At 33.9% G+C, this 105,658-nt stretch overlaps 6 protein-coding genes, 1 long non-coding RNA gene and 3 pseudogenes across 10 annotated transcripts in view; 8 read left to right on the forward strand and 2 right to left on the reverse strand.

Annotated features, from left to right (window-relative positions):
• Positions 1-11,697: 11,697 nt before the first annotated feature.
• Positions 11,698-14,199, forward strand: LOC145639420 (uncharacterized). Its single transcript, XR_014114881.1, has 2 exons — positions 11,698-11,988; positions 13,646-14,199. It is a non-coding gene; the product is annotated as an uncharacterized LOC145639420 (long non-coding RNA).
• Positions 14,200-17,571: 3,372 nt separating this feature from the next.
• On the forward strand, positions 17,572-22,550 carry LOC145638372 (ent-kaurenoic acid oxidase 2-like). The gene is made up of 8 exons (XM_081689339.1): positions 17,572-18,068; positions 20,251-20,728; positions 20,889-21,155; positions 21,274-21,363; positions 21,443-21,521; positions 21,690-21,796; positions 21,903-22,024; positions 22,108-22,550. The coding sequence occupies exons 1-8, from the start codon at positions 17,833-17,835 to the stop codon at positions 22,196-22,198; spliced, it is 1,470 nt and encodes a 489-aa protein (XP_081545465.1). The 5' UTR covers positions 17,572-17,832; the 3' UTR covers positions 22,199-22,550.
• A 1,271-nt stretch (positions 22,551-23,821) lies between these two features.
• Positions 23,822-27,296, forward strand: LOC145638373 (ent-kaurenoic acid oxidase 1-like). Its single transcript, XM_081689341.1, has 8 exons — positions 23,822-24,054; positions 25,400-25,877; positions 25,971-26,237; positions 26,352-26,441; positions 26,519-26,597; positions 26,680-26,786; positions 26,960-27,081; positions 27,172-27,296. Exons 1-8 carry the CDS (start codon positions 23,822-23,824, stop codon positions 27,260-27,262), a joined length of 1,467 nt encoding a protein of 488 aa, XP_081545467.1. The 3' UTR covers positions 27,263-27,296.
• A 6,937-nt stretch (positions 27,297-34,233) lies between these two features.
• LOC145640625 (ent-kaurenoic acid oxidase 1-like) lies at positions 34,234-43,577 on the forward strand (annotated as a pseudogene).
• On the reverse strand, positions 43,092-50,584 carry LOC145639421 (tRNA-specific adenosine deaminase TAD3-like). The gene is made up of 10 exons (XM_081690660.1): positions 50,502-50,584; positions 49,595-49,703; positions 49,315-49,366; positions 49,046-49,116; positions 47,616-47,737; positions 46,307-46,389; positions 46,078-46,177; positions 45,040-45,480; positions 44,757-44,863; positions 43,092-44,373 (listed from the first exon to the last, which is right to left on the reverse strand). Exons 2-10 carry the CDS (start codon positions 49,665-49,667, stop codon positions 44,187-44,189), a joined length of 1,236 nt encoding a protein of 411 aa, XP_081546786.1. The 5' UTR covers positions 49,668-49,703; positions 50,502-50,584; the 3' UTR covers positions 43,092-44,186.
• Positions 50,585-51,224: 640 nt separating this feature from the next.
• LOC145639422 (uric acid degradation bifunctional protein TTL-like) lies at positions 51,225-55,684 on the forward strand. 2 transcript variants are annotated; one of them, XM_081690662.1, is made up of 6 exons: positions 51,225-51,621; positions 51,698-51,789; positions 52,445-52,502; positions 52,800-52,901; positions 54,005-54,161; positions 54,980-55,684. In XM_081690662.1, exons 1-6 carry the CDS (start codon positions 51,472-51,474, stop codon positions 55,435-55,437), a joined length of 1,017 nt encoding a protein of 338 aa, XP_081546788.1. In that variant the 5' UTR covers positions 51,225-51,471; the 3' UTR covers positions 55,438-55,684. The 2 variants fall into 2 exon arrangements, with proteins under 2 accessions (XP_081546788.1, XP_081546789.1); XM_081690663.1 differs by having other exon boundaries at positions 51,226-51,621; positions 54,983-55,684.
• Positions 55,685-64,314: 8,630 nt separating this feature from the next.
• On the forward strand, positions 64,315-67,978 carry LOC145638374 (protein NRT1/ PTR FAMILY 7.3-like; annotated as a pseudogene). Its single transcript, XR_014114649.1, has 5 exons — positions 64,315-64,538; positions 65,467-65,587; positions 65,697-65,914; positions 66,010-66,572; positions 66,691-67,978. The product of XR_014114649.1 is annotated as a protein NRT1/ PTR FAMILY 7.3-like (transcript).
• Positions 67,979-76,987: 9,009 nt separating this feature from the next.
• LOC145640626 (protein NRT1/ PTR FAMILY 7.3 pseudogene) lies at positions 76,988-79,145 on the forward strand (annotated as a pseudogene). The gene is made up of 3 exons (XR_014114959.1): positions 76,988-77,332; positions 77,498-78,060; positions 78,182-79,145. The product of XR_014114959.1 is annotated as a protein NRT1/ PTR FAMILY 7.3 pseudogene (transcript).
• An 8,073-nt stretch (positions 79,146-87,218) lies between these two features.
• Positions 87,219-103,200, reverse strand: LOC145639423 (exocyst complex component SEC8-like). The gene is made up of 27 exons (XM_081690664.1): positions 102,987-103,200; positions 102,579-102,648; positions 102,018-102,221; positions 100,393-100,566; positions 99,722-99,826; positions 99,487-99,596; positions 99,062-99,196; positions 98,650-98,806; positions 98,458-98,564; positions 96,776-97,077; positions 96,456-96,607; positions 96,189-96,304; positions 95,262-95,332; positions 94,446-94,561; positions 94,317-94,366; positions 93,142-93,242; positions 91,910-92,022; positions 90,958-91,065; positions 90,626-90,808; positions 90,286-90,371; positions 89,572-89,770; positions 89,363-89,440; positions 88,579-88,680; positions 88,404-88,478; positions 88,005-88,100; positions 87,738-87,787; positions 87,219-87,646 (listed from the first exon to the last, which is right to left on the reverse strand). Exons 2-27 carry the CDS (start codon positions 102,618-102,620, stop codon positions 87,562-87,564), a joined length of 3,117 nt encoding a protein of 1,038 aa, XP_081546790.1. The 5' UTR covers positions 102,621-102,648; positions 102,987-103,200; the 3' UTR covers positions 87,219-87,561.
• Positions 103,201-105,377: 2,177 nt separating this feature from the next.
• The window catches only part of LOC145638375 (aspartate--tRNA ligase, chloroplastic/mitochondrial-like), a 12,120-nt gene continuing 11,839 nt past the window's right edge, over positions 105,378-105,658 (forward strand). Inside the window, exon 1 of the mRNA XM_081689342.1 lies at positions 105,378-105,658. This exon is cut by the window's right edge and continues 184 nt beyond it. Within this exon, the coding sequence (XP_081545468.1) occupies positions 105,453-105,658 (206 nt within the window). The 5' untranslated portion in view covers positions 105,378-105,452.

The raw sequence follows: 105,658 nt of genomic DNA on the forward strand, positions 1-105,658 counted from the left end.
AAATCATCATCCATCTGCATACAGTTGTTGGTATTTTTTTATTCCCCATAACCTGGTTTCTCACAAAACCTCGCGGTATTCTTCGTGTGTCTTTTACTATTTCATCTTCTAGTTAGCTTACTTACTCAGTTCTGTTTTGTTGTTATTGTCCTTGTTGATAATTGTGGGCAATCACAGAGCATTACCATGGCCTTTGATGTTTCTGACCGTATGTCAGGAGCTTTTTATTTCTATTTTTATTTTATTTCCCAAAACGTTGCTATTTGTTGTTGTAAATTGCTGAAACATGGAGTTTTTGTTGTATAGTTGTATCCTCTTGGCACAAAGACAAGTTGCTCAATCCTTCACCAGATGAGGATTGTTGAGAATCCTCTTCCTCTTGAGGTTCCTCTACATTACCCAACATCAAAGAGGACTACTCCAAATCAGCAAAAACCATATACAAGATCCTCTTTGATATTTGTGCTCTTAGCTATAACATGCAATTACTAATGATCCACTTTGTCAAATATACTCTAGTAGTGCAAGGTACAAGTATTTTATATTTTTGAGACATATTTAAGGCCCCTTTAGTTTTTGGGTCCCTTGTAGGCACAGAGGTTGTGCTTACCAATGAGTCACATTGTCAAATGTACTCAACTAGTTCAAGGTGCAAGTGCAACATATATACAAGTACTTTATATTCTTGAGACATATTTGAGGCCCTTTAGTTTTTAGGCCCCTTGTAGGCGCAGAGGTTGCACTTACCAATGAGTCACATTGTCAAATGTACTCAACTAGTTCAAGGTGCAAGTGCAACATATATACAAGTAGAGCTGTCAAAAGTTAACTAGACCCGAAATACCGACTCAGACCCGATTATTAACCAACCCATCTGAACCCGAAAAAATGGTGACCCAAACCCGACCTGACCCGACCTTGAACCAACCCTAGACTCAAGCTGACCCGAGTATGTGAGACCCGAAACTCAACATGAACTGACCTGGAGATGACCTGACCCGAATGTAACCCGTAAATTATTGACCTAAACAGAACCCGACTTGAACCGAAATTGACCCAAACCCGTTTTAACCCGTCAAAACCCGAATTTAACCCGACTTGTTACTAACCTGACCCGAATTCAACCCGACTCATTCCTAACCCGACCCGAATTTAACCCAACCTGTTACAAACCCGACCCAAAATCAACTCGACTTGTTATTGACCTGACCTAAATTCAACCCGACTTGTTATTGACTCGACCCGAAGTTTACCAGACCTATTACTAACCCGACCCAAAAATTCAACCCGATTTGTACTAACCCGACTCGAAATCAACGCGACTTGTTATTGACCCGACCTAAATTGTTCCTGACCCGATTTCAAATCATCTTAAATGCAATTTAGACCACCTTATTATTGTTGATCAAAGCATTTTGTCTAGGGAGACCAAGTCGGTCCAGGCCAACAAAAGAAAGGAGCATCATCGTCAAATTTAAGAGTTAAATATAGTATACATTTGTTGTATGGTCAAAGGAAATCATTCTCTTCCTAAATTATAAGTATAGCTCCCTAGTATATTACCATATATATTATAGTCAAAGGAAATAATTAGCTTGATAAAAATGATAATTAACTAATTATAGTTAGTTAAACCCGAATATGACCTAACTTGGAAATGACCCGACCTGAGTGTAGCCTGCAAATTATTGACTTGAACATAACCCGACTTGACTCCGAGTATGACCCGACTTGGAAATGACCCAACCTAATTATAACCCGCAAATTATTGACTTGAACCGAACCCGACTTGAAACCAAGAATGACCCGACCTGATTATAACCCGAAAATTATTGACTTGAACCGAACCCGACTCAACCCTGAGAATGACCCGACCTGATTCTAACCCGCAAATTATTGACATGAACCGAACTCGACTCAAACCCGAGAATCACCCTAACCCTTTTTAACCCGTGAAAACCAGAATTAAACCTGACCTATTGTTCACCCGACCCAAATGTAACCCAACCTGTTATTAACCCGACATAAACCCGACCCAAACCTGATAAGAAGTATAACCCGACGTGACCCGACTCAAGCATGACCCAACCAAAACCCGACCTGCATAGGTTATGGAATTAATCCAAAATGACCTAACCCGAGTTGACCCGACCTACTCTTACCGACCCAAACCCGACCCGTTTACCCGAATTGACAAACATACCCAATACCTCCAAAATTTCTCAAAAAGCGTGGATATTTGCCTTCAATTTTGGAATTTTTTTCTCCCGGAAATAAAAATTGCCAAAATGTTTACCATGGTACCTAATACCCTCCGGAATCCAATTGGCTGGGTGGAACCATCCAATTTGCCTTTAAACGACCAATTTACCAGTTTACAACTTGCACCGATTTCATCAACTCAAGCTTACCACGAACATTTATGACGACATATAATAATCATATATGGATCCAAACGGCATTATTTGACCCCGAGATGTATCCCCTAAAATCTCAATGCTTTTCGACTCCAGGCCCCGAAACATTCGAAATTTCCTAAAAAGCGTGGATATTAGCCTTCAATTTTGGAATTTTTTGACTTTTTTTTCGCCCGGATATAAAAATTGTCGAAATGTTTACCATGGTCCCAAATACCCTCCGGGAGTCCAATTCGGTGGGTGGAACCATCCAATTTGCCTTTAAACGACCAATTTACCAGTTTACAACTTAAACCGATTTCATTAATTCAAGCCTACCACGAACATTTATGACAATAAATAATGATCATATATGGTTCCAAACGACATTATGTGACCCCGAGATGTATTCCCTAGAATTTCAAGACTTTTCGACACCTAGTCCCGAATCCTTCAAAATTTCGCAAAATGTGTGTATTAGTCTTCAATTTTGGAATTTTTTGCCTTTTTCACTCAAAAATTAAAATTTTCAAAATGTTTACCATGGTCCCTAATATCCTCCGGGGGTCGAATTGGCCGGATGGAACCATCTAATTCGCCTTTAAACGACCAATTTACCGGTTTACAAGTTGCAAATTTCATTAACCCAAACCTACCACGAACATTTCTGACAACATATAATGATCATATATGGTCCCAAACAACATTATATGACCCCGAGATGTATCTCCTAAAATCTCAAGGATTTTTGAAACCGGGCCTCAAAACCTTCAAATTTTCTCAAAAAGCGTTGATATTAGCCTTAAATTTTGGAATTTTTGACTTTTTTTCGCCTGTAAATAAAAATTTCCAAAATGTTTACCATGGTCCCTAATAAAATACGGGAGTCCAATTTGGTGGGTGGAACCATCCAATTTGCCTTTAAATGGCGAATTTACCGGTTTACAACTTGCACCAATTTCATTAACTCAAGCCTACCACGAACATTTATGACAACATATAATGCTCATATATGGTTCCAAACGGCATTATATGACCTCGAGATGTATCCCCTAAAATCTCAAAGTCTTTCGACACCGGGCCCCGTAACCTCAAAAATTTCACCAAAAGCGTGGATATTAGCCTTCAATTTTGGATTTTTTAGACTTTTTTTCGCGTGAAAATAAAAATTGCCGAAATGTTTACCATGATTCATAATACCCTCCGATAGTCCAATTAGGTGGGTGGAACCATTCAATTTGCATTTAAACGGTCAATTTATAGGTTTACTACTTACACTTTTTTTTTATTAACTCAAGCTTAACACGAACATTTAGACAACATATAATGGTCATTTATGGTTTAAAACGTCATTATATGACCCCGAGATGTATCTAATAAAATCTCATTTCTTTTCGACACCTGGCCCCGCAACCTTCAAAATTTCTCAAAAAGCGTGGATAATTAGCCTTCAATTTAGGAATTTTTTGATTTTTTTTTCGCCCGAAAATAAAAATTGCCGAAATGTTTACCATGGTCCCTAATACCCTCTAGGGGTCAAATTGGGTGGGTGGAACCATCTAATTTGTCTTCAAATAACCAATTTACCGGTTTACAACTTGCACCGATTTTATTAACTCAAGCCTACCACGAACATTCTGTCACAAAAAAAAAAAGCCTGCCACGAACATTTAGGACAACAGTACATATAATGATCATATACGGTTCCAAAAAACATTATATGACCCCGAGATGTATCCCCTAATTCTTAAGGCTTCGACACCGGGCCCCAAAACCTCCCAAATTTCTCAAAAAGTGTGGATATTAGCCTTGAATTTTGGAATTTATAGACCTTTTTTCGCCCAAAAATAATAATTTCTGAAATGTTTACCATGATTCCTAATACCCTTCAAGAGTCCAATTGGATGGGTGGAACCATGCATCCAATTTGCCTTTAAACGGCCAATTTAATTACTGGTTTACAACTTGCACGAATTTCATTAACTCAAGCCTACTACTACAAACATTTATGACAACATATAATGATCATGTATGGATCCAAACGGCATTATATGACACCAAGATGTATCCCCTAAAATATTAATACTTTTCTACACCGGGCTCCGAAACCTCCAAAATTTCTAAAAAAGCGTGAAGCCTTTAATTTTGAAATTTTTTTTTTATTTTTTTTCGCCCGGAAATAAAAATTGTCAAAATGTTTACCATGGTCCCTAATACCTTCAGGGAGTCTAATAGGGTGGGGGGAACCATCCAATTTGCCTTTTAACTACTAATTTACCGGTTTACAACTTGCACCGATTTCATTAATTCAAGCCTACCACGATTATTTATGACAACAAAATAATGATCATATATGGTTCCAAACGGCATTATATGACTCCGAGATGTATCCCATAGAATTTCAAGACTTTTCGACACCGGGTCCCGAAACCTCCAAAATTTCTCAAAAAGCGTGGATATTAGCCTTTAATTTTGGAATTTTTTGACTTTTTTTCGCCCGGAAATAAAAATTGCAGAAATGTTTACCATGGTCACTAATACCCTCTGGGAGTCCAATTGGGTGTGTGGAATCATTCAATTTGCTTTTAAACGGCCAATTTATTGGTTTACAACTTGCATCGATTTACCAGTTTGCAACGGCTAATTTAATTAACTTGCATCTAACCCGACTTGAATCAAAATTGACCAAAACCCATTTTAACCCGTCAAAACCCAAATTTAACCCGACTTGTTACTAACTTGACCTAAATTCAACCCGACCCGTTCCTAATCCGACCCGAAATTAACCCAACCTTTTACAAACCCGACCCGAAATCAACTTGACTTGTTATTGACTTGACCCAAATTCAACCTGACTTGTTATTGACTTGAATAGAATTTTACCATACCTATTATTTACCCAACCCAAAAATTCAACCCGATCTGTTACTAACCCGACTCGAAATTAACACAACTTGTTATTGACCCGACTTAAATTCAACCGAAATTGTTCCTGACTCGATTTCAAATCACCTTAAATGCAATTTAGACCACCTTATTATTGTTGATCAAAGCATTTTGTCTAGGGAGACCAAGTCGGTCCAGGCCAGTAAAAGAAAGGAGCATCATCCTCAAATTTAAGAGTTAAATATAGTATATATTTGTTGTATGGTCAAAGGAGATAGATAATTATCTTCCTAAATTATAGACTATAATTCCCTAGTATATTGCCATATATATTATAGTCAAAGGAAATAATTAGCTTGATAAAAATGATAATTATCTATTTATAGTTAGTTGAACCCGAATATGACCTGGCTTGGAAATGATCCGATCTGATTGTAACCTGCAAATTATTGACTTGAATATATCCCGACTTGAATCTGAGAATGATCCGACTTGAAAATGACCCAACCTGATTATAACCCGCAAATTATTGACTTGAATCGAACTCGACTTGAACCCGAGAATGACCCGACCTGATTATAATCCGCAAATTATTGACTTGAACCGAACCCGACTCAAACCCGAGAATGACCCGACCTGATTCTAACCCACAAATTATTGACTCGAACCTAACCCGACTCGAACCCGAGAAGTACCTTAACCCGTTTTAAACCGACCTATTGTTCAACCAACCAAAATGTAACCCGACCTATTATTAACCCGACCCAAACCCGATAAGAATTATGACCCGACTCAAGCATGACTCAACCCAATTATGGAATTAATATGAATTGACCCGACCTAATTTGACTCGACCCACTTTTACCCGACTCAAACGACCCGTTTACTCGAATTGACAGCTTTATATACAAGTATTTTATATTCTTGAGACATATTTGAGGCCCCTTTAGTTTTTGGGCCCCTTATAGGTGCAGAGGTTGCACTGATTGTGGATCACGCCTTTTTATAGTACTTCCTCCATCCCTAAACTAAAAGCCTTTTTCTCTTTATTATTTTCTTTTTATTATGTAAGCAATAAGTGCTAGAAATTAAAGAGGTTTTGTATTTAGGGACGAAGGGAGTAGTTACGAAGCATTATATTCTAATTCTCACTAATATGTATTGCTCATTGTTCAATGTAGATTTTCCTAGCAATCTCCTTGATTAACAAATAAATCTTGCACATCAATTGACATGTTTTTGATTAAATTAAAACACAATTTACATAATTGAATAAACAATCTACTTATCTTATAATTCCTTCTATTTTTTTTACAGAAAAAAGTAGATTGTATATTAGAATAGATCAACCAAAAGTTATCTCCAAAATTTCAATATAGTAACGACAAAGACTAGAAATCAAAATGTAAAATATTTCAACATTTCACCTATCAAATACAAAATTCAAAATCATTATATATCTATACCATATTATTGTTTATGACAAAGTTTTTGGTGTACTTAATTATCATGACTAAGTATACACGTGGGATAATATTAATGGTGTTGTTCATGTTGGTTAGTTATATGCTTAGACATCTCCTTTTCAGCTAATTCATCTGCCTTGGCAACATGCAAATCCATGGCTGCTTCAGCTTCTTTTGCCTTCCTCACCTCTTTTGCAATATCCTTTCTTGTTTGTGCTATCTCTATCTCATCCTGCATTATCAAATCGATCTCTAAAGTTTAAATAAAAACGACGAATAATGATACTAAAATCTAATTAGGGTTCCAAATTAAAGCCATTTAACAATCTTAGACCATTTATGTCCGATATTTTTATGCCTATTGCACACGTACCATTATTTTAATTTATCAGAGGGAATCATCACATAAGCTTACTATGTCATCATGCACATACACATCAAACTTTTTTGAGAGAAAAGGTTAATTTGTCAATTTCCATACATATAATTGTAACAATACATTGCAATTTTTTTTCTATTTTACGGGAAACAAGGAGAGTATATGTTAAGTTGTTAACATCTCGTAATTTATTAAAGGTTTCGTCAACTATGATTTGTAAATTGCAACTATATATAATACCATACTAGCAATGTTATGAGAATTTAAAACTCTTATATACTATTGTACTTTGTATTATTAATTAAAATATAGCGAAAATTTGCATACCTTTTCCTCTTCCTTGGCTTCGGCTTTTGCTTTGCGCATGGAACTTATATCTTGAATTTTCTCTTTTACGGCTTGCATTTTGTGCTTATTTTTTAAAGTAGCTTGATTCCTCAATTATAATTTATGAACAAAGTAATGTATTTTAATTTAAAATCAAATTTTGTGTTAATAGGGAAGGTAACCACGCTTTCTTATATATAGGAGCTTTTAAATTAAAAAGTTATAATTATAACTGTTAACATGCTAATAATGCACTGGTTATTAAACTTGCAATTCTAATTGAATGCATGTAATACGGAACTTTAATGGATAACATTAAATTATGCATTTCATCTAATTTATAATCAATAAATCAATTATACGGAGTTCCTATGATCATTTTATTTACAATTTACAACACATATAACTACGTACCCTCTCCTCACTCATCTGATTTGAGATTTCGTATAATCAAACACCGCTAACCTAATTTGAGATTTTGTATATTTTTCTTTCAACTACTTAAGAATATTGGTTATAGAGAGTAAGGTAAAAGAGTGAGAGTTGGAGTCAAAAATACAATTCAATCATTAAGAGGAAATTACAAGAAATAATTTTATTACGACATATAACATTGCATTACCATGTTGAAAAAAATAGGTAATGTATATATAATAAAAAATACGAGTATAACAAGGACATCGAAGTAAGAATATAAGAAACTATCACACATAATATTATGAATAACACACACTCAAACGAAATAACTACAATATTATAATAATAAAATGCAATATTTATTTTATTGATAGATTGAAAAATTACGTAATACAAAATACTAAAATCATAACTTTTAAAAAATATCCTAACGAAATTTAATTTGCCGCCCTACCCTTAAACGTAACCATAATAATAGATAGTAACTCAACCAATCTTTGCCTACATTGTTGTTAAAATTGTTAACAAACATCTCATTAATCATTACGATGTAAAGAAAACGAAACCCAGCATCCCGCCGACGAAAATCAGTGCAATAATGAACAGCATAAACGGACCGGGAGCCGGGAACGGCGGCAATGCTATACGCATAAATACCCAAAACGCAATCACAACGACCAACATGATGAAAAACTCACTTTCTGCCATTTTACAATTAAATGTAAGATTTCTTGGTATTATTTTTTTTTTTTTCTACTAGTGTGATGAAATTGTAGGACAAAATGTGTAAGAAACTAAGAATAGATGAAGATGAAAAATTAATTGATATGTTATTCCTATTTATAAGAGATTGTTACAACCCTAATTGCCTAAAATGTACATATTATCGACCGACTTAAAATGTAAGGAAACTTAAACTTTCCTAAATTTATTTACTTAATTACTAAATTGTCTTATTTATACAAGGAAATAAATACGGTCAAATTAGGAAATTCGGATTACTTAACATAAGAAGATTAGCAGAATCTCGTCGTATATCTTCAAAATTGCATATTATAAGCCATAGTGTAATAATTATTTACGGAGTACTAATTAGTGGTAACTTTATAGTTGTTCAAAAAAAAAAAAAAAAATGATACTGTATAATTAAGGAAACCGTATTCATATTTTGGCAAGTAAATGTTCTAATCGTGGTTTTAAAAATAAAGCAATATAAACTTCTACGTTATATTTTAAGTTTTAAAGTAATTTTCTATTACCTTGATGTTTTCTATAATCTTTATACAAATTATTACTCCCTCCGTTTCAATTTGTTAGTCTCATATACTATTTTGGGCGTTTCAAAAAAATCTATCCATATTGAATATATTTCACTTTTAACTTAGTTTTTATTTCCTATTTTATACACATTAAATTCTGATTAGTTAAATTAATTGATTGTGAATTGATGACAAGACTCTAAATAAAGAAATTATTCCCTTGAATTATGCAATTATGTTTGACAGTTTCCTAAAAAAAAAAAAAGCAAAACTATTTATTAATTGTTTTTTACTTTAATGTTAGATTCCAAATATTCTTCTTTTCTTATTTTATTTGATTGATTCCATATGGAACTATCATATTAAAACGGAGGGAGTAATTTAAATAAGGAAAAGTTAATTTCTCTGATAAATAATTGTGACTGTCCTACCCGGTAAAAATTTTAAAAAAATATGGAGTAATTTACAAAAATATTATCATTGATCATTTACGGATACTTTTTAACTATACTTAGGGAATAGGGACTAATGTCCCATTCACTTCACCTCATTTTTGCTAAACTGAAATTATTCTTACTGAACTGAAATTATTTTTGTTGAACTTAAATTATTTTTACTGAACTAAAATTATATTTGCTAAAATGAAATTATTTTTATTGAACTGAAATTAATTTTACTGAATTGAAATCATTTTTGTTGAAATGAAATTATTTTTATTGATTTTCTATTATATTTTTTCTTTTAAGATATTAAATGTTACTAAACTGAACTTATTTTTAATGAACTAAGATTATTTTTACTGAACTGAACTATTTTTACTTAATATATTTTTTTGTAAGGTGATGTAAACAGGGCCTAAAAGTTAGAATTCTTGTTGTAAATAAAATAAAGATACTCTGTATTAGTTATGTAATATACTGAATACGGAGTTTATATTGTCATAGTGTGGGTTAAAATCGCTTTCCTACTATGCAAATTCAAGCTACCTTCTGAAACTGTGGAGTGTAGAAAGACTATTAACACATCAAATTTTGTTAGGCTTAGCACAACTTCATGATTTGTGCACATTATAAACAAGAAAATAGACAATATAAGAGAAGATGAGTTTGTACTAATGTACTTACACTTTGGGATGGTTTATACTACCTCTGGTCTAAATTACTCGCAACTTTGGGGTATTATTTGTGAGATATAAAATATTCCAAAGTTGCGAGTAATTTGGACCGGAGGTAGTATGATTCTTTGGCCCCGTTCACTTCACTTTATTTTACTGAACTGGAATTATATTAGAGAGCTACAAGGACGAGTGATGAGAATCAATCTCAAGATCACTTGAAATCAAAACATGAGCTCTAACCACTTGAGTTATCCCACGGGTCCACAACCCAACCTAAACAATGATCTTGTTAAAAAAATAAAATAAAAAAATTAAATCTAAATTTTTGAACCAAAAAAATAAAATCTAAATATTAACACATTCATGTGGTCTTTTATTGAAATCTTGGACCAGCCCATTTTATACCATTGGCTTGTTAGGATAACCCACGGCCCATATTCAAATACGGCCTACATTCAAGTACGGCCCAATCAATTAACCCAACACGTGCCTTAGCTTAATTACAAACTTTATTTATTTTATTCCTAAAAATTGCCCAATTACTGGGTCCCACTCCTATCACAATCTCCCATAAAATAACAAAGGATCCTTGTTGGAATCTACGTGGAAAGTAGAATTATTTATCCAGAGCTCAACTGTCCAAAGCCGTACCAAATTTTAAAATAGAAAGTCTAATTACACTTTTGTCCTTTCTTATACCTTTGCATGTTGCAACTTGCATTTTGTCATTTTTTAAAATCCAATTAGGCTTGACCTAATAGTAAAATTAGTATGATTAACTCCGTTTCAGAATAATTGATACACTATTTATTTTTAGTTATTGTAGAATAATTAAAACTATAAATATATATATATATATATATATATATATTTTCTAATTATTTTATTCCTTTCCCTAAATAATGTTGAGAAATTATCTAATTCCCAAATTACAGCTACTCTTTTTTTAATTCCCATTATACTGTCCACGTCAGCTAAGGAAAACAAACCGATTTTTTTTTTCTCGGTCCAACAACAAACCGCTACTTCAAGTAGCGGTTTATGGGTTTGTTTTGTAAGTTTTTCTTTAAAAACAAAATATCTATAAATCAGTAATTAGTAAATACAAACCGCTACTTCAAGTAGCGGTTTTCTAATAAACCCGTTTTTTTAAAAAATTCCCATTGAACCGGTGACGTGGACGGTATGGTGGGAATTAAAAAAAGAGTAGCTGTAATTTGGGAATTAAATAATTTCCCAACATTATTTAGGGAAAGGGCTCGATCAATATAGCGTGTCAATTATTTTTAAAATAAAAAGAGTAACTTATTATGTCAATTTTTTTTTTTTAATAAAATCCTATTATAATTTTAACGAGGCACTTTAAAAATCAAGATATTTTCCTTAACTCTCCTTCAAAATTCCAAAATAGAAAATACCCAATTTCGCTAAGCTGGTCCAAGATGACTATTTGACTAGTACGACATTTTGTTTAGCTACGATACTTTTCCTTCCCTTATTAAAATTAATACAAGTAGAATATTAGCAAGAATTAGCTGTTTAAATGGGTAAACTATTCATTCAAGTTGATTAAAATTTGCCTATATTTGACCAAAAAATCAATTTATCTAAATTGAAAAATTAGAAGAAAATCACGTGTGCCACGCTACAAATAACCAATCCCCTCAAAATCCTTCCCATATTCCCCTCTTTTCTTCTTCTTTCTCTCTTTCTCTGTTCTTCTCATTGACCTTTATTACAGGTATGTTTACCCTTCTTTCTTTCTCTTTAATAGGGTTGCAAAAAGATTGATTTTTCTTCTAAATTCATGGGGTTTTATTGTTTTTTTACTTTTGATTTTTGGTTCTATTTTTTTCTCTGTTTTGTTGGTGCATATTATGCTAAAATGTATAAATTGTTAGTGAAATATGTGCAATGTGTAAAGTTTCCTCTGTTAATGATATATGAACAAATATTGAAATTGTTGCTTTATTGATTAAAAGAAAAGAACAAATTACAACTTTTTCTCATTGAGTTAGTTTGCAAATAGGAAATCAAGATTTATAATAAATAATTGAAAAAATGTAGGATTTTTAATGAATTAACTTATTTGGGTTTTTTATGGCTGCATTTTTTTTAAATGTGTTATTTGTTGAATGAATATTGCTGTTTAATATGTTGATGTGCTAATATTGTTGATTTTTTTTATCTCCTTTTTTTTTATTTTTTATGTTAGGTCTTGGGTATAAACTTGTGTATTATTGGAGTTTATGAATTCTGTTTCTAAGAGGTGATGGATGATATTATGGTGTTTTTATCACATTTAGCTAATGGGTATTTTCCATTTAAGTAAAAGTATTTGGTAAGGAAGGAGACACAACCACACCAAGAATATTGAAGGGTTTGGTGGGTTTTGAATGAGTCAAATTCAAGAAATTGGTATATGATCAACAAGACTTATGATTCAATTAGTATATAATGTGCATAATAAATTAATAATCTTGTCTAAGAGTTTATGGTCGATATTTGATCACATTTACAATCGATTCTTCTTAATGAACGGATATTAGAAAAAGAAAATTTCCCTTCCAATGTACTTCTGAATTATTGCCAATTGTTGGCTACTTCTGTGAAGTGATTGGTTGCACTGTCGTAGTAAAGCTTATGATACCGAGTTTATTTTTGGCAATACATGAGCTGGAATGTTAGTAAGATTACCTCAAAGGTTGTCTTAGATGTTGTCAATTGTCATTCTCAACTGCACTTTTCAACTAGTATCTGCAAGTTGTTTCTTAAAGTTCTTTGTTGTTTACACTAGTGTGTAAAATCTATACAACTTGTAACTAATGGGTGGTTTTAGTGGCTGTATGCCTGCAACTTATCTTTATGCCTATCTTAGGCCGGAATATAATCGTTCACTATTAACATCGATTATGTTCCATCGGATTTCTTAAGCCATTTAAGGGTTGTAGGCTCCAACTGTTCTTATTCTATATTCCCAATAAACTAGCATTTGATTTAGGCTGCTATTTAAGTGACCTAAAGTAAGCAAAATTGTGAAGATTCTATACTGATTGGATTTAATGTTGCACTAACAAGAAAACAATGACTGAAACAACTGTAATAACAAGCATTGTTTTTCAAGCTTGATGAAGATTTGGAACATGTAGCTCAGTTGTAATCAAAGTTTCGTTCTTTTCACCTATAGAACCCTGTATCTGAACTGATTAGCCCTTGATTGAGCTTATTTTTTCCTTTGCTGAATTTATTTTAGTTGAAGATTAAACTTAGGTGGCCCGGCCCTATGAAAGCTTATCTTAAATAATTGGCTCTTATCCAACCTAAGCTGAACTGATTTTATTAATCCTTGTTCTGAACTCTAGTCTTGACTTTTCTTTCTTGAAACTTGTTTTTGTAAGGTTAATCATCGCCGTTAATTGACCAAGGGTTGAGCTTGGACTGATCTGTTCTATTGAAATGTCTGCAGCACAAGCACTACTGTATCAAAACTTGATGGCTGAGAAGATGCCTACTAAGGATAGTATTGCAGATTCAACTCGGGAATCACTCATCGCTTTATCAAACTCTCTACCTGATAAGCTTTCTAATTCACCTGATAAGTTCCCTAATTCACCTCATTCTTCAGAGAAGGTGACCTATGTTGGTAATACAGTAAATGAAAAGGATGCAACCGTGGACTATTGGTCTGAACTAATTTCATTGTCCTACCCATCACCTGATGCTGATTCGGTACCTCAAGTTAAAAGTTAGCTGCAAGATGGTGTATTATATAGGTCTATAATAACTGACCGAAAACAGAATACTAATCTCACATGTTGATGTGTTGGATATTGTAAGTTACCTGCTAATTGGCTATACATAAAAGGCAGGGTTTTCCTGCTTTGTTCTGGTAATCACAAGTGATTCGATTGTCTTCTGTGCTTCAAATAATCAAATGTAATGTTAGTATATATCTCCACTTGAAATTATGTATTCATGATCAATGCTCAGGTGATCTCTTGTAAATCAAGGAAATGCACTGCCAAGTTCTGAACAGAAACTGCAGTCACAATTCCGAATCCACAAATACTGTCTGAAACCTTTAATCTTGCAAACAAGATTTCTTGGCTCTACAACTCAGGTTCAATGGATTTGGTGAGCAATTCACTACTCAATATGCAAAAATTCTGTTTATAAAAGGCGACTGCATGCTTTTAAGCAACTTTGTTATTAGTATTGTTAAGCTTGCTATAAGACCAAGTAAGAAGTGCTTAATGCTCGCTTTAATGAGGTTTTCTAAAACATTGAGCTCAACTCGTACTCGTAACACATCAACCAGTAAACGATGTACAAGATTACCTTGGTAGTAACTAGTAAACCAGTAAACTTAACAACTCCATATAAACCAGCAGGAAATGAGGACAGATTCTATGTACTTGTCAAACTAAGGAGCTAAACTAGAGTTGATCATGAGTCGTGTTTGGGCCTTGTTCTGATCTGGCTGGGATTTTTGTGTCGAGATCTGATTGGGCTACGCGATCAGGCCCAAAACAGATAGATCCAAATTTATACTTAATTTTTATTTTTTATTTTTTATTTTTTGTGGAGTTGGTAAAAAGAGAAAATCTGGTAGCTAGGAAAGTTGAAAATATTCTGATTGTATAAAGTGGAGAAATAAAGGCATATTTGTGGAATGGTGTATCAAGTTAGAGTGATTCTCAATCCCTACCAAAGTAGGTTCATGGACCTGTGATGGGCATTGAGTACTAGGCCTTGTTCCACCTTCAGTAATGAAGTGGAGAAAATAAAGTGCCATGGAGAGGATTAAAGTGTTTGACAGTAAGTCTGTGATTGGATTTGGTTTAAGATAAGTATGGTCGTTGGCCATTCTGGGCCTGCCTATGTGTCATGCTAGCATGCCACACATATTTCCGATGATAGTTGTATTGTGCAAAATTGCGGTAACTACATTAAATAGACAACTATCAATACACGTCTACTGGTCTACAACATGACACGACACGACTCACATGTCACCTTAAATGTGACTCAAAATCTCAAATCATTTGACTTCCTATGGGCTGCTTGCTAAGGCTATGTTGATCTTGATAAAATTATGGCCCATATATGACTTTTGCATTTGAGAAGACTATATAAATGGAAAGGAGTACATCACTTCTTTTTTTTTTTTTAATTAACAACTTAATACTTAATCCCTATATACCTTTTAAAAAGTTTAAGTTAACTCTTATAAATAATATTTGGACAATTATACCCTCTAAAATGTTTATTTACCCTCATTATGTTAATTGACTTTTTTTTTTGAAGTTTTTAGAATAATGTGTACTCTCTCCGTCCCATAATTACAGGCAAATAACTCTAAAAAGTACGGTTTTTAAGGAGGATGGAAAAAGTAGAGGAATATTGTATGGAAAAGCTAAAAAGTTAAAAATGTTGATAAAAAGTAGAGAATATTGTATGAAAAAGTTAAAAAGTAGGTAATGATTTTTTAGGTATATGTGTATTTTGTATGAAAAAGTGAAAAAGTAACTAATGATTTTTTTGATATGTGTGTAATTTGTATGGAAAAGGTAAAAAGTAAGTAATGATTGGGTGTTATTTTTAGTAATAGGAGGAACATTTTGAGACACCCAAAATAGTATATTTGCCTGTAATTATGGGACGGAAGGAGTACTATATAGACATTTATATCCCTAAAAATATTTGTTTATGTAATACCCTTATGAATCCAACCAACTACTAAAGTTGTGACTTAAGGTTAAATCAAAATAACTACTCAGATATGGTAGTTATGACGAGCGCATTGTGCAAATTAGCCATTTTAGTAATAATAAAAATTACTGCTATTGTTAAGTATTAGTTGCAACTTTAAAATATTTTATGTCTCACAAATAAAACCTCAAAGTTGCAATAATACTTAACGGAGGTAATACATATAATTTTGGTAAAATTATTTATGATGCTCCAAGCTCCAACTATGGGTATTAATGAGCCAATTGACACCGATCCTCTTTAGGCTTGGCTCGAGCACAAAACTCGGCTCGAGCTCAAAGTTTGTCGAGGTTAGCTTGAGCTCAAAACCCCAAACATGAGCTTGGCTCGAGGCTCGATCTTCAATTATCAATGACTAATTTTAGGTTACAAATTATCTTCTATAAAAAAATATTTGAGCTTGTGCACGATCTTTCCAGCTGAGCCAAAGATAGTGCAAGCTTGGCTTGGTATGATCTCAAGCCGAGCCAAGCATCGAGTAGTTTGTGAGTACGCTTAGGAGCTCAACTCATCAACACTCCTAGCTGCAACCTAAAGGAAATTTTCTTAAAGGAGTTAAATAAGCAAGTCTGGTAAAGATGGCAGGGAAATCACCTTGTAATCACAATTTGAGCTTCAACATCTACCATTGTTTGAGAATAGGGGTATTCCCTTACCTTTCCCCCTTATTGTAACTAAAAATAATAGTACAACTTTTATAAGATACCTTCGTATATTGATTCATAGGAAAAAGTTATATATGCTATGTAATATTTTTTTTTTATTTATTTTTTCCGAATTTTGATAGTAGGAATTGGAAAGAAAATGAAAGAAGGGAAAAGAAGGGGAGAAAATCCCTTTGCTTAGATAAAGAGTTGTAGGAAGGAAAGGGGGAGGGAGAGATACATTTTCTTCCCTCTTCAACTTACACTTTTCCCTCTAAAATTGTAGAGATTTGGAAGAAAATGGAGCTCCATCTCCTTGCTCCCTTTCCTTTCCACCCCCTTCCTCTCTTTTAGGATGCTATTAAAACATGTGCACCTACGTTATAATTATAGATTACTATGTGTATTTCAATGCTTTCCGTTTCAAATTTTTTCCCCTTTAGCATCTTCCTTAGTTTTCGTTCCTTTTCCTTGACCTCCTAATTTCATCTTTTCCTTACCTTTATCATCAATCCTACAATTTATCCACATATATACGGAGTACTTACTTTCACTTTGTCCACATTTTCTTATTTTTCACGATACTCAATTGATCGAATTAATTGAATCTACACTTAATGAATATAACATATTTTAATATAAAGTTATGTAAGTTGACATTATATACTTATTAAAATCATAATTCTTAGTATATGTCAAAGTTTTTCTAAATTCAAAACAAACAATATTATAAGGGGAATGCATAAAGACAATATGCTCCAACATCAAACTAAAAAGGCCAAACAAATGGAAAAGAAAAAACATTGAACACAATCCAACAAAAATTAACAAAATTACTTTTCATCAACTGACTATACATGAAATGAATTTAGCCTTTTTTAAAAAAAAAGAAAATCTTTACTCTTTTTTTACTAAAAACCCCTTCTTCTCCCCCCCTTAAATTATTTCCTTTTTTAGTACATTTTCAGATTTTCTTACACTACACCAACATATTCTAGCAACCTCTCCTTTTTTTTCAATCAAACCCACTTCAAAATTTCAACTTATTTATTATTACCCACAATTTTCCTTCCTAATATAATTTGTTTCTTTCACACATATATATATATATTTTTTTTTTATGTTTTTATTTTTGAAGACATAAAACCAATAAATTATAAAAAAAAAAAATGGAGTTGGGTATGATTTCAATGGTATCAATTTCAATATTAGTTGGGTTAATTTGGTTACTAAATTTCTTGTTGAGAAGAGTAAATTATTGGGTGTATGAATCAAAACTTGGAAATATGAAGCATGAATTGCCACCAGGTGATCTAGGTTTGCCATTTATTGGAAATATGTGGTCTTTTCTCAGAGCTTTCAAGTCTGCTAATCCTGATTCTTTCCTCAACTCTTACTTTACCAGGTTCTTTTTATCACTTCCTCTGTTTTTTTTACATGTTTTTGTTTTGTGATATTGATATATGAAATGTATCATGTTTTGGGTTAGACTAGTTTGATCGTTTTTTTGATGGGTGAGACGCGTAATAAGTCACTCCGATGATGACTATTGATGAATGTAATAGCTGTAAATATTCCGAGTATGAATATTGTCGGTTCAGTATGGTTCTTCATCTGAAAAAAAATAATAATAATCTAAGACGAGTTTACAGTGTTGAGGTTTTGTTAATTTTATTTCTTAAGCATTATTATTGTTACTCATTATTTTTGTACATTACTCATTATCAATGACATAGGTACATGTACATTACTAGCTATGAACCATAAGAATAAAATTCATGTGGTACTAGGAACAATTTTTATGGTTAAAGTTGATTAAGGGTGTTATGAATTATGACTCATGTCTTATCTAGTAAAAATGCGCAACTTTTAAGAAGAGGTTTGAGTGACTTTTTGGTTTTTATTTTGATTAAGGTTGCTTTAATTTAGTGGGTATATTTTAGATTGACAATGTCATATTCCCGAGCTAAGTGTATCCAAGGAAATTTATTTATTGATCGGTTTTGGTTATTTGTAATGAACAAACAAATATACCTAACTTTAGAAGTACTTGGAATTTGGAAGCAACTAAGAATTTGTAGAAAAAAAATAGGGTTTAAGTTACGTGTAACCTTGTTTAAGAATGTTTGTAAACATATATTATATATATAAAACAAAGTTAATCGATTAAACAATGAAACACCGGAAGTTAAGAAGATAACCTGATTTAGGGCTTATTCTCTTCAATTTAATTTCATTTCAGTTCAGTTTAACTCAGTTCAGTTCCGTTCCTAACTTCCTTCTCTCATAAACAATTCATTTCAGCTCTACTTAGTTCAGTTCAGCTCCAATCAGTTCATTTCAGTTCAATTGTTTTCCATAAATCACAACAGGCCCATAGTAGAGATTACAATATAAAGTATATCTCTAATTTTATCCCTAATTTAGTTGTTAGAATATTTTGAAGTAATTCACTAAAAATAAGTAAACAAAAACTTGAGGGATGTGGACAAGTATGGATCACATTAAGTGAAGGGTAAAGTGTATATATCTGCACGTTTGTGTGTGTTTGGCAATTGCAATTTCAGCCAAATACTCAAATACCAAGACAGAAATAAGAAAAGATTTATAGCATTGATTTTCACCCTTTTTGGGTAAAGGACAAAATAGGTCCAAATCTTTTTATAAATCAAGAAAATAATACAAATTTGTTCCTACAAAATTTGTCATTTTGCTTTGTACTTTGTGTGTGGACTGGATGTGGTGTGACGAGGAGTGATAAGGCGTAGTCTTTAGTGAGAAAGCCACAAGGGACGACAAATGATGTAAACGACATTCAATCTTAAGATGCCTTCTCAAACTCTCAATACCTTAACCTCAAAATGTCGTAAACAAAAGTTTTATGTCGGGTTGTGTACTTGTGCAGTGCAGCTATAATTTATGTTGGGTTTCAATCAATTTGTTAAATTGGAAAGTATCCTAAAAGTTGCAATTTCATACTGGACGACAACCTTTGATGGGTCCTCGAATCAAACTCATAACTTTGGCTACTTTGGGCCTCTCTACTTTTCTGACCACTCTAAAGTTGTATTGTGCAAAATGCCAACACCTATATAGGGAACCAATAAAATCTTTGAGGTCAGATTTAGATTTTAAAGTTGGATGTATTGATCTATATGATCTATACTATTATATTAGAAAGCGTTTGTCTCATCTATTGCTTCGTAACTTGACATTCTTAAACCAGAATTACTCGAATCCATGACTTGGTGTTGTGTAAGAACAGTTTACGACAACCAATCCAATATGAGGATTGATGTTAACTAGGGAAAAAGATTATTTGACATGAATGTAGTTAGGATCCCTCAGAACTAATGCTAATTAACTTATTATATTTACGTATATCAAAATGGACTATACATTGAAACAGATCGAGGGGGAGACATCTTTCTTAATCAATGATTTATATTTAAATGGTGTGATTGAACTTTATGATACTTGTGAGCTGTGACCTTTAAACTATAGAAATATTTTCTATATTATACATGATTATAGTTTATAGAAGCTTAATTATGATGAATGTAAGCTGATACATTAAGTTTGAGCAGATTTGGTAAGACAGGAATTTACAAAGCGTTCATGTTTGGCAACCCAAGTGTTATAGTTACCACAGCTGAAACATGTAGAAAAGTGCTGAATGATGATGAACATTTCAAGCCTGGTTGGCCTGTTTCAACTTTGAAGTTGATCGGTGCTAAATCCTTTGTTTCCATTTCCTATGAAGAGCATAAACGTCTAAGGAGGTTGACTTCTGCTCCCATCAATGGACACGAAGCTCTATCAGAATACATTGAATATATAGAAGACATTGTGAAATCTGCTTTAGAAAATTGGTGCATGATGGGAGAAATCGAGTTTCTTACACAGCTTCGGAAGTTGACTTTCAGAATAATTATGTACATCTTTCTGAGCTCAGAGAGTGAACCTGTAATAGAGGCATTAGAAAGAGAGTACACAAGACTTAACTACGGTGTTAGAGCTATGGCGATCAATATCCCTGGTTTTGCTTACCATGAAGCACTCAAGGTATGATTGACATAGATTTTGTTCCTGACGTATCATACATGCTCACTTAGAACTTGTTCGGAAAAATTAGTTGACCTTAACAACTACACTTCATTAAACACCATATTTCACTTTAGTTGCATTTTGACTTGGTAGTAAAAAAATGTTGGGATTTTACTAGGCTCGAAAGAGACTTGTGGCCGTGTTTCAATCTATAATAGATGAACGAAGGGCACTAAAAAGGGATGGAGTTGCTATCAAGGCCAAGAAAGATATGATGGATGCTTTGCTTGAGGTTGAAGATGAGAATGGAAGAAAATTGACAGATGAAGAGATCATTGATCTATTAGTGATGTACTTGAACGCTGGACACGAGTCATCAGGTCATACCTTGATGTGGGCTACTGTCTTGTTGCAGAAACACCCTGAATTTATGCAGAAAGCCAAGGTATAACAACTCTTCTCTGCTTGCACTTCACTTAAGAATTGCACTTCACTTCAGAAACATGATAATATTGAAGGTGCTGAAAATCAAATTTTATGTGTTCAAAAACTGAACTTTCCAGGCTGAGCAAGAAGAGATTGTGAAAAATATGCCAGCAGGACAGAAAAGATTGACTCTGAAAGAATTCAGACAGATGACTTATCTTTCACAGGTATGTATATTGTGCTTGTGTCTCCTTTTCCCGCTATCTTTGTGTTTCTAATATATTGTGTATACTCTGTGAAATCAAGGTAGTAGATGAAACACTTCGGTGGTTAACATTCTCACTTGTAGTCTTCCGAGAAGCATTGTCAGATGTCAAGATGAATGGTCTGTACCATATCAAAGCTTTAACCTTTGTTTTTCTCTTCAAAACTTTTTGAATATAAATACTGTCCTCAAAATTTACTCATTACATAATCATTCTGGTTTTGATTTGTTTTGGTTTAGTTTGTTTTTGGCATCGAAGTTAACACATGAAATTTTGGATGATTTTAGGCTATACAATTCCTAAAGGATGGAAAGTATTGGTTTGGTTTAGAACTTGTCACTTGGATCCTGAAACCTGGCCAGAACCTATGAAGTTCAATCCTTCGAGATGGGATGTAAGTTACAAACTCAAACTCGTTCTTTTTTTTTTTTTTTTTTTTTTTTTTACCAAATATGTGCAACAAAATTTGTTGATCAACACTGAATTTGTATATTCTATAGGGACTTATTCCTAGACCTGGAACTTTTCTTCCTTTTGGTGCTGGGAGCAGGCTGTGTCCTGGAAATGATCTCGCCAAGTTAGAGATATCGATTTTTCTTCACTATTTTCTGCTCAATTACAGGTATCAGATTATGATGATTGTTAACATTTTGAATAATTGTCATGCACAATGTTTGATTTTTACAGTAAGTCCATGTTCTGCAGGCTGGACGTAGTAAATCCTGACTGCGCCGTGCAGTACTTACCACATAAAAGACCGAAAGATAACTGCTTGGCGAAAGTCAGAAGGATCTAAGCAGGGATCAGTAGCACAAACATGACAGATTAAGACCCCTACTTACATTAATCACATAAGGCTCAGATTTTAACAAACAATTAAGTGAATTTGTGAGAACAAATATATTCTGGTAGATCTTGTGTTCTGTAATCTGATTATGAAGCAAGGTCTACTCCAACTAAAAATAGTCAGAGTACTATTTTAGTCAGAGTATTACATTCTTTGCTTGTGTACTTTTGCTCAGGCTGATAATATGGCTTATATGGTGTACTGTATACTATATGAGGCTAAGATTTAGGAATGTCAATGCGTCGGTCCATTTCTTATTCAATAATGCAGTCACTAACTTACTATGCGTGAAAAAGTTGAATGGAATAAAGTACTCTCTTTGTTTGTGTATAATTAAGGATATGACGTGATTTTACAAAAAGGACCTGAAAAAGCTTGAATACTCCGTAGCAGTTAAGCTATGATACTCTATTAGCGTAAATAGTTCTATACATACTAATTTACTCAACGACTATAATACTAATTGGAACTAAACAATCGTTGCTACTATAGAGTATAGGGCCTATAGGCAGACATGAGTGACAACGGAGGCTACAGCTAGGCAGCTAGCCACCCGTACAGGCTACATCCTCACCAGTCCGAGCCCCCTATAGTCGAGTATCCACCCACCCACATCGTGTCGGACACGGACTTGGGTACGTGTCAAAGGCAGTAGACTAACAAAAACAATTGTTGTTCACTTAAATTACACATTAAGGTAAACACTCAATATTAAGGTTATGTTCAGTTTGGCCTATCTAAACAAGTACGATGTATATGCTTGATCCAAAAATTATTAGATTAGATCATATTTTTTTATTTGCGTAAATTTATCATTAAATATCTTTAGTTTCTTAGTCTTAAAAAAAACTGTAAATTATTTGTTTGAAACACATTAATATGAATTTAATGACATCTTTTGGGGGTGATACAACATGTGATTGAATCTATCGAAAAAATACAGTAGGAATGTCCTGGTTCTAGATATCCAAAAACAGTAATAAGACAGTTGGATGTATGACTTGATATCTCTTTCATTTGTTTCCTTAAAATATTAAATTGAAATCTTCCCACTAATTAAAATTTTCAGTAATTAAGGAAAGAAATAACAGATAGGATCAAGCTAATCCTTAGAAAATAAATCAAACAAAATGGGAAACAAATCAAGCAAATAAATCATAAAACCAAGCAACCAATGAGGAAGCAACAAATAAACAAAAAGAGGATAAAAAAAAAAAACAAAAAAAAACAAAAAAAACAAAAAACAAAATACAAAATCATCATGCCACCTAATCCTTGCTTCACCATCAATATAAACCCCTTCATTATTTTCATTTACATTCACAAAAACTATATTCATTTCATCATTTCTCAAAGGTATATTTGTTTTAGTATTGTAACCATCATTATTTTTCATATGATAACTTGTTATATAGACGCCTATACTTTTTGTTCGAAATTAATTGTCATGTATTAGATTTATCATTTTGTGACAATCGGAATCGGATGGAGGGATCGGATTATACATTAAGCTTAACTATTAATTATATTTTTTTTTGGGTTTGTGTAGGTATTGAAAAAGGTTATAGAAAGATGGACTTTAACTTTGTTTCCAAGGTGGCAATCTTCATTATGGGGTTATTATGGGTACTAAATTTGGTGCTAAGAAAAGTTCATGGTTGGGTGCATGAATCAAAACTTGGGAATAAGAGATATAGTTTGCCACCAGGTGACTTTGGCTTGCCTATCATAGGCAACATGTGGTCTTTCCTGGCCGCTTTTAAGTCTTCTAATCCAGACTCCTTTCTCAACTCCTTTTTTACCAGGTTATCTCTTTATTTATTCTCTTGTTACTTTATTAAAACAATTCATTACTTGCTTTTATTAGAATGATATCAATACTGTCATATTAAATAAATATAAAAAAAAATCATATCAACCTAATAATTTTGCGTTTAATTCCACTCTTCATAATTTTGTGTTAAAAAATAAAATAAAATTGAAGACAAACACATAAAATTAATTTATTAAGTCTAGAGCCGCCAATGTTTGTAGACTTTAGGGGAAAGAGTTTGTACAAATAAATCCATCACTGGAACCCGTATCCCATCTAGCCACTAAATGAGCTACAATATTTTCCGCTTGTCATATATGAAGACAATGAAAAAAATAGTTGCACATGGTATATTTAATTTTAATACACAACCTATTTTTTTTAATTATTATTGTTGTTGTTGTTGTTGTTGTTAGGGGTGTTCATAAATTGGCCCGGACCTAAAAAATGGACTGGCCCGGATTAGATCAAACCGAATTAATCGGTTCGGTCTTTGGGTCTAGAAATTTTTTTGGTAGGTCTTCGGTTCGATTCGGTCCAAAACCCTATAAAAACTAGTCTACGATCGAATCAATTTTTTCCTTAAAATTATGCATGAAACCTTAAATAATGGTTAATTTAAGATTATCCTTAATAAGCTTAGAAAGCTTTAATTTTATGAGCTTTTTTGTTATACACCTACAAAAAAAAAGTTAAAGTATAGTTTTTCTTTACTTTTTTCAACTTTTCCAAAAAATTACTAAACATTTAGAATTGTTTTTTAAAAAAATTCTTTAAACGGTCCAAACCGGTTTGGTCCGGGGTTAGGACCAATTATTTCGGTTCAATTCGGGTTCGATCCCAACTTGATCGGTCCGGTCTTCATTTCTTAAAATTCTAATTTTCGTCCTTCGATCCAGTCCGAATTGGTCAAGTCCGGTTCGATCTTGGACCAATGTGTAGCCCTAGTTGTTGTTGTTGTTCCAAAAAAAAAAAAAAAAAACTTTGCAAATTATACTCTATTCCAAAAAAAAAAAAAAAAAAAAAAAAAAAAAAAAAAAAAAAAAAAAAAGTACATGTACTAGTATGCCTGTTTAATAGCCCAATCAAGACTTAATGATGGCTGGTGGACTGGCCCATTTATGACTTTGATTTCGTATACATAGGCTTAAACCCACCTACAGTCCTAGACTGAATTTCCTGATTGATTTATTTATATTTTTAAAAAAGAAAAATACGTCAAAATTAAGGGATTGTTCTCCTCTCGATTGAAATTTGAATTGATATTGTATGAACATTTAACTTTACTTTTGTTTACTTGTATATTTAACATTAGATTATAACATTTGATTGTGCAGATTTGGCAAAACAGGAATTTACAAAGCCTTCATGTTTGGTAGTCCAAGCATAATTGTTACAACACCTGAGATATGCAGGAAAGTCTTGAATGATGATGAGCATTTCAAGCCTGGCTGGCCACTTTCAACGACCGAGTTGATCGGTAGGAAGTCCTTTATTGCTATCCCCTTCGAAGAGCACAAGCGTCTAAGAAAATTAACCGCGGCTCCTATCAATGGACATGAAGCACTATCAAACTACATAGAGTACATAGAAGATATCTCAATAGCTACTTTGGATAAGTTGAGTAAAATGGGAGAAATCGAGTTTCTCACTCAACTTCGTAAGCTAACTTTTCGTATCATCATGTACATCTTTTTGAGTTCCGAAAGTGAGCCTATCTTGGAGGCTTTAGAAAAGGAGTACACAAGGCTTAATCATGGTGTAAGAGCAATGGCCATTAATATCCCTGGATTTGCATACCATAAGGCACTTAAGGTACAAGATAATTTCTTTGTGTTTCAAATATGCTTGCTTTATTTAATTCCTCTCAATCTAGTGTATTTGATTATGGATGAAAATTTTGATTAGGCGCGGAAGAACCTTGTGGCAGTGTTTCAAGCTACAATAGATGAACGAAGAGCGCTTAAGAGAGATGGTGTTGCTACCAAAGCCAAGAGAGATATGATGGATGATTTACTCGAAGTTGAAGATGAAAATGGGAGAAAGTTGACTAATGAAGAGATTACAGATCTATTAATCATGTATTTAAATGCAGGACATGAATCATCTGCTCATACCATTATGTGGGCTACTGTTTTATTACAGCAAAACCCTGAATACTTACAGAAAGCCAAGGTATGTACTATAACACTTCAAATCTTACATTTTACTTTTGAGTAATCGGATATGAGTCAGTGTTGTCACGTCTATTCTTAACTACTTACATTTTACCAAATCGTCGAATTTCAGGCAGAGCAAGAAGAGATTATAAAGAATAGACCTGCAGGACAGAAAGGACTGACTCTGAAAGAAACTAGAAAAATGACTTATTTGTCTCAGGTAAGTAATCATTCCTCCTATCTTTGAGCTTGCATTGTATTCTTAGCTAAACTAACCATTTATTTTACGAAATCAAGGTCGTAGATGAAACGCTTAGGTGGGTGACGTTCTCATTCGTAGTTTTTCGTGAGGCGATATCAGACTTCAAGATAAATGGTAAGTAAGAGATTCAAAACACATTTTTCTTGTACACTGTAAAATCATTTAAATCCTAACAAAAGAAAGTTTGATTTTACAGGCTATACTATTCCTAAAGGATGGAAAGTGTTGACATGGTTTAGGACTTGCCATTTAGATCCCGAAGTTTGGCCCGAGCCTATGAGGTTCAATCCCTCGAGATGGGATGTAAGTTAAATTAATTCTCCGCTCATAATAAAGACATACTCCCTTTGTCCCTTACTTAAATTTCTACTTCTCTCTATTATGTGAGGAATAAATGCTAGAAATAAGAATATAATAAACAGATGGAGAAAGTACTCCATATCACACAAAGACTAAATACTACATATATGTTGTAGGACCTTGCTCCAAAAGCAGGGACTTTCCTTCCCTTTGGTGCTGGGAGTAGGCTGTGTCCTGGAAACGATCTCGCCAAACTCGAAATTTCAATTTTTCTCCATCATTTTCTCCTTAATTACAGGTAATTAGAATAGATTTATAGTTTTTTTTTTTTTCACCTAGAATCATGCATTGGGCTTAATTAATTTTGTGGTAAAAAAATGTTGTGTAGGTTGAAAAGGACTAATCCAGAGTGCCCGGTGCAGTTCTTGCCTCATAGAAGACCAAAGGATGCCTGCTTAGCTAGAGTAAAAAAGATATGAGCTGCTTTCATTTAAGTTATGTAGAAAATAAAGCAAGGAGTTGTAACATTTATTTAAGAATTAAGACTGATGTTTAAGCTACAACCTATTAAGTACTGTTTTATTATTCGGATTTAGTAATGAATTCATGTTTTGAACAATTTGGTTGGAGTAATATTATGCATTTATGGGCTACCTCCTTGAGAAAAAATTATTGGGTCGCAATTAAAATTTTAATTTGTTGTATTAAATTACGATGTATATGCTTATTCTAGAAATAATTAGGAGGATGTCCCGGTTTTTCTCACATGACATTTTTGTAAATAAAGCAATAACTTTATTCAATTGTAAAACCCACAATAATGAAAAAAGTTGTTGGTTTATTCACAAAAATACCCCTATGAGAAACAAATTTTGTTACTCAATATGAGAAACGGGGAATTTCCCAATGATTAGACATCAAATCAAATACTACTTTCGTTACTTTTTAGATGTAGCAAAGGGGTAATTTTTTGTAAGACAGAAAAAACTCCTTTATTGCATGTAAACATTGATGGAGGTAGTATTTTTATTTGCGTTTATTTAACATAAAACATCTTTAATTTCGTAGTGAAGAGAAATTTGTATAAACTTTGGCTTGTCTTTCTCATTAGCTCATCAAAGAATATATAGATCGAGTTACAATATTCCTAACCCTAGAATAAATGATATACTAGGTAACTAAGATAATCACCAAAATACATAATAATATCACGAATCTATATCCTAACAAATATACCATAAGATATTCTCAAAATACATTATACGATATTATTTCAATACCCCCTCAAGTTGGAGCATGTAGTTAAAAAATGCCCAACTTGAAAAGTCAAAAGTCAAACTGGGTTCTGCCAAGAGCTTTTGCGAAAATGTTCGCAAGTTGAGAAGTCAAAACCAAGCCTTCATTAAACTCCTCTCGAACATAGTGACAATCAACCTCAATGTGCTTTGTTCATTCACGAAAAAAAGGATTTTTTGCAATGTGTACCGCTGTAGACGCTAAAAATGTCTCCCCGACCAAAACCCGATGATGAGTAAAACCTTTCATCACCATTTGGTTCGAGTAGAGTATTGAAAGAAAGAAACACTTGATTCTTGCTTAGAAATCCATTCCATTTCTATTTTCTATCATTTCACAAGCCATTCTAGCCCTTTTAATAGCCCAAACAATTTTCATAGCCCAAAATCTACATATCTTAGCCCAGTTTTCTAATTTCATAACTACAGTCCCGAAACCGAACAACACTACTAAAAATAGGCTAAATTACGACGGAATACTTACGACGGACATTTTTTTCCGTCGTTAAGGTGGATATTTACGACGGAAAACATTTCGTCGCAATTTAGCGACGGAAAATTTCAATTACGAGGCATTTTCCCTCGTAAATTTTACGACGGAAATAAATTCCGTCGTAAATATAAACTTCCGACGGAATATTCCGTCGTAAAGTAATTTGCGACGGAATATTCCGTCGTAAGTTTATATTTACAACGGAATTTATTTCCGTCGTAAAAGTCATTGTCATTTTTGAAAATTAAAATTGTATCCTTGACCTAAAAAAAAGGGGGAAAGAAACGCAGAGAGAGAAAGAGAAGCAGCGGCAGGAGAGAGAGAAAGAGAAGGAGAGAGAAGAAAGAACGAGGCGACCCTGGTTTTTCCGGCGACGCCCTGGTGAACGAAAGAGAAGGAGAGAGAAAAAGAGAGGGAATTTTTGGAGTCGTTGCACAAAAGAAAGAGAAGGAGAGAGAAAGAGAGAGGGAAAGAGAAGTCGCCGCCGTCGGTGACCCAAACCTCAGCCCTCCGTCACGCAACTGCCGCCGTCGGTGACCCAAACGGAGCCGACATTGTAAGAGAGAAAGAGGACGAGTAGGAGAAAGAAAAAGAGGTCGAGAAGGAGAAAGAGGGCGGCTGAAGGGGCGGCTTGTGTCCGTCGTCGAGCCTCCGGCGCCACCTTACCAGGTCAGTGTACACCTTTTTTTTTTGGTTTTTTTTTTTTTTCATTCGAATCTGACTTTTTTTGCTTTGACCACCACAACCGCAGCCTCCGACCTCCGGCCTCCTCCCTTCCCTCGCCGTGGATGGTTGTTGTTGCCGGCGCCGCGCCAAGGTCAGTTTTCCCCACTTTTTTTTAAATTTTTTTTTTGTTAAATAATAAACCCTTATTTATTTAATTTATTTTTTAAAATATTTTGTAGGATTTGTACAATTAGATTGTTTGATTGTCAAAAAGAAGTGCAGATCTAAAGGTTAGTCACATTACAAACTCTAATATTTTGTATGTATGTTACTTTGGTTTGGTTTTGTTTAACATAACTTAGTTAAGTTAAGTTTTTTCTAATATAATGTGTTTTAGTTTAGTTTAGTTTACTTTTTTTTTTTTGTAAGTATGTTAGTTTAGTTTAGTTTACTTTTTTGTAAGTATGTTAGTTTAGTTAAGTTTTTTTTTTTAATATAATGTGGTTTAATTTAGTTTAGTTTTACTAAAGTATATTAGATTAGTTTAATATTATGAAACTTTAGTTTAGTTTATTTTAATATAATGTGGTTTAATTTAGTTTAGTTTTACTAAAGTATATTAGATTAGTTTAATATTATGAAACTTTAGGTACATTTTGTTTGTTTTGTTTAATATGATGTATGTTAGATTACTTTAGTTCATTATAATCTAGTTTAGTTTTGTTTAGTTTAATATAATGTTTCTTACTTAAGTTTAATTTTTTATAATGCATGTTACTATATTTAATATTATGATATGTTAGTTTAGTTTGGTTTTGTTTGGTTTGATTTGTTTATATTAATGTTATGGTTTTATGATATGTTTGTTTATGTTAAGTTTAATTATGATATATTTGTATAATATTTTGTATGTTAGTTTAGTTTTAATATCTTTAAAAAAATCATTTGCATAATCATATGCCTAGATACCCGTTCAAGGCATACACATTAGGAGTATGTCTTGAATAGTCCCCGGTTGGGACTGTCCTTGTACGTTTATTCTCACTTAGGTGGTGAATGTATTCCTTTGTTTTAATTCTAAGGAAGATCCTTGCTTGTCATTTCTCTACAGTGTTCTCTAGGTACATATATAGGTGTTTCTAATCACCTATATTGTGTACTTGGGGAACTGTAGGGAGATGCTGCCGGATTTTCCATAGAATTGAAATTCTGGCATACATTCACTAGTGAGATTGAACGTACAAGGATGGGTTAGGTTGGAGTGATAAGGACCCTTGGAAATCATTTCTCTTCTCATTTGTATTTCCATAACAGTTTGATCTATAATGAATATATATTGTGCTTTATGACTAATATGATTAATGGAATATGTGTTAGTTGTGTAGAACTTGTAATCATGAAACGAAAAGAACGTAGCTGGATGTACGAAAGGAAGGTTGGGAATTCTATTAATCCTGAGTTCTTGAAGGGGGTAGATGAATTCCTTAAATATGTGGAAGATCATCCCGAGAGTAGCAACCCGAATGAAGTTAGGTGTCCATGTTTTAAATGCAAAAACAAACGTCTTTGGGATCCAGATACGGTCAAACTTCATTTGTATCGCAGCGGTTTTTTACCTAATTACTATGAGTGGATGTGTCATGGAGAAGGGTTTCCAGGAACTCGTAGAAGGCAGTCAAATGAATATCGTGAAATGGTTTTGGATGCCTTTGGTCAGTCTCAAGATCAAGGCCATTCCGAAGAGCCACCTGTTTCATTAGAGGAGGAGCCTAATGCACAAGCCAAGCCATTTTTTGATTTGTTAAGGGCTTCTGAACAACCGTTATACGAAGGGAGTTCATTGTCTGTGTTAGAGATGGCTTCTAGAATCACTAGCCTAAAATGTGAGTATAATTTGCCGCACAGATGTGTTGATGGATTTGCTTCTTTGGTTAATGAAGCGATTCCTAACAACAACCACATGGCCGAGACATTCTATGAGGTTAAGAAAATTGTTAAGGGGTTAGAGCTGCCCCATGAAAAGATTCATGCATGCCCGAAAGGATGTATGTTGTTTTGGAAAGATGATGCTCAATTATCTACATGTAGGGTGTGTGGCAGCGACCGATACAAGAAGACTTCTAAAGGTAGCTTAGTGCCTTTGAATGTTCTATTTTATTTCCCTATCACACCTAGGTTGCAAAGGCTTTTTGCAACTAAAAACATTTCTGAGGAAATGACATGGCATGCTAAAAATCCTCGAGTTCAAGGCACAATGGCACACCGTAGCGATAGTGAAGCGTGGAAACACCTAGATAGTTGCTTTCCTGAGTTTGCCTCTGAACCTCGTAATGTTCGACTTGGCCTATGTACGGATGGATTTGCTCCACATGGTCAGTTTGGGGGACAGTATTCATGTTGGCCTGTCATTTTGACCCCTTATAACTTGCCTCCGTCAATGTGTATGAAAAGACAGTTCATGTTTCTTTCGTTACTCGTTCCTGGTCCTAAAAACCCTAAGGGCAACTTGGATGTTTACATGCAACCGCTCATACACGAGTTGAAACAGTTGTGGGAAGTTGGGGCAAATACTTACGATATTTCGAGAAAACAAAATTTCAATCTTCGAGCAGCCATCCTATGGACCGTTAGTGACTTCCTGGCTTAAGGTATGTTATCTGGTTGGACCACAGCCGGTAAGAAGGCTTGTCCATATTGCATGGAGAAAAACAAAGCATTTTGGCTCGAAAATGGTGGTAAGGTTTCTTGGTTTGATTGCCATCGTCAATTCCTTCCGACAAATCATCCTTTTCGAAATAGTAAAAATGCATTTTGTAAAAACAAAGTCGAAAAAGGTTCACCACCTCACATCATGTCAGGAGAGGAACTTTGGGAATGTGTGAAAAACCTCCCGAAAGCAACAGATGGCCCCGAGGCACTGAAACGTCTCAAGAATGCAAAAAAAGGGTGGTTCAAGCAAAGCACTCTATGGGACCTTCCATATTGGAAACATCTGCTTGTTCGTCACAACTTAGATGTCATGCACGTTGAAAAAAACTTTTTTTATAAGTTGATTCACACTATAATGGACGTGAAAAAGCTATCTTGTGACACGCCATCAGCTCGGAATGACATTGCTAAATACTGTAAATGGCCCCAGCTACATCTTCAAGAGGATGATAGAGGAAAAGAATTCATGCCAAAGGCTCCATTTGCTCTTGACAAGGCTCAGAGAAAGGTTTTGTGTGAGTGGGTCAAACAGCTGCGGTTTCCTGATGGTTACGCTTCCAATTTGAGCCGATGCGTTGATTTGCAATCAGGTAAGTTACATGGAATGAAAAGTCATGATTGTCACGTGTTCGTGGAGAGGTTGTTGCCACTGCTTTGAGAGAATTGCTCCCTACCCATATATGGAATGCAATTACAGAGATAAGCCAATTCTTTCGCGATTTATGTTGCTACACAATTACAGTTAGCGACATGGAGCGATTGGAAAAAAACATAGCTGAGATCCTGTGCAAGCTTGAGAAGGTTTTCCCCCCATCTTTCTTCAACTCCATGGAGCATTTACCAATTCATTTTCCATATGAGGGCAAGTTATGTGGACCTGTTCAATATCGGTGGATGTATCCTTTCGAAAGGTAAATCAAAGGTCCTTTCTCAACTCTTACTTTCATCTCTTTCATTGATTTTCGTTACTTATACTTCTACGGCTACATAAACATAATTACAGGTTCCTCAATCACCTGAAACGAAAAATTGGTAATAAGGCTCATGTTGAAGGTTCCATATGCAACGCTTATCTCACTGAAGAGATATCAAACTTCTGCTCCAATTACTTTCAGCCCTTAGTTGACACAAAAACACGAGATCTAGGTCGAAATGTGAATGCTGATGTGGAATCCCCGGCTGACAACGATGAAATCCCAGAGTTGTTCACGGTGGATAAGGGTCGTGTGTCAAATTTGGGTAAAACTCGGTATTTAGATGACAAGGAACTCGAACGTGCTCATTTGTTCGTTTTAAGAAATACCGGCATTCTTGGTGAATACGAAAGGTATATTTTTTTAGGATAAACTTTTGAAAATCCCTTAAATTTAATATAATTGCTGCAATGATTAACCATGTGTCATTAATCTATTAGGCAGTTTGAGGACTACATTCTTAGTACTCGAACTTATTTGCGTCGAGAAGATGTCATGGAGAAATGTGAAAGTGAATTCCCTGATTGGTTTCATCACAAGGTGATAATACTTTTCGAACATTGCATATCGATTAATTTGTGATAATATAATATAATATATTTCATTTCAATTAGTGTGACGCTTGTATTCGTAACGGTTATAGGTGAGAGAACAAAAACCAAGTTCCGATGTGTTGCGAGCATTGTCTATGAGGCCTTTCAAGCGTGTTCGAACTTGGAACCAGATATTTGTCGGTGGCTTTAATTTCCACACAGAGTCCTATGGCAAACACAAATCTACGATGAATTACGGGGTGTGTGTCTTAAGTGAGGACGGTGGAGAGTACTTTGGCATTTTAAACGACATAATTGAACTTGTCTACACCGGTCCCGAAAAAGAGTACAAGACTATTTTGTTTAGTTGTAGTTGGATGGATTGTGGTAAAGGAATGAACATTCATGAACAATACAAGCTTGTCGAAGTAAATCATACTAAGAAGTATCCCAAGTATGATCCATTTGTCTTATCTTACCAAGTGTCTCAAGTGTATTATGCATCTTACCCTAGCCTTAAACGTGATCGGGTTCAATGGTGGGCTGTATTTAGAACTCAAGCAAGGTCGGTGATTGATGCTCCGGTGGATTTAGAGTTTTTGCAGGGTCCTTCACCACAAGTACATGCAACGCTTTGTCCACCAAATGACATTCCAGACTATGAACTTGATAGTGATGATGATGATGACGATGGCTTTATTATCTCAAGCGATGAAGAAGAAGAAGAAAGCATTGGCTCCAGTGACAGTGACGAAGAAGAGGACATCGATGTATTTTTAGATGACACTAGTGATAGTAATAATGATAGTGATAATGATAGTGGTAGTAGTGATAAGAGTAATGAAGAGGAGAATATGTAGTTACTCCTTTAACTATTGTCTTCGAATGTTTAGTTTTTAATGACTACTCGGACTTGTAATATTGCATTACATTTTTGGTCTCATTTTATTATTTTAATGTCTTATGGATCTAATTTATGAATTTACAATGTGCAATCATGGTACTAACAACTTTTTCAGGTGGTCATCATGGGAGGAGGAAATAAAGGAGAAACGTCCAAGAGGAGAAAGACTAAGGGGAAATCTCAGGTTGTACGTGTTGACGAGGATGAGTCAATGGAGGAAGAGGAGGCACATGATTTGGGGGCCTCTCAAGAAATCGTTAATCGGAGACAGATTCCTAGGCATGTACAAGGGAAACAGGAGCAACAGGAACAGGAGCTACAGGACCCGCATCCTAATGACTTGCTAGAGTTGGACCCTTCCACACTTTGGTGCGTATGTATTTGTATAATGAAATATCCTTAAATTCGTATTTACTTTGATAAAGTGAATTTGTATTACTTTAACCATGTTTTGTTCACTTTTTGTTGATTATCTACTTACATGAATGTCTATCCTTTATTATAGGTTTGATGATATCCCAGTGAAGAATGTGCTCTCCGACTCGCTAACCGGCTACTATGTTGAGCCTTGGAGGAATTATGGAGAGGTTGATGGAGATTCGAGAGAGCACTTTTGGAACTTGTTCAACGTATGATAACTTTAACCTAACATAATACATGTTTTATAAATTATATTGATGGAGTTGAATTTTGTAATAAAGACATTTTCTTGATTTGCAGAAAAAATTCAAGTGGGCACCTGAGTTAAACAACCAAATGAAGGACACTTTCGAAGAAAAGTTTGCAAATCGCCTACGTGACACGTTCTACAACATCACACACAGGCTGAATGGTCGCAGACCAAGATGGCTTAATAAGGATGTCCACGAAGCCATGATGCGAATTGTTGCCACCGATCCAGAATATAAGAAGCGGTCGGAACAAAACAAGAAGAACCGAAGAGGCAGATCCATGGAAAATGTCGTTGAACCGACCCACTTTCAAGGTTCAATGTCATCTGTACAACATGCTAAAAGGATGGTAAGGTTCCTACAATATGTCCAGTAACAATTAATTCATTTGTCTATTAATGAATTTTGGTGGGCTAATATGTTTTCATTGATTTTCTGCATGTATATATAAAGGCTGCAAAAAACCAAGGCCAATTACCAAATGCCCATGATCTTTTCTTGAAGAGACACTTCAAGGAAGTGCCTGGAAAAGGCCAAGTGGCTGCCAACAACAAAGCAAAAAGGATTGCGGTAAACACTTATTATATGAGTTGATATATGGCAAATTAGCAAAGTAGAACTCATTATATGCTTATTTGGATGATTTTGGATGAGTTAGGGTCGAAAATTGACATATGTGCTTATTTCTCTTAATTTCTATCCTTATGCACCTAAAAGTATGTGATATTGGAATGTTAGAAGAAAGAAACCTTACATTTGGTTGAAAACATAGAAAACAGGCATGGTTTTAGCCATATAGCCCAAATTTGGATGATTTTGGATGAGTTAGGGTCGAAAATTGACATATGTGCTTATTTCTCTTAATTTCTATCCTTAGGCACCTAAAAGCAATTGATATTGGAATGTTAGAAGAAAGAAACCTTACATTTGGTTGAAAACATAGAAAATAGGCATGGTTTTAGCCATATAGGCCAAATTTGGATGATTTTGGATGAGTTAGGGTCGAAAATTGACATATATGCTTATTTATCTTAATTTCTATCCTTAGGCACTTAAAAGTATGTGATATTGGAATGTTAGAAGAAAGAACGAGTCCATTTGCTTGAAAACATAGAAAATAGGCATGGTTTTAGCCATATTGCCCAAATTTGGATGATTTTGGATGAGTTAGGGTCGAAAATTGACATATGTGCTTATTTCTCTTAATTTCTATCCTTAGGCACCTAAAAGTATGTAATATTGGAATTTTAGAAGAAAGAACGAGTCCATTTTCTTGAAAACATAGAAAATAGGCATGGTTTTAGCCATATTGCTCAAATTTGGATGATTTTGGATGAGTTAGGGTCGAAAATTGACATATGTGCTTATTTCTCTTAATTTCTATCCTTAGGAACTTAAAAGTATGTGATATTGGAATGTTAGAAGAAAGAACGAGTCCATTTGCTTGAAAACATAGAAAATAGGCATGGTTTTAGCCATATAGGCCAAATTTGGATGATTTTGGATGAGTTAGGGTCGATATTTGACATATGTGCTTATTTCTCTTAATTTCTATCCTTAGGCACCTAAAAGCAATTGATATTGGAATGTTAGAAGAAAGAAACCTTACATTTGCTTGAAAACATAGAAAATAGGCATGGTTTTAGCCATATTGCCCAAATTTGGATGATTTTGGATTATTTTGGATGAGTTAGGGTCGAAAATTGACATATGTGCTTATTTCTCTTAATTTCTATCCTTAGGCACCTAAAAGTATGTGATATTGGAATGTTAGAAGAAAGAACGAGTCCATTTGCTTGAAAACATAGAAAATAGGCATGGTTTTAGCCATATAGGCCAAATTTGGATGATTTTGGATGAGTTAGGGTCGAAAATTGACATATGTGCTTATTTCTCTTTATTTCTATCCTTAGGCACCTAAAAGTATGTGATATTGGAATATTAGAAGAAAGAACGAGTCCATTTGCTTGAAAACATAGAAAATAGGCATGGTTTTAGCCATATAGGCCAAATTTGGATGATTTTGGATGAGTTAGGGTCGATATTTGACATATGTGCTTATTTCTCTTAATTTCTATCCTTAGGCACCTAAAAGAAATTGATATTGGAATGTTAGAAGAAAGAAACCTTACATTTGCTTGAAAACATAGAAAATAGGCATGGTTTTAGCCATATAGGCCAAATTTGGATGATTTTGGATGAGTTAGGGTCGAAAATTGACATATGTGCTTATTTCTCTTAATTTCTATCCTTACGCACCTATAAGTATGTGATATTGGAATGTTAGAAGAAAGAACGAGCCCATTTTCTTGAAAACTTAGAAAATAGGCATGGTTTTAGCCATATAGGCCAAATTTGGATGATTTTGGATGAGTTAGGGTCGAAAATTGACTTATGTGCTTATTTCTCTTTATTTCTATCCTTAGGCACCTAAAAGTATGTGATATTGGAATGTTAGAAGAAAGAAACCTTACCTTATATTGTTGGTTGTTTTTTTAACAATATTTTTTATTATCTTCAATATTTTGTAGGAGACCTACCAGAAGAAACTTGAAGAAACAAGGAGTCGGGGGATTCAGAAGAGTCCCAATGAGTTGTACTGGGAGTCGGTGGGTGGGCGCAATAAGAAGGGGCGTGTGAAGGGACTTGGCCAAAGTGCAGAGCTCTACTATGGCAAACAGATGGGTCGAGGTTCCCGTTCTTCACAGCAATACACGTCGTCTGTCATTTCTCAAATGCAAGACCAGATGGAACACAGGGTGCAAGCTCTCCAAACTCAAATGGAAGCCCGAATGGCTGAAATGGAGAGGAGATACAAGGAGAGTATGGATGAGATGATGAGTCGTCTCACCAACAACGACTCATGTTCCACCATTCATCCTCAGCATCGAGACCCTAGGGACGACCCGGGTAGTGGTGGAGCAGGCCAGGGTTTCCAGGCGATTGCGTAGCTTAGCTTTAGTCTAGCATAGAATCACTCTAACCTAGCTTTTGTTTGGTATAGATACCAAAATGTGGACTATCTTTTGTACTAGGACATAATTATTATATATATATGTACATAAATATAATTTCGTAGGTCGGTAATTAATTTTTTTAAAACAAAAATTTCAGGACTCAATATTTAGTTTTTTTTTTTTGTCGATTTATCATTAAAAAAATTCAGGTTTGAAAATGCAGAAAATTACAGAAATTTGTTTTGGGCTATTTTTCTAATTTACGACGGAAAATCTGTCGCAAACTATATATTTACGATGGAATTTTCTGTCGTAATTTATAATTTGCGACGGAAAATTCTGTCGGCAATATATGGTTTGCGACGGAATTTTCTGTCGCAAAATATAATTTACGACGGAAAATTCCGTCGCAAAATATACATTTCGTAAATATATAGTTTGCGACGGATTTTCCGTCGTAAATTATATTTTGCGAGGCTTTTTTCCGTCGTAAATTATAAATTACGACAGAAAATTCCGTCGTAAATTATAAATTACGACAGAAAATTCCGTCGTAAATTAAAAGTTGCGACGGAAATGTTTCCGTCGGAAGCTTGCGACGGATCTTCAATAAAGGCCAATTTCAAGTCCGACGATATTATTTCCGTCGTAAAGTAGGTTTACGACAGAAATTCCGTCGCAATATGGCCATTTTCCTACGAAGGGTTTTTCGACGACCATTTACGACGAAATTCCGTCGTAACCCTACTTTACGACGGAATTGACATATGTTACGACGAACTTTTTCCGTCGCAATTTTGCTGTTTTCTTGTAGTGCAAATCTGATTTTTGTGCCTCATAATTGTTATCCAAATCTTACATGGTTACAACCCTTAAATATTTTTTTTTTTAAATTGAGATATATCATAAGCACAATTCTGAGATATAAAGAAAAAGATATGATCGAAATACCAAACTCTATCCAAAACCAACATCCTTACACTATTTTGGCCATATTTTTTTATCCAGAAAAGATATTGACATGATTTTTCCAACGATATATTATTTGCCTTAATTCAAGTTTAGAATCAAAAGTTGTGATAAAAATAAAAACCGCAAAACAAGAATTTTGCCGCGGCTCGCTAAAAAGTTGCGACGTGACAAACTTTGTCGCTTAGCAACAGAAATGTCATGACACAATAGTGGCTAATGTGGCGCGGTGGTTTGGTGGTTTTGGAAATACAATTTCTATCTTTTCCCCGTTTTATTCCTGTAAATACCGTAGTCTTTCAAAGTTTACGGACATTGTTTTTTGCTCACCTTCACTCTAATACTGTTATTTGCTTAATCTTCCATAAATCCTTCTAAACCTTTTAAAATTCCTCGTTGAAGTGTTCCTAGACATCAATGCTTCACACGAAGCTCTATTGGCGGTCCACGGCGTGAAAGGTTGATAAAAAAACTCTAAGGGGTTTCAATCTAAATTCAATTCGATATGTTTTATTTAATTTAATAGGAACCTAAACCGGTTGTCCAAATTATCTTATAGGCGTGTTTTTTAATTGCATATTCCCAATTAAACATGCAATATAGGTGACCAAAGCAATAGAATAAATTAAATAAATTTAATAAGAGTGCATAATGAAATTGGAAGCTAACCAATGCTAATGCTATAGTAATTAGAGAACGAATTAAAAACATCATAAACATGATACTAAATAATTATTAACAAAATCCTAAGCATGGTACTAACAAGATTAATACAACACCTAAATATGATACTAATAATAATTATTAGTTCCCTAAACATGATGCTAGGCAAGAACATAACTCGTAGAATAAATTAAATGAAACAATAATTAAATCTAGTTACTTCGATTGTGAAACCTTACAATGCAACTATATCATGAATAAACGATTTTTAAAATTTAATAAAATATATAAATCAAAATTTACTAAAACAAATTAAATTGAGTTTAGATTGAAACGAACCCTCAGAGTTTATCATCAACCTTTTCACGCCGTAGACCGTCGATAGAGGTTTGGGTAAAGTATTGATGTCTAGGAACACTTGAAGGAGGAATTGTGAAAGATTTGTGAGATAAGAGTTTAAGAGAAGAAGAATATGATAGAGAATGTGAGGAGAAAACGGTGCCCGTAACCCTAAAAAAGCTACCGTATATATAAAAATAAAACAGGGAAAAGATAAAAATCTTATGGATTTCTAAGCAAGAATCAAGTGTTCCTTTAATTTCTTTCAATACGTACTTACTCGAACCAAATGGCGATGAAAGGTTTTACTTATCATCAGGTTTCATGGTTGGGTGCATGAATCAAAACTTGGGGATAAGAGGTATAGTTTGCCACCGGGTGACTTTGGCTTGCCTTTTATAGGTAATATGTGCTCTTTTCTGGCAGCTTTTAAGTCCTCTAATCCAGACTCTTTTGTCAACACCTTTTTCGTCAGGTTACTATTTATCTATTCTCTTGTCAGTTTACTTATTTAAGCAATTTATTACTTATTCTTATTTGATTGAAATTAATCATGCCATATTAGAGAAAAAAAATTCATATCAAACTAGGCTAGATTATCTTGTTTGTGTACGCTCAACTCTCTATAATTTTGTGTTAATAAAGAAAATTTGTAAAATTGTAGTACTGTATTTGTGTTAATGCACATGGTACATTTAATTTTAGAAGACAACCTATTTACTCAACAAATTTTAGTAATTGTTTAATAATCAATGTTTTTTTTTTGAAAGCTAATGATCAATGTTTAGTTGGTCGGTTTTTTTTTTTTTTTGTTTCTTTTTTCTTTTTAAATATTTTTGTTAATACAAATCTTTGCAAATTGGAAAAAAAAAAATTGATTGTTAAAAAAAAAAAGTTTATATAAGAGGTAGAAGTCAAGAAGGTGGGTGGACCAGCCCAGTGGCCCACTTATGACTTTGATTTTCGTTTTTATGGGCTCACAGGAACCTAGACCGGCCATTGGTGACTCTATTTAGACGTAGCAACGGGTTATTTGGGTCGGATACGGTCAAGTCAATTTCAAGTTAGGTAACATTCGGGCTGTGCTTGGGTTGGTTCGGGTCTGGTCAATTCAAGTTTCGGCCAGCTTGGGTTGGATTACTTTTGGGTCAAGTGTGTTCATGTTAAAATCGGATCGTTCATTTTGTGTTGTTAATGTGGATTAAGCTCAAATCAATAATTCAATTTGGTTTGTGAGTTCAATTAATTGAGGATTTTAGTCATTTTTGGCACCAGACATTTTTAATTCGGGTATTTGTTAATTTAGTTTAGAATATTTCGGATATCAGGTTTGTTCAGGTACAACAATTCAGGTTAAAATCATATCGGGTCAATTTTAGGCCGAGTCAACTTCGAGTTGTGCACAATCGTGTCGGGTCATTTTGGGTATAGGGTCAACTCCACTTTTGGGTCGGGTCAGGTATATTTCGGGTTTTGGATCAATTTTCGAGTCACGTGATGGGTCAGGGTTGCCAGCTCTAACTCTATGGATGCAAAAGGAATTACTCGAATTTGCTGACTTAATTTATTTATTTTTCAAAGAAAAATATACAAAGGTTAAGGGAGTCTTCCCTCATGATTGAAATTTGCTCATACAGTGGTTAAGTTTTTTTTTTTTTTTGAAAGAATACTGTGGTTAAGTTGATAATTTATTGTGTCAAAAAAAAAAGTTGATAATTTAAGATCATTTTAATTTATTTTACTTATACATTTAACATTTAATTGTATGTTTGGATGTGCAGATTTGGCAAAACAGGAATTTACAAAGCCTTCATGTTTGGGAGTCCAAGCATAATTGTGACTACACCTGATATATGCAGAAAAGTCTTGATTGATGATGAACATTTCAAGCCTGGCTGGCCAATGTCAACTGAGGAGTTGATCGGTCGGAATTCCTTCATTGTTATCCCCTCCGAAGATCACAAGCGTCTTAGGAAATTAACTGCTGCTCCTTTAAATGGACATGCAGCACTATCAAACTACATAGAGTACATAGAAGAAATCTCAAAAACTACTTTGGATAAGTTGAGCAAAATGGGAGAAATCGAGTTTCTTAATCAACTTCGAAAGTTAACTTTTCGTATCATCACGTACATCTTTCTGAGTTCAGAGAGCGAGTCTATCTTGGAGGCTTTAGAAAAGGAGTACACAACACTTAACCATGGCCTTCGCGCCATGGCAATTAATATCCCTGGATTTGCATACCATAGTGCACTTAAGGTATTATTGGAAAATTTGTTTGTGTTTGCAACATTTCAATATGCTTGCTTTAGTCATCAATTTCTTTCTATCTAATGTATATATGATCATGGATGAAAATTTTCACTAGGCTCGGAAGAATCTCATGGCAGTGTTACAAGCAATAATAGATGAACGAAGGGCAGTGAAGAGAGACGGTGTTGCTGTCAAAGCCAAGAGAGATATGATGGATGAATTATTTGAAGTTAGAGATGAAAATGGGAGAAAATTGAGTGATGAATAAGAGATTATAGATCTTTTGATCATGTATTTAAATGCAGGACATGAATCATCTGCTCATACCATTATGTGGGCTACTGTCTTATTACAGCAGAATCCTGAAATTTTTCAGAAAGCCAAGGTACTAAAACACTTCAAATCGTGCACTTCATCCTATGATTAATCAAATATGAGTCAGTTTTTCCACGTCTAAACTTAACTACTTAGATAACACTCACAATTCTATGCATCACCAAATCGTCGGATTTCAGGCAGAGCAGGAAGATATTATAAAGAACAGACCAGCAGGACAGAAAGGACTGACTCTGAAAGAAACCTGAAAAATTCCTTATTTGTCTCAGGTAAGTACTAAGTACTCTTGTAAAAAAAAAATAAGAAAAGTACTAAGTACTAGCTTTCTCCTCACATCCCACCTTATCTTTGAGTTTGCATTCTTCGCTGACCTAACCATTTCTTCTATGAAATTAAGGTTGTAGATGAAACACTCAGGTGGTTGACATTCACATTCGTAGTCTTTCGTGAGGCAATATCAGACTGCATGATAAATGGTTAGATACATATTCAAACACATTTAACTTGTATATAGTAAAAAAAAAAAAAAGTAAGCTAACAAAAAGAAAGTTCTACAGGTTATACTATCCCTAAAGGATGGAAAGTGTTGATATGGTTTAGGACTTGCCATTTAGATCCCAAAGTTTGGCCCGAGCCTATGAAGTTCAATCCCTCCAGATGGGATGTAAGTTAAACTAAATCTCTTCTCATAACAAAGACTTAACGTACAAAAACTAAATACTACGTTTATGTTGTAGGACGTTGTTCCAAAAGTAGGGACTTTCCTTCCTTTTGGTGCTGGGAGCAGACTGTGTCCTGGGAACGATCTCGCCAAACTCGAAATTTCAATTTTTCTCCACCATTTTCTCCTTGCTTACAGGTAATTTAAAATAGTTTTGAAGTTTTTTTTCACTTGGAATCATGCACTGGGCTTAAAATTTTGTGGCAAAATTGTGATGCAGGTTGGAGAGGAGCAATCCCGAGTGCCAGGTGCAGTTCTTGCCCCATAGAAGACCAAAAGATGCCTGCTTAGCTAGAGTAAAAAAAATATGAGCTTCTTTCATTTAAGTTCTGCCAAAATAAAGCAAGGAGTTGTAACGTTTATTTGAGACTGATGTGTAGGCTTCAACATGTTTACTGTTTTATTTTCGGATTTGAACATTTTGGTAATAGTAATATCATGCTATCTCTCCTTAAGGGGGAAAAAAAAAAAAAAAAAAAAAAAAAGTAGGTCACAATTAAAATTTTGTTGTCTAATCTTAACAACTACCACCATTTCTACCTTTACAGTATAAAAATGATAATCATATAAAGATCTTAGAAATGGTGTTTCTCCCCAATAAAATCTCTGTATAGATTAAACTCTAACCATCCCAAGTGAGGGAGCTGACACAAATCAAATTACTAAGAGCCAATTCTATAATCCATATAAAAAAAACAGTTCCCGAAAAGTCTAAAATACAACAATCTGTTAAATGATAACCGAACAGAAGTATTATATATGTATGATCACCATTTTCCTCATCCCTCCCTATGAGAAAGAGCTGTTAGATGATGGCATTGAATGGAGCATACCTAAGGACGTTAAGCTGGATGACAATGTCTATTTGTCTAATGATCAATCTCAGATGCAGGTATTTCCTTTTTTTTCTCAGCATCTCTCTACTGTTGTTGATCCTCCAAAACTGGCAGATCTTTATCATGCAGTATAACTCGGAAAACTGCATAGTGATGATTCAAACTTTTCTCACCCTGTAGTCTGTATACAGTGCCCAAAGCACCCGCATTTGGATTTGGAAAAGCATAGAATATACGCCTTATTCTTTGATGAACAAGAGCCATGGCACACCTGAAATTCAATGGTTCAGTCCATGTCATAACTAAATATGCATGTACCCTTTTCCTAAATCCTAATTCCCTACCTTATTTCTTTTCTGCCAACACATTATTCAATCAAGGAAATTATGGTTTGAAAATCTTTCCTCACATAGGCTTATATAACAGGATCAATAAATTTTTCAAGATCAAAACAGATGCATCAAAAGGTCTAATGCGACAAAATCATGTAATTATATAAAATTGCCAGACTTAAATAAATCACACATCAAACCAAAAGTTCTCGTGGATATGATGATAAAAATTTTGATTACTTTACATATAAACAATCCCCTACCCCTTCTACATTCTCTTCTCAAAAAAGGTTATTTAAGAAGATAGTTTTGTAGGACTTACATTGCACATGGCTCCCAAGCAAGATATATATCATAACCTGTACACAGGTAAGGTCTTTCTGATTTGGAAAGAAAACCATCAGCTGGAACATCAACACCACTCTTCACCTGATATACAGAATGTTTCAGATTAAAGAAAGACAGCAATTCTCTCATAACTGATTCGTAAATAGAACAATCACATAACATGCAATCAAATTCATGTCAGGCAAGTCTACTGAGCACTGCACCGAAAAATATTGTTTGAGATTAACTCGATAGTAAACAAAAATATAATAACTCACATTTGCTAAATTAGTCTTCTGTCGCTTGACTGGCAATCCTACAGCCGAAGTCACATTAGGACTCAACTGAACAGATTCCTCATTAGCTTCTCCTATAGTTGGGAACAAACGTCTATCCCTTGCTGCAGAATATTCAATGGCTACCATAGCAGCATGTCGCAAGGGGTGCCAAAAGCAAGACCTTGATGACGACAGATTTTGCTGTGTCCACTGCCATGGGTTCAAACAAGAAATGCTGCTGCATGATGTTTTGGAAACATTAAAAGATCCATTCAATGATGATGATCCATTAGCATAAGTATGAGATGTTGAGGCTTCATCCACATCTAGGGACTGTGCTTCATGGCCATCAAGACGCATGTTCCATGAAGAGATTTCATCACAAGCACTAGTAATTACTTGATTTGAGGATGGATCCACAATAACCGCAGCATTGACAAACTGCCTTGTACAAAAATAATGGTTCATAGTTACAAAACAACATTATACAGCATCTGCAGCCTTCAGACACAAACAATCCAACCCTTGGAGATATAATGATATATTTTACCTTCCTGCCACAAGATTGCACCATCATGATAACCTTACAATTTCTTGAGCTAATATCTAATAATCATTTAATATTAATCTGAATCCATTTATTTAGTTGAAACTGTAGAAATTGAAACTAGGAGTGATAAGGTATGCATATGTTTTCTCATTACATAGCACTTCACTGCTAAAGTATATTGCAAGATGGTTTTTCACACAGAAGGGTATCAATCTGGGAAAAGGATGACAAAACTGAGCTAGTCACCTAAAAGCTAGAAGTTGCTGATTGGACAGGTAATGTTAACGTACGAATATTTTTCTGATTTTTAAGTACTAACTCAAGAAAATGCAAACAACAAATTGGCATACGTCAATATGCCTAGGTTTATGTAAGAAAGGTTAACAAATTTCAATTAAGAGTGCTGAAGTTTCAGCAGTTTCAGCCACTAAAACCAACGTTCTTCAAGAAATAAGAGCTCAGTTGATTTATCTGGGAAGTAACCGTACCTGATTGCCAGCAGATTTTGCCAACTTAAGTGCAAAATTCATGTAGTTAAATATTCTAGTTGAGTTTTCTTCACTAAAGTCAGTGATGCCCTCAATGTTGCTGTATTGTGGATGACAAAAGCAAGTAAGTGAATTACAAAGGGACTGGATAACAGAAATTAAACTTATAAAGTACAAGCTTTTTTAAAAAAAAAATTCAGGCACTTGATAAGGATGTCTGGCATCTTACTATGTTGGAGGATGAAATGATGTGGGCCATAATTTGCATTGTTCTTCCCACTCTTCTTTAGTTGTCGCAGCATATTTGCAAACCTACAAATTCAAGGAAAAAAAAATGAAACTGCAAAACTCTCCCAACTTAGATTGCAACATGGTAGCAATACCAGAGCAAAGAAAATTTCAATGCTTGCATACACACCCCAAGGTCACCACCCCTACTCCACTCCCCCAGCCAGCCCAACAAAAGGATAACCAGATAGGAGGAGGGAACAATGGTCTTCATGCACCTTTAACGTGGTAGACGTGAACCAGATAGCTAGGACGGAGAATATCTAAGTGTTGAAGGATGACACAGAGTAACCAGTAACCTAAAATTATCTGCATTCTCAGGACATATATGTTAGGTAATCAACTAATGGTTGATTCAGTTGGTTTGGCTGACCAGCTGGTATAGTAAGTTTGTATTCCCTACTCCATTTGTTCCTTAATGAAGACCCCATTCCTCCTAAAAGTCTTGTCCCATTAACTAGTCCATTTCTCATTTAGCGAAGAGTCCATCATCCATTAGTTCTTAGTCAATTCACTTTTAATTATCAAAAACCCCTATCTCACTACCTTCTTTTTCTTAAACAATGCTCCACTAAAATTCCTCACCTAAAAACCTGTGCCCAAGAGATTTGGGGTCTTTAATGAGGGACATAGGGGGCATTAATGAAGAGGCTTGGTGAAATTAATTGGTGTTATACTCTAAGCTATTTATGAGCAAATTAATCAACTTTTAGGCAAATTCCCAAAGCCAGTGAGAAAAAATTGCTCCAATATTTTTTTATTAGGGCTTTTTCACTACTTAAAGTTTTCTTTAACTATCATAACTTTCACGCGTAACACTTAAGCAATTACTCCGTAATAAAGTTATAGCAAAGCATTAGAGAAATCTTTATAATAATAATAATAATAATAATTTATTTTTTTTAAAAAAAAAAAAAAAAAAAAAAAAAAAACTCAACATTCCTGGTATTTTGATAAATAAGCTAACCATGTGGAATAAGAGGGCATCCTCCTAGATTGGCTGAAGCAATATGTACCATTGACTAAATAGATATAATAAGCTGGCTTGATGCATAATTTCTGACAATTTTTATTATTTTTCAAACTTCATCTCCTACTTCGGCTAAATTGATGTTAACAAACCATTTTTCTTCTAAGATCGTCACCAAAGATTATACCACCAAAGTAAACAGTAATTTTGTTAATAATTAATAAGCTTATTCTTCAAACTAACTACTATGGAGAAATGGAGTGATAATTTTATTACCCACTTGAGTAACAAAGGGACTCAACTGGTAACAATTGGTCAGCTCTCGCAAGTCCATGGGCATGCAACCCAGCTCGGTTCCATCCTCACCAGTTAGACATAAAATCACGGACAATTGAGTTTCCCCTGTCGTAACATAAAAAAGACCAAATAAGCATAATGCCTAGATAATGGCAATTGGAGGAGATTGGGTTCTTTATTCAAACAGTGCTTAAGAGTATATATTATGACTACACTAGTACTTAAGTAAATTAATGTAAAAAGAATTGACTCCAATCTGTTGCTAACCCCTAACCCCGTTGCTAACTGCTAAGAATTAACTAAGCTTAGACACCATTGATGGCAGAAAAAAAAGAAAAAAAGAAAAGAAGGTAATTATGATTTACAAAGCTGGACAGCTGGAGATTAAAAAACATAAAGTATATTGAAGCATCTGAGAAGCTTAATATTCTCCCATTTAGCTCTAAGCTAACTAAAAGTCTGCATAATATTCAACACAATCTTCTCTTTTTTTTTTGAAACACACGATCTTCTCTATTTAATATGCTCTATAAAAAGAATTAGAGAGCTTTTCCTTTAACAAACTACCTATCTTATAACTAGTTGATTATAATTCCTCCAACTAAAGTACCTCTCCTCCCCCTTTGTATTGATGCTTCACACCTGACCTTGCCAGCCCAACCTAACCCAATCAATACCTATTGTTGGGCCCGGGTCACCCACCTTGACGGGTTGCACACACACTCTACTCCATATTAGTACGATATTGTCTGCTTTGGGCCTAGCCCGCATGGATTTGTTTTAGGGCACCTTCCCAAAAGGCCTCATACTAATGGAGTGTGCACTCACTTATAAGGAGCTATTCACCTCCTTACTCCTTTCATGTGGGACTTGGGATGAACAACCCCATCACTTATGATGGAGGAAGCTATTTTCTTTCTTTTTTCCTTTCTCTCTACACAATAGATCTTTCAGCAATAATGCTTCCACAAAAATCAACATCATTAAGAAGGCAAACTGGAAAAGTATGAGTTATTTTCCACTAAGTTCATATACTACGTAATTAGGTTAACCTATGAGTGCATCTTTTAGCTGACACATAACAAGAGAGCATAAATTTATGATTCATAATAAAAAATTTGTTCATCCGAAGTCTCACAACAGAAATTTGAAGATAAACCAGAACATAGGAATGAGCTACAGTTGGTATGATAACAGCTAGATGTTATGCTGATATCCCCTTCCATCATACGATTACAAGTAAAATAGTATTTTTTTTTTCTCACATACCCTATATTTCAAAAGCCACATGGTTAAAATACAGTCCACAAAATAATGGAAAACCTCGTCAAAGATTCACAGAACTCTGGTTTGAAGAAACAAACACCCAAATGTAAAAAGCAAGCAAGAGTGGAAAACAACAAGAAAACCTACCATCTTTACAACTCTTACGCACTCGTTTCACATGTCGAAGATTCTCCAATGGGGCAATTTTATTCAATTTCCTACACATTGAAATAGTAGCATGGAATTTGAGAGGAAATATATAGGAATGGAAATTCACTCAGATTGATTTTGAGATAGAACTGTACAAGTCACAGGAAGTACCAACTATAAATTATGAAAATTTGGTGTCCACACATAAGATTGGATAAAAATTCTCCTCGTTATAATAATAAGAAAGACGAAGAATCATAGTATACCTGACTAAAGTGTTGGCAAGTTTTGGATCTATATCTGATGCAAAGACATCAACTGGGTAACAAAATAGTACAAAAATGCACAATCAATAGACTAAGAAAAAAATAGAAACTGCAGGAGAAGCAACAACAAAATAAAACTAAGTATAAATTCCACAATCTATGAGACATTAAGTTCTCAAACTCAAAGCGAACCAAGCATAGGACTCTTGACCATTATTACTCCTTCCTTAATCCTTATTAAATATCAAAAGAAGGCGGGTAATCAAGAGGGAAAACAAACCTGTAGATTGTTGGGTGGGTAAGAAAGGTGACTTTGCCGGGATATGGATGATATCCCAATTACTATTGACCATCCTATCAAACAAAATCGACTCTTCGAGCTTTAAATCCTGTCAGAGTCACAGATTGGATACAGCAGGAATTTGTCACAGAAATTCAGGGTTGAACAAGAATTGAATGAAACAATGCAAATATGCAATGCACTAATTAAAGCAGCTTATTTGAGCAGGGTTACTTGATCCATCTACAACAATTTTTCTATTCCAATGGTAAACTACATGGTTGCAATTTTAATTAATTTGCAAGCAACTCCCTTTTGTAAACCATTGGAGATGCTAATGCTCCAAATTTTTTTAAAAAATTCATCTTCTATTCTTCTCCATATGCATTTCAAGGACAAGAATTAAATTGCAGAGTCACTCTCAAATAAAAATTCCCCAAAATATTCGTTTATTACCCTCCTCCCTACTCTTAAACATTGACTCATTGAGTACAAAGCTAATCCTCCAAAAAGGAGTCCATTGTTAATAAGGTAAGTGATACTCGAATTTCATCAATCGCAATTTTTGTCATTTTGTATTAAAAACTTGAATCTTTACTGTAAGTTTTGGTTTTTATCTTTATTTTCATACATAATTTGCAGCAATTGAAGAAAGGAGAAAAGATTGTTATTTACCCAAATTTTCAATTTTCAATGCACTAATTAAACAATAAACAAGTTCCCAAAACAATTATTCATACCAAATCATAAAAATAAAAAAAAAATTAAAAAAAAAAAAAAAACAGCCAAAACCCTAAATTTCAACACCAAAAATTTGCAACAAATGTGTAAAATTTGAAGGTGTCATTGGCACAACTGAAGCGGGCCTAATAGGAGAATGGGATGAAGAACTAAGAAGGAGAAATACCTTCAACAATGGCGGAAGAACAAGAATGGATTTAGAAGAGCAAAAAAAAAAATGGAGGGAGAGACTGAGGTAGGAAAAAACCGTGGAAATGGAAGCGAGGTGAATACTGACTAAACCAGAAATGACTATTATGCCCATGTGCATAGATCTATAATCTGTCCTGAATCCTGATTGGGTCGGGTCTATTTCAAATACTCGTAAATTATTATGCGATTTTATTTTTTATTTTTTTTATTTTTTTTTTGTAAATTACCGCTCCAAAATGTTTTTTTTTTTTTTGGTGTTTAGAGAGCCACAAAGGGTGGGGGTAAGAATCAATCCCAGAATCTCTTAGAATCGGGAGGGAAGCTTTAACCACTTGAGCTATACCTCACTCTCACCGCTCCAAAATGTACATGTATTGAAATAACTATTTTTTTTTTTGAAATTAAAAATAACCGGGATTAACCACTTATATTTTACAAAACATGTAGGTTTTACCACCTGACATATACTCCGACCAATTTTCCGAGCATGGGCCCTACATAACGGCTGTTTTTTGTTTTTATAAAAGTTGTTTTATATTATGACTACACTTAGAAATTTAATGATGTAATCGTTCTTTGATTCATTCAATTTGAGTTGAATCGGAAATTAGAGTTTTTCATAATGAAATTGTGAAGCACATGCTCGGGAAATGGACGGAGTATAGGTCGAGGTGGTAAAACCTACAGTTTTGTAAAATATAAATGGTTATTTTTAATTTCAACAAAAATGAGTGTTTATTTAAACCTAGTACAAAAATTTCTTACGGAGTATTATGCATTTATGCCTATGCGAATTAAAATCTGAATCGATTTTTTTTAATTAATTTCGGATCGTGACAGACTTTGACACCGTGCCGGGTGTAACCAGCTTTTTGCAACAAATAGAAAAAAAAAAATTAAAACAAGTGAAGAGAGAGTGAGAGAAATAGTATAGTATAACAAAAATGGAGTCATCAGCAAAATGGGTAGTGAATGAAGATGAACTATTGGCATGTTGTGGTAGTACTAAGTTCGCCAAACATATGGCGGCTTTATCCCCTTTTTCCAATCTTCATCATGCTGTTGAATCTGCTACTAACATCTGGTTTAATCAGGTCTCAAATTTTCTCAATTTCTTCTAATTTTAACCAATTTTGCTTGATTTTTTGGTTAATTTTAAATTATTTGCAGGTTGATGTTTATGGGTGGCTTGAAGCTTTCTTAGCTCATCCTCAGATTGGCCAATCTCCTTCTTCTTCACATGTTGGTGAGACTTTTGCCCAGTTGAGTCTTTTTTCTCTCTCTCTTTGATTATTCAGATTAGCTTTTTTCTGGGTTCTTGCTGATTTGTTTATTTTTAGATGATTATGATGTTGTAATCAAATATATTGTTTGATCAGTAGACTTGTTAATTAGGATTGATGAGGATTGAAGGAATGAGGATGAACTTTTATGCAAATCAAGTGACAATTTTGTGATGAAATTGATAAATTAGTAGAAAGGATTGATTATATGGTCTATATAGTTGTATTTATACTATTATTCAGAAAAATTGATAAATGTCAATTTATTTAAAAACATAATCTTTATGCTATGTGTTTGGAATGCTTATCTGGTAGATGAGCCGGAAATTTTTCACATGGATTGCAGGATCAAATCATTCATAAGTTAGTTTTATATCTGAAAGGTTTGATTGCGGGATCAAATCATTCATAAGTTAGTTGTTGTTTTCTTGTGTGTTTGAGATAGGCCTTCAAAGTGAAGGGCTTGATGGGGTTTATATTGCTTATATCCTAACTCATTGAGCAAGATTATGAATGGTTGGCATGATTACAAGATCAATTTGGCATGATCTTTTTACACTTTCGTTTCCACTTTGTTTTATTTAATGTATTATAATTCCGCTAGTAATTTTACTTTGAAAATCTTACTCTGTAGGTGGAGCAAGGGAGAGCAATCAACTGCTATGAAATCAGCTACTTCCACTACATTACTGGTTCGTATGTATTAATTTGTACGGAGTATATTATTGACAGTGTTTTGCATTGACAAAACATAGTGAATTAGTGATCTTAGCTTATGACTCATACTTGCATACTGGGATTTAGTAGGGCAGTTTAGCATGAAAATTGACTATATAATTGGTCATATGTACTACATATCTATATTCAGTCAAATTTCTACTTTCCAAATTATGGTCCTTGTCTTTACTGAAGCTGTGAACATGTCAAATACATAGACTACATGAGTGAAGCATAGGTTTAATCATTGTTTCCGTACCTGTGTTGTGCAGGAACTGACTGAGTGGAATGCCCGGTATAAGCAAAAATTTGGATTTGTCTTTCTTATTTGTGCATCCGGGAGAAGTACTGCAGAAATTCTAGCTGAATTGAAGGTGAGGTGTTAAATATTTTAAACTTGTTAACATCTTGCTGAAACAATTTTACTTCATATTTCCCCAAGCTTCATACCTCATATTTTTGCATAGCAATGGCACATCACGTAACGAATTCTACAGATCTGCATGTCTATGAATACTTTAATAAGAATAAGGAACAACAACACCTTTGAATCTTTGATGATATGGATATAGCCATATTGGTGAATAAATAGAAATGTTCTTTGTGGGGTTGGGGGGGAAATGTTCTTTGTGGGGTTGCTTGCCAAATTCACCATAAGTATGGAAGTTTTCTTGTCCTTGAAGTGAGGTTTACTTTTGCTACAACACCTAGGCTGTAAATATGTTATATGGTATATCTTTTAGAGTTGGGATTACCGGACTATCAATGTTCAATTCAGACGTGAATTGTATCATTTGTATGGAAATTAGAAATTAATTTTTGAACACTATATTACTTGGTCATGGGTATGGCCATACAAGAGACGGATCTACGTACATAATCAAAAAGACATGCTGAGGTCCTAAACCTTGGATACTGGGACCTTGTCCTGGAATTGGACACGTGCAGGGACATGGCATTCTCAAATATAGTCCTTATTATAAAAGATTTTTTGTACGTAGTATATTACGTATACAGATATACATTCTAGATTTACTTGTTTGCCGGTTCCAGTCAATCTTTTGTCTCAAACTTCCTAAAGAATGGATAATCAAAGAGTATGGTAGAGAAGAGAAACTAGCTGGCAAGAGCAAATTCATAGTTTTTCTCTACAATGTGGATCTAGCTAATTGTGGTTTCTGGGTGAATTACAAACTGTTGGCTAAGAATTCATATCCTTGTTAGAGATAAGTGTCTGACAGGGTTATGGCTGATGTTTTTAATGAGCATTTATTTTTCTGGAAGTTGTGTCTACATGAAGTACAAGAAATGTAGTTTCATCTGCAAAATAAAACATTGGTTGTTCTGAAAGTGGGGCAAAGTTTCTGAATAAATGTTAAGCTTGTTTAAGTCTACTGTGGCAGCATTCTTCCTTCTTTTAGAGTGGCAAATGTTAGTCATTAATTTGGTGTTGATGACTCTTGTTTACTGATTGCAGAGACGCTACTCAAACAGGCCTGTAGTGGAGCTTGAAATAGCAGCTCAGGAACAAATGAAAATTACAGAACTGCGTCTTGCCAAACTCTTCTCGGCAAAATCAAGCACTGATCCAGCCACTGAATATCAACCTGCGTCTGTCACCACAAAAGCTAATGGTAATGTTTTATTAGAAATGCTTTGATAGTCAACTTGTAGCTGTTTTATGGTAGGCTTAAGCCCATGTGGCAGAAGTCTCTGAGGAGCCTTCAAACAAATACACCAACACGTCTTGACACAACTAAGATTAATTAAGGAAGTAATCTAAATACCAAAGACTTGAGATAAATAAGAAATACTGTGTCAAGCTAAATTTTGAGCTGCTTTGAGCATTTAAGACTAAGTGGCTTGAAGAAAAAATCCAAAACTACTTTGCAGGTTAGAAGTTCATGACTTCCAGTAATGGTTAATCTAACCATTTATTAATTATAATTTCAATATACCCTCATATGCCTGTATTTTCAAGGGTATGCCTGTATTTTCAAGGGAATCACTTTTTAGTGCTGATTTGTTGTGGGATAAGATGACCTGTTTAGCTTCTTTGTGAGTTAAGAGCAGGAATAATTAAAAGTCGCTTGTGTACATGCTGCTACTTGCTCAATTACAAAAAAAATTGGAGTAAATTTATTTTCGCAACCTATGAATATATGAATATTTGTGTATTGATCCTACATTGTTCTTTAATTTATAATATCCTTCGCAACACTTATTAATCCAACAATGTACTTTTTAATCCAAACTGTCTTTCTTCTGCAAGTGTCAAACTTCACTACATTTTCCTGGGCATGGCCCAAGTTATATCATTCATGCTGTGTAGAGTACTCTTGTCCTGATTTTTAGTCGTATACAAGTTGCTCTCTGCTTAGGCAATAAGCTGTTAATAGTACAAAACTACAAATCCTTGATGCTTATTTGTGTGCCATTATTGAACATGTAGAAGATCGCCTGAGTATGATCAATTCTCATCTCATCTCTGCATCTGATTCTTCCGGAGAGAAAAAATCTCAAGCTCCTAAGAGGAACCGGCCACCCATCACAACCCATGTCCTCGATATGGCAGGTGGTCATCCCGGGGCAGGGATTGAAGTACAGTTAGAGGCATGGAGGGGTCCAGAGCCTCGCCCTTCATTTCCCGGGTCAGATCCAAGTGGCTGGACTCTAGTGGGATCTGGTAAGACAGATAATGATGGTAGAAGTAACCCGTTAATGAACATTGTTGATGCAGTAAATCCTGGTACATACAGGATTAGCTTCAACACAGGCAAGTACAACCCCTCAGGGTTTTTCCCTTTTGTCTCTATAGTGTTTCAGATCACAGAGTCACAAAAGTTTGAGCATTTTCACGTGCCACTGCTGTTAGCTCCTTTCGGGTTCTCAACTTATCGTGGAAGCTAGGAAATTAAACTTATGAAAACTGTAATTGCTGAGGATTGGAGAGGAAATTGTTTGTTTTCGTTTTGCTAATAATGTATCCCACTCCGTAAAACCTCAGCACCTCATTCAGAAAGCAATTAGCTAGGTCTGATGTATACACTATATGTATGGGATTTTGAAGCGTTTGTTGCATTTAAGACTGTAAATTGATAAGGACGAGACAAACGCGATCACGCAATAAATGACTATCTAGTCAAAGATTATACAAGTAGAAGCTATTATCAATCTTTTTTATGCAGATTTCATAATATGCTGACCATGACTAAACAAAACACGGGAAATCTGATTATTTTGTTTACTTTTTTTTTTTTTTTTACAAAATTTTATATCAAAGAACATTGATTTTAAGAAAAATCTCCATTCAAAGATATTGCTATGCAATATACACCTACCCTCCTTACAACATATGTACGATTTGTCACGGGATCAAATCTTTCCATCCCTATTTGTAATTGATATGTACGAAGTATTGTTGTGTGCTCATAAACATTGAAAAAGAAAAATATGATTCAAAAATTTCTGTCAAAGTCAATATAGATCTATAATTTGACCAAGTCTTTAGAAGTAAAATAGGTTTGAGTCTTCTCTTGAATTTTTACTGTTACGGAACTTATATTGTTTAATTGGTGATAGCTTAGTTGAAGATAACCAGTTGCTCTTATAATATAAAGATGTGATAACTACTCTGATAAGTATGTGATAAAATACACATTCAATAGTTGACTGATGAAACTGAGGAGTCTTCCCCTCAAATTACTTATTAGCTGATTATCAAGTCTAAAATATTGTGCAATTGGTGCTATAATGCTAAAAACACTAACCTACCCCCATTTGAATATTATAGCCCTAAGGGCTACATATAAGCATTTAATTTACTCTTGAAAATTGTTTAAATTAAGAAAATCATGACAAAAACACACTAATTACACCGATTTGCGCGTGTTTTTGTCATGAATTCCTAACTTTATACATTTTCCAAGAGTAAATTCAATGCTTATATATAGCCCTAAGGGTTATGTATAGCATTACCCATATTATAATCACAACATTAAAACATTAACAAGGAAAATGTTATTTGTAACCCTTAGTGCTACATATAAGCATTAAATGTACACTAGAAATCCGTATAAATTTAGGATTTTATAAAAATATAAACACTAATTACACTGATTTACGTGTGTTTTTGTCTAAAAATGAAAATTTCACAATACATATTATAATTAGAATGTTACGGAGTAATTTTTTTAGTTAAATGTTGTATTGTACTATAATCCTTATTTTAATCTCATGGCTCACTAAAATTTTCTCCTTATAACTCGATCTCACCCCCTATTTAAATGTATTAAATTATATACTATCTCCGTTACATATTGTTTGCAACGATTTGACATAATAAGTAGAGAGGAAAAATATTTAATCGTTACAAATAATATGTAACGGATGTAATACAACCTACTTTTTAATCGTAATAAAGATAAGTTATGCAAAAGTGTGCCTCAAGCCCCTCAACTCCTCAAGCTGATAAGATTTTGTACTACTTCGTATTATTGTACTCGGTACTAGTGTTACATCTCTCAGAAGTGACGCTAATAAGTTTCACCTAATATAAGAATATTACTGATAATATTCCTTAAGGAAGGTTAAATTAAATTTCAATTTTTGTTTCATCTAGATATAATAATGGAAAATAACGACAAACAATAAAAATATAAATTTACAGTTATTTATGGTGTAAGTGGTACCGTAACATATTTGCAACTACTAGTATATTACTAGTAGCTACTCGTACTAGCTAAAAACATGAGTTGTGATTTCATTACCTCATCAATAACATACGCATTAATACGGCTATGACTAAGTACTGTATTTTTGCAACATAAAAAAACTAAGTACTGTATTTTATTTTATTTTAATTTTTGGACTTTGTGATTTATTAATTAACCCCGTAATTATTTTTAAATAAAAAAAAAAAAAAAAAAAAAAAAAAAAAAAAAAGACCTCATTTATATGTTTTCTGTCTCGCAGCTTTGCTTCAAAAAAAAAAAATATATATATATATATATATATATATATATATATATATATATATATATATATATATATATATTTTCTGTCAAAAAATTAAAAAAATTAAAATAAAATAAAATAAAATAAAAAAATAAATAAAATAAAATAAAAAAATATGTTTTCTGTCAAGACCAATAAAAAAAAATTGATTTAGAAGTTTAATTTGTGATAGCTTAGTTGGAGATAACCAATTGCTCTTATAATAATATTTGGGATAAGATAAACACGTTCGATAATTGACTGACTAATTAAACTGATTAAATACACCTTCCTTCCTTCCTTCCTCAAAGCTTGGGTTTTCTGATTACAATAATTTACAAAGTCTAATTAATGTGCAATTTGAAGCTATAATGCCAAGAATGTACTAACCTAACCATTTGGAAGCAATGTGTATATGGTGTTTTGTGTTACTATTTAAATACTTAAGTTGGGATTGGAAGATGTTATAGGGTTGAATGGTTAATGTGCAGTGGTTGGCCAATTTAGAAAATATCTATGAATCAACTTTTTTTTTTTTTTTTTTTTTTTAAAAAAAAAGACCTGTAATCAATCAAATTTCCCCCCCTTTATTGTTAAAGAAACAACTCGATCAAAAATTTAAGAGCCTATGAATGATTTTTATACTCTATCAAAAAAAAATTTTTACAAACAAAGTATATCAAAATAAGAGACTATCTAATAAATAAGACTAGGTCGCACTCATCACAAGTGTCCAATTCATACGACAAAGGAGGTTTCATATCAAAATCATATGACAATGAGAAGAGTAGCCCCTTAACCTTATAAAGTGGACAAAAAAAAATTTTCTGTTCTCTAATTTACAATACAACATCCGAATATTTCTCTTTATTTTACACTTTTTAAATATGAGATAATATTTTCATTCACATGTGCGTTTGGTTATCATGGGCTCAACATGTGAGGTATGTGACATTAAAATGATAGAGGAATCTACGACAAACTTTATTAAAGGTGTGAAAGGATACTTAAAGTAAAAATACGGGGTACATTTTATTAGGAGGAAAGGACAACTTTGCTCTAGTAAAGAAAAGTTAGCTAACGTAAAGGATTGTGTCATTTCTATGTTTGTCAAAAATTGAGTAAAAGATAGCCAGATTCTCTTATACAAATCGGTGATAAGTGATATGGAAAAGAAATTTGTTGACGTCCTCAAATTGACTACTTATCATTATTCCAGCTGTTGTTTTCATAAACTACTTAAAAGTCACTTGAAAATAAAATATCATTGAAGCTGGAACGCAAGAACTAATTGGACTAACTAGTTGTGAAATTGCACCAATTATAATCATGCATGTATTTACTTTAAATGTTTAATCTTAAGAAAAAAAATAAATATGTTCAGGAGTAAGGAAAGATAAATTCACTTTTCTCAAGCGATAATTTTTATAGGACTGAATTTGTGAGAATTACTGATTCAATAAAGTCCCTATACATTTTTCTTTGAATTTAATCAGTAACTTAAGCTAGATTGATACGGAAGTATATGAAAAGTAGTGTGGATTGATCGATAGATTCACATCTTTATCATAACCTACCTTAAAAATGTACGACTATATTGAGACATATTTATGAATTAGTATTACTTATGGAAAAAATATATTGTTAGTATTTTGTTGCATTACTACTCTTTTCACTATGAATATTGAATAGTGAGTAGGATTTGAAAAAAAAAATATGAGGATAAGACTGCTAAATGCTAATGACTAGCAACAGCTATATTTAGTAAAATCCAAAAAAATTCATGGACTATAATATTTACTCGAACAAATTGAAAGTCTGATTGTCTGTAAACTAAACGTCAACTTTCAAAATGCTTACTCATTAGCGCATGGACAATTGTATGGTTGATGAGTTGATGAAATCTCGCAATAAAATTATATTGGTTTGAAACTTTGAATTGATTACAAGTTGCATATATGGTGACGAATACTATACTTGTACAATTTCGGATATTCACTTCATTTTAATTAAAATTAGATAAGATCAAGACCTTAATTATTTAGTGGTAGGATTATTTTAGTGATGGTTAGTGTTTTTGACTAGGTTAAAATATTAGTTGGAAAAAATAAGTGTTTGAGAATAATATGTAGACATGGAAAGTGGGTTGGTCTGGACGGGCACGATAACCAGTTAGGCACGACATGAGCCCGTCATAAGTCCGGCACGACAACATATACAAAGAAGCATGCTGGTGGGCCATTATTTTAGTAATGGTTAGTGTTTTTGACTAGGTTAAAATATTAATTGGAATACATAGGAGTGTTTAACAATGATATATATATATATAGATATGGATTTGAGATGGGATGACACAAAAACCGGTTAGGCACAACATGATAATGGTCCGACTCGGCATGAGCCTATCATAAGTCTGATACGACAAGACATGCAAAGAAGCACGTTAATGGATCATGACTATGTATGAACATCATTTTCAACATTTGGCATGAACCTAGACACAAGCACATTAAGTTGGACGTCGGCTTGTTTATTTTTAACCAATTTTACAAATATATATGTATATTACTGTATATAATTATTAAGGGACTCGCTTACATGGCATGTGAGTCAGGTCGTGCATGAGCTCTTATTTTGAAAGATAAGCACGAGTCCGACACGATACGACTAGTTCTTAGCACGTCTAGGTATGACCATTGAGCACGAGACACATTGACACGACAGAGCCCATACTCCGCCACCTTTAACAATAAATATACTCGTAATACATACCTGTTAGTCTAATAGAGGTAGCGTTTCTCAAACATGAAATATATTATCATGCCAAATCCATTGCTACTTTATGCAGAGGTGAAGAATTGTTGTTGGTGAGTGCATGTGTGGTTGTAAGCCGGCATGTAGCTTCTAAATCGACGGCTACCAAGGGGGATGTTTTAAGATCGTAAATAGGAAAGCCTGAAAAGGTGAACGTTGTGCTTTCTAACAAGGTGCTAATTTTGGCCCCATGTTAATTTGCCAGTTTGCCACTGATGTGAAAATTGATTTAAACTGTTGTCGTCTAGTCGATGATCAGATACATAAGCAACCTACCTATGAAATAAAGTTTACATATGAATAAGAAAACACTTCTATACACTACTTTAAGGTTACTAAAAGGTTATAAGGGTCTCTTCACTTAAGCTTAATTTTAGTTCAGTTCAGTTCATTTTAATTCACTTTAACTCTTAATTTGCTTCTCTCATAAAATATTCATTACAATTCTACTTCGTATTCAGTTTAGTTCAGTTCAGCTCCAATCAGTTCAATTCAGTTCAGTAATTGTAAATGGGCCCTAAAACGAAGTTAATTATTAAGAACAATCTTAGTAATACGGATTACTTCTTTTGTTAAGATGGAGAGTAATTGATTTCCGAAAAAAAAAAAAAAAAAAAAAAAAAAAAGAGAGAGAGAGAAAGAGAGAGTAATTGATAGCAGTATATCGTATATGAGTACAACTTGAGTTTGTCGAAGTATTCTTCCTAATAATTACCATCATATTCTTTCTTTTTTATTTTTAACAAGAATTATAATCATATCCTTTCTTCATTTGCTAACATAAGTTACATAAGAAACATGGAGTAAAAACTAAAAAGTAACGATTAAAATTGATAAAATTAATAAATTTTGAATATGTAAAATTGGATGATCTTAATTTTTATAAAACTTAAAACATTCTATTAATGGAAGACGTCACAATAACACATTAAAGAATTAAAAAGAAAAATACTCGTCTCAGATTTGCAACCTATTGTCCATCATATGAATACATTAATATATTTATGCGACTCAATAATTTAAAATTTATTATGGTCGTAAAAATAGCTTTACAATTTTAGATCTTGAATAATCTCAATCCTATATCTAAATGAAGGATACGGTTCAGGTTTTCCTCACCAGGCATGCACCAGCAATGCAAGTCAGCAACACATCACTTTCTTAGCACGAGTGCACGACCACCACTCTTAGCTACCGTCTAAATTTATATCGTCACTTAATTTGTCCCAAGACTTATAATCCCATTTAGCCAAGTTTAGCCTTCTATTTCATAGAAAATGATGATTTTTTAATTTATGGATTATATGTAACCATTTATTCCGATCTATGGTACAAATTAAAGGTCAGACCAAACTAAGGCCAAGTGTTTCTAGGTATCACGCGACACTTTAAGCCCTTATTAGTGGTTTTTAGCATAAAGGTGGGCACGGATCGGACCATGTAGGCCCATATATGTCGTATCAGGGTGCCTTATGCTTAAGTGGGCAGTGTCTAAACAAGCTAACATATAGTTGTGCTACATAAACTGAGTTGATCGTGTCTCTCATACCATGTTAAAGTTGGATCATTTTCATGTCGTGCCTAATCGACCTTCATGTTGGCCTGACCCATATATGTCTAATTTCAACATCTAAATCACTTTTAAACAACCTTCTCATTTCCTCATGTTCATAATTTCCAATCATATTATAGAAGTACAAACAAATTAAAGAGGATGGCTATTGCATCAAAGTAACAAAAAGTTAAACCGACATAATTATTTAAGCAATGAAAATGACAATAACACATACACTTGACCATTATTTTTGTAGAGACTTTGCTTAATTACTTTTGACAAAATCCACCTAATTTTTTTTAAAGTTTATTACTTTCTCTAGTTTAATTTTTCATTACCAATTTATAACAGGTTATATTTAATTATGTATTTGTAAAAATTAGAATTATAATATACGGAGTATTAGATATTAAAACGAATTTAACAAGATCTTATACGACTATATGCTTTTCTTTTGCATAAATTACAAAAGTGTAATTAATGTTAAATGTGAATAATGCACACAACTAAAATGTGGAAGTGAATAAAAACGGATAGTGTACTTACTAAAGATAAACACATCCTCTTATAGTAAAATAGTCCAACTATAACAAATGTTACAAAGTAATGTTAATACGTTAATAAAAAGACGTCTTAGAATTGACTAGTGATGATTATAACCATGATTTAATTATAATCCCCAGCTGTAATTATCATAATTTTTTTTTAATAAAGCTTAAAAATTAATTAGTAAAAAGGAAAGAAGCTGGAATGCAGGAAGTGTAATGAAATACCAACCAAATTGGGAGTTTATATGCTACTTGAGGAGACAAGATGTGACCCCCAAGTCCCAATTCTTTGTTCTAACTTTTATGGGTTGGCTATAGTTGTGTTAGATGAAGACCTATTTATGTACCAATTAATTTATTAAGGTTTTGATGCTCCAATTAATATTTGTGCTTTATTTATGAGCGAGAATTTAATTGAATATATATGTGTTACAAGTATATTTAACATTGTACTAAATGTCTAAATAATAGAAGTAGTTGATAGGTTTTAAATTATTGAATGTATGGTATTTAGTTCATCACGAGTGATATACTTCGTATTACCCCAAATTAGTCAAAATAATTAAGTTGAGCATGTATCTAAGCTAACCTAAGGCCATGATCCGCTCATTTCACCTTTTAACTATAAGAAATTAAGAATTGATATCCCTACCTTGTAAAAAGTAGAAACATACTCTTATGAATAGTGTAATGCCAATTATACCCTTCAAAATGTGTATTTACATACATACCCTCATTAATATGTAGATGCTATTTTAATGAATAGTGTTTAGACAACTATACCCTCTAAAATATTTATGTACTTTTATGCTTTCATAAATGTTAGTTGTCTTGAACATTTATACCACCTAAATATAGTTGATTACATATTTTCTCTTATTGTTTTTTTTTTTTAGGAGAAATTTCTCTTATTGTTAACTTAACTAATTTTGTGATTTAAAAGCTAAACCAAAAAAACCTTCAAGATATGGCTAGCTATGACGCGCGCATCGCGCGCGTTAGCTGCCCTAGTTTTATAAAAATAATTAGTTTTACTCGACCAATTAAATAAAATTTGGATTGATTAAGTATATATAAGGCGAACTTATACACGGACTAATTGATTATACTTAGCTTGTCTAAATAGTGTTAAGTTATCAACTAGTTGTAGTTTAAGAATAATATGTTAGAGTCGAGGCACTTCATATAAATAAAAACTTATATGAAGTATGAAATTATCGCAATTCTTTCATTTATAAAATAATTCGAATAACTTTTTAAAGTAAAAAAAAGAACAAAACCTAACTGTATATGACACGTGCCAAATAGATAACCCATACTAAAGCCCATCATTACTTTATCAATTTAGGCTCCCTAATTATTATATATGGGATCATATACTTGTACCACCTTCCAACATTAAACCATACATATAAATACATGATACATCTAAGTATCTAACTATCGACATGAACTAAATAAGTAATTACTTAAAGTTATTAAAACTCATAATCAAGCCAACCAAATGCTTAATGTGGCAAATAGTTTGTTAAAAATGTCATAATCAATACAGCCTAAACACACCTACTTTTAATTTAGCCAAAGTTGACAAAAAGAGAAATGAACAAGTTGTAAATAAAATGGATCCCAGGTAATCAAATCCAATAAAAACACGTCTCTTTTATTTTTTTTGTGCTTCATTTAAGCATGCACAACAAATTTCCTGCTTTTTCCTCCTATCTTCCCGTGAAACTATTTGTTTCCACTAAAAGTAACTTTTTTTGTGTGTTACATTTTTTACGTCATCTACTTTAGTAGTGTCCATTAATCCTCTTTTTTTTTCCTCTATATATACCAAACTTTGCTCACTCTTTTAAGTGCACTCTTACAAGCAAACTTGGAAAGCTATTACTTTAATTCATTCAACTTCAATCTTTTATTCATCTTCTTCCTCTTCTTCAACAATACACTCAATCCCTAAATTTTGCTTACAATCTATCATATATCTTTGTTCGTTTTGCACATATAACTTCTCAGACGACACCATCACAACCACCACCACCACCACCAACAGCAACAACAACGTAATAACTATGGCGTGTTTGAACGTTTGTCAAAAGGTGTGTACATGAAGTTCTTAATTTCTTGATCTTTGATGCATTATTATAACACATGAATAATTACTGTATGGTTCGTTTAATAAAAATAATTTCAATTTCATATTGACTATACATAGAATCGAAGTTGATTAGGTTGGCGACGTCGTCTACTACACTAAGGCTTGTGCATGCATTTGGCCAAGGTTGCGTCGTCGTCACTCGTCAACAAATATAGTATTCCAAGCCTAATTCACATTTCCATGCATGATGATGCCTTGATCAAATGGACAACCATAAAAACAAACCAAACTTTTGATTTAAATTTGAGTTGTATTACTTGGTGACAAATTATGTATGTATTGTATAACCAAAAATAAATAAATAAAAAATTATATCTTTATATAAAAGAGGGAAATAACTAATTTGCACACGCAAATAAATATCTTCACCAACGAACAGCCAGCAATGCTACCTCTTGATCCTTACACTTCACCGTTAAATTCAACTTGGAAATTTCCTGTACACAATCAATTCCATCGTAAACTTTTTTGATCTAAATCAATTTCATCCATTATTATCGTGATTTTTTTAATTTTCTATCAATTATCATGAATTATCCGTGAATATTTTTTCAATCTTCAAATTTTAATGTGATGTAATGCTTTGATTATACTTTTAAATAATCTCACATAATAATTTCCCCTATATTAATTTTATGAGATAGATTCTTAATTTTTTGTTTCTAATCTTTGTTCTTCAATTTTTTTAAAGAAAAAAAAAATTGGTTTCTATCTTACTTCATAACAATTTTCAATTTTTAAAGTTGTAACTTTTATATGTACATAATTTTATATTTCATCCGTCTACAAATAAATGTCGTCGTATAAGTCATTGCTAGATATAATACGATGAAGTAGATAATTAACCTTTTTTTAATTATGATTTTCAGGAAAAAATAATAGACGAAAGTGAAGAAATAGAATATACTCTTGATCGAACGGTTGATCGATATGGTAAACCAGCCATACGTAACAAAACTGGAAGATGGGGGCCTGCTACTTTAATCCTAGGTATATAATTATATATCCCTTCATATTTTTAATTCATCATTTATATTTAGATAAATAATTAGTGATTAATATTTTTACTAATTAAGGCTTGATTTTGTTAATTACACAGTTAATCAAGGATTGGCTACGTTAGCATTTTTCGGCGTAGGAGTAAACCTTGTGTTGTTCTTGACAAGAGTGGTAGGACAAAGCAACGCTGATGCTGCTAATAATGTTAGCAAATGGACAGGAACGGTGTATCTTTTCTCGCTTTTTGGTGCATTTCTTAGTGATTCGTACTGGGGTCGTTACAAAACTTGTACTATTTTTCAAGCAATTTTTGTTGTGGTAAGTTTCTAACATAACGTTACACTGTAACACTTTTTAAAAAATCGGCCTTTATTTAAATTTATTACTTAACACGTATAAATTTGATGTTGTAGGGCTTGGCATTGTTATCACTATCATCATATTTGTTCTTACTAAAGCCTAAAGGTTGTGGAGATGAGCTAACTCCGTGCACCTCTCACTCCGGCTTCCACGTCCCGTTGTTTTACATCTCGTTATACATGGTGGCTCTAGGCAACGGCGGGTACCAGCCAAACATCGCGACATTTGGGGCAGATCAATTTGATGTAGAACATCCTAAGGAAAGAGGGTCTAAAATCTCCTTCTTTAGTTTTTTCTACTTGGCATTCAACTTAGGATCATTATTTTCCAACACTTTATTGGCCTACTATGAAAATGATGGAAAGTGGGCAATTGGGTTCTTTGCATCAGCTATTACTGCCCTTTTGGCTTTGGCACTTTTCCTTGGTGGTACTCCTCATTATAGGCACTTCAAGTCCTTAGGAAACCCGATTTCGAGGGTTGGAAAAGTACTTGTTGTAACCTTAAAGAAATGGAACGTTCGTGTTCCGGAACAAGGGGATGTTTTGTATGAATTGGATGCTAAGACTTACGCTAAAAATGGAAGGAAAAAAATCTTACGTACCCAAGGACTAACGTAAGTTTTAACACCAAATAGCTTCATAAAATTAAATGGACCGACCTATATAAATAACAAGCACATAATTTGTTGAATTAGCTAGCTAATTTTAATTTATTACATGTTTATGTTACAGGATCTTGGAAAAGGCTGCGGTTATCACCTCAACGTCTTCAAACTACGACGAAAAGAGATTATGTACCGTTACACAAGTTGAGGAAGTTAAATGTATATTAAGGCTTCTTCCGATATGGGTTTGTACAATCATGTACTCTGTAGTGTTCACTCAAATGGCTTCACTCTTTGTGGAGCAAGGTGCCGCGATGAAAGTAACCATTGGAAAGCATGGCTTCCGCATTCCACCAGCTAGCATGTCTGTATTCGACATCCTTAGTGTTGCATCCTTCATCTTCATCTATCGTCGTGTTTTAAACCCTATAGTTATTCAAATAAGGAAGAGAGGTCTTACTGAGTTGGAGAGGATGGGTATTGGCCTTATCCTCGCGTTTTTAGCCATGGTAACAGCGGGTGTTGTAGAGGTTTACAGGCTAAAATACGCGAAAATGGACTGTAATAATGATTGTGACGAGGCTAGTTCGCTAAGCATTTTTTTGGCAAATACCTCAGTTCATGTTTATTGGTGCATCCGAAGTTTTTATGTATGTTGGTCAGCTCGAGTTCTTCAATGGACAGGCTCCTAAAGGATTAAAGAGCTTTGGGAGTGCACTATGCATGCTGTCGATGTCGTTTGGGAATTACATGAGTAGCATCATAGTTACCATATTAATGAAGATAACTGCTCGAGGTAGCAATCCAGGGTGGATACCGGAAGACCTAAACAAGGGTCATCTAGAGAGGTTTTACTTCTTGTTGGCAATTCTTACCACAATAGATTTCATGGTGTACTTGTACTTTGCTTCAACATACAAATATGTTCAATGTGAAGATCCACAAGGAGAAAATGAAGATGATGAAGAAAGTGGTAAAATTGAAGTCTAGGGGATCTTTTGATATGGAGTATATTATACTATCTAATGAAATGATTTTCTCCATCAAGATATTTATTTTTCAAAAAAAGGGTCTAATGGCTAACATTTAGCGAACTAACAGGGTATGAAATTACCGTCTTGTTCTTACTAACCAAAAAAGTTGTAAGGCTCGTTGTTAATATTGACAACAGTCAACAAGTCAGGTTATGGTTTCATTCTCTATTAGTTGGCTACTTTTTAGCCATTAGGGTCCACTGCCATTGAGCCACTCTAGATTGAGAAATGATCCTGAAGGTGTATTTGTTTGTCATTTTAAATATTATTGTACAACTATCGTACATGTAGAGTTGTTTTTCTCAAGTAACCCGAGTATGAGATTTTGTAAAAGGGGCTTAGATTAACTTCTGTAACATACTTATTATGAAATAAAATTGGCATCCATCCTTAATTCTTTTGTTATCCCTTTACAATAATTCCTCCAATTTATTACGGAGTAATAGTGCATCATTTTTTGCATTTGGTTAATTAGATTAAATGTCCTTTAGCAATCAGCACCAATTTACAATAAGATAAGATAAAGACAAAAGAGCTTGACCAAAAAACATGCATTTTCTTCTTTGGATAATGGCATTGATATTTCAATTTGGCTATCAAGCTCCACGACTCGATTAGTCGTGTTTACTCTTTTAGCCTTTTAAGATTCATACATAAGTGGATCAAAAATTTCGCATCATCTTTTTTTGGTGTTTAGAGAGCCAAAAAAGAAATTTCGCACCACCTAAAATAGTGAAGATTGACAAGTTATTTCAATACCATAGACAAATTACGTTAATTACACTGCAAGCTAAGTAAAAAACAGAAAATACTTCCTAATTAAATTGTGCGACTAAATTTAGATAAGCATGATGGAGTGTATAAACCATTAGTCCATTACCTTAACATTTTGGTTGAAATTCATACAATATGAAAACAAGAGCAAGGCTAATATGACAAGAAGGTCATGTTCAAGTAGAATATATCGCACTGGATGAGAGGTATATGATGCCTCCACAGTGTAGTCTTTTACATCGTACTCGTATCTTTTACATTTGTTTCAGAGTAATTGTAATAATTTACTATATTTTCTGTCTTTTAAATTTCCTACTCCTTAAAATTTATATCCCCTCCGTTTCATATTATTTGCAACGATTTTACATAAAATAAAGAAAAAAAATATCTAATTATTGTAAATAATATCAAACCGAGGTAATATAAGGTCTACTATGACGACTATTATGAAATGGAAGACGTAATTAAATACGGAGTATGAGTAGTCCAATAAATTTCAATCATGTATATCAGGTTTTGGGTAGATGATGGACTCATGATAAAATGAAATCTTGAATACTTTGTGCTTTTTAATGGTCATGACTCATGAGCAACCATCAGTTGTCAATTCTAATTTGGATTTCTTTAATTATTGTAAATTTGTAATTATGGATCTTATTATTTGCTTACCGCTTTACGACTGACATCTGATTTTTCGTACTCCATACATAATTACATACATATGAAGTATATGACATTTTTTGGGTCCCTTTAATTTTGTGGTTACTTTCACAAAGGCCAAGGAACCAAAGATACATACATAGTAAAGTGTAAACAAGTAAGGTATCCAACTCAATCCAAAATCAATCCCAAAAATTTTCGAGGTGTAAAAATGATAATTTAGTACCTCGTATAACTCAATTTATACATTTATAGGATACATCTCAAGATGATATGTACGTCTAGTCGTTGATTGAAACTTTCTCTTGTATCTTTAGACTACCACGTGTAAAGGATTTGTCAAATCATATTAATTGATATTGTTTATAGTTAGCAATCCCTTGATTTACTCTTTAGATTGATAGTCAAAGATATCTCTTATTTTTAGCTAATGTTCCTAGACAAGTACTCCAATGTATCTAGTCGTATTATATTGCTTACTCATGTACTATATATACTCATGAAATCACATCAATATAATTAAGCTTTCCAACATTCTCTTTCTCATAGGGTTGGCTGTTACCTGGAATGGTGGGCATCGAAGGGTCCAAGTGAGAGTTGATTCCGAAGCTGTGGTTCGAATGTTGGTGGAGGATACTCCAGCCAACTCACCTTACATTCACCTCATCAGGAAGTGTAAGGCTTTGATATCAAGAGAAGGTTGGGAAGTAACTATTGGTCATTGCTATAGGGAGTCGAATAGGGTGGCAGATTGGCTAGCCAATTTCGGTGTTTCTCTTGACCAAAAGTTGATGATTTTTGAGGCGGTCCCGGTGGACCTTCGGGCTGTTTTATTGGAGGATTTGGGGGGAAAGGCGATTCCGAGAAGCATCCCTCGTCGTGATGAAGCTTAGTCTCGCTTACTATTGTTTTTTAGCTTTCGTTTTGTTTTTTGTTTTTTGCTTTCTGCCTTTTTTTACTTTTCTTTCTAGCTTTTAGTTTCTCTTTGTTTTGGGGCTTGCCCCTCGTCTTCACCAAAAAAAAAAAAAAAAAAAAAAAAACATTCTCTTTCTCATAACTCTATCACCACGATAGTATAACATGTATGAAAATATGAAATTGCCATGTAATTAATTGTATCAAACTCATTATGCAGACTTTACAAATTTATTGGTAGGCTAGTTATAATTCCAAATTATGACATCTACTTTAATTTTGGAACATACTATTTTGCTTTAAAGCTAGATTATACCCTTCAATTTAGGACAATTTTTTTTAATAATTCAGGCCTAAGAAGAAATGAGGTCGATGTATGTCTTCCTACGGATCCCATGAGAATCTAAAGGCTAATTTAATTTGGTGGCCTGGTTGCAACAAGCCAACAGTCCATTTTGCTTTTTAACTATCAATTTAGCTAGTTATGTACACTGCACGTCTCATGCGGCCCTTCACTAGCTCATAAATTACCACTACAAGCCTTCATGTCACTTATAAATTGATGTCATATGTGATTCCAATTAAGACCACATAACGATTGTGATATTAATACACCTTTTATTATTACTTAGGGCATGTTCTGATTTACTGAGGTGAGTTGAATTAAACTGAAGTTATTGGAGCTGAATTGAACTGAACTAAATTGTTTATGAGAATAGGAAATTAGAATTTGAATTGAAATTAAATTGAAGAGAACAAACCCTAATTTTCAATACCCAGTCTCGATCAAAATCTTTAAAAATGTTCCGAGTTTGTGTATAAGCCTCCAAATTAGTCATCCCGTTAACATTTTCAAACTTGACAAAGCTAGGCATCAAAGTCGTGCTAGCTTTCAGAAGTTCACAAAGGAGTGTTACGTTATACTATACCCCTCATTTTAATTATGATGATTTTGATTGTCTATAGTTGTTTACAGTAAATCATCCTCTGTGAACCAAAAAATAATAGGCCCGAATCCCAAAACATGTCTTATTTAGTTATTTACGTGTACATAAAATAATCAAGGTAGTCCTACCTAGTTTTGACAAGAATGACAACTGATGTATGATGACCTTAAAAAAAACAATTGGTTATTGGTGTAGTGGTGATTGAGACTACATCTAGTAGGGAAGATTCATGTTCGTTCTGCCGTAACAACAATCGGAAAAGGACTGGAACCTAACTACCTATAATTGATTCCCGAATCCGAATTAGCCTAAAGGGTGACTGGGTGGAACACGAAAAAAAATAACCTCAAAAAAAAAAAAAAAAAAAAAAAAAAAAGAGTAGCGCAAAAAATTATCATACGAGCAAAGTTTACTCAAAATTGCAGTGTAAAAGTATTTATAATATTAAGGATTAAAGACAAAATCAGTTGTAAAGTTGAGGTAATGTACCAATATTTGGCCTTTGGGATTATCAAGAGTTACGATTCGCTATAAATAACATCCTTCAATTCTCAATTGATTTTGAGCCGACGAGCTGTTATACTGCGTATCACCTTTATAACTTTGACTACTTCTATTATTTCAGTAAAATAAGGAGTAGTAATTATCAGAAAGCCTCTAAAATATCTCCCCTCTCTTATGATAGTAATACTAGTATTTTGCCCGAGCGACGCTCGGATATTCACAGGAAGAAAAATAATATTTACATATTATTATAAATTTGTATTTGTTTATAGATTGTGTATCTTTTTAATATTTTATTTATTTAAATTTGTTGTTATTGTTCTATTATTTAGGCTATATAATATATATATATATATATATATATATATATATATATATATATATATATATATATATATATATATATATATATATATATATATATATATATATATATATTGAAATAAGGCTGTATATTTTTTTCATCAATTATCTTTTTATTTTCTAAGGAAAATAAAAATATAAAAAAAAAGAAAAAAAATTTGGCGGGAAAATTTTTAATATAAACGTGACACGTGTAATTCTAGAATATTCCTGGTGATTACTTTAGTATATAGTATTGATTACCTATCTTTTTTTTTTTTTTAAAAAAAATAGTAATATTCTATCTTAATAACGGTAATATTCGTAATAGTGGTTTTTATAAAAAAAAAATTTTTTGCTTATGGCTATAACATGTTTTTTTTTTTTGGTGTTCCACTCGGTTCACCCTTTGGGCTAATCCGGATTCGGGGATCAGTTCTGGGTGGTTAGGTTCCAGTCCCCTCCCGATTGTTGTTGCGGGGGATCGAACACGAGTCCTCCCTACCAAGTGTAGTCCCAATCATCACTACACCAACAACCAATTGGTAGAATTATTGTACATGTGCATGGATGACAAAACACACATTGATCATTATGAATAATGTCTTAGTTCACTTATTATTCCACTTTTAATTTGGTTGTACTATGTATCAGATCATTTTCCAAAATTTAATACGAAGTACATTGCCTAGTACGAGTGTTGTTAATTTAGGCTAGAATACCACGTTGATATTAATGCTTATTTCATGTGTGCTCATCATCGCTTTCAAATATCTTACTCTGTAGCTTATACATACCCTATTACCCTATTACCCTATTACCCTATTAAGTAACATACACACATTAACGTATACAATCATCCTTCACTAGAATTATTATTTGGCTTGGCTTGTTGATCTCAGTTAAAGTATGTTTCTAATAATGTCGAAGTTTAAACTGCTTGGAAAGGTGGCAAAAATGTCATTTACTTTATGCTTTTTAAAGGCCATATTTTCGTGTAGTGAGTCATGTGACTTAGTTTTAACTACTTCATACATCTCCGTTCAAAAAATAAATAATAAAAAATTTTACTTCGTACATCTTTTATTAAAGAAAAAAATACCTACAACATTTGCAATTTACTATCTAGTTAGTTTTGATAATTAATACGGAGTAATAGTTTAAGATACCTACTCAACTCGATTTGACCTAACCGAACCTGACCTAGACACTCGAATTGACACCTTTAAAATTAGTGGACAAGTTAAATATTTAATTTACTGGTCGAAATTTAGCTCACATGAATCTTGCAAAAATTGGTGAATAGTTAGTTTTAACTTCTTAATATGTCATCATCAAAACAACCTATAGACATCTACTTTAATTATTGCCAAATTTGACCTAATAATGAACAACATCTTATAAAAAAAGTTGGTTCAAATTTCTAGGTATTCAAACCAAAGAGATCCACGTTTCTTTATCACTGCACAATGTCTGCTCCTATTAAGCATGCATCACAACAAACTTCGACTATTTTTCTCCTATTATCTAGTGAAAATTAATTTTATTTATAATTTTTTTAATTAATTTTTTTACCCACGTCATATAAGTAGCGGTGCATTTAATAATTAATTAACAAATTCTACAAAACTAAAATTAAAAAAAATTAATTAATTAACAACTTTTCTCTATATATATGGGACGTTTTGTTCACTCTTTCAACTACACTCTCACATAATAACAGCGCAAATTAAATTACAAAATTTGTTTTAAAATCTTCCTTCTTTCTCTAAGACCTTCTTTGTAATTTTATCATCAAATTACTTGCCTTAAATATTCGCAAGTATATATAAATTTGTTTATATATTTTCTTAGACGACGACAACAACATCGTAGCGTAAGTCGTAACAATGACTTGGTTCAAGATTTTTCAAAAGGTACGATACATGAATTTCTTGATTTTGATGTATGATAAAGTTTTTTGTTTGATTTTAAAGCATGCATGTTTATTAATTAAATTTGTATGGATAAAGTAATTACCTTTCTTGTTTGTTTAATGATCATTCGGAGTTTAAAGTGTTCTTTAATTGTTTTTTTTTTAAAAGTGTTCTTTAATTTGTTTTAACTAGCTAACTTTTGGCCCGATTTTATAAAGGAAACTCGTGGAGTTTTAAAAAAGGGAGAACATGGGGTTACATTAATTTATAATGATAAAAGGAATTTATAAGTTGCGAGGATGATAAAAGTTATTTTGGTTTAGAGTACGTTTTATGAAGACAATTTCCGTCTAATCAGAAATTAAATTTAAAGATGGAAGGAATAAAACCCTTAGAAAAGGAGATCATATGACACTAATGCTTATTAAAAAAATAAAAATAAAATAAAATAAAAAAATAAAAATAAAAAAACCTCTCGGAAAAGGAAAGATAAAAGGAATTGTGACACGTGACGCCAGTGATTCAATTAAGCATTTGGATATGGATATGATTTGTTGTTGTTTTCTTCAAACATCGGAAATTTCATAGGTTTGTAGAAGGTTATAGACCTTCCACGGAGATAGGACCCCGGAACACAATATAATTCATGGATACCTTTTTTTCTCCATAAATTTCTCTAATTTTATTATGGATTATCAAATATCAAGTATTTTACTCTTTTAGCATATACTACTTCCATTTCATATTGTTTGCAACATTTAATATAAAATAGAGAAGAAAAATATCTAACCGTTATAAATAATATATAACGGAGGTAGTACTTCGGCATATTAACATACAAACATCAACAAATTTTGCTAAACGGAACAATTTCTTGTTGTCTATCACTAGCTAGGTTGTACTTTATGAGTAATGTATCAAATGTTTAGCTAACCTTGTACTTGATTTATGTACGTCAATCAAATTTCAAGACCGATTGTTACTTGATGGACATATATAGAAAAAATTGAACCTAATTGATAGTGATCTAGATTTGCCAGCCAGACGTAGCCCATTGGTCCGGTGAAGTCGGATCAGGCCAGGTTTGGTCTGTTTTAAAATAGACTCATGTCAAATTATTGTGTTCAAACAAGTCAAATTTAAATTTGATTTTTTTTTTTTTTTTTTTCAAATCAGGTCGATTTTTAACACGGCCTATTGGTCTCGAATAGAAGTAGTAGATGAACATCTTTACTCTTTACTAGTTTTGTGCCCCGGCGATGCCCGGGTAGTTTATGGACTTTTAAGATAAAATTAACTTTTAACTTTAAAATAGAATTCTAAATTAACTTTTAAATTGAAAATAGAATTCTAAATTAACTTTTTTTTCTACAAAGTCAATCTATGTTTATCCAACGTGGTACGATACTTGGCGAAAAATTAAAATGCTAAATGATGTTGTCTTGTGGCCTAATTATAAATTTATTATTTGGTATTTTGTCGAAAATATAACTCTAAACTAATAATCTTATTCTAAAATTCTATCCTAGTTTGATTGAAAATAGAATTCTTACCTAATTTTTTTATCTTATGAAATATATCTAAGGTGGCGCGACACTTAATTAAACGGTTTTTTTTATCATATGAAGTCTATTTAAATCTATCCAAGGTGGCACGACACTTGGCGAAAAGTTAGAATGCCAAGTGTCGCTGCCTCGTGACCTGGCTAAAAGTTTAGCTTTATATATTAGTTATATGATATGATGATTCTATCTTGGCAAAAAAAAAAAAAAAAAAAAAAAAAAAGCATATACCTTTGTTACTTAAAAATTGATCTATTTGAAATTTTAATTAAACGGTAAAAATTTCAATTTCTAGATATGTAAATATCATAAGGTGTTAAAATATCATATACTTCGTATAAGATTATTATGACAGGGTGTTATGACTAATTTATCAGATCATACGTGATTACATTATCTATAACATTAATGAATATTCATAATCAAAGTTATTAATTTTGACCCAATAAATATACTGTGCAATCTTTTTGGGATTAGAGGGAGTGTATTTATTTGATGAAAGTACCACCCAAAAAAAAAAAAAAAAAAAAAAAAGGCAACCAATCCAAAGTACAAGTCCAAATAAATACGGGGTAATCCTAACTACCAACCATATAACTCAGTAAAAGGCTGTAATTTAATGTATGTACCTAATATTTACCTCAAAATCATCAACAAACTTTGTTCCACGTGTACTACTCAAATTGAAAAGAAGAGAATTGTTGGCCACTTGGTTTATACAATTCAACACGTTGCATATTATATAAGTGTGTCCTAGACTTGGTAAAAAATGATGATGTATAATAAAGGAGTTCGTTACAATACTCCATAGAACAGAGCCGAACCAAACTCAACCCGAATTTAAAACTGGATACTCGCTCTCGATAATCTATAGTTATACTTAGACCTTTGCGATTTTTTATACACATCTTTTATATATTGAAATTATTTCAAAACGAATCCAACAACATTTATATAATATGCTTTCGATCTTTACAATGATATATTTTTTAGTTAAAGTTTTAAAACGTTGATTACCAAAGTCGATATGTAACCATAGAAAAAAGATGAATGTAGTAACTTCGAAAATAATGCTAATCAAAGATATACATTGCATGTAGACATTTAGTAACAAGTTTGTTGAGCAAACCTAGTGAATCACTTAAAAGACTAATAACATTTTGCCTAAACTTAAATTATTTTTATTTTTGAAAAAAAGAAAAAAAAAAAGATAAAAGAAACAAAAATAATTCAAGTTCAAGTTAAAGCTAATTATTTAAAGTAAATCAAATTTAAAGTTAAAAACAATATATATTGTACCCTTTGATAGGTCTTAAATTAAAATTAAGAAATTTAATTTGAAAACCTTCTTTCTTAGCCTAGCTAAATTTGTCAATTTATAATCTACATATACATTTCAGTGCACAAATAATACACAAATAATTTAGATATAGTGGATATGTACACGGTTAGATTATTTTAAACCTCTCAAATTGCATGGTTCAATTATTGTATACCTTATTTTTTTTATCTTTGAATTGATTATAACAAGTTTATTAAGAGTTAAACGGGTTCATTAATGTAGCGTATACGTATAATTGTTATCGTTACATTTTCATCACATACCATGTTTCCGTATTTGTAAGTGTATGTTTGTAGACTGTAATAACTTGTATTTACGTTGTTTTTGTTTATCAGGAAAAGATAAGAGATGAAAGTGAAGCAGTAGAATACACTTGATGGAACTGTTGATTTATATGGTAAACCAGCAATACGTGGTAAAACCGGAAGATGGACCCTTGGTATCCTAATCTTAGGTATCATTTCAGATTTATCTTTGCAATTGAGTGTTCATTTTCGCGGTCATTTAGGTGTCATGTAACTAAGATATTTGAATGTGTGACAATTATAATTGCAGTGAATCAAGGGCTTGCTACATTGGCATTTTTCGGCATAGGAGTAAACCTAGTGTTGTTTTTGACAAGAGTGGTAGGACAAAGTAACGCAGATGCAGCGAACAATGTTAGCAAATGGACTGGAACTGTTTATCTATTTTCCCTTCTTGGTGCCTTCCTTAGTGATTCCTATTGGGGTCGATACAAAACGTGCACGATTTTTCAAGCAATCTTTGTCCTTGTAAGTTTCTAGTGTTATATTGCACAACATAAGTACATATTGTAACACATTAAAGGATCGTTTCGTTGTTAGATGAGATGGTACACTATTAAGTTTGTTACATTGTTGATGAGATGGTACATAAGTATATATGTATTGATGCTTTAAACTTTTATGATGTTGCAGGGCTTGGCATTATTATCATTATCATCATACTTATTTTTACTTAAGCCTAGAGGTTGTGGAGTTGAGCTAACTCCATGTAACTCCCACTCTGGCTTCCATGTCGCGTTGTTCTACACTGCACTATACATGGTGGCCCTAGGGAATGGAGGGTACCAGCCAAATATCGCGTCATTTGGGGCAGATCAATTTGATGTAGAACATCCTAAGGAAAGACACTCTAAAATCTCCTTCTTTAGTTATTTCTACTTGGCTTTCAACTTAGGATCTCTATTTTCCAACACTTTATTGGCCTACTATGAAGATCATGGAAAGTGGGCACTTGGGTTCTTTGTATCAGCTATTATTGCCCTTATTGCTTTGATACTTTTCCTTGGTGGTACGCCTCGTTATAGGCACTACAAGTCTCTAGGAAACCCTGTTTCGAGGTTTGGCAGAGTTCTTGTGGCTTCCTTAAAGAAATGGAAGGTCCCTGTACCGGAAGAAGGAGATAGTTTGTATGAATTGGATGCAAAGACGTATGTTAAAAATGGACGGAAAAAGATTTTGCATACCAAAGGATTATCGTAAGTCTTACACCTTTGCTCCTTGTTATATATGCAACACTTCAAAGAGTTAGAAAAATTAGAATTTGCTTTTAATCTATTTTAGCAAATTGGTTGTTTATGATTCATTGTAATGTCACAGGGTCTTGGATAAAGCTGCGGTTCCTACCTCATCAAACAACGAAAAGAACTTGTGTACTGTCACACAAGTCGAAGAAGTTAAATGCATATTAAGGCTTCTCCCAATATGGGTTTGCACTATTATGTACTCTGTAGTCTTCACTCAAATGGCTTCCCTCTTTGTGGAACAAGGTGCTGTGATGAAAGTAACCATCAAAGGTGGCTTCCGCATTCCACCAGCTAGCATGTCTGTTTTCGACATCCTTAGTGTTGCATCCTTCATCTTCATCTTTCGTCGTGTTTTGAACCCTCTTGCCATTCGATTGAGGAGTAGAGGTCTTACTGAGCTTCAAAGAATGGGAATTGGCCTCATCTTTGCGATTTTATCTATGGTAGCTGCTGGTACTGTGGAGGTTTACAGGCTGAAATATGCGATAAAGGATTGTCAGGATTGTGAAGAGGCTAGTACTCTAAGCATCTTTTGGCAAATACCTCAATTCATGCTTGTTGGTGCATCGGAGGTTTTCATGTATGTTGGTCAGTTGGAGTTCTTCAATGGACAAGCACCTAAAGCATTAAAGAGCTTTGGGAGTGCACTTTGCATGTTGTCAATGTCATTCGGGAACTATATGAGTAGCATCATAGTTACTTTACTTATGAAGATAACTGCGCGAGGTAGCAATCCAGGGTGGATTCCGGAAGATCTAAACAATGGTCATCTAGAGAGGTTTTACTTCTTGTTGGCAATTCTTACCACAATAGATTTCATGGTGTACTTGTACTTCGCTTCATCATACAAATATGTTCAATGTGAAGAACCAGGAGAAAGTGATGGTGATGAAGACAGTGTCGAAATTGATGTCTAGTAAAACTTAGATGTTAACCAAAGTGAAATGACTTTCTTCACCTAAAAACTGAGGAAATGATCAGAAAATTGTAGAACATTTCAGAGAAGGGAAGCAGCATAAAGGCGGGCAAAACAAGCCAAGGCAGATTGGTTTCCTGATGGATGCGTCGTGAGCTTTTGTACATAGGGTCTCTTGTTTAGTATGTAATCAATAAATTTGTTGTTGTTGAGGACTGGATTATGGTAGGTTTGTTGTGTTTAGCATAGTGCAAACTTTGATGCAATGCTTAAATCTAATTAATTAAAATCTGCTTGTTGTAGACAATGTTATTGCTTCTTTATTTTATATATGCATGATCAATGTCAAGTATTATCAGACATTGCAAAGCACAAACATGGAAAATCTGGTTCCTTGCATTTAGCTCGCGGCTAGGAAGACTGGTCGCAATCTGAACAGTACCACCCACCCTTATCCTACCACTGTCAACTTATAGGCGGCCTTCAGCTTTTGGTCATTTGAATAGAAGGGGGATTAATACATAATGCAAGTGGTGTGAATTCATTATCGATGAAGGTCTTTAATTTCAATTAAATTGCATATTCATTAGGAACACCATGCACATGACTCTTACGAGCACCATATCATCTTTGCCATAAACGATTGTCTATCTCAGGCTACAATGTAGACGGTTTTTTGAATGGCACAAATGGCTTAAAAATGAATCAAGCAAAATTTCATAAAGAACGATATCAATCTGATTGTCGAAACAGGTAAATACATAAACTCTTGACACTACTTACAAAGCATTCAGTTCCAGGACTTGTGAGCCTCAATAAAACAACTCACTTGTCCGAAAAAAAAAAGAGAGAGAGAGAGAGGAGGGGGAGGAAGCCCAAATCTTTAAGGGTAAATTTAAGTCGAAAGCTAACAATGCCTCACAATATGCCATCTCAAAGCTAGGCCGAGAGACGGGGGATCTACATACATGCTCATTACAACATTCAACGGACAAGCAACTTTCCTTTTAGTTGTCAATTTATCTTACAAGTATAAAGCTAATTGATCATCAATCATATGCATAATTGCATACAAATATACGAAGAAAGTACTTAGCCCTAGTAGAGGTGATGAGTGGGATGACTTTTAAACTGTGATCAAAGAAGATGGCAACAGTCAACAAGTCAAGTTCAGTTCTTTCTTTGTCTAGACCCAGACAGACCCCGAATCAGTCTAGGCCCAGAACCAGTCCATCCCAAGTTCCCCAACTACAAGTCCTCTTGAAGACCAGACTTGAACAAGCTCGGCTAAGTGTTGAACCACCTTAAGCCTGGCTTGTTCCTGTCCCATGGCAAATAAAATCAGCATATTAATAATATCAGCATACTCAGAATACTCTTATTCTTTCATTTTCAGAAAAATTTGTTATTTGCACATGAATAAAATCTTTCTACGATTAGTGTTATGAACTAATTCTATTGGTGAATGAAAAATATGTATTTTTATACTCTAACCTCTCGAGAACTAACCAAGCAATGTACATATTAGCTAGAGTAGACAAGAATGCAGAATGTAAAAATTTGAAAAAATGTCAAAATTGGCAGACTACTTTCTTCAGTATATCATCAGTACAGCCCGGGGGTGTGAAAGTTATCAATTCCTTTAGTTTCATCAGAATCTTCTTCAGCGATGATGTTTAACATATTCTTGCAAAACTCAAATGCACTGAAGTTATATTACAAGTGTAGTTGGATAGAGCTTGAAAATATCTTTCCAATGATATATTATAAGCCCAATTTCGATGAATAATGAGGAAGTTATGACCAAAATACTAAACTGGACCCAGTTTGATTTTTATATGCGGCCCAATGATTTAGAGGAGGACCTATTATTAATTATCATTCCTAAAGCTATTAGGATTGATTATAGTCTTCTAGAATATTCTAGAAGGTTCTCTTAAATCCTAATGGAGTTATGATTGATAATTATATTTCAAAAAGTTTGAAATTGAATAAAATACTCGTTTTTAGAATCCTTGTTTTGTACGAAGTGGAATATATTCAGATTTTATTTTCGTGTCTTATAATCTTTATCCAAATTTTATATGGTTGGATAGATCTTGAAATTATCTTTCCAATGATATATTATAATATTAAATCGAGTTATAACGAAAAAGATATGAATGTGATACAAAACTCTATTCAAAACTGACACCCTTCCACTATTTTGGCCATATCTTTTTATCTACAAAAGATTTAATCTGATTGTAATTGGGTTGGAAAGTAGACTTCAAGAGATTTCCAACGACATATTATATGACTTATTTGGACTTCTGGATCAAAAGATATGATAAAAACAAAATCCGCAATAACAGAGTTTCCTATGGCGCCTACATTTAAAGCTGTTAGCCGCTTGAGTTGCCTCCATAAAGTTATAGGGGGTTTAAAAGAAAATTCAATGGATTTATTGAATCAATGTGTAGAATCAGGGGGACTGTATAGTGTGTTGACGTTGCCAAAATCTAATCTTCTTAGTCCTTTTTTGAAAGAGGTGATGGGATACAACGTAGCTGATACCAACACCTTTCAGATTAATGGGCATACGTTAGGAATAACCTTAGAGGATGTGTTATTCCTTACCAGATTGAAGATCGATGGCGATCCGGTGCTAATTAAAAATTTACGAATTGTTTCACGTAATTTGTTAATTTACGAATTATTTCATGTTATTTTGTTAATTGACGGATAACTTATATATAATTTATTATTATTATGTTGCTTGATTTTTATTGTTATTGCTTGATCACACCTTTTATGCATGTTTAAAGGGAATTGTTACTTGTAATCACGCTTAATAAGATAATTAATAATCTTGTTTAGGGTTAATTTGATTATAATTCAAGTGATCGCCAATAATAATTTTATTTGTGCATTAATATGCAACCAACATAGATTAAACATGTTTAGGGTTAACTTATTGATTGCATGTTAGTAAAAAAACGCACATGAATACTCTCGCTTAACACATATTTGAAATTTTTTTTGTGTGATTGATCTGAAAGAAGAATCGAGTCATGAAAGGTCCCCCGTAATTGGTGGTAGAAGGGAAGAGGAGGAGGAACCTCCATGGGAGAAAAAGTGAGGTTTCGTTTCTGGCGCTCGTAGGTTTAAGGGTGCTGATTAAAAACTAAATACGGATTCTGACTAAAAAGTTTCGATTGAAGTGGTGCTTTAAGGGTGATACTGCCTTGACAGATGTGGGCTGCTCCTACTACATTATCAGATTCAATAATCTAGATGATTATGATTTTGTTCTGTCCCAGGGCCCTTGGATAGTTGGTGATAATTATTTGACTATTTGGAAGTGGCTGCCTAATTTCGTACCCGATGAAGAGCCAATACGTAATCTCACAGCTTGGGTTAGGATCCCAAATTTGTCAGTGGAGTATTTTGATAAGACATTTCTCCATAAGATTGGTTCAAAAATTGGAATAGTTATTCGTATTGACAAGCATACAGAGTCTCAAAGTAGGGGCCAATTTGTGATCGAGATTTAGTATTGAAGTCGACCTGACAAAACGTCTTTTGTCAAAGTTCCGTTTTAATGGAAGGATTTGGCGTATTCAGTATGAAGGATTGAAACTCATTTGTTTCAAGTGTGGCAAATTGGGTCACAAAGATGATCATTGTGAAGTTTTTCATGCAGACGAGCAGAGTAGCACTGGTTCACAGTCAGTGAATAATAATGTTAAACATGATCAGATTAATAAATCCAGTAAGGGTCCTAGGCCTGAAGAACATGATGACTACGGTTCATGGATGATTGTCCAAAGAGGTAATCGAAAGCAAAATCTCAGGGAGAAGCAAGAGAGTCATAAAAAATCTAGTCAAGGCATCAAGAACACCCCTGATAGTCCTGGTCAAGGGAGGAAAAAAGTCTCGGTTGTGAACAAGCCAGTTGACCAAAGTCAACAGAAAAGTCAAGGGTCAAGATTCAATATTCTCCAAAATGAGGAAGCAGAGGATAGTGTGCCTTCAATTTTGCCTCAAAATAAGGCTATTGAGATTAATAGTGAAAATCAGAAGAGTCAATCTCAGTTGCCTTTGGGAAGCACAGTTAATTTAGGAGAGGATGAAATTATGGCAAATGTAGAAAATCTACAAGGCAATACCAATAATTTTGGTAAAGAATATAATGAGAATTAGGAGTCAGCTGTCCTCCTTGGGGAATCTCTGCAATCAGGGAAGGAAATTAACTTCGAAAATATTTCTTCGGAAAGTAATCATGGAAATAATTTTGAAAAAATTCCAATCACTGGAATTCTGGCAAAAAATATTGTTAACAAAGACAATATTAGGGAGTTACCTAAAATTAATCAATCGAGCGGAATTCGTACTCCCTTGACAGCACAAAATAATTCTGCTCTTGTTACTATTCGTGTAATTAGGAAACAAGAGATTAGGAAACATTCCTTTCCTTATTCGAAGTCAAGGGGTTTGATTGGTAAGGAAAATTGGGTAGAAGTAGCTTCCAGTACTCCTTCTGCCCTACGTAAACCTTCTCAATCAAACTCTGTTCCTTTGACCGAGCGCAGTGATCATAAAACCGAGAGATGTTCCGATTACTCTGGAGATTCAACTTCCCCCGGAATTCGAGATGTTTGTAGACCTCCCGATGGAGGGACCTTCATTGGTAACGAGTCACCCCATAGACAACTAGATGTCCCTCAAATTCACGGCCTATCTTCCTCCGGAGCACAACTCGCCGGATTTAATGGCTACATTTCAGATTCCTATGGAGACAATGGGTCCTATGAAAACGCTCAGGGACAAGTTTCTGGCTCTTTTGCACAAGCATTAGTAGTCCTCAAGCACAAGCAGTTTGTAGTCGTATAGGCTTTTCGGGGCAAGTTCGTGTCGATGCTCAAGGTTTTGTAGGGGGCATATGGGTCTTTTGGCTTGCAGAGGAGGTTTCGGTTACTACTATGGGTAGTCATACTCAACATGTGACTGTGGAGGTGCGTAAAATGGTGAAGATCCGTGGCTTTTTTCAGCTGTATACGCTAGTCTAGATAGTACTCTCAGGAATGATTTATGGAGGGAATTAGAGAAGATTAAGGAGCAGCACTCAGGCCCGTGGTTAGTAGCAGGGGACTTTAATGAAACATCAAGCATGACGGAGAGGAATGGGGAAGGAGGTGCTGCTATGTTTCGCAGGTGTCGAAATTAAATTTTGCAAATTGGATAGAAAATATGGAGCTTATTGATCTAAATTGCTCTGGACCCGAGCATACATGGTTTCGGGGTAACTCCCCGGAAACGTTCAAATCGGCTAGGTTGGACAGAGGCCTAGTTAATGAAGAATGGAGGCTTCGTTTCCCTGAACGTGCGGTTAAAAACTTGCCAAAAACTCGTAGTGATCATTGTCCTATTTTGGTGAGTACATCGGGTTTTGCCCCCATCCCTACAGCTCTTAAACCGATTCCTTTGTGCGATCTAAGTGGAATGTGAAGGCTCCTCTTATTCCTTTTCTGAAAAATTTTGTTGATCTTTTGAACCAGTGAAATAAGGAGACTTTTCACAATATTTTTCGAAAGAAGAGTGAACTATGGGTAGGATAGAAGGGATTCAGAAGCGGCTAGCCCAAGGGCTAGACCGTCACTTGATTAAACTTGAAGCTTCCTTGAGAAGAGAGATGGATGATGTATTAAATCAGGAGGAGCTTTTGTTGGAGTTGAGTATGTTGGAGATGATTGGTCATTATTTATTTTTGACATTGGTTTTATTAGGATTTGGCTCCCTTAAGCATGACTTTTATCTCACACTTCCCAAATATTCCCTACCCTTTACCCTAGCCTTACATTACAAGCTTTAAAGATCTTCCGACCTTTGTAAATAGAGTTGTGTGAATGTGAAAGTGTTGTTTATCAATGCAAGGAATGATTGACATATTCTGAGTCGACTACTAGGTTGAGTGTATGTCTTTTTAAACACACGAGTGTTGTGAGTTTGGGAGGGAATTGTTCACATTAAAGGGGTTGGGATGGAGAGCGATCAAGTACATCTTTTACTCGCCACATAAATGAGAGTTGAGTGTGTGAGCACTAGTCTTGACTTCTATATGCTCTTGTGGTTTGCTCTACTTGACAATTGTTAGGGAGGATGAGCGATTGGATGAATGAGATTGGTTGATGTTGAAGCATGTTTGTTAGATTTGCCTTGTATTGTTTGTTCTTGATTTTGATTATTTGGGGTGAGGCATGTTTTATTTATTCATTGATGAACTCTTTGCTTAGGGACAAGCAAAGGTTTGGCTTTGGGGAGTTTGATATGTCTATTTTATATAGTATTTTACCCCCGTCCCTTTATCATAATTGGTAGTGTTTTTGGCTCTTTAGAGCCTCTTTTATTACTAATTGGTGTTTTCGTAGTTTTGGATGAGTTTTGTAGGGAATTACAATTTTGGAGTATTTTCCCGAGATTTTATGGAGCGACTACGAGCATTGGAGGAGCACGACCACTTTTTATAGCCCAAGGCCGGTTGGAGTCATCAAACCGGTGATTAAGGGCTCGACATATAAAATTATGAGGCATTTGGACCGAGTATTCAAGACCCGAAGAGGAAATCCGGATTGGGCCGAAGGATCGGTTCCCAATCGAGAAGTCCAAGTTGTCCAAAGATCGTGGCTCGGTCAAAGAGTCCCTCGCCCGAAGGCGCGCCCGACCGGGCGGGGCTGATGAGGAAAAAAATAGTCTCACGCCCAAGCTCGTGCCCGGCCGGGCACGAGAGAAGACCCTTGATGAAGAAAAGGCGGGCCCGATCGAGCAGCCCCTCACCCGATCGGGCGCGTATTTTAGAGAGTTGCTTATCGGCGATATTTGCTTAGTTTCTAATTAGGATTTTAAGAGCTTAGTATAAATACGTTTTAAGTCGTTTTGATACGATCACCTCTTCTCTTAGACTTTCTCTCTCTACAACTTTATACTTAGTTCTTAATTCAACTCTTTAATTCTGATTACTTTGGTAATGATTTCTTCTCCTTTGATTTCAGTTATTTATTTTCTCTCTTTCATCATGACTTGTTTATTAATTGCTTTGGTTAGTTTATCTTTAATTATGCACGAGTAGTTTAATTCTAGGGTTCTTGGGGATGCATGATTAATATGAAGGAGTAATTATTGTTGTTGATTGTCAATGCTTGATTAATTTCCTATTGAATGATTTATTGCTATGCAACTAGATTAGCGTTGGTCTTTAAAGTATGAGTTTAGCAATATTGATTCGAGATTCGAGAGATGAGAATTGATATTTAAGCTTAGTTTCAATAGGCAGGTTAATTTATAAATGGTTAAGTCGAGATTCGAGAGATCGATGAGATTTAATACCGGTAGATTAATTCCGTGATTGTAATACGTAGCGAAAGCCCTTTATGATCTGGTTAATTGATGCATTGATGATTGATTTTCATGTTTTACTCTGGAGTATCATTTATTGGTGAACCTATGCCCTAGATCCTTTATTCATTGATTTCTCTTTACCCTTGATCTTCGTAGTTTAGTTTCCTTTCGATAATATTATTTTGTTACTTAATAACTTAGATTGCTTTAATTAATTACGAATAGAAAGACTTGTTTCCCTGTGGATTCGACCCTACTTCCCTATCTACATTAGCTAGAGGATTTAGGAATTACTTTTGATTAAGTGATACGACTTTAGCCTGCCAATATGTCTATATTATGTAGTGATTCACCATCCATTGTCAAGAGGTTGTAGGTTTTCATTCTAATTCATCTGTCCGTATTCGAAAACTTGATAACTTTTTCACCAACGAAATAGTTTCACGACGATCCATTAGATCTACTACCATGGATTCAAAACTAAGAAATTTCTCCCTCGAAAAGAGGAGATAAACCTTGTCTTTCGATGTCTTTCGAAGGAGGTCTGAAAAACCCTTGTCTTTCGAAGGAGATCGGAAACCCTTTCTTTCGAGGGAGAAAAGTTCCTCCCAAAAGGAGGAATCATTATTATAAACCTAAAAAAAAAAAAAAAAAAAAAAAAGGATTGGGGCTTTCCACCAATTAAAATTGATAGAAGCCCCCTCAAAATTCAACAATGGAGGCTAGGATTTTGGAGAGAGAAAGGAGGAGAGAGAGGAGAGATAAATTATTATTCATTAATTTGAAAACTAGTTATATCGATATCGATCGGTTAGTCTTACTTAAAAAAGAGAATTTGTATTTATGATTTTCTAGAGTGCAGAGTACAAAACAAGACCCTGATTTTTATCAATTAAGCTAGGTCTTGTTTTATCTTAATAGCGACAAACATTAATTTTAGTAGAGTAGATTTATACATCTATCAACAGAGGCCGAATGAACACCCACTACTTACTGACGCCAAAATTTACAACAGGCCACCAGCAATGCTTGCTATTATGGACTTCAACTCTTCAAGTGTTTTCTTTGAAAAGAGACAGCAGTATATATTCATGGACATACCAGATATCTTCTGGTAGTCACTTAGCTAGAAAATCCAATCCAACAGAGTCTGCTAGGGTCTAACGCAAAATGTCTGATACTCTATCTTGTGCATCAGCAGGAATCTCTCTGCCTGGGACTTCGATTTTTAAAAGATTGGCATACCTGTCAAATAAATTTTATGGTCAGATACTGCGGACTTGTCAGGCATCATTAAACTAGTAATAGTAGCAACATATATTTTGATCACACTTACTCCTCTGGTGTAAACAAGTTCTCGTGTTCAGTAATAAAAGCCAGGAGAGCCTGTAATGAGACACAAAAGTCATCTTCAGGTGATTAGCACATACAGTAAATTGTTTTAAAAGAAAGAGAGGGTGAGGTGAACACCTATCATCACAAAGTTTTTTTGATGGGTATGAATGATGACCACAAAGATTATACAAGTAATTGCAAATGATGTTAAACCCATAACTATAATGTGCTAGGAATAATTACAATAGCAATAATCTAAGGTAAGCACCTCAAATGGCATGTTTAGGAGCTCAAAGTAAGTCCGCACACGGTCCAATCTCAGTTGCACAGCTTCACTGTCAATTGATGGTATGGCTGCTAGTGCCTGCACCAAGAAATTCAGGCTATAAAGGCTTTCAGAGGAATAATAGTAAATTCAAATTAATGGTCTGTCTTCATGGGTATTAAAACAGGATATGATCATATCTCAATTAAGCCAAAAGCTAGGAATTGCAATAGCTGGAGAGAAAGCAAAGAAAAAAAAAACGCTTTTAAGTTTATGAATTGAGGCCAGCTAAAAGATAATGTTAACAACAGATCCATGTCTAATTATAATGAAAGTTACAATTTAGTAAGGTCAATATGATTATGACCCCACAAAATACCACATTGTGAATAGTACACCAACCTGTTCCAAGGCAATCGAATTTCGGCATATCTGTTGGACTCCAAAAAGATTAATTGATTTCATATCAGCCAAAGCCTGGATAAGCAATACACTAATCAGACAGAGAAACCAAGAAATAGATGGCAGGTTCAAGCAAATTAAACAATAATAATCAATTAGGAAAAGCTGTAATCACCTTGATAGAAGCGTTTGATGTAACGCCACAAATTCCACCAAAAATGTAATTTTGCTTTATCCTCGAGACAAAGGGAGCAATTGCTTCATCTCTGCGTGTTATCTGTTAGGGTATCCAATAAGTTAAATGCTGTAGAATTAGGTCAGGACTACATAAGATCACAGTCTAAGCATTTCCACACACACACACACACACTATGAATCCTTTATTATTCATAGTCTAAGACTCCGAGCATATATTTCCAGGGAAATCCAAACACATTAAGTGCTGGGGGCTAGCAGAATAGCAATCCAACCTCATAGCAACACCACATGGGATTCTTTCCCTTCCAGTGCTTTGATAAAGTGAGTTTCAAACCTTTTTAATAAGACAAATCATTTCCATTGATTTTTACTTTAGAGACCAAATGTAAATCATTTTGACACATGATACAAATTCCAATATGTCACATTATGTATCTTTAGTTTTCTCAAAGGAACAAAAACAGCTTAAATATTACTTCAAAAAGATATGTAGCATCTAAAACATTAAATTGTCATTGACACAATGAAAAGCAAAGTAATTTGTCAAGAGAATAGTGAAAAGACACAAGATTTTAATAATCCACCTCGATGCTCATCTGCTACCTAAAATACTGTGCATGTAGAATTATAAAACAAGTTTTCTCTAGTATAAATGTTCAGGAAATGAATTCTTCAGCCAGAAAGAGATTCAAATTATATGCCTGAAAATGACTTAAGGTGATCCCACAATAACGTATTAGCAAGACTAGACAGAAACACACCTGAGCAGTGAGGGATATGATAAAGTCATCAGGTTCTTCTGCATCTAAGTCATCCAGATATTCTCTATTAGTCATCTCCTGTTCACAGTTTAAAATTTCCAACAAGGTCAACTACATACAGCATAAATAATTTCATATTTTCATGAGCTTTTGAATCAAACTTCAGATAAGTGAAAATATAAAGTCCTTAAGTTAAATTTACGACATGCCTGCATATGGAAGACTGTTTCCAATTGCATTTCTACACGCAAGACTTTGAGGCAATCAATAGCCAATTTTCTGTAATCATCAGCAAATGATACCAGATCCTTTGAAGGGGAGCTACTAACTTCACTACGGCGGGGTGTTCTCTGGTTTATTCCCTTCTCTTCCACTTGATTACATGCAGTGGAGAATGTTTTTCCAAGTCTGCAAAGCGCATTACATGTGATAATTCATTAAGCATATTATTTTTTCATGCAGCAACTGCTGACAAAAAATCTGGGAACCCCATATGAAAATGACCACCATACACAATCCTCATTAAGCTGATCTTGAATAAATCATAACCACAATTTTAAAATAAAAAAATTTTAAAAATTTTTTTTTAAAAAAAAAGATTAAAAAAAAACCATTATAAAATGGGAATTTTTAGAAAACCATCTGTTGGAATATGTACATCATATTAAGTACATATGTAATGTATATGTACATATTCCAATACAGGAAATACCATCACTTATGACAACATCTCATGAGATTATTACATTCTATAAGAAAATCACGAGAATACAAATTAACAAATGTGAGAGATTTTTCTAGGGATAAGTCTCAGTCTGAAAAAGATCTGTGTACACATTGGTTCCAACTCTACAGCAAATAGCCATTATAAAACAGTCTATTGCAACTTATTTTTATACAATGCCAGAAAAAAAATGACTTGCCTTTCAATTGAATCTGCAACATACTCCAGTGAATCACTTAAAGAAGCCAGTAGAATAAGTTTATTATCATCACGAATTAGATTTTCCTGCATGAGAAAATTAATAGCAAGGGTACTTTATCAGCAAATCTTCTAAAAACCTCTCAAAACATATGCCAACTTTGCAAATAGATCAACAACAAACGAATTCATTCTAATTATTTATTTTTATCTTTTTTTTTCTTGAAAATGGAGCAGTATGAGACAAAATGGGGACAGAAATGGACATAGGTTCATTATAATGCCAAGAACACAACATAGCAAAGTAGCAAACATAAAACAGCTCTTAAATAACACGATACCTGCTTTATTGGTCGCAAGCTAAGTAGCACTTCACTCATCTGTTTTTCAACTTCAATCCCATATGCATCAGAAGGATTATCATTCAGACGATTTTGTAGACATGAACTAGCAGGATCAAGCTTCATCAAGCTTTCAATATCATGCCTTCCTATCAGCATATAACTCTGTTTCTCAAGAACTGCCTGAAACAAAAGCAATAAGATGAGGAATGGTTGCATATACATATACATATACATAATAGCAAGAGAAAATGTATTATTGGCATTGTAAAACAATATGACAATTAAAAATAATATAGCAAGAGAAAAACAAGGGTACAAGGAATGTTCACCTCCATGTATGAAGTACGACATCTTTCATATGCTCGCTCAAGGAAAGTTTGCACATATTTCACAAATTCAGCAGCAAACTTTGGCATAGCTTGAGCCCAGCCAAGTATCTAGTGGACAACACCATATATCAGAATTTATACAACATACATTTTTACGAGCATTTTGATTTTTTAGCTATTAGAAACAGACTGAACGTGCAAGTCAAATGATCCAACCATGAATAACAAGAACTTCCTGTCTAATTCAGCTTACTGATAGGTCTTCTAAGCCAACCACAACTACAGTTAAGTAGTGGTTACAGTAGGGTTCATGTTTAAAAGAGCCCCCTTCGAGTTATACTCCCTCTGTCCCTAACTCCCTACATAATAGTCCCATTTGCTCAAGCACACATACTTAGGATAGGTGATTAAAAATATTAAGACAGAGAGCTTGGTTGATTGATGGTGAATTAAAAAAGAAGATAGTGGTATTTGGTAGATTGAATGTAAATAAAAACATATAAATTAAAGAGTGTGGTTTATTATAGGTGAATAAAAAATAAGATAGTATAGTTTCGTTGATTAAAGGTGAACAAAAAAGAAGATAGTGGAGAAATAAGAGATTGAAATAAGGACAATATTTTGTAGTGAAATGGGACTTTTATTTAAGGGCAAAGGGGGTATCATTATTTCTTTTTTTTTTTTGAAGATTTTTCTTGATGAAAAGTATTCCATGCCTTCCAAGTTCCAACACATCATCAACAGTATACATATTCTGTAAAGATCTTAGTTCTATAATTTCAAGACACCTCAACCTTATATGGCTTATTTTCACAGGACAGAGGAATAGCTAGTTACTCATTTATCAACTATTAATACAAACATTTTTCATTTTTCATAACCATGTGATTTGATTAATGCTAGGCCTACACCTCGCTAGTCAAAAGCATAGAAAAATTGAAGCTAACATTACCTCTTTTGTCAAAAGATCTATAGCCAGAAGTCCCTGCAAGACTGGTCGCCCCTTCTCAACAGAAGGTGTATATGAAGCAGCAGCATGTGTCCGAGGACGAAATGCAGCTGGACCTGGAACAGCACTAATATCATAAGGTTTCCATCACCAAAAGTAGCAAATGCAAACCAAGTAGCTTATAATATGGACAAAGAAAACACATACATCCAAAAAAAGAAGAAAATAAAGTATTCTTGATTACCTCCCATCTCTTTTTTGTTCTTATTTTATTTTAGGCACCCCCCCCCCCCCCCCTTTCTCTTTTTCTCTCCTTCAATCTTACCCTTCTCACCCCACAATACTTTCACTTGTTCACACTTTTACTTCATTCACTTTTTCTTACACCCACCTTTTTACATTCTCTTTTACTCTATCTTACACGCTCTCACCTTTTTTCTAATTTTCTAAAACCACGTATCTACAATAGCCGAGTAGAAGAATGGAGGGAGTGTAAACAGTTCTATTTCATTATTTTACTCCAAATATGAGGCTTAGAAGTTAGAATTTATCAATGATCATACATACTACCTCCATTACATATTATGTGCAACGATTAGACATTTTTCCTCTCTACTTTATGTCAAATCGTTGCAAATAATATGTAACGGAGGTAGTAGTAAAGATCATATCAGATCATGACAGTCTACACACATCAATCTTAAATCCTTTTACTCCAAATGCTAATTAAGACATGGAAAAGCAAAATAATCTCCATACCTGAACAATTGATTAGTAATTAATATTATCTGAAACTAATCTTACTTAACAATTATCATACATAATACAGATCAGTATCCGACAATAGCAGTCAGAACACACATTAATATCAAACCATTTTACTTTAGACATTTATTAAGATTTAAGACTCAAAAAAAAAAAAAAAAAAATCTTCATTACTGAACAATTAAATTATACGATGAAAAATTTAGAAAAATGCATGTACATGAGTTAAGTGTATATGTTTCTAAAAAGTATTTTAACAAAGATCACATCACATGACCACAATTACAGATCTATGACAAAAATCAATCTTGACTACTTCACAACCCTCATTTTATCTGGCACATCTAAAAAGCATCCAACATAGAATACTATCATTGCACAATGTAACAGATAAAAATAAAACAAAAAAGCATTCACTGCAATGAAGTTTCTACAACTATAAATCATTTGAGTTAAGTCATGGAACTTGCTTGATATTGCCTGCTGTACACTTTTTCGGTAGTCCACAAACATCGTAGGTAAGAAATGTTCCTTCACAAAATTTTCAACAAAAGCCAGCAATCCATCATTCCTGCACACAAGGAAAGATCAAGGCAATTATACTGTTAGACAAATAAGGAGGAAAACTGGGCAGAGCAAGAAAATTAAAGAGAAATTAATAGAAAAGATATAGCTATGTAATATTTAGTACAGAATAGTAGAAGAAAAAAATCTTTTAAGAAAAGACCAAAGATGAAACTTGCACGTTCGCACCCACAAAACACCCTCACTATTTAGCCAGCCTCGTAAAGAGGGAAAGAAAGGAGTGCGATATACTTAGACTTCTCTAGATAGGGAGAGGCAGTTAATAACACAACGAATTGATGTGCATCATTTTCTAGCATTACAACAGTCCATGGAGAATCAACAAGCATTATAAATATTAAATGATGTATCTGATAAAACAATCAATAAGTCAGTTTCCTAGCACCAAATATCAAAGACAAATTGGGCCATACACCATAAAGTTAAGCTGGTCTACCATAAATACTGACCATTTACATCACCTTCCAAATTACTCACAAAATAGCTAAAATCATTTTTATAGCTTCATGCAAGCTAAGGGCTTCACAACATACCCCATTCCCCAGCCGTGATCTGCATATACTGTACACACTGTAAATACGAGTTTTTACTACAGTATGCAAGGACTAAAGCAAGTTACGGCAGTGTACGAGAAAAAGGATACATGCATCTTTTTTGGTGGAATGAAAACTTTCAACTAATTTTTACCGACTCAAGAGAGATAAGTCTTGGATGGTAAGCGGATAATAGGGCATGTATAATCAAATGAGTGATTTTCAATGTTTTCCTATGCTCTAGCTTTAATACATCAGACAAATTCGAATAAATCAACAGAAAAGGGGTATTTAAGCCTCAAATAATATTGGACCTTCAGGAAACTCTCTTAATCTAAAATCAATTTTAAAAGATTACAGGAAAGTGAAATAATAGAAATTCCTGGTGGGTAGGGGGGGGGGGGGGGGGTGCTAGGTCCAACCATATAGCAAAACCTATTCATATCCTAGCGTTTTATTACACGCGTAAATTAATATATGATATAAAATAAAGAAAAGAAAAGAGGAAAATTAAATCCTTGACATACCCAGATTGGGAATAATTCTCTGGCAACATTGAAGCAACCTTGTCTGTAAACTGCAGAGAACATTTCATAAGTAAATAAAATTAAGAGTATGCATTTGTCAACAGACAAAAAATACCAACAACCACAAACCTGAAGAACAGGACGATAAACAGCTGCTGCTAAATACATGCCTTCCTCAGGCAAGACAGCTGCAGACCCATATCCCTCTTGTGACATGCCTTGGGCCTTCTTATTCCAACTTTGGCCTATTAAATAGTCAATACCAATGAGAGAAATCTAAGGTTTGAAAAAAAAAGGTACAAAATTTCACCAACAAATCAAAGTGCAAATAAACATTTTTAATTAAATAGCATTAAATCTATTCCCATTTATTAATAAAACTCACTATGAAAGAAAAAATCTTGAAAAAAATGTCAACTTTTACTAAAATAACAAGGTCAAAAGGCTATATAATAGCTACATGTGTCCAATTTTAATATTGACCTGCTGCAGGTAAGGAGTAGCATGCAGAAAGAAGAGAAAAGGTGAGCCTCCTAAAGCACAAGAGAAACGAACAGATACAAAGGAAAATAAAACTATTAAAGACTAAAATCTATAACCCAACTAAAACATAAAGGAAGTGCACACATACTAAAAAGGATTCCTTGGTGACATTTGAGTTCTGTTATGGAGTACAACTTAATTGCTAGGTTTTATTTAAGATTTTGAGATACAAGTTTGAATGCAAGAGTTTAATTAACTAACTTGAGGGAAATTACTCTACTTCCTATTAATTGAGAGCTAAAAAGTGACTTTAATACCAACAAGCATTTAGGTCCTATTGCTTTCTCCATGCAATATTGACAAACACAAAATTGACTAAATATAACATCACATGGTTCACAGCAACTCAATTTCTATCTAATTTATTATATAGAAAAGCTAAATCTAATAGTTAGGCCACACCTTGGTTAGGAACGGACATTGTAGCATCAGAGAAGCGAAAAGCAAAAGTGAGACCATCGTCTGACCCATCCCTGAGAAAAAAATAGCATCAATAGGATATTTTTAAACGAATTCTATTTTGAAAAAAAAAAAAAGGAAAAAGATGCAGGTTTAAGTGTTAACACGCGCTTGTAACATCCATGTACGTGCCAATATTCAATGATGCAAGGCAATTAAGCATCCTATCCTAAAACCATAGACCCCTTGTACAATAGCATACTTAAACTTTAGAAAGGAAGAAAGAAGATTCTTATAATCATATAGTTGACAGCTATTAATGGAGACTTAAACATATGATGTACAAAAGATAACAACTAAAAATAAATAAATAAAAAATAACAATAACAATATAAAAGTAAATAAAGTGTCAGGCTTAATCACACAGACCCTTCATTTCTCTATTGTATTCTTTCCAAAAACTCAAGGCATCATTTTAGATATGGACACTGGAGCAAGAAACACTTCATATTCAGTAAAAAACTTATTACGCTTTTATATAGTAGCCAAGAGCATCTATGATACCCTGTCGCATACATGAATGGGGGACTAGTAGCCAAATCTGAAAATATACATAGTTGACAAGAAGCAGGTATTTGCAGCCAGCCAAACACATAATTTTTACTTAGTTCAAGTACAAGGTGAACGAGGAAAATAGGATAAGTTCCTTCCTCATTAAAGCCAGATATAAACTACTAGTAAAAGGAAAAATAATTTTCATCTCTGAATTCAACAATCAATCTCTTATGGACCGAGGTCATAAATTGTATCAACACCCTATCCTGTATATTTGTTAATATATATGCCCTCGGCAGAAAACATCATTAGTACAGCACTTCATACACGCATAGAAGTAAAGTGCTTGATAAAGTTTGGTAAAAATTGACTTGCCTCTTTTCTTTTGAAGGAACTTTGCCCGCAAGTCTAGCTGTTTGAACTGCAGCATCAGCTGATGCAGCTTCAGGAGTTGCTCGCAGAATCTCACATATGAGTTGTTGGCATTCACTCTTTTATACAACCAACAAATAAACAATTAGTAATAGTTTGAAAACAGTGCTAAAAACTAGGTGAGTCAGCTTCTCTCCCTAAACAGGGGCCTAAATCTTCAGAAATTACAGAAACATGAAGTTGGAACAATACACACAAAACAGCCCATACCTGTAAAACTGTAAGAGAAAACCCAATAGAGTAGCCACCAGTCACCTCAGATTCAGTGTTGAAACTTACATCCACCAAAGACCTGGGTGTATTGATGTCAGCTTGCTGACTGGCTTTTGCTTCAAGAAGCTCTCCAACAATAACATGATTCTCTGAACATTAATGATGAAAATAATGTTACAGATTCATATATACACTTTTCTATATACTTTAGTTTTGTTTAAGATTGTAACTAAATTAATCTTACAGCCTAAGATGAGAATAAAGGCTGCTATTTTTAAATACAGGCTATCGACAACAAACAAAGGGTTGTGCCTCACCAAATATTTTGATGATTGCATCAAGAATTGAATTTAGAAGTTCTCTTGCAGCAGCCTGTGCTGTCCCCATAGGCGCCATCACTGGTGTTACAGGGCTAACGGCTAACAATGTTCCACTGAGTGATACCCCATTTGCACGTTTCTGTTTGGATAACTGGTATGTTTCCAGTTGTCCCTTCAAAGTATGTAGAGTCGAAGAATATGCCGTCAAACCACTTCCAGGCCTGGATGAGCTCATGTTTTCTGCATGAGCTTTTATCTTAGAGGAAATGATCTCATGAATTGTTGATCTCAACCTCTGGCTATCACCATTTTAAGTTGCAATCCCAGAATGAAATGGAAAAACAAGTCAAGAAATTTGAAAAAGCAAAGTTCAAAAGCAACCAGATTATACATGCATTAAATTTCTGATAAAGTTACAATCAGAACAGCAGCCAAAATCCTCATACAGTGAATATAATAACTCCAATAAACTCTAGAGTCTTGCCCACTTACCATTTAGACCGAAGAATTAGACTTTTTTGACCCTTTTTCTTTAATTTAATTCAGTTCTTTGCTTTGTTTTGTTTTGCTTTGTTCTCTCCAATTTTCCGAGTTTTTTCCCAATTTTGTGGGATTTTGATTCTTGATGAGAACATTATTTTTAGGGTTACAATAATATATGTAAAGATGATTTGGATTCATATGGGTTTAGAGCTTGTCATCAACTCTACGATCAAAACATCAACGCAGATTGCGAAAGTCTCTACTTGGAAAGATGCGAAGACATCGAAAATCACTGTTCGCGAAGCAGTGGAGCTATGCAAATTAGTTATGGCTTTGAATGTATAAGTTATGTTATTTTCTCTAAATTTGTGATTTACAAATCTTTATTACGAAGTATTATTGTAGATGTCGTATGACTATTCATTAATGATATTGTTTTTCTTCAAGTCAAAAAAAAAATGATGATGTTGTGATCTATCAGCCAATCTAGGTGTTTTGGACCAAGTCTAACTGCAGCACATGGTAGGATATTTTTACACTATTTTGACAATTTGATTTCTACATCCTTCCGTGTTATTAAGGTCATTACAATGTTGAAGACCAAAACCATGTATGTACCTAGCTAGTAAGAAAAAGCTAGTTTCAGAACTTAACATCAATTGACAATACATCCAGGACAAATAGGTTTATTCTTATTATATGTGTTACCGTGTATAATTTAGTTTTAAATAAAACAAGGCTTACATTACAAATAATAAGCTTGTCAATGGGCTTGAATAAATCACGAATTTTTACATGGAAACGGAAAAGGAAAAAAGGTAAGGATTCCGTCCTACACATATATTCATATGCAAGTACCCTAAAGCTCCTTCCCCTCACCTCTCCCCTTCATCCCTATTCCCACCATCCAAAAAGTTCTTCTGTCGTAAAACCAACTAGGAACAGACTTTAAAGGAATCAAGGCTAAAAGCTTCAAAGTTGTGATTGTGCATGAGCTATAGTTGGATTGACTTCATGCCAATACAATTCAGTAACCTTTTCTAGGATATTGGTTTGCTACAAATTTACTTCAGTGTAGTGCATGGTCTCTGGTACAGAGCTAGAAGCCTAGAATTCACTTCTTTTCTTGATACATTTCTTTCAAAAAAAATAATGCAAAAACAGATTCTGGAAAAATTTAAGTCAAATATATATACCATATCATAGCACCCGCAGCAGCAACTTTGCCGAGCTTGCACAAGCATTCTACCATGGTCTGGAGGTACTTCACATGTAGAGGAGCGTCACTCTTTTGCACAGCTTCCTGTTATCAAAAGCATGATCAAATAGTAAACATCATAGACCTGGAAAATATGTCAAAGTATAAATGAGATCTTATAGTGACGTACAAGAAACTCATCAGGTGTAGCAGAAGAAAGCCACGGAGGAAGTCGGCTTGAAAAAAATCCACCCTTTTTAAGGCCATAATCCCCTCCGTTGGCCCTGACATGACCATCAGCTACTTCACCTCTCAATCCACCCTCTTCATCATGCCCATCATAAGAACTACAGAGCATATAGAAAGGAAACAACAGTAACTATAATGCTAACATGAAAGAAGGGAGCGGGGGACATTCGGGGTACACAAAACTAAGAAGATAAAACATTCTGCTTCCACATAAAACAAAACATCAAAAGCTACACAGATTCACTAAGATATGATGTTCACTACATAACTAGAGAATGTAATCATTGACTTCCAGCAGAAAGTGCATGGAAGATTAAAAGTAACAGCCCAGACAGTGTTGGTTGTTGTTTTACCCTCCATCAACTTGGTAATCAGATTTAGATGACCTTGTGCGTCGAGATACAGGTTGCGAAATACTCATGGACAATGAAAGAGTCGCGGACATTATAACTTCATCATCCTTTTCAAGCAGGCTTGAAGAGACTGAGCTGCATAGAACATAAAAACTTCATGAAAATTCAATTATGTAAAAATAAACCAGAAGGTAAAAGGTACCAATATTTATAAGAAAATATCATTAAAACAAGCAGTATAGTACAACTTTACTTGAGAGAATGATAGGAATTGGATAATAAATATATAAAACCACAAAGTTGACATGAGCTCGCTAAAAAAATATACTTTGTATAAACTAAAATAGAAGAAGCAAGCCCTTTCACTGTAAGATGTAAGCTTCCAACCAGATAGCAAAATAGCAAGGAGACAAAAAAGTCTATACCTATAATCACCTTTATTATAAAGGTGGGCATGCAAGTCTTCCAAAATCTTGTAGAAAAGGACTCCACGCAACTTGGTTAACTCAGATTTTACATCTTGGAGAGCGCCAACCTGATCAGAAAATATTAATTACGTCATGTGTGAACCAAATTAAGAACTGATAATGAGAGCTAAAAACAAGATGAAGTATACTTGAAAAGGAAAGAAAGGAGATAAAATTGAAAGGAGCTACCAACCGTTTGGAGACCCTCTCTTTCAAGCATCAATGTAGATTGCACATGCAGTTGGACAGCAGCATAAAACTGCTTCTCAGCGATAAGCTTTTCCATGCGTGCTGGAACCTATGTTGTGCAAAAAAATCGGAAAATACTTCAACACTCAATAGTAGAGTTCACTTTGTAAAGTGCACACAATGCCCAATTTATAAAGCATCATACAATTGCCAATGTTTTTTTAATGCCTAAAGAAAAGGTCATGAATATCTAATTATTCATGTGGACAATCAATCAAGATGAGGAGAGAGGGTATTGCTTTGATGAGGTTGGCCCTTTTAGGTCAACAAACAGACTTTTGAGAAACTAAAAAAGTTTATGGTGCTGGGCCTTACACTCCAGATTTAAATTCAAACAAGCAAGCATATTTTTGAATCAAATCATAAGGAAAGCACCCAATTAATTATTTATATATACCCTGTAATGTAAAGCATAGTTCAAAAATGTAAGCTAAGACACAATCACATGCACAAAAAATACTTACACATTACAAACCATAGACAAGAAGCATAATCCATCAAAGTTAACCATAAGAATATAAGATAGTAAATGGTATAAAACTATCCTAATTCCTAAACAATAAAAAAGAAGCTCCAAAAGTATCAAGCAAATAATGTGATCTCAATTGTATATACCTTAGATATTCCCTCAATCTGGTCCAAAAGGGAGATTATATGGCGTAGTGTAACAGACCGGTACCAGAACTGATGCAACTGCTTGTTACGAGCACCCAGTCGTTTCTTTGCCTCAGCCAAATCAACTTTTAAGACAGAAATGCTTTCTTCAGATTCGCTAAATAACCGCAAGATCTGATTAAAATGACAGAGAGATTATTATATATACTATTGATGATTGTTAACACATTCCAAATGACACTGCAAAGAACTGAACTCCTTAATAAATAAGATCCTGCAAAGTTGGTCAGATGACTCAAATCAGTAAGGAAGAAAAACCTAGTATGGCTTTGAGAAACCAGTATCTAGCTATCTAACTCAAGCTTTATGCTGCTGAATTGTGTCTTCTAGATAATTTGAGGCCAAAGGCAACCTTGCTCTCCCTAGTTAACAAAGGCAATATGCCTTAGATTCTAGGGATGAAGTGCTTCAAATGACAGTACACACTAATTTTCAAAGTGTAGAGTTCGATCTAGGATGATGCACTCATTAGTGCTGTGGTCCACAGTAAACTGGTTTTTTAGGCCTCTTAAAATTATAGCTAGTAATGTCTACCCTGCATCCCCGCTTATTCATTAAATCAATATATAGGTTCAATTTTCTACTTTCGCTGATTCAAAATCCTTTTCGTTAAAAAAAATTAAAAACAAGGGGAGATACTCATTTATTTTTTCCTGACATCTAATATGGGCTTCAATTAAATGTTCATACAAACCTGAGAAATTTTAAATGGATGGTTCAACCTTGCTTCATGGCTTCATCTAGCCATTTTGTATGCACTATTAAAGTACAACCTGATTTCAACATCCATGTATAAACTCAAACGAGTTGACACAACAAGTCCTGTAGCTTTTATTTGACCAGAGTTTGGAATCTGCTCAAATTACCAAAGATCGGAATAAAGCTCTTTAGGGGACAACCAAGGGCAGTGGCCAACCAAGGGTGGCTCTATGGCTATGAGCCATGGCATAGTCTTGGACATAGGAACGCTTATGGAGACTATATAGCACATGAGGGATGGCTAAGGTGAACATTATGGTACTGGTACTGGACACAAGCCTGCTCAATTGAGTTTGAATCATCTTCCTGTTATTTCTGTTTCTTTGAGTGAATGTGATAGTGGTTGATCTTTCTGGTTGAACTTCCAAGTGGCTCTCAGTAATTTATCTAATAATAAAACAATTTTTTAAGTGGGCCAGAGAAGATGTTTTGATATCCTCTGAGGCTCTGACATACTGCTCTCAAGTAAAAACACACTTGCATAGCTAACTAGACTTTGATCAGTTACACACTTACACAGTTACACCCATTTCCCCTAGCTAAACCACCCAAATTTAGTAGGAATAGGAGAGAAAGAAGGGATTGCACAAGTAAAATTTTAATTCACTTCATAATGTTGGGACAATCAACAAAAGCTCACTTTAGCTTTTCAAAAAGAGTCTCGGCATGGCAATTGGACATCTTTCCAATTCACAATTGACTCATGCTGATAATAAATCCTAGACTTACATATCCAGTATCTACTTTTTAGCATTCATTGTCAGATTGTTTCAGTAATTTCAAACTTGAAAAACTAATAGCGGTACCTGGGAATAATTTTGAATTGCTCTATTGAAGCCACTGTGATAGGCATGTACAACCTCGTCAACAACATCCTCGATAACCTCACTCTGCTCCTTCAGAGCTTGTAATTCATCTTTTGCAGTCAACAAGCGAACCACATGAGGCAATGAATCAAATCGCGCTGCAGCCCAGCTTTCATCTATTCGTGCTAGGTCCTCTCTCAAATGCTGCAAAACCATTGAACCAAACGTAAATGCACGTAACAAATTTGGCATATTAACTCATAGTTACATTAAATCATGCCTTCCACAAATCCATGAACATCAGTACTACGTTCCAAATTTACAACTCTACTAGCTCAAGAAAAATTAATTCCGTGTTACAAACAGGTCGGTAAGAACAAGAAGCTTATATAGTTATACGGTAACATTTTACTAGTAAGTAATACAAAGTGTCCAAAGCATTCCCAATACAAAATACTCCATAGTAGCTTTCATCACATAAAACATGAACAATAAAAACGAAATCCTACATTCAAAACCAGGAAAAAAAAAATCCAGCTCAATAAAATGTTGAACACTTACAGCTTTATCAGATGGGACAGGGAGCCCATCAAAAAGTCCCATCCCGAGCTCGGAATTTCCTCAATTGCAACTACAAAAACGTCGAAACACCGTGAATTCAGGGACAAAATCATAATCACAGCTCCAAACAAAAGCAATCCAACCAAAAACCAAACGAAAATACGAAATGCGCATAATTAGAAGTATTGATTAACCCCAACAATTAACTTTCAATTCATCTATTCCCAAAATTGGCGGTGACAAGAAATTCAGTGTACACAAAAATCAAATAGAAAGAGTTTCAATTCATCATACAACATTCAAAATCATGATTGCTGATAAAAATTGAATCGAATTGAAAGTATAGTTATAAGAAACAGATCAAAGAAACTGTTACATAATTGCAGAAATTGAGATCGAGAAATGTACCTAGAAATCAGCAACTGGCAAAATTGGAGAGAGAAAGTGTAGATTTTTCTCGTGGATGTATTCAATTGGGGAGGAAATTAGGGTATAGGGAATTGAAGAAATTGATTGAGAGCAGAGAAATTGAGGAATTTGACTATTGATTGAGGAGAAGCTTCATACTGTAAAATGTCGATTTAGTTTTTGTTTTTTTTTTCGTGTTGAATAATATTCACTGTAATTTTATAATTTTATTGGATTTTTTTCAACCTGAGGAGCACGATTTGTAACAGTAATAAACAGATATTTTAATTTTAATTCGTTAATCAGCAAATTTTTGAGAAAAATATTAGTTTATGATCTTGATAAACACTACTCAATTGGCAAACTGGTGTTAAAAATTACAATTTTATCCATTGATAAGTTAGACCATTATAAATTTTTCAACCAATCTTTTTGTTTTGCTCGAATGCAATTAAGTTACAAATTTTTTTGGTATAAAACTATACAATAGAATTCATACTTTTATATAGAGCTGGCAAAAGTTTACACAACTCGACAACACGACACAAATTGGACATGAAAAAAAGGGTTAGTGTCAAGGGTTTTCAAAACATTTAATTAAATGAATAACACGTTTATTAAATAGGTTGGGTTAGTGTTGAAGCTTCCAAACATGTTTAATTTTGAACACGAATACAAGCACGACACGACACGACACGATTGTCCCCTAGTTAGATATATAAATATACAAAGTAATAATAACTACCAATATAGAGTATTATAAATTTGCACACATGGAGCGGTGACTCCTATACCCAACTAACAAACTAAGATGCGTTACCAACTAACCATCATTGTTTTAGGCCAATATAAAAGTGTCTAGGTTACCAAATTTACATTAGTTTGTAATACATGAAGTTGCCATCATTTTTATTTTAAGGGCATGTTCTCATTGACTGAACTTAGGGGTGTCCGTTCGGTTTTTTGTTTGGATTTAGTCCAAATCCGATCCAATCCAAAATATAATTCGGTTTTCAAATTTCCAATCCGATCCGATCCAAATTTCTCTCTTGATCCAATCCGAATTAAAATTCAATTATTTGGATCCGATCCAAAAATCCGAATTATAATACATTATTTTTTTAAGCGTCTAAAGCAATTATAAAAATAAAGCTTTACTATAAATAAAAGTATTCAAATTCATAATTAAAATAAATAGTTCAACATCAAGTCATTAATTAATTAATACAAAGTTTCTCTAATTTATTTTATGTAGTAGTAAGTATTTGAGCTAAACTTCAAAATATACAGAATCCATATTTATACAAGCTTAATTTTACAATTCGGTTTTCTGTTTGGATTGGATCCAATTAGGGTCAATCCGAAAATCCGAATTTCCAAAAAATCTCAATCCGATCCAATCCGATTTAAAGTTCGGATCCGGTCCGAATTGATAATTCGGTTTGGATTGGATTGGATTTCGGGTTTTATCCAAATTATGGACACCCCTAACTGAACTCAGCTGAACTGAACTGAACTGAATTTCAACGTAAGAGAACAGGCCCTAACTCATCAATACTCATTCAGTTATGTCATTAGGTCATTGAAAACATTCTCACATCCAACAACATAAGAACGTCATTTTGGTTTGTGATGCAATTCAATCTCATAAATTTAAAAAACAAATCTTAGCCAAAAATAACAATGCAATTTGGTCAAAATCGCTAACGATGTTAGCTATAACAGTTTGATTAAATGTTTAGGGCACACTCTAACACAAATAGTAATTATTCTAATCATATTTAACGAGGTTAGATATGTTTCGATCTGGGCTTAGGGATGACATACGAGAGGTTTAAAAGCAAATATCCCCCCCCCCCCCCCCCCCACATTCACCTAAAATTTCTATATCCACCACTACCTACTTGCTACCCAGGGAGAGTATGATCTAAATCTTCATCAATTCCACCACTTGAGTAGATATCCATTTCCCATCTATTACGAGCATATAATTTTCTATTATTTGCCACACCCATTTGAACTATTTATTTAGTTATAAAGTATGCATATAAATTAGGTGTGATGTTGTGAATACAAAGTGGGGATTGAAATATTGGATGGACGGGTAGATCCGAAAAAGTTTAAGTTGGATATGAGGCAAGTATGATTTCAAATCCACAACCTATCCACTGTTTATAACGGGTATGACTTTTAATATTCATACCTTTGTTTGTCATATTCATTCCCGCTTCAATCAAATGGATTCGGTGTAGATCCATAAAAGTATACCACATCATACTCATACCCGTTTCAATCGGATGGATCGGGCGTAAATCCATGAAAGTATACCCACATGTCTAGCTATCACTACTATCTTGGCTCGTAGAGTCGTAGGATTTGGTGCCCATGAATATCACGAAGTACCAAAATTATGCTAAACTAGTCGAAGAAAAACCAATGCTCTCAAATTGACTGCTCAAACAAACAATGGCTAAACTGCTAAGAACTCTCCCTGTCTTCACCCTTCGTCCCATTGTCAAACCTTTCTTCTTCTTCCCCACAACTTCTACTCTTATCCCCCTTTCTCTCTCCTCCCTCAAATTCAATCCTCACCCTTCAATTTCTCACAGAACACTCTGCAATTGTTCTAATGTATCAGCTACCTTACAAGGTACAGAACAGCAAACCCGGGC

Source organism: Chenopodium album, chromosome 7, assembly GCF_948465745.1.
Source record: "Chenopodium album chromosome 7, dcCheAlbu1.1, whole genome shotgun sequence".
Taxonomy (NCBI): Eukaryota; Viridiplantae; Streptophyta; class Magnoliopsida; order Caryophyllales; family Amaranthaceae; genus Chenopodium; species Chenopodium album.

Bases quoted from the DNA above. Each gene is read 5' to 3' on its own strand.
- LOC145638372 (XM_081689339.1), top strand. From the start codon at position 17,833: ATGGAGTTGGGTATGATTTCAATGGTATCAATTTCAATATTAGTTGGG. The intron at 21,364-21,442 runs GTATGTATATTG...TGTGAAATCAAG, and splicing joins AGATGACTTATCTTTCACAG to GTAGTAGATGAAACACTTCG. The intron at 22,025-22,107 runs GTATCAGATTAT...CATGTTCTGCAG, and splicing joins TATTTTCTGCTCAATTACAG to GCTGGACGTAGTAAATCCTG.
- LOC145638373 (XM_081689341.1), top strand. From the start codon at position 23,822: ATGGACTTTAACTTTGTTTCCAAGGTGGCAATCTTCATTATGGGGTTA. The intron at 26,238-26,351 runs GTATGTACTATA...GTCGAATTTCAG, and splicing joins AATACTTACAGAAAGCCAAG to GCAGAGCAAGAAGAGATTAT. The intron at 26,787-26,959 runs GTAAGTTAAATT...TATATGTTGTAG, and splicing joins TCAATCCCTCGAGATGGGAT to GACCTTGCTCCAAAAGCAGG.
- LOC145639421 (XM_081690660.1), bottom strand. From the start codon at position 49,667: ATGGTCAATAGTAATTGGGATATCATCCATATCCCGGCAAAGTCACCT. The intron at 49,117-49,314 runs GTATACTATGAT...TTCAATGTGTAG, and splicing joins CTTGCCAACACTTTAGTCAG to GAAATTGAATAAAATTGCCC. The intron at 45,481-46,077 runs GTACGGTTACTT...TGTACAAGGCAG, and splicing joins CAAAATCTGCTGGCAATCAG to TTTGTCAATGCTGCGGTTAT.
- LOC145639422 (XM_081690662.1), top strand. From the start codon at position 51,472: ATGGAGTCATCAGCAAAATGGGTAGTGAATGAAGATGAACTATTGGCA. The intron at 52,503-52,799 runs GTTCGTATGTAT...TGTGTTGTGCAG, and splicing joins CTACTTCCACTACATTACTG to GAACTGACTGAGTGGAATGC. The intron at 54,162-54,979 runs GTAATGTTTTAT...TTGAACATGTAG, and splicing joins TGTCACCACAAAAGCTAATG to AAGATCGCCTGAGTATGATC.
- LOC145639423 (XM_081690664.1), bottom strand. From the start codon at position 102,620: ATGGGACTTTTTGATGGGCTCCCTGTCCCATCTGATAAAGCT. The intron at 102,222-102,578 runs GTAAGTGTTCAA...ATGGTTTTGCAG, and splicing joins CTGTCCCATCTGATAAAGCT to CATTTGAGAGAGGACCTAGC. The intron at 99,197-99,486 runs GTATAGACTTTT...TGTTCTATGCAG, and splicing joins TATAATAAAGGTGATTATAG to CTCAGTCTCTTCAAGCCTGC.